At 53.1% G+C, this 132,150-nt stretch overlaps 12 protein-coding genes and 1 long non-coding RNA gene across 35 annotated transcripts in view; 6 read left to right on the plus strand and 7 right to left on the minus strand.

Moving 5' to 3' along the window:
• Positions 1-3,586: 3,586 nt before the first annotated feature.
• MPZ (myelin protein zero) lies at positions 3,587-8,767 on the plus strand. The gene is made up of 6 exons (XM_007093017.2): positions 3,587-3,698; positions 6,188-6,354; positions 6,593-6,806; positions 7,050-7,185; positions 7,342-7,399; positions 7,524-8,767. The coding sequence occupies exons 1-6, from the start codon at positions 3,632-3,634 to the stop codon at positions 7,623-7,625; spliced, it is 744 nt and encodes a 247-aa protein (XP_007093079.3). The 5' UTR covers positions 3,587-3,631; the 3' UTR covers positions 7,626-8,767.
• A 14,310-nt stretch (positions 8,768-23,077) lies between these two features.
• On the minus strand, positions 23,078-47,202 carry PCP4L1 (Purkinje cell protein 4 like 1). Of its 4 annotated transcripts, none has more exons than XM_042976728.1 (5): positions 46,976-47,202; positions 37,217-37,414; positions 24,753-24,807; positions 24,063-24,158; positions 23,078-23,882 (listed from the first exon to the last, which is right to left on the minus strand). In XM_042976728.1, the coding sequence occupies exons 1-5, from the start codon at positions 46,982-46,984 to the stop codon at positions 23,788-23,790; spliced, it is 453 nt and encodes a 150-aa protein (XP_042832662.1). In that variant the 5' UTR covers positions 46,985-47,202; the 3' UTR covers positions 23,078-23,787. The 4 variants fall into 4 exon arrangements, with proteins under 4 accessions (XP_042832662.1, XP_042832664.1, XP_042832665.1 ...); XM_042976730.1 differs by having other exon boundaries at positions 37,217-37,455; XM_042976731.1 differs by lacking the exon at positions 46,976-47,202 and adding an exon at positions 40,097-40,958 and having other exon boundaries at positions 37,217-37,455.
• A 10,153-nt stretch (positions 47,203-57,355) lies between these two features.
• Positions 57,356-61,555, plus strand: NR1I3 (nuclear receptor subfamily 1 group I member 3). Of its 6 annotated transcripts, none has more exons than XM_042975762.1 (8): positions 57,356-57,483; positions 57,883-58,013; positions 59,128-59,297; positions 59,510-59,649; positions 59,905-60,048; positions 60,133-60,263; positions 60,435-60,540; positions 61,426-61,555. In XM_042975762.1, exons 1-8 carry the CDS (start codon positions 57,377-57,379, stop codon positions 61,553-61,555), a joined length of 1,059 nt encoding a protein of 352 aa, XP_042831696.1. In that variant the 5' UTR covers positions 57,356-57,376. The 6 variants fall into 6 exon arrangements, with proteins under 6 accessions (XP_042831696.1, XP_042831692.1, XP_042831693.1 ...); XM_042975758.1 differs by having other exon boundaries at positions 57,377-57,483; positions 59,905-60,050; positions 60,147-60,263; positions 60,384-60,540; XM_042975759.1 differs by having other exon boundaries at positions 57,377-57,483; positions 59,905-60,050; positions 60,147-60,263.
• Positions 60,718-70,147, minus strand: TOMM40L (translocase of outer mitochondrial membrane 40 like). 3 transcript variants are annotated; one of them, XM_042975763.1, is made up of 12 exons: positions 69,882-70,147; positions 65,430-65,556; positions 64,957-65,207; positions 64,599-64,666; positions 64,220-64,312; positions 63,836-63,937; positions 63,587-63,692; positions 63,282-63,404; positions 63,089-63,165; positions 62,775-62,877; positions 62,314-62,419; positions 60,718-61,200 (listed from the first exon to the last, which is right to left on the minus strand). In XM_042975763.1, the coding sequence occupies exons 3-12, from the start codon at positions 65,069-65,071 to the stop codon at positions 61,119-61,121; spliced, it is 975 nt and encodes a 324-aa protein (XP_042831697.1). In that variant the 5' UTR covers positions 65,072-65,207; positions 65,430-65,556; positions 69,882-70,147; the 3' UTR covers positions 60,718-61,118. The 3 variants fall into 3 exon arrangements, with proteins under 3 accessions (XP_042831697.1, XP_007093076.1, XP_042831698.1); XM_007093014.3 differs by lacking the exon at positions 69,882-70,147 and having other exon boundaries at positions 64,957-65,107; positions 65,430-65,675; XM_042975764.1 differs by lacking the exons at positions 60,718-61,200; positions 69,882-70,147 and having other exon boundaries at positions 62,056-62,419; positions 65,430-65,675.
• Positions 65,826-69,396, plus strand: APOA2 (apolipoprotein A2). Of its 2 annotated transcripts, none has more exons than XM_042975766.1 (4): positions 65,826-65,926; positions 67,931-68,006; positions 68,240-68,372; positions 69,164-69,396. In XM_042975766.1, the coding sequence occupies exons 1-4, from the start codon at positions 65,921-65,923 to the stop codon at positions 69,279-69,281; spliced, it is 333 nt and encodes a 110-aa protein (XP_042831700.1). In that variant the 5' UTR covers positions 65,826-65,920; the 3' UTR covers positions 69,282-69,396. The 2 variants fall into 2 exon arrangements, with proteins under 2 accessions (XP_042831700.1, XP_007093078.1); XM_007093016.3 differs by lacking the exon at positions 65,826-65,926 and adding an exon at positions 67,706-67,759.
• Positions 70,148-71,070: 923 nt separating the features above from the next.
• On the minus strand, positions 71,071-75,164 carry FCER1G (Fc fragment of IgE receptor Ig). Its single transcript, XM_042975768.1, has 5 exons — positions 75,016-75,164; positions 72,216-72,307; positions 72,009-72,044; positions 71,597-71,617; positions 71,071-71,460 (listed from the first exon to the last, which is right to left on the minus strand). The coding sequence occupies exons 1-5, from the start codon at positions 75,062-75,064 to the stop codon at positions 71,398-71,400; spliced, it is 261 nt and encodes an 86-aa protein (XP_042831702.1). The 5' UTR covers positions 75,065-75,164; the 3' UTR covers positions 71,071-71,397.
• Positions 75,165-75,706: 542 nt separating this feature from the next.
• Positions 75,707-85,740, minus strand: NDUFS2 (NADH:ubiquinone oxidoreductase core subunit S2). Its single transcript, XM_042975767.1, has 14 exons — positions 85,614-85,740; positions 84,705-84,811; positions 81,729-81,919; positions 79,398-79,518; positions 79,113-79,225; positions 78,775-78,849; positions 78,542-78,619; positions 78,280-78,365; positions 77,765-77,884; positions 76,959-77,088; positions 76,587-76,682; positions 76,325-76,408; positions 76,125-76,182; positions 75,707-75,932 (listed from the first exon to the last, which is right to left on the minus strand). Exons 1-14 carry the CDS (start codon positions 85,706-85,708, stop codon positions 75,895-75,897), a joined length of 1,392 nt encoding a protein of 463 aa, XP_042831701.1. The 5' UTR covers positions 85,709-85,740; the 3' UTR covers positions 75,707-75,894.
• A 2,888-nt stretch (positions 85,741-88,628) lies between these two features.
• On the plus strand, positions 88,629-98,397 carry ADAMTS4 (ADAM metallopeptidase with thrombospondin type 1 motif 4). The gene is made up of 9 exons (XM_042976569.1): positions 88,629-89,984; positions 91,092-91,415; positions 91,664-91,796; positions 92,363-92,533; positions 93,250-93,536; positions 93,644-93,830; positions 94,082-94,257; positions 95,143-95,318; positions 95,833-98,397. Exons 1-9 carry the CDS (start codon positions 89,361-89,363, stop codon positions 96,257-96,259), a joined length of 2,505 nt encoding a protein of 834 aa, XP_042832503.1. The 5' UTR covers positions 88,629-89,360; the 3' UTR covers positions 96,260-98,397.
• Positions 98,398-105,403: 7,006 nt separating this feature from the next.
• B4GALT3 (beta-1,4-galactosyltransferase 3) lies at positions 105,404-111,261 on the plus strand. 5 transcript variants are annotated; one of them, XM_042976269.1, is made up of 8 exons: positions 105,404-105,483; positions 106,287-106,432; positions 106,801-107,075; positions 107,612-107,847; positions 108,448-108,638; positions 108,768-108,890; positions 110,080-110,184; positions 111,122-111,261. In XM_042976269.1, exons 3-8 carry the CDS (start codon positions 106,814-106,816, stop codon positions 111,171-111,173), a joined length of 969 nt encoding a protein of 322 aa, XP_042832203.1. In that variant the 5' UTR covers positions 105,404-105,483; positions 106,287-106,432; positions 106,801-106,813; the 3' UTR covers positions 111,174-111,261. The 5 variants fall into 5 exon arrangements, with proteins under 5 accessions (XP_042832203.1, XP_042832199.1, XP_042832201.1 ...); XM_042976265.1 differs by lacking the exon at positions 111,122-111,261 and adding an exon at positions 110,315-111,096; XM_042976267.1 differs by lacking the exon at positions 111,122-111,261 and adding an exon at positions 110,315-111,096 and having other exon boundaries at positions 106,358-106,432.
• On the minus strand, positions 111,191-114,931 carry PPOX (protoporphyrinogen oxidase). 4 transcript variants are annotated; one of them, XM_042976262.1, is made up of 13 exons: positions 114,750-114,931; positions 114,463-114,568; positions 114,190-114,324; positions 113,944-114,059; positions 113,676-113,808; positions 113,228-113,372; positions 112,930-113,120; positions 112,404-112,464; positions 112,102-112,220; positions 111,911-112,021; positions 111,662-111,811; positions 111,498-111,540; positions 111,191-111,414 (listed from the first exon to the last, which is right to left on the minus strand). In XM_042976262.1, the coding sequence occupies exons 2-13, from the start codon at positions 114,547-114,549 to the stop codon at positions 111,272-111,274; spliced, it is 1,434 nt and encodes a 477-aa protein (XP_042832196.1). In that variant the 5' UTR covers positions 114,550-114,568; positions 114,750-114,931; the 3' UTR covers positions 111,191-111,271. The 4 variants fall into 4 exon arrangements, with proteins under 4 accessions (XP_042832196.1, XP_042832194.1, XP_042832198.1 ...); XM_042976260.1 differs by having other exon boundaries at positions 113,944-114,074; XM_042976264.1 differs by lacking the exon at positions 114,463-114,568 and having other exon boundaries at positions 113,944-114,074.
• Positions 114,932-115,561: 630 nt separating this feature from the next.
• USP21 (ubiquitin specific peptidase 21) lies at positions 115,562-121,778 on the minus strand. Of its 4 annotated transcripts, none has more exons than XM_042975826.1 (13): positions 120,829-120,991; positions 120,055-120,750; positions 119,261-119,320; positions 118,971-119,091; positions 118,651-118,762; positions 118,321-118,476; positions 117,742-117,806; positions 117,399-117,502; positions 117,130-117,216; positions 116,771-116,849; positions 116,441-116,548; positions 116,220-116,334; positions 115,562-116,048 (listed from the first exon to the last, which is right to left on the minus strand). In XM_042975826.1, exons 1-13 carry the CDS (start codon positions 120,883-120,885, stop codon positions 115,958-115,960), a joined length of 1,851 nt encoding a protein of 616 aa, XP_042831760.1. In that variant the 5' UTR covers positions 120,886-120,991; the 3' UTR covers positions 115,562-115,957. The 4 variants fall into 4 exon arrangements, with proteins under 4 accessions (XP_042831760.1, XP_042831762.1, XP_042831761.1 ...); XM_042975828.1 differs by lacking the exon at positions 120,829-120,991 and adding an exon at positions 121,571-121,778 and having other exon boundaries at positions 115,563-116,048; XM_042975827.1 differs by having other exon boundaries at positions 115,564-116,048; positions 120,127-120,750; positions 120,829-120,988.
• A 614-nt stretch (positions 121,779-122,392) lies between these two features.
• UFC1 (ubiquitin-fold modifier conjugating enzyme 1) lies at positions 122,393-126,115 on the minus strand. Of its 2 annotated transcripts, none has more exons than XM_007093008.3 (6): positions 125,889-126,115; positions 124,041-124,108; positions 123,738-123,801; positions 123,366-123,442; positions 123,034-123,124; positions 122,393-122,830 (listed from the first exon to the last, which is right to left on the minus strand). In XM_007093008.3, exons 1-6 carry the CDS (start codon positions 126,009-126,011, stop codon positions 122,750-122,752), a joined length of 504 nt encoding a protein of 167 aa, XP_007093070.1. In that variant the 5' UTR covers positions 126,012-126,115; the 3' UTR covers positions 122,393-122,749. The 2 variants fall into 2 exon arrangements, with proteins under 2 accessions (XP_007093070.1, XP_042831764.1); XM_042975830.1 differs by lacking the exon at positions 125,889-126,115 and adding an exon at positions 125,233-125,687.
• A 43-nt stretch (positions 126,116-126,158) lies between these two features.
• LOC122235788 overlaps positions 126,159-132,150 on the plus strand; it is a 6,042-nt gene continuing 50 nt past the window's right edge. Inside the window, exons 1-2 of the long non-coding RNA XR_006213829.1 lie at positions 126,159-126,234; positions 131,443-132,150. The exon at positions 131,443-132,150 is cut by the window's right edge and continues 50 nt beyond it. This is a non-coding gene — a long non-coding RNA (uncharacterized LOC122235788). The remainder of the gene's footprint in view (positions 126,235-131,442) is intronic.

Below are 132,150 nucleotides of genomic sequence, written 5' to 3' on the forward strand. Positions count from 1 at the left end.
ACTTGCCCTGATTCTTCACCAGGGACTCCAGAATAGTTTCGCTCTCCCTCTTTCCCAGGTAGGCCGGCCGAGACTCCCAGGGAAACGGCCTCCATCCGTTCTGATGGGAAGCTCCACAACAGAGTACAGAGAACACGAGTTGAGGCCCAAGTTGAGGAAGGATCGAGAGAACTACGTAGACCACCATCCCAAGGCCTGGGAGCCTCGTCTAACCACCTGGATCAGCTCTGTGCCCACAATTCCTGGGCTTGAACGGCCGCCTGAGCTGGACGCCCACTGGCCAAATACAACACTCCTTTGTTCCTTGTTTCAAGACTGTGTGGGTGACGCCCACAGCCAGAAGAACCTGGAGTGGGGGAGAACTCGCTTTGATTTATACACACACACACACACACACACACACACACACACACACACACACACATATGGTTTTGAGGAACCCAAGCACTGCAATCAATTGCAGAGCATTTGTGACTTAAGGAAGAAAAAGGGAGACAGGAATAGAAAATTGAAAAAGTTCTTGAGTCTTTTTGCGGGCGAGGGCGGGGCAAAGAGAAGTGAAGGAGACAGCCTAGAGCAACTCCTATTCCACAATAAAACATTCAGCTAACATTACTATTCAGATCTCATTTATATTTAGCACTCCTGCACTTTCAGGATTTAAATAGCACAAATTCACTTATCTCTGCATCAAATGAAAATCCTGTTGTGCATTTCTATAATACTTGACAAAGAAAGCACTTTTATAGACTTTTGGACTGTTCAGAGACCTTAGCGGCTCTCTAACTTTAGTTTCTATTCAGTGCAGGGATCTCCTATAAAACATTGATGGCCACTCATCTTCAGCACTCTTAACACATTCGGTAAAGGTTCCCTCAAAACACAAGTTTTGTTTTTTTTTTTTTTTTTAGTAAACTGCTTAATCATTAGAAAGTTGTTACATTCAAATAAAGTTTTCTGGGGAGCCTGGCTGGATTAGTCAGTGTAGCATATGACCCTTGATCTCAGGGTTGTGATTTCGAGCCCCACATGGGTGTAGCGATTACTTACAAGTAAAATCTTTAAAAAAATAAAATACAGTTTTCTGCTATTGAACTTCCAGTCATTGGGGTGCCCGAGTAGCTCAGTCAGTTAAGCGTCCTACCCTTGATTTTGGCTCAGACAGTGATCTCACAGTTCATGGGTTTGAGCCCAGGATTGGACTCTGCACTGACAGCACAGGAGCCTGTTTGGGATTCTCTCTCTACCCCTCCTCTACTCACTCATGTGTGCACACAGAATAACAATAAATAATAATTAATTATATGTATAATGAATTTATTTAAAGAGCTAAGTAAAGGAGGCATCTACATATATGCCTATATATATATATATATATATATATATATATATATAAACTTTTTGTAGAGGATGTGAAAGTGCTTCAGGGGATTCAAAAACACAAACGTAATTGTCCTCAAGCAGCTTATGCCTTAGCAGGATCAGTAAGTAAATACAACAAAGAAAGTAGCAACCCCGTGAAAGAGGTATAGGTAAAGGGGTGGATGAAAGCAGAAAGTGGGTCATTTGCAGCTGGGGAGACGCGGTTAGGGAGGTGTAATTGACTACAACATCCTGTGGTTAGGGAGGTGTAATTGACTACAACATCCCCTGAACATTTACTGATAATTTTGCCTGTGGAGTTTATGATCAAGTCCCACATTTAGAGTTCCACAGTTCAAATCCAATACTAATCATGGAACCCTCCATCTCCTGTGTAAGGAGATGACCGGTAGGTACCAGGAGCCTGTGGCTTTACAGGTGAACCTGCAGTGGTCCCAATCGCAGGAAAACAGTGGCCTCTTCCCTCAAATTAACCTGTAGGGCTCACAACTGATTGAAATTAATTACACTGAAATTCAAACAAGATACTAAGTCAAGCCCCTTATCACCAGGGTTTATCTTTAAAATAAGCAGGAGAGAAAAGCAGGGTCTATCCAAGGCCTGAGATCAGAGAAAGAAAGGGGGGAAAAGAAGGGGAAACATTTCAAATGGAAGTATGAGAGGTTCAGTGAAAAACAAAATCATTTCAGATAATCCCAAGAAGGGAAACAAAGGAGACAACAATTAGGAGAGCTCTGGTGGGAATGATTTTTTTTAGCCAGGTTTGTCTTAAAACTCAGCTCTGACCATGTGGACACTCCCATCTCTAACCCAAAATATCACCCTCAAACCATCAGGAAATTCTTACGATGAACCAATGAAGCCCACCCTCTTTCATTTGCCGTTTAATGCCTTTCACCAATTGGCTTCAACTTTCCTGTACAGACTTGTTTCCTATGATGCCCCTCATGTTCCCCTAAATCAAGTCAAAGTGGAGGCCACAAGATCTGCCTTGAATATCCTCAGTACTTCAGAAACCTACACACACACACACACACACACACACACACACATTTTCTTCTGTCTTTGTTTTTGCTTTTGCTATATCTGCCTGGATAACTTTACCCATTTCTTTTCTTCAAAATGGCACACATCCTTCAAAGCTGGTCCATATCTAAAGTTGCCTTCCAGACACAACCCCCCTGCCTCTGAACTTCATTTAGTAAATGGTTTAGTTTTGTTTTTAACCCTCCGTTACTAACTTAATCTCCCGGATGTTTGTGAACTACTACGCATGTTCAAGCAGATCTGGTTGTGCCCTCCTTGGTATACTAAGCACTTGGTTCATCACTCTGCTATGGCAAGCATGATGGTTGATCACGTTGGGTACTGATGGATTTGTCCTTTGGTCCTCCCCTCTCTGCCCCCCGCCAACTAGATTTTAAACTCCTTCAAGGAGAAACTTAATTTTTATTCCTCTTTCTGTTACCCACAAACCCATACTTTACATATAGCTGGCATTCAATACAATTGTGTTGCCTTGTTCTAAACCGCAATGGACTTAAACTGCAGCATGAGGCATTGAAAGATCCCCTGACAAAGAGGGAAAGCTCGGGGAAATTATTTCCTGGATATTTTCCAGTGGAGAAAGCTTCTATCAGGGAAGAATCACCCAGGATGCAGGGAGATGGGGGGCGGGGGGAAGGACTCCCAAATGACCTGGTCATCTCAAGAGGCCTATAATGCAACCAGCAGTCATCGAAAAAATTAAAAATTAAAATTAAAAAAAGACAAGGGATATCCCATTTTCAGAGTTCTCTGGGGGAGCCATTCTCTGGGAAGGAGGCTATAGAGAAATTCCCTCTCATGGCCTAAGGATTCAGGTTCCCCTGCCCATCTATCCCTCGGAGAAGTGTGTTTATGTCCCTTTTTCTGTCCCTCTCCCTCACCTCCCCCCCCCCCCAGGCATTCCAGCCTAGGGCAGGGGGAGGCCATCAGACACAAAGCCCTCTGTGTATGGGGTGGTATGTGTCCCCCCACCCCTCCACCGAGAGGACACAATGCCCCTTCTGCTCCCTGTACTCTTCCCCCCTCCCCACCACCTCTCAACTGCACATGCCAGGCTGCAATTGGTTACTGGCTCAGGACAGCCCCCTCATACTGGGGCCCCAGGGGATTTTAAGCGGATTCCAGGAACCCCCCGCTCAGTTCCTTGTCCCCCACTCTCCCATCCCCACAGACGCTCCGAGCCCTTGCCCCTGCCCCAGCTATGGCTCCTGGGGCTCCCTCGTCCAGCCCCAGTCCTATCCTGGCTGCGCTGCTCTTCTCCTCTTTGGGTAAGTGGAGCCACCCCAGTCTGGGAGCCCTGGAGCTCAGCTTGCCTCTCAGCAACCTTCTCCCTGCCTTCACTGCATGCCCCACCGCCACCAAAGAGTGAGCAGGAGCAGGAAGGTGATATTATAGTCGGAGAAAAAATATATATAGCTTAGAGGGAGACAATAAAGGTATTCTGTGAAGGGAGAAGGTAAAAGAGCGTAGAGAGCTTCCCTGAGGTGGACCTGACTGGACCCAGGTTGGAAGGTAGTAACATGCCCCCAAAGCCATGCTGAGCACCTGGTGGGAAGCAGTGTTATGGTGTGGTAAGGAACAGGACAGACACCTGGGTCGGGTACCTAATCATTCCCTAGCAGTGCCTGAGGTACTTAACCTTAGTTCCCCTGAATAGGAAGGTCGGGGAACGTGATCTAAGGAAGGAGCCCAAGGTCTGTGGTCCCAACTCCTCGAATCTGTGTCTCTTGGTGCCTCAGTTTCTCTCTGTGGATCCATTGTCTATTATGCAGGCAAAAGGAGTGGGAGGGAGGTTCTATGAGATTCTAAGATCTTGTCCATCTAAAGCAGTCTTCCTTTATAAGGTGACCAAACCCTTTCTCACCCCATGGCAGATGTTGGGTGGGCAAGTGAAAGTCAAAAGTAGGGATATTTGAATGGACAGTTCCCTTCTCCAAACGGCCCCAAAGCCTAACACGATAGATGAGTAGTAGGCAAATTGGGGGTCGGGGAGAACGGCTCAGAATATCAGCTCTTTGAGTCCTGACCCCAGAATCCAGACCCTTCTGGGTGCTGTGCTGGACTAGTCTGGGACACCCAGAGAAAATGTTAAAGATAAGGAGTTGGAGAAGGTCATAGTGAGGGCAATGGGGAGAAGGAGTGTTGGAGAATAAGGAAGAAGGTTCTGTTCTAGCACCTGTCCCTCTCATAGTACCATTGAGCAGGGCTGAAGGGCAGTGGTTGATGTTAGAACAGGAGGAATAGAAGTTAGATCCAATGAATAACCTTCGTTGTTGCATTTGGGATTCCCAAGAGACCTCCAAGGAGAAGCGGGCCACTGATCTTGCATGCTGAGGTGGGAGATTTGAGACTATGGAGCAGGAGTGGGGGGTGGTGATGGGGTCTGGGGATGGCAGGAGCCCCCAACATTGGTCAGACAATGGGTCTCTGTTTGTTTGGTCGCTTCCTCCCCCTCCCATAGAACAAAAGGGTCTACAGTTGCCCCCACCCCGGGCCAGCCCACACACATAATCTCCCTGGAATGGCCTTCCTTGTGTGGGTGAGTCTTGAGAGTGGCACTGGGCCAGCATGGCCAAGAGGAGGGTGACAAGGGTGAAGCCACAGAGGGCTCACATGCAAAGCCATCTGAGCTCTGAGCTTGGGATCTTCCTCTGTACCCAACTTCCCCTGAGAAGCTCCCTGACCTCCCAGTCGACAGCAAGCTGTATGGCAACCAGGGATGCAGCAGCGAGGACAGTTGGGCCAGGAAAAAACAGTCTTAATTATCTTCATTTTTTTTCTGTGAGAAATTTGAATGTGTGATGCCGTGAAATACTACGCAGCTGTTAAAAATAAGATTGATCTCTATGAATCAACATGGGAAGTTCCCTCAGACACATAGGCATATTATACATCCTCTTAAGTGAAAAAAGCCAAGTACAATATAATGCAATGTATCGCAAAAAGGAAAGAAAAGCTCCATAAGACAAAACTATTTCATGTTTTGAGTTTGTTGGGTTTACACTGCACTCGATACATAGAAAACGGTTACTTACTAAACTGATCGACAGTGGTCATATTTGGGAGGGGACTACAGGAAAAGCATTTGTTGGGGGAGGCGTCAAGAAGGACTCTAGCGGGGCGCCTGGGTGGCCCAGTCGGTTGAGCGTCTGACTTTGGCTCAGGTCATGATCTTGCGGTTTGTGAGTTCAAGCCCCACGTCGGGCTCTGTGCTGACAGCTCAGAGCCTGGAGCCTGCTTCTGATTCTGTGTCTCCCCCTCTCTCTCTGCCCCTCCCTGACTCATGCTCTCTCTCTGTCTCAGAAATAAAGAAGCATTAAAAAACGTTTTTTTTAAAAGAAAGAATTTAGCTTTATCTCTATTTGAATGGTTTCTAAAAAAGAATGCAATATGTATTACCATATAACTTATAAATTAAAATTTTTTGAAGCCTGCATCTTAGGGGTACCTTAAGAGTTAAATACTGACCCAAAGGGAAAGGGAGACTTGGAGACAGAATCCACCTTCTGGAAGTCCTCAAGAGAGTTCTGTTACTGCTGATTTCATTTCCTCTTATGAACACACTGAACTTGAACCCAACGCAGCGTTTCTGCCTAACTGTTCAGCTGGCCCAGAGAAATCCGGGCTTGACAGTGGATCATTTCTGCCCCAGCTTTGCTGTGGTCTCTACTCAGCCCTTGGCTTCCTATTGGTCTCGCTTCCTCTGGATCCCTTAGTGGGTCCCGGGCGCCCATCTGACTCCCCTCTCTGCTTGCAGTGCTCCCCCTGGCCCAGGCCATTGTGGTTTACACGGACAAGGAGGTCCATGGCGCCGTGGGCTCCCGGGTGACCCTGCATTGCTCGTTCTGGTCCAGCGAGTGGATCTCAGATGACATCTCCTTCACCTGGCGCTACCAGCCCGAAGGGGGCCGTGATGCTATCTCGGTGAGTGCCTGGGGGCGTCCTGGGATTGGATAACCAAACGGTGCTCCGAAGAACAACAGAAAAGAGCCCTTGGGCAACCGAGGGGACATCCTTTGAGCCCTAACCCTAACTGTGGCAAGGTAAGTAGCCATCTGACTAGGGCTTATCTACACTGTCTCCCCCACCCCCAACTACCCTCTCCAGCCCAGGAGCCCTTACCCTGAGGCTAGACCCACATACTTCCCCTCATTCCTCATAGATCTTCCACTATGCCAAGGGACAACCCTACATTGACGAGGTGGGGACCTTCAAAGAGCGCATCCAGTGGGTAGGGGACCCTCACTGGAAGGATGGCTCTATTGTCATACACAACCTGGACTACAGTGACAACGGCACTTTCACCTGTGACGTCAAAAACCCACCAGACATAGTGGGCAAGACTTCTCAGGTCACACTCTATGTCTTTGAAAAAGGTGTGAGAGGAGATGGCCCAGGGGGTCTGGCAATACAGGGAGGACTGGGGGTGGGGGGGAGGGAAGGGCTGGGGGAAGAGGCAAAATACCTGGGCTAATGCCCTTCAGGCTCTGGGAGGGTGGGCAGAAGACAGCCGTGGCTGAGCGCTGTACGTCGGAAACGGCAGGGAATGGGTGTGGGGCTAGGAACCCAAAGGTGCGTGGCCCCGCTCACCCCTTTACTTGTTTTCCCTCCCCTCCTAGTGCCTACGAGGTACGGGGTGGTGCTGGGAGCCGTGATCGGCGGTGTCTTGGGGGTGGTGCTGTTGCTGCTGCTGCTTTTCTATCTGACCCGATACTGCTGGCTACGCAGACAGGCGGCCCTGCAGAGGAGGCTCAGGTAAGGGGAGCCTGGCGACCCTCCCTTTAACCCCGCCGTTCCCCATCGGGGCAGAAACTTCTTGGGGGGGGGAGCGGCAAAGGGAGGAGGAAGCTATAGCTGCTCTCCAGGGGGGCCTGGAGCGGGGCAAACCCACAGCACCGCCTTTCCCTGCAGCGCCATGGAGAAGGGGAAATTGCACAAGGCTGCGAAGGACTCGAAGCGCGGCCGGCAGGTCAGTGGAACTCGGGGCCTGGACAAGGCGCGGAGCTACCTGGCAGCAGTAAGGGATGGGATGGGACCAGGGTGGGGCTGGGCCCCCCCAGAAGGGTGACTGAGGTGTGACCCCCTCCCTGCAGACGCCAGCGCTGTATGCCATGCTGGACCACAGCAGAAGCACCAAAGCTGCCAGTGAAAAGAAGGCCAAGGGGCTGGGGGAGTCTCGCAAGGATAAGAAATAGCGGTTAGCGGGCCGGGCGGGGGGTCGGGGGTCAGGGCGGGAGCCCACCAAAGGCTCTCAGGTGGTGGTCATAGAGATGGAACTGCGGAAGGATGACCAGAGCTCGGAGCTCCGGCCTGCGGTCAAGTCCCCCAGCAGAACCAGCCTCAAGAACGCCCTCAAGAACATGATGGGTCTGGACTCCGACAAGTGACCACCCCCCTGGGCCCTCCCAGAGCAGGGGGACCTAGGCTCCTCTTCTTCCCCCCCGTCTAGGTGCTTTCCTCCTTAACTCCCCAGCCCTGCCCTACCCTCAGCACCCTTTGAGATGTAAGTTTCATTCCAAAGTTCATGCCCCAGGCCCCTCCCATCTCCCCCCACCTGCACCCACGGCTTTCTGGGAACCCAGGGGCCTCACCCTCCCCTTCACCGGCCCCAAGGACTGTGTGTTTGGTGCCCGTCCCTCTGGCACCGAGAAGAAAGGGACCTTGATACCCCGTGCCTCAGCTCCAGGCCACCTGGCGCTCCCATCCCTTGCGGCACCCGGCCTGTCCCTCCTTCTTTTCTTTCTGACCCTCCCTCCCCTTCATCAGGTGGCCCAGCTCCATATTCTGTCCTCCCGGCTAACACCCAGAACATCCAGATCAGACTCTCCTTCAGGGTTTATTTAGGTTGTTAGTTATTTTTTATTTTTTAATCCAGTCTTGTTTGTTTGTTTACCGGCGCCCTCCCCCCATGACTGAGTACCAATGACGTCATGTGGTTTTTGCATTTCCCCTCCCCCCTCCCCATTAAATCCTTCATGGAGAGCTAGCCCAAGCAGAGGGGCCCCTGGTCCTCAATCCTCAGCTACAGGACTGGTGCCCCTGACCACTTTAGGGCACCGTTCTGGGACTCGAGGTCTTGGGGAAGGAGAGACAGAGAGAGACAAAGAATCCTCACAGGTCAGGGCATTGAGGACGGGGCAAATAAGCCTTAAGAAAGGGCTTTAAACAACCAAACAGAAAGGAAAAATAAACGGGAAGTGGGGGGGGAGGGGAAGGCTGCACTCCCAGCCACAGGGGACTCTTAGGATTTTTCTACATTCTGTATATTTCTTCTCAAACTCCCAAATGTCCTTAAATGTTTAATAAACACTGACATTTCCAGAAGTGCTGCCTCCATCTCCAACTTCCTCATTCTCCTGGGAATATCCCTGCCCCCTATTCCATCCCCGGCCCCCTACGTTCCCCCATCCTTCCCCTCTCCCAGTCCTCTTCCTCATCACCTGGTTTCGGTTGTTAAGAATTTGGCTTTATGTTACGGACCTTCCATAGTACAGTGGAAAGAACTCTGAAATAGGCTCCCAAGACGCCTTCAGCAAATATCCAGTGAGTTTATCCTGTGTGCTGAACTGTGTATCAGCCTCTGTGTTTACATGGGTTAGAACACAGACTCCCTCTTTACCAAGATCTGAGTTTTTAAAATATGCCCACCCATCTGTGTGGCCCATGGCTGGTTATTTGACTTTTCTGTTTCTGCCTTTGTAAATTGAGATGATACCTGCCCTGCTTAATTTTTTTGAGAAGCAAATGAGATCCTGTATATGGAAACCTTTGTAAACCATAAATGGATATGCAACTAAGATATTAAGGATCAGTCTTTTAAAGATGTTTCTACAGGGGCGCCTGGGTGACTCAGTTGGTTGAGTGTCCGGCTCTTGATTTCGGCTCAGGTCATGATCCCAAGGTCATGGGATTGAGCCCCACAGCAGGCTCCTCACTGATCATGGAGCCTGCTTGGAATTGTCTCTTTCTCTCTCTTTCTCTCTCTCCCTCTCCCCCTCTCTCTCTCCCCCTCCCCACTGTCTCCCTCTCTAAAAAGATTGCTTGAAGATATTTCTACATCTTGCCTAAAGGATTACACTTTACAAATTAGCATAAATCCCATTCCCCCTACCAACACAGGCATGTGTAACTTTAGTTGGTGCACTATTTTAGTTATGCTATTAATACCTCATTATCTAGTTTGTTGGTATGCTAACGTAGGTACACCATTAATGGCCTGGGATACTAAGATGATTGTGGAAAGATATATATAAAAGTTTCCTGGGGGGTCACTGATGGCAAAAAAAAAAAACCCAAGACTCCTGCAAGTCATTTCTTCACCTTATTAAGAGGTTAAAGATAAGATTTTTTTAACACCGGCTTTGCCCAAATCCAGAGTGCTTTCATTTATTTCAAGCCATGTCTTCTGCTTTTTTATTTTTTTATTAAAAAACTTTTTTTTTTTATTTTAGAGAGACAGTGTGCACAAGTGGGGGTGGAGAGGAGCAGAGTGAGAGAGAGTAAGAGAGAGAGAGACAGAGAGAGAATCTTAAGCAGGCTTCATGCTCAGCCCAGAGCCCCCAACACAGGGCTAGATCCCATAACTCTGGGATCAAGACCTGAGCCTGAAATCAAGAGTCGGACGCGCAACTAACTGAGCCACCCAGGCAGCCCGGTCTTCTACTTTTTTATAAAGAAAAATTAACCCAAATTCATTTTAATACAAAAGCTAATAGATTTCACTGGATAAATGCAAATCAAAACTACAATGAGATAAACCACTTCACACCCATTAGGATGGCTCCTATCAAAAAACCAAAACAAGGGGCACCTGGGTGGCTCGGTTGAGCATCCGACTTCGGCTCAGGTCATGATCTCACGGTCTGTGAGTTTGAGCCCCACGTTGGGCTCTGGGCTGACAGAGCCTGGAGGCTGCTTTGGAGTCTGTGTCTCCCTCTGTCTCTCTTCCCCTCCCCCACTCATGCTCGCTCTCTCTCTCTCTCTCTCTCTCTCCCTCTCTGTCAAAAATAAATAAACATTAAAAAAACCCAACAAAACAAAACACAATGACAAGTGCTGGAGAGGATGTGGAAAAATTAGAAGCCTTGTACCCTGTTGGTGGGAATGTAATTTGGTACAGCCCCTGGGGAAAACAATATGGCGATTTTTTAAATAATGAAATATAGAATTACCATATGATTCAACAATTCAGCTTTTGGATGTATACCCAAAAGGATTGCAAGCAGGGCCTTAAAGAGGTATTTGTGCAGCCCTGTTCCCAACAGTATTATTCACAGCAGCTAAAGTGTGGAAGCAACCCAAATGTCTGTGGATGGGTGATCAGAGAAGCAAAATGTGGTATATGCATGCAATTGACTATTCTTCAGAAAGGAAGAAAATTCTGACTTATGCTACAACGTGATTGAACTTGAGGACACTATGCTATGTAAAATAAGCCAGTCACAAAAAAGACAACTATCGTGTGATTCCACTTATAGGATATGTACTTAGAGTAGTCCCGATCGTCCAGACAGAGAGTAGAATGGTGGTTTCCGGGGACTGAGGGAAGGGGAGACAGAGGAGTTATTGTTTAATAGGTGTAGAGTTTCAGTTTTATCAGACGAAGAGTTATGGTGACGGAAAATGGTGACGGCTGCAGAGTATTACAGATGTGCGTAATACCGCTGAACTGTACAAAAAAAAATAGTTAAGATGGTAAATTTTTTAAGTGTATTTATTTCTTTTATATTATAAACATATATTTATTTTGAGAGAGAGAGTGAGTAGGGGAGGGGCAGAGAGAAAGGGAGAGACAGAATCCCCAGCAGGCTCCACACTCTGAGCACAGAGCCCATTGCGGGGCTCTGTTCCAGGAACTGAACCATGAGATCGTGACCTGCGCCGAAATCAGGAGTCCGGACGCTCTACCGACTGAGCCACCCAGGTGCCCCAAGATCGTAGATTTTATGTTAAGGGTATTTTATCACAATGCCAAAAAAATGGAAAATCAAGGCTAATAGAGGCCATATAGCTTTTTTAGGGGGGGAGAAGAAGTTTAGTCACAACTCAATGAAGTTGAGAGTCTGAGCTGAAGAGTCCTTACCAGTGGAACAGACTACAGAGTCCAGAAACATGCAAATAAGTGTGAGGCTATATTATATTACGAAAGTAACATTCTAGTTCAGTAGTAAATAAATGGATTATTTAATAAAAGATAATAGCATAATTGACATGTGTGTCTGGAAGAAAACGAAGTAAGATCTTTATCGTTTTGTATTCAAAATTAAAATCAAATGTAAAAAAAAAATATATATATATACAAATATCAAAAGTGGGGGAGGGAAGCAATATTCAACTTAAGATGATTGTTGACCTGTGACAATCAAGTGTAGCTTTCATTTGGATAAACAAATAACACATCATGTATAAGAATATTTGTTTAATCTCCAGATGAGGAAGTCTTTTAAGCAAGTCAGGAAGTTCAGAAATCTTATAATAAGCGCATAAAATCTTGAACCACTTTAACGGAACAATATATTAGAAATGAAACTAGGGCACCTGGGTGACTCAGTCAGTTGAGGAACCAACTTTTGATTTCGGCTCAGGTCATGATTCCAGGGTCGTGGGATCGAGCCCTGCATCGGACTCCATGATGAACGAGGAGCCTGCCTAAGATTCTCTGTCTCCTTCTACCCCTCCCCCACTTGAGTGCACGAGCGCTCGCACTCTCTCTCTCTCTCTCTCTCTCTCTCTCTCTCTCCCTCTGCCCCTCCTCCCCTTGTCCCACCCCTCCACTCCCCAGCCCCCACCCCCCCACTCATATGCACCTGTCTCTCAACATTCAACATTATCAACCACTTCCTCTTTCTGGTACCACTCTAATTCTTGGCTTCCTTGAAACACTATCCTCGTGTTTCTCCTCCCTATTTGAGAAATCATGAATTCGTCCTAAAGTAGAGATTGAAGCAACCCCGGGGGCGCCTGGGTGGCTCAGTCGGTTAAGCGGCCGACTTCAGCTCAGGTCATGATCTCGCATTCCGTGAGTTCGAGCCCCGCGTCGGGCTCTGTGCCGACAGCTCAGAGCCTGGAGCCTGTTTCAGATTCTGTGTCTCCCTCTCTCTGACCCTCCCCCGTTCATGCTCTGTCTCTCTCTGTCTCAAAAATAAATAAACATTAAAAAAAAATTAAAAAAAAAAAAAAAAGAAGCAACCTGGAAGACATCTTTGGTTTGTCCCACATGATGTGTTATTTGTTTATCCAAATGAAAGCTACATTTGATTGTCACAGGGCAACAATCATCTCAAGTTGAATATTGCTTCCCCTCCCCCCCACTTCAAGTGAGGCCTCCATACTCACTGCTCACTTCCCTACCTGCCTGACGACTCTGAGTGTATGAATTTGCTACCCTGCCTGAAAACACCTAAGAAATTGGATAACTATTCATGTGTGGAGCGAGGGTGGGGTAGGGAGGCTGCAGTCAGACTTACACACACAGACTTACACACACACGCAGACTTACACACACTCCTCACGGCTCCTCAAACAGGCCATCCGTCACGATGCTCATCCGGCTACGTTAGTCACTCCTCAGAATAAAATGGCTAATTTAGACCAACACATAGCTAAAACAAGCAAATAGAAAATGTTGTCACATCGCTATAGTCCTCATTTCTGTGACTGATCAAGAAGCCATAATTGATATCTATGAACTGCTTCCCCCATTCATTCCGTATTTTCCCTGCCCTCAGCCAGAATCTCAGATAGTCAAGGTTCTTTACCTGGTAAAGTGACCCAAACTTCCAGTTCCGGCTCAAGGTCTGAGCCCTCAATTGTCCTGCCTTTTTTTCCGCTGCTACGTTTTTCCATTAACCTTTACTATTAGGCATGGAAGTACTAAGTGGGCCCAGAGAATCCCCGGGGTTCTCCGAAATAGTTCTTGCTGCTCCCAGTGGGCAGCAGCAACCCAAATTCCCCCAGGTTATCAGGATCAACCACACCAGCCAGCTGAGTAATCCCTGGACCTCTTGGTTCAGTGGTCCACGGAGTCCCGAATGACCAGGTGACAGTCTCATCTTCCAAGTCAATGGAACCATCGTGTTCCCTGGTGGAAACATTCTCCGTTTGGGAACAAAGTCCTTCAAACCAACAGAGCCCGAAGTTGCTGAGAGAAACAAAAATTCTGTGAGGGGGTTATTAGGCGTAACAGTGAAAGAACCATTCCACTTCCACCCCTGACTTCTGAACCACATACTCTGCTGTAGTAGGGGAGACGACACCATATAATGGTCTCTGATTCAAAGCGTAGGTTGCGTCTTGTGAGACAGAACTCCATTCCTTCGGTGTTGTCTCCCAACCGTTGCTGTGGTCTTCAGTAAGCCCTTCCATGTTTCAAACAGGTATCGGCTTCCAGGTGATGGGGGATATGGTAAGACCACCTCATTCCAGATGGTAGGGTATGTGGTAAGGCCACTGAATTCCACTTCAATCCCATTACCGCACCTTCCTTTGCTATGCAGTAAGTTCCTCGATTAGACACAATGCTATAGGGAGTGCTACAACTGTGGGTAAAGCATTCTGTGAATTCACCAATGCTTTTCATTCAACTTTCATTGCTTCCACCAATTCAGATGTCTGGCTGGTTCCCCCAGGGAATGGTACATATCAGGGACTCAGTGTTGGTCTCTGCTGTTGACATATTGGCATTCGGCAATAGCGCTAACCAGATTAGCCTTGGTAGAGAGAAATCTATGTTTTTGAGCTCATTCATAGCCTCCATGTCTGTCAACATGGCCACTTTATTCAAGAGACCATTGAGCAAGCACCGGGGTGAGCAAGGACAGAGGCCCTTGGTGGACACACACAGTCTGAGCCCATTCTCAGCATTCCATTGGAACATCTCTTCCCCAGGCTTCCTTGCCACCAGTGTTAGAACCCTGTGCTTTCTGGTCTCTGACCATCCAGCCAAACCATTAGTAACTGCCCTTGAGTCAGGGTAGATCTATACCTCTGGCCATCGCTCACTGCCGACAGTGAACAACCAAATGTACTGGCCACCAAGACTAGTCTTTTCCCTTCACTGAGAGAATTTTCCTTTACCATTGTCCTTTGGTGTCACTCCTGAGTGGGGCTGTAATGGTATAGCTCTTCCCTTTTGAAGATTTTTTTTTTTTAAATAATCTCTACACCTAATGTGGGGCTCAAACTCATGACCCCAAGAGCAAAAGTCTCATGCTTTTCCAACTGAGCCAGCCAGGCACCCCTATAGCTCTTTGCTTTGGGGCACTACCAGCACATATAAACCAGGCTGAAGTTTGTTTTTAATTCAGTCAACTGGTCAAGCATTGAGGAAGAGAAGCAATACAGCAGGAGCAGTGTGAAAGGATCTTGAGCCTCCTGCTCATACAACTTACCTTCTGGAGGAAAAAAAAAAAAGCTTGTTTTTTTATATGTAGTTTCCATTAATGGTAATCTGATATTGTGTATACTCAATCTTATGGCTAAGTGGATTAAACAACACTTGGTTCAGGGTGACTGGGTGGCTCAGTCAGTTAAGCGTCCAACTTCGGCTGGGGTCATGATCTCGCAGTTTGGGAGTTCGAGTCCTGCTGTCAGCACAGAGCCTGCTTCGGATCCTCTGTCCCCCTTTCTCTCTGCCCCTACCCTGCTTGTGCACACTCTCTTTCTCTCTCAAAAATAAACGTTAAAAAAATTGTTTTTATTATTACGTTTCTTTATTTTTGATAGGCAGAGACAGAGCATGAGTGGGAGAGGGGCAGAGAGAGAGGGAGACACAGAATCCGAAGCAGGCTCCAGGCCCAGAGCCCGACGCGGGGCTCGAACCCACAAGCTGTGAGATCATGACCTGAGCCAGAGTCGGACGCTTAACTGACTGAGCCACCCAGGCGCCCCAAAATAAACATTTTTAAAAATTAAAAGAAACCACACATCTTTGGTCTTTGTCCTGTTTCTTGAACTTCCTGATGACTGCAATAAAGGTATCATTTGTTATGTTAATGAGGCAAAGTTAGGGAAGCTCTACTTAACCTAAAGATGATGCTGGGTTGGGAGAAGCAGCCAAGTGATTAGAGGTTTGGAACTTTCAGTCCTGTCCCCCTGACCTCCAGAGAGGGGACAGGGGCTTCAAGGTTGAATCAATCACCAGTGGCCAATGAGTTAATCAGTCATGTCTATGGAATGAAACCTCCATAAAAGCTTAAAAGGAGGGGCGCCTGGGTGGCTCAGTGGGTTGAGCGTGACGACTTCAGCTCAGGTCGTGATCTCACAGTTGGTGAGTTGAGTCCTGCATTGGGCTCACTGGTGTCAGCGAAGAACCCGCTTCAGATCCTCTGTCCCCCTCTCTGTCCCTCCCCAGCTTGCACTGTCTCAAAAATAAACTAACATTAAAAACAAAACAAAACAAAAAACTACAAGGAGAGCTTCTGGGTTGGGAAACCCTCGGAAGTGTGGGGACAGTGGTGCACTTGGCAAGGGCACGGAAGCTCCTTGTCCCTTCCCCATACATTGCCCCGTGTATCTGTTCTACCTGGCTGTTCTAGCATGATGTTTTTTTAGAATGAGCCAGTAATCTAGTAAGTAAAATGTTTCTGAATTCTGTGAGCTGCTCTAGCAAATTAATCAAATCCAAGGAGGAGGTTATTGAAACCTATGACCTCTATAGCAGGTGGGTCAGAAGCCCAGGTAAAAACCTTGGACTCCCAACGGGCATCCGAAGGGGGCAAGGAGCAGTTTTGTAGGACCAAGCCCGTAAACTGTGGGTCTGACATTATCTCCGGGTAGACAGTGTTAGAATTGAGTTGAATTGTAGGATGCCCAGCTAGTGTCAGAGAATTGCATGGTGGTGTGGGAAAATCATACACACACAAAAACAAACCCTCTGGAATTGGGAACAGAACCCGTACAAGAGATGTACTGAATGTCAGATTACTAGATTGGTGTTAGAATGAAAGGAATTATGGCCCAAATCAGAAAAGCCTTCCATAACAGCTTCTTTCCTTAGAAAGTGCTTTGGAGTCATCTAGAAGGTTTTATTTATTTTAAAGATTTTCGTTTTTAAAAATGCTTACTCTTGAGAAAGAGAGAGAGAGCATGCACCGGGAGGGGAGGGGCAGAGAGAGAGAATCTCAAGGAGGCTCTGTGCTGCCAGCGCAGAGCCCGACCCGGGGCTTGAACTTACTAACTGTGAGATCATGATCTGAGCCAAAATCAAGAGTTGGACGCTTAACCAAGTGAACCACCCAGGTGCCCCTAAAGATTTTATTTTTATTTATTTTTTAATTTATTTGTTCATTTTTAAATTTACATCTAAGTTAGTTAGCATATAGTGCAACAGTGATTTCAGGAGTAGATTCCTTAATGCCCCTGACCCATTTAGCCCATCCCCCCCAACCCCTCCAGCAATGCTTTGTTCTCTATATTTAAGAGTCTCTTATGTTTTGTCCCCCTCCCTGTTTTTATTTTTTAATTTTTTGTAACATTTATTCATTTTTGAGAGACAGAGAGAGACAGAGTGCAAGTGGGGGAGGGGCAGAGAGAGAGGGACACAGAATCTGTTGCAGGCTCCAGGCTCTGAGCCGTCGGCACAGAGCTCGACTTGGGGCTCAAACTCACGAACCTCGAGATCATGATCTGAGCCAAAGTTGGACGCTTAACTGACTGAGATACTCGGGTGCCCCTGTCCCCCTCCCTGTTTTTATATTATTTTTGTTTCCCTTCCCTTCTGGTCAGCTGTTTTGTCTCTTAAAGTCCTCATGTGAGTGAAGTCATATGGTATTTGTCTTTCTCCAACTGACTAATTTCACTTAGCATAATACCCTCTAGTTCCATCCACGTAGTTGCAAATGGCAAAATTTCATTCTTTTTGATTGCTGAGTAATACTCCATTGTGTGTGTGTATATACGTATATATATGTATATGTGTATATATATATATGTGTGTATATATATATATATATACTGTCCCCACGTATATATATATATACCATATCTTCTTTATCCATTCATCCATCGGTGGATATTTGGGCTCCTTCCCTACTCTGGCTGTTGTCGATAGCACTGCTATAAACATTGTGGTGCATGTGCCCCTTCGAAACAGCACACCTGTATCCCTTGGATAAATGCCCAGTAGTGCAATAGAAGTTACACCAGTATAAGATTAACAAGTTTGGGGATCTAATGTACAGCATAGTGATACTAGCTAATAATACTGTATCATAGACTTGAATGTTGCTAAGAGAGTAGATCTTAAATGTTCTCACCACAAAACGGAAATGGTAACTATGTGATCAAATGACGGTGGTAGCTAATACTATGGTGTTCATTTTGCAATTTAGAAATGTGTCAAATCAGCAGGTTGTATCCTCTAAACTTACACAATGTAATGTGCCAATTGTATCTCAAAAAAATCTGGAAAAAAGAAGTTCTATCAAAATCTATGTTATATATTCCTTCCCCGAAGACAGTTTCCATGAATTGAAATGAATGGAACGTGCAATGCTTGCAAAGTCCTTGTGAGAAATTACAGCTAAAAAGCAGTGTCTTGTCCATTGAGCCAGAGGCTCCACCAAGACAGTGGAGTTCTCACTGGATCTCCTCACTCCTGGTTATTCACACTCAGGAAATAAAAGCGATCAGAACACCTCCTTAGGAAGCAGTTAACTAGTGTGGGTGAAGCCAAATGGCCGTGCTTCCCCCAGAAGAGTAGGGAGTCTGGGAATGAGCAAGTGTGTGTGTGTGTGTGTGTGTGTGCGTGCGCACGCGTGCGCAGTGAGAGAGAGAGAAAGAGCAATCTCATAAGTAAAGGGTTGATTCTAGTGTGTGAATGTTGTTTAGTATTGCTTTAGGGTAAAATAACGATTCAGCAGAAGCTGATGCACTTACACCTCTTTGCTTATTCTGAAAGAACCACAAGTTAGGAATGGCCTGGAGAAGGAACTCACCCCTGCTTTTGGCAAGACCCTAAAACAGGCATCAAACCAGACCTGGTTTAAATTCCTGCTGTAGCTCTCTGTGATCTAGGACAAATTACCTGACTTCAGAACCTGGAGCTTGGTTAAGTTAGCACCTAACCTATGGTGAATTTCAAAGAAGAAATTGAGCGTTGGTGGCATAGTGGTTAGCATAGCTGTCTTCCAAAGAAGAAATTGAGAATGTGGGTAAACCACGTCACTAGGCACTTTGCGTGGAGTCGAAGCCTTATCCGTGCTAGTGCCTCACCATCTCTACCTCCCTCCCTTTTCTTCCTCTTTTCCGTTGAAGGAAGTGGGGGAACTCTCCCGCAGGACACCTAACTCCCTGTCCACTGGTCTGGATCTCCATCTGTCACTGGCTGCTTCACGATACAGACGCCATCACAATACAGACACCATCCTTTTGTCCTGAAGATGCTTTCCTTTCTAGGCATTAAGTATGGCTCTGGCTGAGCCCCCGTTATTTACCTTGGGGTCCCTCTCTGAGCGGCCAGCCCATTGTAAAGACTCACAGCCTGGCCGTAATGTTTGAGGGTCTCTTTTATTTTTATTTTATTTTATTTTTTTAAATTTTTTTTAACATTTATTTATTTTTGAGACAGAGAGAGACAGAGCATGAACAGGGGAGGGTCAGAGAGAGAGAGGGAGACACAGAATCTGAAACAGGCTCCAGGCCCTGAGCTGTCAGCACGGAGCCCGACGCGGGGCTCGAACCCACGGACCGCGAGATCATGACCTGAGCCGAAGTCGGACGCTTAACCGACCGAGCCACCCAGGCGCCCCTGGGGGTCTCTTTTAGAGAGAAAAGGGGTGGAGGCAGGAGAAAGGCAGGTTCCCAAATCCTCAGGCTGGTGCTGGGCCTGGCTTTCCAAAGGCTCAGGACATTAGTTCCCAACCCCCTCGGTCCGGTGCCCTTTCACTCTCCTGAACGATATTCATATGCAATATAAACTATATACCTAATTTCAAAAAGTAAGTTTAATGCTCTGATATTATAAAGGTGAAACAAAAGATTAATTTATAATAAAATAGAAAATATTTTAATATGTAATAGCAGGCATGGCTCCACATCTAATAGTCAGAGCCTTGGACTTAATATAGAATCACTGTGAACGCGACAGCAAAATGAGCCAACGGATAGGCGTCGGTAACTCAGATACCGTTAAGCAGCAGTGTTTTAGAGGACACGGATTTCTGGAAAGGGGAGCAGCTCTTGGCAAAGCCCTGAACAGAACAAACGATAAGTTCCTTCAATCTACACATCAGTTGCATTTCTGGCAAATTCGGTGTTTAAAATGATTTAAAAAAAAAAAAACCCAGTTTGTGTTCTTTTGTGCAATTAAGTGGAGTTCTGGGCTCCCGCAGACAAGAACGGGTTTTTCACCTATGTTGGTATCCAGTGGGGCTTTGCCAAGGCGTGTGGGCTGTGGGACATTTTGTGCAGTCCTGTCCCTGTCACTGCAGTATGTGCTGCATCTTTGGCCCCGAGACCCTGAGCAATACCGGGAAAAAATAAATAATACCTCCTCCTTGCCCACCCCACCCCACAACATCTTAAAACAACCACAAATTACCCTCACGGATTTCCAAAACATCCTCTAGAGGGCAGTACGTCCCCCTGTTGAGAAGTGGCTTAGGCGACAAAACGTGACCCGGAGCCCTCCCAGGAGTTGGGGAAGAGTTTGGTTTCCTTTCACGAGGCCCACATCTGTTCACCCTTGTACCTGACGTGGGCCTGTTGACCCTCCCTACTCTCTAGGCCCACATATCGGCCCTCCCTCCCCAGTTCTCTACCCGTTTCGCCTCGGGCGGCCTACACATTTCCTGGAACACGAGGGGAGGCAGCTGGAGGAGACCAGGCGCTGATAGAATTCTGGAAGGAGTCTGGCAGAGCAGTCGGGGAAAGCTAGGTCTGGTCCTTTCCTGGAAGGATGGGGCCCAGACGGGACCCAGATCTTCCCGCGTGGCCACAAGGGCCCAAGCAGGTACGCCCGAGCACAGCTAAGTTTGCCCTCAAACTTGGCTGGACAACATCCCCGCCTTCCAAGCCGTCCGCCTTCGCTCATCCAGTCCCTTGTTAAGGTGGTACAAGGAGCACAGATTCCGGAGCTAGACTCCTGAGTTCCAGTCCTGGCTCAACCATTCGCTTTGCTTTGGGAAGGTTATTTAGGCTCTCTGCGCCTCCGTTTCTTCATGTGTGAAATGAGGATAATGATAGTTATCCCTGCCACAGGGTTCCAAGAATCAGATGAGTTGATATACGTAAAAGTGTTGGGGGGCCTGGGTGGCTCAGTTAAGCAGCCGACTCTTTTTTTTTTCCTTCTAATATTTATTTATTTTCGAGAGAGAGACCGGACACGAGCAGGGGAGGGCAGAGAGGGAGGGAGACACAGAATCCGAAGCAGGCTCCGGGCTCCGAGCGGTCAGCACAGAGCTGGACTCGGGGCTCGAACTCACGCACTGAGAGACCACGACCTGAGCTGACGTCAGCCGCCCAACCGGCTGAGCCACCCGGGCACCGCAAGTGTCTGACTCTTGATTTCGGCTCAGGTCATGATCTACGGTGAGACTGAGCCCTGGGTCGGGCTCTGTGCTCACAGCATGGAGCCCGCTTGGGATTCTCTCTCTCCCTCCCTGCCCCTCCCCCATGCATGCTCACTCTCTCTATTATATATGTATATACACTTATATATTTATATTATATATATATGTAAAAGTGCTTTGAACAGTGTCTGCACATACTTTTTTGCAAATCTTAGATATCATTATCGTCACCACCATTCATGCCCGTCAGGGAGCATCAGGCCAGCAAGTTCCCCCAACGTGGCGGCCGAGCATCCCTAAGGCCCCCAACTATGAAGAGGCCGAAGCTGACGGAGTTCATTTTCTGCACAGGAGAGAACGCTCGCCGCTAACGTGGCGGACGCGGCGCCCCGTGGGCGGCTCGCGAAGATCTAGGTGGCTGCGGAGCAAGAAAGGCCAATCATCACGATCACGACCGTCGCGATCACCCACCAGCGTCACCATCCTCACACCAGGGGAAGAACAGAATCCTGGAAGGAAGACGGAGGGCTGTGAACTCGGGCAAAAGGCTTACTTTCCGACCACCTGTGGACTGTGGGTCTAGGCCTTTGGAGACCCTGAGCCCGAGCTGCTTCCCAAGTGACCAGAAAAGAAAGGAACCTCCTGACCCCCTCCCCCCTCCCCCCCTACCCCCCCACCCCACCCCCCCCCCCCGCCCTCAGGCAGCAGACGGGCTGGCTTTGGGGAGAGGTCAGGGAAGACGAGGAGGAGGCCAGCGGCTCACTGGACAGCGATTCAGGGAGGGCTGGGTCTCAGGGACCGGGAACAGCAGGGGCAAAGACGATGCCAGGAGCCACTGCCCCCCACAAAGGATCCCAGACATAAAGGAACCGCAGCAAGGGCAAGAGGGGCAGAAGTGGGCGGGGAGGGCGCCCCCCCCCCAAAGAGGGCGGAGTAAGTTAAGAGAGGACAGTGGGAAGGCTGCCTCCATCCCAGGCAAGGTCAAGGAGAGGTCAAGAGTCCCACCCAGCAAGGACACCAAGTCCCTCAAAGTAGCTGGTCCCGGGAAGCTGGGGCCTTGTCCGTTTCGCTGCCGGGATTTCTCGCAAAACCTTCGCCTTCGAGTCTGGGCTTTGGGAACGTCCTCTGAAGGTTCCCCCCGCTCAGATCCCTGAACCTCTTGCACTTTGGGCAGGGCTCCCCTCCCGGCTCTGTCACCGCTCCCTACACCCCTACACGGCCAAAAACGCGCCAAGAGGCATGTCCGGGAACGAGGTGCGGTAACTGAATTTGCTTTCTTCCTTGACTGTTTTCTGCCTGTCTCTTCTGTGAAGCCATTTATTTTCTTTTATTTATTTTGAGAGACAGAGCACACACAAGTGGGGGAGGGGCAGAGACAGAGAGCGAGAGGGGGAGAGAGAGAGAGAGAGAGGATCCCAAGCAGGCTCCGCACCACCAGCGGGGCTCGAAGTCACTAAACCGTGAGATCATCACCTGAGCTGAAGTCGGCCGCTTAACCGACTGCCCCCCCCCCGCACGGGCGCCCCAAGCTTCTGTATTCTGGACTCAAGAAAGGGGGGGATGAATACTAAGTGAACAGGGTGTGTGAGATCGAGCCCTCCTGGCTTGACCTTCAGGCACGCAGCTTCTGGTTTCAGCGTGTAGAGGTTAATTCTCAGCAGTGCAAGCCCGCTTCAGCGCCATCCCTTTATTTAATTCATGGTTTGGAATCTGCAGCGCGACAGCGGTGGTCTCTCCTGAGCCAGAGCCTTCCTCTCCGGCCCCTAAGTTAGACACACAGTGGGAGGGAGGGGGGATGTGGGAGGGACAGCAAGGGTAGGTCACCCGGGGATGGGCAGCAAGGAAGGCTTGTTCTCCCAGGGATAGACCCCAAGTGCGCTCTGAGCCGGAAGGCGACAGGGAGGGAAGCGAGCACCCTGCAGGTGTGCACGGGGGCGGTGACAGCAGCAGAGAAAGAGCCGGTGTGGGCGGCGAATCAAGGTGAGGGCGAGGTCAGGTGGGGGAGGGGGGCTCAGGCAGCATTGACTTCCTGTGCCACCGCGCCTAATCCTTGCACCTTCTCCATCACCAACCCCCACGCCCCCAGGCCAGCTCAGGCTCGCACTCACATCCCCTCCAAGAAAAGACAGAAGCGGAGGTCGAATGACCCCACTGGAGGGTTTGTTTTTTTCTTTAATCATCGTTGAACATGCTAAAATCACACAGAGGGGCTATGTCACTTCCGCTCGGACTCCGCGGCAGGGTAGGTGGGGACTCCAGGGGTCACTTGGTTTGGCGGCCTTCAGGGATGGCCAGATGTGGGAGGTTAGAGGTAGGCAGGTTAGCAAAGTCCCGGAAACCCTTCATCTGGGTACACATCTCCCAGCAGTAGCTGGGTCTCCAGAAGGCCCCCCCTCCCCCACGCTCCTGTCCTCTCCAGATCGGCTCTAGTCCCGTCTCCCTGCCCTTGACCCTCGGAACCCGCTCTGCCTCTGCCTCTGCCTCTTATGGTCGCAGACTGGATGATGAAGCGTCCCTTCCTGGGAACTCCTCTACTCGGCATGCAATAACGTGGAAGGTGCTTGATTTGGGTCCCCCTGGGGGGGGGGGGCTCCAGTCCCCACTGTCACCCAGCTCCTAAGAGGGTGGGTGGATGCGGTGGCGCAGAAGGATGTGAGCGGCAAAACCCGTTACCTGAAGTGTGAATGTTGTAGCTGGCAGAACGGTGCTGGTGCCCCCCCCCCCCACCTCGGCGCCCTGCTCTGAAGGCTTTCCCCTCCTTCCCACGCTGGTGGGGGCCCCTGTCTCAGCCTCAAAGCCTCTTGCCCCTCAACCTCACAGGCGAGGCACAGGTACCGACGAAGGAGGCTTATCCCGAGGAGAAACCGGCCCACCTCAGGCAGGTGGCTGCCAACTGGGTTCTCCATCTTCCCCATGTTCCTCGTGCTTCCACTGCGGCGATGGCTGGAGGGGGCGATCAGAGAAAATAATATCTAAGGGTCGAACTTGCCTCGACAAGAGGCGAGAGGGACACACAGGAGTGGGAACTGTGGAGGAGGGGAGAGAAGGGAGAGGCGGGGAGGGCAAGCCTGGTTATTCAGGGGCTAGGATCCTTTTTCCTTTTCTGGAATCTCCGGAACTTGCCCTGAATGGCAAGGGCGGCCTTCTCTGTTTCCGGTGCTGTCAGATCAATATCAATCTCCTCTTCCTCCTCAGCCTTCTTGGCACTGTTGGCCTTCCCTGCAGGGGGTTGAGAGACTCATAAATGGGTACACGGGCATTGCCCCCGCCCCTTTCTCCAGGCCCCCAAATGCAGCGGTTAGGGTCCACTTCCTGCTGGGCTCTGTGGGGTTCTCCAGTCTTTGCTAGGACTAAGGACGCCCGGTAAGTCTCCTGCAAACTTGAGTCAGGGGACGGAGGCTGAGAGCTCTCTCTAGCTACGTAGGAGCTTTGCTGCTCTTAGACCAAGATGGCAAATGTCTGTCACCACTCATTCCTAAACCCCGCGCTTCACATCCAGAGCATGTTCACTGTCCCCAGCGTGTTCTCAATTTCTGATTGACACAGTGGCCCGATTACCTGGCGAGTTTCTTCCTCTCACAGTGCCTGTTTGCAAGCACTCCCGAGCCAGTTTCTAAAATCAAAGAGGCAAGGCCGGTAGGTTTACTTCTGAGGAAAAAGTGGAAGGAGTTCTAACCGAGTGCTTTGTTTCACTTATCCACGTTCCTATTCCGACTACGTCTGACTCTGGGAGCTTCCAGACTTACAGCCCTACCCGTCTTCATGTCCGTGTATCTACCCGCTCCACAGATTGCCTCGCCCAACCCCACTCACCCTTTTCCTCCGGGCCAGGTGCCTGGTTGGCTGCTGGGGACGTTTTGGTATTAAGCTGGAAAAGACAAATCAGAATGTTAGATATTCACAGAAGCACTAAGGTGCCATCCCCTCGGACTCCTTACCAACACTTTGACGTCCTCCTACCAAGCACTTTCCCCTAGGCTTTTGAAGAAGCGGGTCTCAAGATCGAGATCGGAGGGAGGGAGAAAAGTCGTCAAAACTCGTTCAGCAAGTATTTATTGGCGCTGGGGAAGTCGCAGAGGACAAAACAGACTAGCTCTGTGCTCACGGGGTTTACATCCTAGTGCACAGATAGACCTACTATGCTAGTATGCTAGGTGGTCATAGGTGCTGTGTAGACAGAAGACAGGCAGAGGGGTAGTGAGGGCTGGGGTGGGAATGGAGAAAAAACAGGTGTGCGCAGAGTGGTCGGGAAAATCCTCTCTGAAAGTAGCATTTGAGCCAAGAGCGGAAGGAGATCAGGGACCCTCCAGTGGCTGTGGAGTGGAAGTGAGATGAGCCGTCAAGAGGAGGGAAGCAAGAGAAAGGGGGGGTGGAGACAAGATCAGAGATAAACTGGGGTGGGTCGACCATGGGGGGGGACTTGGGAGCTTTTTTTTAAAATGTTTTATTTATTTATTTTGTGGGAGAGTGGGGGGAGGGGCAGACAGAGAGGGAGAGAGAGTCCCAAGCAGGCTCCACGCGGTCAGCCCAGAGCCCTTAGGCGGGGTTCGATCCCACAAACTGGGAGATCACGGCCTGAGCCGAAATCAAGAGTCAGACGCTTGACTGACTGAGCCACCCAGGCACCCACGCCTTGGGAGCCTTCTTAAGGATTTTCACTTTTATAGGTGAGATGAGAAGGCACAAAGGGGCACGTGGGAGGAAGCAGGAAAACCCGGGGGGGGGGGGTTTCCTGCAGAAAATGAGGCAAGAGACAGGGGTGGCTTGGGTCAGGGTGGTGAGGAGTTCGATCCCGGGTATATTTTCATGTTATGACCCAAGGGATCGGTTGATTGGATGAGTGGCCTTCTGAGAAAGGGGTCAAGGATGACTCCAGAGTGTGTGGCCTGAAGAAGTGAGGAAAACGGAGTTGTCATTTCCCACAGTGGAGAAGGAGGCAGGAGCAGCAGATTTTAGGAAAAGGGTCAGGAGCTTGTGTTCGGACAAGTCCAAGAGGTCTACTAATTACTCAAGTGGAGATTCTTCTACGAGCTGCTGGATGTCCAAGAGGAGGACCCGGCCCAGAGGTATAAATGGGGCAGTTGTTAAACATATGGGTGGCATTTAAAGCCGTCAGGGGCGCCTGGGTGGCTCGGTCGCTTGAGCATCCGGCTTCGGCTCCGGTCACGATCTCACGGTTTGTGGGTTCAAGCCCCGCATCGGGCTCTGTGCCGACAGCTTAGAGCCTGGAGCCTGCTTCGAATTCCGTGTCTCCCTCTCTCTCTCCTTCAAAAATAAATAAAAACTTAAAAAAAAATTTTTTTTAAAGCTGTCAGACTGCATGAGAGCACCATCAGATAAAGAGAACACAGTCAAAGCCCGGGACATTCCAGTGATTTGAGGTTGTAGAACTAAGGAACAATCAGCAAGGGAAATTGAGAAGAAGTCAGGTAGGAGAAAAGCCGAGAGATTATAGTAATTTAGAAGGCCTGTGAAGAAACTATTTCACGCAGGAGAGAGTGATGAACCGTGTCCAATTCTGCAGGCCAGCCAAGTAAGATGAAGACGGGGGCTGACCCGGTGACCCTGACAGGAGGGTCACCGTGGAGGAAGGGAGCAGACGTCTGGTTATGGTGGGTTCGCGAAAGAAATGGAGGAGAGATTGAGGCAGCAAATGCAGAAGGCGTTGCAAAAAAAATGGGGATGGGGGTGTGTGGTTTGAGGGGGATACGGCTCACGAGAAGATCTGCCCGAAGATGGCAGAAATGACAGAATGTTTGTGTTTTTATGAAAATAATCCAGTAGAGAAGGACGCACTACAGTATTGCAAGAGCCTCACTGCTGGAGAAGGAGAAAGGGGATGAGATCTGGTGCGTAAGTAGAGGCGGCCCTGAACGGGGGGTGAACTGGAGGGAAGGCAGAGCTTACGGGTCCAGAGGCAACACGTGGGAACATTTGTGAGGTCTCTTCTCATTGCTTCTGGGTTTTCTTTTTAAGTTTATTTATGTATTTATTGGAGAGAGAGAGAGAGAGAGAGAGAGAGAGAGAGAGAGAGAGAGAGAATCCCAAGCGGCTGATGGCTCACCCGACACGGGGCTCGATCTCACGAACTGCGAGATCATGACCTGAGCCAAAATCAAGAATCGGACACTTAACCAACCGAACCGTCCAGGTGCCCCTCATTGCGTCTGTTTTTGAAGTACAATAGGTAACATGGTCATCATCCAAGAGGAGGAGGGAAGAGGTACTGAAGGAAGGAAGCAGGGAAAGAAGGTATGAGATACTCATCCAGGGAAGCAGGAAAGTGACTGAAGTAGGAAACAGTAACAGCATTGCTGGGAAGCACTGGGGCCCCTCCTAAGGCCAAGGACATGAATTTGAAATAAGATTAGTCAGCGATACGTGTGCTCTTCTCTGGCCTTTCTGCCCAGATGGAGAGTTAAATTCAAAATAATAGTAGTTCCCCTTCCTCAGAATTGTGTCACCGGGGCTGCTTCATCTGGACATTCCTATCGCAAGGTACAATTCATCTTGAGACAGAGGCATGCCTGTGGGCTCCTGGGCACCCTTGGAGTCTGTGGGCTCATTTCCAAATCGAATACCTGATATTTCCCAAAATACAGGAACCGAGTGCTTTCACGAAGGTTCTGTCATCTCATCCGTAGGATAGCTCAGTGGAGTCTCCAGCATTATCCCTCATTTTAGCAAATGCAAACCTTTGCTGAATGACTGCCAGATAGAAGGGCTCTGCTTTAAGAGCGGATAGAAAGAACCCAGTGTAGGACACGTAGATTATGCCATTTATACCCTATTTTGATGAATATTTATCAACCACTTACTGATGTTTGACTCTACGCCCTAATGGAGTATAGAAGAAACACAAGATCCATTTATTCAAGAAACGTATCACTGCCTAATACATGCCAAGCATCATTCTAGACACTGGGGATGAAGCGGTGAGCAAAATAAAGTTCCCGAACTCATTAAACACTTATGCCAGTTAGTGACATGTTCCAAGAAGGAAAATGAAGCGGCGTATCTAGGAAGGGCTCTCTGATGAGTGACATTTGAGCAGAAGTTTGAATGACATATAAAAACAAGCCGTGTGAACGTGTGGGAGAGAAGCCTTCCAGGCGGATGAAACGTCAGGTGGAAAGTCCCTGAGGCAGGTTTTGTGCCTTCTGTGTTCAAGGAAGAGTAAGAAAACCAGCATGGCTGGAGCCGAGTGAATGAGGGAGAGTGTAGAAGAAATGAAGCTGGGTGGGGAGCCAGAATATGAATATCTCTGGACCAGAGCCAAGGCTTTGGTTGTTTTGTTTTTTGTTTTTTTTTTTTGTTTGTTTGTTTTTTTAGTTGATGGAAAGGCATTACAAAGTTCGGGGCACAGGGAACCATAGCCTGATATATTTTTAAAGAATCACTTTGCTGCTCAGAGAACAGACCCTAGAGAGGCAAGAGAGAAACCAGGGGAAAGAATTATGAGGACGATAAGCCAGTGAGTGGAGAAGCCAGATCATGGGGGTTTGGAATAGGGCTGGAGGTGATGAGAAGTATTCAGACTGGAGACAATTTTCATGGTAGGATCCATGGGACTTTTTGATGGATGTGTGTGTAACGATAGCTCTTTCAAAGAGCTCTGCTTTAAGAGCAGCAGAGAAATTTGGCGGAAGGTGGGGAAGAATGCGGAGTCGTGGGAGAGTGTTTCAGCAAGTGAGTTGAGAAGGAAAACTTGATGATGCAGAAGAGAGAGAGCATAGTCACTAGAACAGTGCCTTGAACAGGCAAAAGGAAATGGACCTAGCACACAAGGAGAGGGGTTGGCCTCAGAGATATAGACAGTCCATCCATAATACAGGAATGAAGGCAACGAACATGGGTACGGAGGCAAGCAAGAGGGTACCTGTAATGGGACTGCGTGAAAGTTCTCTTCTGATTGCTTCTATTTCCTCGGTTAAACAAGAAGCACAGTTGTCAGCTAAGAGCGAAGAAGGGCCACAAAGGAGTAAAGGTTTGAGGAGAAAGGAGGAGTGACATAATCACGTAAGAAAGTAAGAGAGCGAATAATGAGATGTGGTAGGGTCACCACGCAGCCCTAAGGGCCCACTTGAGGTTAATGGACACGGATTTATTTATTTATTTATTTTTTTTGACGTTTATTTATTTTTGAGACAGAGAGAGACAGAGCATGAAGGGGGGAGGGGCAGAGAGAGAAGGAGACACAGAATCGGAAGCAGGCTCCGGGCTCCGAGCCATCAGCCCAGAGCCCGACGCGGGGCTCGAACTCACGGACCGCGAGATCGTGACCTGGGCTGAAGTCGGACGCTTAACCGACCGCGCCACCCAGGCGCCCCAATGGACACGGATTTAAAGTGAAACCAATTCAGATAGTTGTCCCCAGCTTCCAGGCTGAGTGAAGAGCACCCAAACGGTATTTACTGAGAACTTCCTAGGTGCCAAACATGATCTCATTGGATCCTCTGAAATTTCTGAGGAGTCATCCCTATTTCATAGTTGAGGAAACAGGCTTAGAGAAGTTAAAGGTCTTGTCCAAGGTCAACCCACCCTGCTAGGAAACAGTGGAACTGGCTTTGGGACCCAGAGTGGCAGACTCCACGTTCAACCACCAGGCTCTGCTGTTTCCACAGGATGGAATATTGTCACACGCTGGCCCAAATATGCCATTATGCTAACAACGACCGAATCTGGGTGAAAAGCACATAGATGCACACTGAACTGTTCTTTCAACTCTGATAAATTTTTCTAATAAAAAGTTAGGGGGAAATAAGAAAATCATAATTTGAAGTAAAACAAAAATTACTATGACATGTTTTAAAAGTAGGCTATAAATTGGTATGGTCCAATTTTTGTAAAAGATATAGACTGCTGGGGCGCCTGGGTGGCTCAGTCGGTTGAGCGTCCGACTTCGGCTCAGGTCATGATCTCACGGTACGTGGGTTCGAGCCCCGCGTTGGGCTCTGTGCTGATGGCTCGGAGCCTAGAGCCTGCTTCACATTCCGTGTCTCCCTCTCTCTCTGTCCCCTCCCCCACTCACACTCTGTCTCTTTCTCTCTCAAAAATAAAACATTAAAAAAAATTTTTTTAAAAGATATAGACTGTTTATCTATCTATCCATTTCAGTTTACAAATCTGAAAGAAGGGCTCCCGGCTGCCTCAGTTGAAGGAGCATGCAACTCTTGATCTCAGGGTCAGGAGTTCAAGCCCCACGATGGGTGTAGAGATTACTTAGAAATAAAATCTGAAAAAATTAAAAAATGATAATAGGGTGCCTGGGTGACTCAGTCAGTTATGTGTCTGACTCTTGATTTCGGCTCAGGTCATGATGCCAGGGTCGTGGGATTGAGCCCTGAATTAGATTCTGTGCTGGGTGTGGAACCTGCTAAAGATTGTCTCTCTCTCTCTCCCTCTGCCCCTCTCCTATTTGTGTTCCCTCTCTCCACCTGGGGGGTTCAGTTGGTCAAGCATCCGACTTCGGCTCAGGTCATGATCTCACTGCTTATGAGTTCAAGCCCTGTGTTGGGCTGTGTGCTGACAGCTCAGGGCCTGGAACCTGCTTCAGATTCTGTGTCTCCCTCTTTCTCTACCGCTCCCCCCACTCATGCCCTGTCTCTCTCTCTCTCTCAAAAGATGAATAAATCCTTAAAAAATCTTAATAATAATGAATAAAAATCATAAAAATCTGGAAGAACATTCACAAAAGTATTCCTGAAACTCTACAGAATTCCTGCTGGTTCCCCTTTCATTGTGTTTTTAAGTTTATTTATTTATTTGAGAGAGAGAGAGCACAAGCAGGGGAGGGTCAGAGAGAGAGGGAGAGAGAATCCCAAGCAGGTTCAGTGCTGTCAACATGGAGGCAGACACAGGGCTCGAACCTGCAAACTGTGAGATCACGACCGGAGCCGAAATCAAGAGCCTGACACTTAACTGGCTGAGCCTCCAGGTGCCCCTGTTTTTTGTTTTGTTTTGTTTTGTTTTGTTAAGTAAGCTCCGTGTCCAACACGGGGCTTGAACTCAACTCACGACCCTGAGGTCAAGAGTCATGTGTTCTACTGACTGAGCCAGCCAGGGACTCCTTGGCTAGTCCCCCTTTGACCAAAAGAAAGGGCCCCTGAGAAGAAACGTTGTTTCTGAGACTCTTGGGGGACCAGCCAGTCACTGCTTTCTTTCCCCATGATCTTCCTGTGGTCAAATTTATTTTTCATTTCCGTATCTTTTTGCACACGATCGATATAATGGCCCAGTAGTCGCCTACGTGACACATTGCCCTCTGGTACGCCGTCATCACGAGCGCTTCGTCCACACTGCAAAAGCAGGGCGGGGACGGTAACAGGATAACAGTCAATAGTCCAGGCAAGAGGGTCATGGGTCAAGAGGCGAGTGCATGACCTCCTAGTTCAAATCCTACTTTCTCGATCGCCAGCAAATCCCCGGCTCTGATCCTTGCTTTAACTGTTGTCCCTCTGACTCTAAGCCTGTTCCCTTAGAGTTCTCTCACCCTAGCGCCTCCCCCTTTGGAGGACAGTCAGGGCCCAATGTTGAACATCTCTCCTCAGATGGCTAGCTCTTCCTCTACTGTGCTTCTCATCTTGGCTACTCTTGAACTTCCTCTGAGCGGGAATAAGTGTGGGGACAGACCCACACCGGCCACCGCTTCCCCTCTGCCCTGCCCTGCCTCAGTCTCTCCGGAGATGACCGACCCTGGGACGCGGCCGTGGCTCAGCTGCTGTCTGGTCCCCCAGGGGTTCCCGGTGCGGCTTCAATTCATGAGGGGTCACCGGGGAGACCAGGAGAGGGTGCTTGCTCTAAGGAGGAGAAAGGCCCTATCACTCCCAACGCCCCCCTCGAAGCTTCCGCTGAGAAGCAGGGTGCTGAGTCTCCCACCTCCTGGCCTCCTCCCTCGGCCCTTTCCAGCCAGTTCTCAAAACAGCCGCTCTGGACACTGGATTTCTCGACTTGGCTTTTTGGGATTTGCTGAGGTTGGGGGGTGGGGGCAGTTAGATCGCAGGTTGTCAGCTCCCACACTCCATACGGTACTCGGCCCTTTCCTGCTCCCTGGTCTCTGCCCCAACTCCCCTGTTTGTTCTCCAGAATCCCAGCAGTTTTCGATGAGTCAAGGTCCCCTGGTATATCACCTGCAAGCAGGCTGACTACCTGCATTTCAGATAAACCAGGGAGGCGTGGCGGGGAGGCGGAGGGGTCCACTCTGGGTGAACCAGAAACCACGTGCTCTGTAAGAGTCCCTCTCCCAAGAACTCACATCTGCGAAGCCACAAGAGCTGTGACAGGTGAGCGTTTCTCAGCCTCTGCCCACCTCACATCCGGGCCAGGGATGCGCGACAAACTCTCGGGTGGTCTTCTCTTTCTTTCGATCCTGAGTTCTTCTGACCAGTAACGGCAATGAAATGGTTTAGCGAATCCTCTCCCTTACAGGACCCAGCAGGAGAACGAGGAGGAATCGAGGACCGCGTCACGTCACCCTGCCTTACTGGTCATCACATATGTCATACCTACTCCGTGTCAGTCACCTTTCTACACACGTTATGAGCATGGACACGAGGGGTCTTATCACAGCCCTACCAGACGGCTATTGTTGCCCTTCTCATTTTACAGAGAAGGAAACTGAGGTCAAGAGAGTAACTTGCCTACGGTCACCCAGCTAAGAAGTAGGAAAGCCAGAACGTGGAGCCAGTCTGACTCCAGAGTCCAGGCTTTTGAACACCACGCTGTGAACACCACTCTCCCGTCTCTAGCCAAGGAAGGACAGTGGGAGGGAAAATCCTAATCATTCCCACAGGCAGCCAGAGTCAAGGTCAGTCTCTCAATCCACGGGCCCCAGCACTTTCTTCACGTACTCTCCACAGGGAACAAGGGAACAGTATCACGTCCTCCCATCGTGGGGAAATCTTTATTTATTTATTTTTTTAAGTTTATTTATTTTGAGGCGGGGAGAGGCAGAGAGAGAGAATCCCAAGCAGGCTCTGCACCGGCCAACACGGGGCTCGAACTCACGAAACGTGAGCTCGTGACCTGAGCTGAAATCAAGAGGTGGACGCCTAACCACTGAGCCACCCAGGCGCGTCCCCCCATCCCCCCCCCCCCTACTGTGGGGAAATCTTACTACACAAGCTGCTCCGAGAGCGTGCGTACTGACTCAGATTCCGGCTTTGCCGGTTGACCTGACCACCCCGATTCTGGCTTTTATCTCAGCGTGTGCTCCGTGGGCCACCTGACACACAGCAGGCTGACCTCTGGGGGACAGCTGTAACCCGACGTACGCTCTCTACTCGCGGTGACGCTGTGAAGCGGACGCTTCAGATGCCGAGAATTCCACGTGCGGGGCCATCGCCCTGGTTTCCGCCTCGAAGGACTCCCCCGCCTACATTCAATCTGCGATTCTGTGTCTCCGGTGCGCTTAGAGCTGGGTTGGGCTCAGCCTCCTGCCCACACCAGGACGAGATGTTTCTCACGTCTCAACACGCACCAAACGCTAATTAGCAACTGTGAGGCCATCGACTCTCGCCTTTCCCCAGAGGGTCCCACTTCTTTCCTTGCCTACCTCCCTGCACTCCTGTTCCCCTCACCTCTGGGCCTGACCTACTCCCAAGTTCCATTCTATCACGTTGGCGGTAGCTGCCAAGTTCCCCATGAGTATATTCTGGTTTCCTCTGCAGTTCAAAGTTGTGGGCCCTCCCTTCCCCTGGGGAAGGAGGAAAAGGAGAGGCCAGGCCTGTTAGCTTAGGGGTCTTGGGGCTCTGGGACCGCAGAGAGGATTCTGCCAAGGCAACAGCCTCCCTTTCCCGGTGTGATACCTTCTCCCGGGGCACTCATTAGCATTCAGATGAATCCCGATTCTTCCATTTAGCTTCCTCCTTTCTCCTCCCTTTCTCCTCGGGAGTCTTTACGATTAACTCCCCTCACTCTCTTATATATAAAGTCTCCCTGTCTTTAAAAAAGGGGTAAAAAAGACTTCCTCGAGCTGAATTCTTTTTTCAACTACCATTAGAGGGAAAAGCAGCAGGTCTAGGACCATGCCTGGAGGAACCCCAATACTCAAAGGTTAGAGGGATCCTTTCAACAAATACAAATATTGCAAAAAAAAAAAAAAAAAAAAAAAAAACACCGAAAAACAAAAAAAACCTCCATCTGTACCTTGTACTTCACACAAAAATTAACTCCAAGCACACATAAAACCTAAAACTGTAAGACTTCTAGAAGAGAATATAGGAAAAAAAATCTTTCCAACCTTGGGGTAGGCAAACATTTCTTAGATATACCACAGGTAAAATCCATAAGAGAAAAAAATTATAAACTGGACTTCGTCAAAAGTAAGAACTGCTCTCTGAAGGGCGCCTGGGGGGCTCAGTGGGTTAAGCGTCTGACTTCAGCTCAGGTCATGATCTCACGGTTTGTGGATTCAAGTCCCCAGTCAGGCTCTGCGCTGACAGCTCAGAGCCTGGAGCCTGTTTCAGATTCTGTCTCCCTCTCTGTCTGCCCTTTGCCTGCTTGTGTTCTCTCTCTCTCTGTCTCTCTCTCTGTCTCTCAAAAATAAATAAATAAAACATTAAAACAAAAAAAGTAAGAACTGCTCTTAGAAAGACACTCCTAAGAGACTGAAGAGGCAAGGCACAGATTAGGAGAAAATGCCTGCAAATCACATGTCTGACAAACGCCTTATATCCCACATACATAAACAACTTTCAAATCTCGGTAACGTGAATGCAATTTGTAAACACGGGCAAGATATTTGGACGCCTTGCCAAAGAAGATACACGGGTGACAGATGAGCACAGGAGAGAAGATACATAACATCATTAGCCGTTTGGGGAATTCAAATTATAACCCCACCGAGGTACCATTACACGCCACTACTCTCGTGGTTTTTTCGTTTTGTTTGTTTGTTCTAACCACACGGCGTGCTGGCAAAGATCCAGAGTGCCTGGAACGCCGTCTACTGTTGCTGGGAACGCAAAAGGGCGCGGCCACTTGGTGGTTTCTCAGGCACCGTCACTGCTGACCCCAGCAATCCCCCTCCTACGGATTTTTCCCAGTGAGATGAAAACCCCTACACGTACACCTGGAAATGAATGCCCGTAACAGCCCTACTTGTCATCACCAAAAACTGGAAGCAGCCCACATGTCCCTCACGTGGGGAAGGGATAAACGAAGCGTGGTCCGTCCGTGCGCTGCGATACTACTCGGCAGTTAAAAGAAGGCATAAGCCACTGATACAACGATATGCATGATGGATGAACCTCAAATTCATTAGGCTAGGGGGCGCCTGGCCGGCTCAGTCCATAGAGCGTGTGACTACTGATCTCACGGTCTTGTGTTCAAGTTGGGTGTAGAGCTCACTTAAAAAAAAAAAAAAAAAAAAAAAAAAAAAAAAAAAAAAAGCGTTAGGCTAAGTGAAAGAAGCCAGTCCCAAAAATCTACGTATACATAGTATGATTCTAACGATATGACATTTCTTGTAAGGGCAAAACTATAGGGAACACAGAAAGATCATGTCAGTGGCGGCTGAGGTCACGGGAGGGGTGGTGACAAAGGCGAAGGAGGGATCTGGGGATGATGAAACTGACCCGTATCTTGATTGTGGTGGTGGTTTCATGACCACATGTGTTTGTTAAGATTCACAGACCTACACACTGATAAGGGTCCATTTTACTGCGTAGAAATTTTATGTTAATGTCTTCAGTGTGGAAAAGGGTTAAGGGAAGGTCAAGAAGCTAACAACGACTGAGAAGGAGCACTGAGAAAGGCAGGGTAGTAGGGGGCACCTGGGTGGCTCCCTCGGTTAAGCGTCCGACTTTCGGCTCAGGTCATGATGTCACGGTTCGTGGGTTCGAGTCCCGTGTCGGGCTCTATGCTGACGGCTCAGAGCCTGGAGCCTGCTTCGGATTCTGTGTCTCCCTCTCTCTCTGCCCCTCCCCTGCTCGCATTCTGTCTCTCTCTCTCTCAAAAATAAATAAACATTAAAAAAAAAAAAAAGGCAGGGTAGTAAGACAGACTGGGGGGAGGGGGTGGGCCTAGGGCCTCTCACGGCTCCCCTCTTCACAGCAGGGCTCTCTGAACACTTACTGTCTCCGTCTCCTTACCTTCCAGACTCTCTAACCCATTTCAACCCCTCCTCTGCCCCTCCTACTCCAGTGAAATGACTCTTCAGACAAGCAATGACTCTATGATACCAAGTCAATGCAAAGGTGCCAACTCCATTTGGCTTGACTTGAGGCATTCGACACGCAAATCGTTTCGCCTTTCTCGACCCACATGCTTGCCCTGGCTCCTGGCACATCATGATTTTTCCTGGTTTTTCTCCTTCCTGGGCACTTCTGCCCAATGCTTAAGTATTGGAGACTCTCGAAGTTTGGAGCCAGACTCTCCTTCTGTTCTCTCTTCCTAGAGGATCATATCCGTACCTCTGACTTCAGTCATCATTTATGTACCGTCCCGGAGAATGAGGGTTGGCAGACTACAGTCTCCCTGACGAATCTGATCTGTAGCCTATTTGTGTAAATAAAGTTTTATAGCCACACCGATCGTTTACATGTTGTCTATGGCTCCTTGGCTCTGCATCAGCAGAGTTGAGTAGTTGCAACAGAGACCATATGGTCCACAGGGCCAAATACATTTAGTATCTGGCCCATTACAGAAAAAGTTTGCCATAGAACTGCAACAGATCTTTCTGCAATGATAGAAATGTTTTGTTTTTATTTATTTTTTATTTTTTTAAAAGGTTATTCATTTTTCAGAGACAGAGAGACAGAGCGTGAGCGGGGAAGGGGCAGAGAGAGAGGGAGAGGGAGACACAGAATCGGAAGCAGGCTCCAGGCTCCGAGCTGTCAGCACAGAGCCCGACGCGGGGCTCGAACCCACGGACGGTGAGATCGTGACCTGAGCTGAAGTCGGACGCTTAACCGACTGAGCCACCCGGGCGCCCCATGATAGAAATGTTTTAGATCTGTGCGGTCTGGTATACGGCATCCATGTGGCTGTTGAGTACTTATGTAATGTGGCCCGTGCAACCGAGGAATAAAATGTGTAACTTTATTTAATTCCTAAGTTAAGCGTTAGTTGTCAAGCGTTGGTTAACTTCGATAAGTTAAAGAGCGACAGGTGCCTAGTGGCTGCCATTCTGAACAGCCATTCTGAACGGCCACTGCTGACTCCGATGGACATCTCTGTCCCAGAGCCCTCCTGTGGGTTTCAAAACACCTCCACCCGATGGCCTCCAGAAACCTCAAGCTCTATGCATCTCAAACCGGACTCATAATCCTACTTACCCAACCTTGTCTTCTGCAAATATTCTCTATCTCATCCAGTTGCACAAGCCAGAAACCCGGAAATTGTCCCCGACGACTGTCCTTCTTTCCGTCACACTGTGTGTCCCATTCAGTATGAACGCCTGTTAACTTCATCTCCTGAGGATTTCTCACTCCCGTCACTTCTTTCCACCGCTGCCGCCCTAACGCAGTTGCTTCCTAGGTGGGCCAGTGCAATAGCCCAAGCGGTTACCGATGGTCTTAGGATGAAGAATAGAATCATTACTGTGGTCAAAAGGCCCCTATATTATGCAGCCTCTGATTGCCTCAGTAACCTCATCTCTGGAACATACCTTATGCCTTCCTACCTCAGGACCTTGGCACAGGATTCTCTTATCTTTACTCCCTTATCTAATTAATTCCTGCTTATCCTTCAGAGCTCCCCTCAAGGGGTCCTTCTTCCGGGAGGCTCTTCTTGGCTACCCAGACTTGGCCAGGGCCCTCATTATGTTTGTTGTTGTTGATTTATTTGAGAGCGAGAAAGAGAGAGAGAATCCCAAGCAGGCTCTGCACTGTGAGCCTGGAGCCTGACGCGGGGCTCAAACCCACGAACCGTGAGATCACGACCTGAGCTGAAATCAAGAGTTGGACGCCTGCCTGAGCCCCCCCAGGCACCCCTCATTATGTTTTAATCAGCGCCGAGGATTTCCTCTTGGTAGCACTTATCACTCGTGTAACTAAATCATAATTTTGTGGTCAAATATCGAATGTACGTCCCCTCCATTTGGGTGTGAGTTCCCATGAGGTGGGGGCAGTGTCTACCTTAACTCACTACCGTACCCCCAGGGTCTAGCACAAGGCCTTTAGGTACTCAGGGTTTGTCGAATGAACGAAAGAGCTCCCACTGTGCTCTATTTGCCACCTCATCTGGATTTCTGAAAGCAAATTTGTTTTCAGCTGGCTGAGGGCCTCCACTCTATAGCTAGTTCAGAGGCTGTTAAGAGTATCAGAAGCCAGGTCACTGCTCTTCCTCGCGTCGGTACGTTGTGCCTGAAAAGGAGTTGAGGACGAAGGAGAACCTGTCCGGAAGCGTACCTCCTATCGCCTGTACGACAGCTACCGTGCATTTGGCTTCCCTTCCCCCACCCTTACCACCTACCAGATTCCACTGCCTCGAAAGCACAGTCCATATTTACCGCTTATTTGCGTGTCACAGTAACTGCAACCTAGGCCTTGCACAGAAGAGGTACCCAACAGATATTTATGTGAACTAAAAAGTTCTCCAGCCTCAAATTCCCGGAAGGAGTGCTATGGCACATTAGGTGGAGCTAGACAGATCTGGTTTCATATCCCGGGTCTGCACTGACGATCTTCAAATCCCAGTTCTGGGGCGCCTGGGTGGTTCGGTCGGTTGAGGGTCTGACTTCGGCTCAGGTCATGATCTCATGGCTCCTGGGTTCAAGCCCCACGTCGGGCTCTGTGCTGACGGCTCGGAGCCTGGAGCCTGCCTCGGTTTCTGGGTCTCCCTCTCTCTCTGCCCCTCCCCTACTTGCTCGCTCACTCGCGCCCTCTCTGGAAAAAAAGAAAAAAAAAAAATCCCAGTTCTGCCATTCCTAGCTGTGTGACATTGGGTAAATCGCTTAGCCTTGCTGTGCTCAGACCTCTCACCTGCAGAAAAGAGACAGTATCTGTTCTGAAGGGTGAAAAGAACTAGAGAAAATGTATGTAAAATGCCTAGCATGTATTAAAATAAATAGTTAGTATTTTGAGGTAATATAATCCTGGGTTAAATACAGGAATAGGTCAAGTTACTGGGGAATTGCCTGGTTAAAGTCCTGGAATCAAAGACTAAAGTTGCTACAGAGTTTATCTTCCCTAAAGAGACCTGAAGGCCGAAGACTATGCCAGGATTGGTCTAAGGGGACTTGAGGCTTATTCTCCAACCACAGGACCTTCATGACGGAGCTCTTTTTACTCTAAACCAATGCTGGAAATCACAATCTCCATCTTCCCAATGTTTGTCCCCAGAAATGCTGACGATGGCTCTAAACTCTGATAAAGGGCCCAACAATAGTCTGCGTGGACGGAAACTGTATTCCGTGCAGCAGCCGCCCAGGTCTGCGGTCCTGGAGACTCCTGGAGCCACTCCCGGGTACACAGGAAGGGGGTCCTATACGGCACCTCCGTAAGTGTTCACATTTCATTTCAAAATTTTTTTTAACATTTGTTTATTTTTGAGAGACAGAGACAGAGCATTAGCAGGGTGGGGGCGGAGAGAGAGGGAGACCCAGAATCCGAAGCAGGCTCCAGGCTCCGAGCTTGTCAGCACAGAGCCCGACGCGGGGCTCGAACTCACAAACCGGGGGATCATGACCTGAGCCGAAAAGCTGGACGCTTAACCGTTGAACCGACCGAGCCACCCAGGTGCCCCTGTTCACGTTTCATTTCAAAGAACTCTAGGGGCGCCTGGGTGGCTCAGTCAGTTAAGCATCAGTCTCTTGATTTGGGCTCAGGACATGATCTTCTAGTTCGTGGGTTTGAGCCCCGTGTTGGGCTCTGCACTGACAGTGCCGAGGCTGCTTGGGATTCTCTCCCTCTCTCTCTCTCTCTCTCTCTCTCTCTCTCTCCCTCTCTCTCCGCCCCTACCCTGCTTATATGTGCACGCACACACTCCCTCTCTCAAAAATAAATAAATACACTTAAAAAAAAAAAAACAAACCTCTAAGACACAGACACGCATTTTATTTTTTGAATCCAAACGATGATTGTGCAAATCTGTTCATTGCAAATCTGCTCAATCAGAAGGATGGCTTGTTAGCATTGTCCTGGCAAAACGCCTGAGAACAAACTGGTGGTGACTTAAGTACCGTTTCCCTCCTGCCACCACTGGGGAATAGGTACCTTATCACTTTAGGCCTGACTCCCTCTGCCTCCTTCAAGGGCTGCGTTTCTTCCTTTCTTTGTCTTCTTCATCTGTAATGGTGTTGCCACGGCAACCACTGTCACCAGAATAGGCAAGACAGTGTCACCCCCTCTGCTCCAGCAAGTTAGAGCCAACCTTGGAGAAGGTAAACTACCCAGATTTCCCCGCACTCCTCTTCCCCCTGGGCTCTTGAAAGAGGTTGTTCGGGGGCGGCAACAGAAGGAACAAAGGAGGACCTCACCATACCTGGATTTGCATGATCCGGCTGGGATGCTTTGCACATGAAAACACATCATCTACACATTCTGGTGCTGCTGGAATCACAGGGTTCAGATGAAGAAGCACAGGGACTCAGCGTCCCGCCCTACAGCCCAGGGCAGGAAACCTCAAAAGGGCCTGAATCGTCAAACTCCGAAACAGGAGCCCCCAAAAGACCCCAACCCCTTCCTTGGTTTGGTAGAGACATAAATCCCCGGCTCCGTAAGCTCCCCGCCTGCGTTAGAGGTGCAGAAAGGGACGGAAGACAGGAGTTCGTGCAGCTGCTTCCAAGTGGTGACAAAGAGGGTCCCCAGGGACCCTTGCACCCCTGCTGACGTATCTTCCCCCAATGCTAGATGAAGGTCGCTGCCGAAGGACTTCAGAGAGGCCCGTGGGATGTCCGGGTGCCTCTGCGAGACCCTAGCCTGCTGTTGGGAGCACTGTTGGAACCGGTTCAATTCCTTCAGTGCAGCAACCAGCTGCAGTCTTCAAACAGCCTCTGAAAGACTCGTTCAAGGTCACCCTCAAGATAACAACAGAAGGAGAACTGGGAATTCTTACTTCAGGTCCTACACACACACATTCTTCTCCTCATATAAGGAATGTGAGCCAAATATCCTGGAACCCAGATGCCTCCTAAAACAGGAACTGGACCTGAGCGGTCGGAGCTCCCGAGCACCCCCCCCACTCTGCCCCCTCCCCCCGGCCCCTCAGACACCCCAGCCCTGGTGCCTGGAATAGCATACCCCCCACCGGAGCCAGAGGCAGAACTCCTCGGGCCAGGCTAGCTCATGGCACGCGGTGAGTCAACAGCCCCGCCGTCCCCCCAGCATGGGCTGCCACAGTTTAATGAGCGGTTCTTTGCGGTGCCCTGCACACAGCTTGGAGCTGTGCCTTCTACCCCACACTGAGGGTAGGGGTGGGGGAGAGCGAGCAGCGCCAGGCATCATTTATTACTATAATCTTCAATGTGCATCCCACCCATGGCGTTAATGTCCCAAAATAAACGTATTAATCCCCCCACAGCCTACAAAGCAAACACTCAGCTGGAGGGCTTTGTGTGGGAGGGAGGCAGCACCAAGGACAACAGAGTGGGAAATGGCACCTCTTTCCCTGGGGTGGGGGGGGTGGGGGGGGGGCGCTGCTGGGAAACCCAGGTGGGCATGCCTTCAGGAGTCAGCCTAGAACGAAGCAATAACGAGGCTTCAGGGAGGAGAATGTGACAAGGTCCAGGATTTGGGGCACCTGCTCATGGGCACCCGCAGGGATGCAGAGCTCTTGGAAAAAGTGGTTTGGGATCTGCTTCCGACTTGGCTTACTCCCTCGGGTAAAACAATTCTGGGGCAAGTCAAGGCATTTTGAGCAGCCCGTCTGGAGCATGGATTTAGAAAAGCACGCGCTTCGGATCCTGGAATCCTAGTAGGCTGCTAACACTTACTTTGCAGGTCTAACACATTCTTCTTTCCCCCTTCGTAGACTCTTCCTCCCAAAGCCTTTGTACTACTCTTCTTGGAAGTCAAGTGGCCCAAATGAAAGGGCCCTTGTTTGGTTAGCAGGTACACCGATTTTATTGCGAGATCTTTTGTCCTGCACTGGGCCCTCCAAGTCGAAACTTCACCGGACGTCAGAGAACTGCTCTCGTTTCTTTCTTTTCCGACAGAAAACCGCTCCTTCTGGCCCTTGATGCTCTGCAGTTCCGGGGATCGATGATGGACACCGGAAACTAAGAACCCAGGAAAAGGGGGCCTCCAGGTTTCCCCTCACTGTCTCTCCTGTTAGCTTGCCTGAGCCACTTGAGCACATTCACTGCACCCATTTTCAGGGCGACTGCACATCCTGCATTAGGGACAGTAGTTGCCCTGCCTAGTATCCTACCAAAATGTACCCTGTCGATAAATATTATCTCCCGTGGATCTCTCGTCTCCCTCTACCCTCCTGCTCAGCAGGTATTAAATCACATTGCTTAGATTTCCTGTAGAAAGTACTTGGGACCTATTCCTTAAAGGTTGCATATAAATCACGGCATTCTATGCTCGTTGGGGTAACATATTAAAGGGCTCATATGGAAAGTTCTTTTGGAATGAGCAGTCTGTGCCCTAGTCTTCGTTGTAGTGTTGTGTACACTTAGCTCAGCTTTGGGCCTGTTTCCTCATTTCTAAGATAGGAAGATGGGATCAGATGATCTTTAGGGCTTCTTAACGTATCTAAAATCATATCACTAAAACGTTTGGACAGGGACGCCTGGGTGGCTCAGTCGGGTAAGCATCTGACTGTTGACCTCAGCTCAGGTCTTGCTCTCAGGGTTGTGAGTTCAAGTGCTGGGCTCCACACTGGGCATGAAGCCTAGTTACAAAAATGTTTTTTAAATAATAAAATGTTTGGTTATTTGAGATTTTCTTGGTGAAAGATATATCTGTATTTCTATCTTGAAGAATTTTTGCAAACCAAGCTTCTTTCTTTCTTTCTTTCTTTCTTTCTTTCTTTCTTTCTTTCTTTCTTTCTTTCTTTCATTTATTTTGAGAGAGAATCCCAAGCAAGTTCTGTGCGGTCAGTGTGGAGGCCAACACAGGGCTTGAACGCACAAACTGTGAGATCATGACCTGAGCCAAAATCAAGAGTCAGCCACTCAAACAACCAAGCCACCCGCGCACCCAAAATTGTTTTCCATGAGGAAAGAAACTCATGAAGGGCAATTTGGGACTATAGAGAAACAGGAAACAGGGAGAGGCATTCATAGAACCACTGCTCTGAAAGGACAATTACTCACCTGACCCTTCTTCCTCTTCTTCCCCTTCAACCCTATCTCCATCACTTGCATTCCTGAAGACCCTCCACAGACCGACGGAAAGATGCCTCAGGTTTGCATATTTCAACTCCAGCCACATTGCTTATGGGCGCCTGCCCTTATAGAGCCGTGACATTCTACGACGCAACAGACCACAGCTGCGGCTTAGGAAAAACAGTCGTCCCAATTCCTGGCTAGGAGATAACAGTCATCCACTTTTACCAGCGAGAGGCTCCCACTCAAGCAGCTAAAGCCAACGACCTGGATGGGTGACTGAGAAAGCAAGTTCTGGAACCAAGTTCTGATTTCCCTCGCTTTGGAAGACAGATTATTTTCAGAGGTGGAGGGCATTCCAATATTAAGTAGCTAGCCCTTCTGTTTTATATGTCCAATAGAACCGTAATAATTATAATAAAATACCGAAGGGAGAGGGAAACTTGGATTTCCTCCAAGTCCCTTCCAGGTTCCCTAACAACTGGCTCACAGAAGACAACAGAATGGTATAGGCCTGCCCAAGCTTCCGTTGTGAGGAAGGTTGCAGACTCTGACAGATACGCGCACGAACGAGAACGTGATCTCCCAAATGCGATATCCCATTGCCAGTACCTAAGACGAGAGCCAGCAGGAGGATAAAGGAGGGAGTACCAGTTCTGAGCTCTCTCCTAGCGAGGTTTAACGGATTTTTGGCCCCTGCCAGCCAAAACACAAGACAGACATTGTGAGCACAGTTCCCAGGCACCCACGACCCCCGTTTCAACAGAAGGACGGCCAGACCAAGGGATCGCACCAGCTGGGCCCCTCACAGTTGAAAAATGCGACAGGATCACAGGAGAACTTGCATCTGTGCTGTAAGCAGCCGGCTACACCGTAGGAGTGTCACGAGGGGTTATGGGACAGAGCCCCCGGGGACGGCGTGCATCTCCCATTCCCATCCTTCGTTGAAACCAGCGAAAAGTTATGAAACGACAAGAGATAGACCGTGATTCACAGCAATCAAGTCCTGCCTGCAGCTGTGAATACAGCAAGCTGAAGCTGAGTCCCCTGCAGCTCCCCTGCGCATGGACACACACACACACACACACACACACACACACACACACACACGTGTCCGTTTATGGGGAAATGCTCTGCTGCAGTACTGAGGGACAGCAAACAGCCATGGAGGCAAAGAGGAGCTGGAGATCGTCCCCAGCAGCCCCACCGGAACCCCTGCTCCTTGGTTGCACTATGTCTGAAGACTGCTCTCCGGTTTTGGTTCTTCAGTTGAAATGGGAATCTCGTAAGGAGATCCCAAATCCTCTCGTTTCAGGCAGTTTCTCTGAAGCAAGAAAATAAACAGGTGGTGTGTGTGGGGGGGGGGGTGAAGCTTATATAAGATTTAGGGTGCACGGGGCTTTCCTGGGCAGCCCGAGGTGGAGAGCCTTGGGGCTGCCCAGGGAGAGGTGGAGAGGTTTGGCGTCTCCCTGGAGCTCCAGAGCCCTGGGCAATACTTCCGCTTTTTATCGTGTTTTTTTTTTTTTTCCTACCAGAGGAAGAAAACAGGCCGGGTCTTGGCCTCTCAGGGAGCAGAGACCCCTTGGGGATCTGGTTCAGAAAGAGCTAGTCTCTGCGTAGACCCAGGTGGCTGCTTCTGGATTTTATAAATACTCATCCCTGAAGCCAGGCTCAGCTCCATATTAGAAGGCAGCCTTGAGAACTAAATTGCTAGTTAGAACCAGTTCACTCTGACGGCCTGGGCACCCCTGCGCACGCAGACACCTAGTCCCCATCCGAGGATCCTATAGTCATCATTCTACCGAGCGAGCTCCTGAGTGAGGCTAGCCAAGTTCCGCCACGAAGTCAAGGCTTGACTTTCCCTTCACACACCAAACGGTCTTCCTGGTCACCGAAACAGCTTCATCCCTCCACCAAATGCCACCCTAAATGCCAGCCCCTGTAGCGTGCCCTACAGAGAGTCTGCGCACTTCCCCCCCTCCCCCCCCCCCCCCCCCCAAAGCACAGGCTAACCACACATATTCACGCTGGCATAGCCTTCAGGTCACAATCTCCCAGGGGACGGCTTGAATTGCAACTTTCAGATTTAGAAACACTAGAGGGGGCCTTGAACTCCAGAGCTCACTGAAAAGAGGGCAAAGGAAACCTCTCTTCTCATATCAGGGCTGCTCACATTAGAAGCAAGAGGAAAGGGGACGCCTGGGTGGCTCAGTCGGTTAAGCATCTGACTTTGGCTCAGGTCGTGATGTCACGGTTCATGGGTTCGAGTCCCGTGCTGACAGCTCAGAGCCTGGAGCCTGCTTTGGATTCTGCGTCTCTATTTGCTCTCTGCCCCTCCCCTGCTTGCTTGTGTGCTCTCACTCAAAAATAACTATTTTTTTAAATGTTAAAAAAAAAAAAAGAAAGAAAGAAGTGGAAAGAAGATTGAACAATTTTTCTTTCCTTCTCTTTCTGAAAGGCTGCCCTGGTCACAGTCACAACTAGGTGAGGGACTTGAAGCCACTTTGGTTCATCTGCAGCCCCCAGACTAGCTGAATTTTCCAGGATAAACTCAGTGGACATAGCAACCAACACAACACAGCCGTGGGCACTAATTGGTTCCCTGGACGACAACTCTTAGTAGAGCTCCTACTAGAGATAAAGATCTAAATTGAGACCTAGGTTCCAGGGTCCTGTCCCCTCACTAACCTGGTATTCTTGAGAATTCTCGCGCTCATTTTCTGTAATATTCCAAAACAGAAACGGGGAGACAGTAACGATAGATAGCTAATGTGGATTGAGTACCTCCTCTGTGCCACTGTTCTAAGTCTTTTGCATATTATTATCTCATTTAATCACTTGAACGATCCGTATTACCCCAATTTTACAGATCAAACAACGAAGCAGAGAAAGATCTAGTAACCTGCCTAAGACCACATAGCTAGGAAGTCGTAGGGCTGGGCCCTGGCATGTGGCTGAGACGCCGGATTTATCACAAGATCCTGGGTACTAGGAAAGGGGGGTGCAGAGGGCAAGCTTGCGGTGCTACTTAGCCCATACTGACTTCACTTGGGAAGGGAGATCCTGGTTTTTGGATCCTCCAAATGCATTCAAACAATGGGAGAGGTCTTTCCAAGTCTCTGCTTTGACCCCCACCTAGGGACAGTGTCCTTGGAAAAGAGAAAATCCCAGTTGATGGACTGGCTCTGTCTCAGATGGATGCCACGGAGCCAGCCAGAAAGACCTAGGCTGTAACAAACACTGCAGAGGGAGACCTCTCCGGAAGGGGACGTGGCTCCAGGAGTGGACGTGCCCCCACAACAGGGGCTTCTGAATAGCAGCACCGGTCCCTCCAATGGTTGGCTCCCGTCTGAATGGGGGGGGGGGCGGGGGGGGATGCCACCTTCTCCAAAGGGGGAAGGTGACGCCCACAGGGGGCGAGGGCTGGGGTTGTGGCTGAATGCTACCTAAGGAGCGAGTGCAGCACAGCCTGGAGAAGGAGGGTACAGGCGAGCCTTTCTCTCCGAAGTCCGGGGAGTGCAGGGAAGCCCGAGTGGCCTCGCAGCGCTAAGACAGATGCAGAGAGCGGTATCCCGAGGAGGCGACTTATCACCTGAGACCGCAGTCCCCCCCCCCCCGCCCCCTCATCAAAAGCTCCATCCAACGCGCCCGGCTGAAAGCCTCCGCCTTGCAGTCGCTTCCCAGCGCCCGGGGCGGGAGCTTCCCCGGAGGGGCCGTGGGGCGCCCCCGGAGGGCTCGGGGACTCGGGGCTGCCGCGCCCTCCCTCGCTCCCGGGTTCCCGCGCCGCGGCCTCCCCGCCGCAGGCTCGCCCGGAGCTCACCTCGCTCATCGCGGCGGCCGGACGGGGCGCGGCACGTGCAGCAGAGGCGAGGGGCCCTCGGGGCTGCGCGGGCGACGGCCGCGGGTGGCGGGGCTCGGAGGCGGGAGCCCCGGCCGACGAGCGGAGCAGAGGCTGGTGCGGGGAGGGGCGGGGGCCGCTGCTCCGGAACCCGCACCCCGGCTCTCGGCGACCGGCTCCCCGTCGCCCGGTCCCCTCCCGACCCCGTCCTGTCGGAGCCGCTCCGCGCGCCTCCGCCGGGCGCTCCTTTTATAGTCGGCGCCGCACCCGCCTCCGGCCCGACCAATAGGAGCGCCTCCTGCCGCAGAGTGACGGCGCGGCGCATCCAATGGTGGCGGGCCCAGCGGTCTGCTGCATTTCCAAACTAGGGTAAGTAGGTCCGAGAGCGGGAAGGAGGGGGAGACCGTCGGGGGAAGAGAGCGCGGCAAGTGAAGTCGCGGGAGCAAAGAAGGAGGGAGAGGAGGGAGTGGGACACGAGGGAGGGGAGGAGGGAGAGGGAAGGAAGGAGTGCGGGAGTTCGAGACAGCGGAGAAAGAACTGGAAGGAAATCAAGAGGGTATCCGAATGAAAGGGGTAAAGCCGAGAGTTGTTGCAGATTAAGATTTAGTCGTAGGACGGCAGTCTGATTAAGAAAAGGGAACAAAGGAGGAAGAGAGGGAGAGATAGAGAGGAGGGAGGAGAGACTCAGAGACAGAAGCAAGTGGACAGGATTCCATGGCAAAGAGCTGGGAAATTGTGAAGTGCCTGTTTGAGAATATTCTAGATCTTAGGAGTAGAAAGACAGTTTACGATTCACCTGTCTTACCTCCCATATAATGTAAAAAAAAAAAAAAAAAAGAAAAAAAAGAAAAAGAAAAAAGGTCCCTTAAGCATCCACTTGAATAGGTAATGAGCTCCCCAGCAGAGTGAATTTACAACTGCTTATTCATTCAGTCTCAGTCTGACGATGTGCCCTCCACTGTATCAGGCATGATGCTGAGAGCATTAAAAAAAAAAAAGGAGACACACTTAATATGACTTTGCACCTATTGGTGCCATTGAAATAGGGTTCAACATGCAAGTCCCGTTGGCCTGTGTCTTCCTGCAATTTAGGTAGCTGCCCGTGTGGTGGTTCCTGTTTGAGTACCAGAGTCCCCTAGCCAAGTGGGGTGTAGGAAGCAGATGTGAAAGATGGAGCCCACGGTCCAATCTGCATAGACGGGTTTTCAAGGGGATGGAATTTTACTCAATAATTATGTCGTCTAAGTTTCAGAGGGAAAATATGGTTTGAGCAAGATGAAGGGAAGTCAAACACAGAGGCGAGAGTCATGAACTCCCCAAGAACTTCCACTGATACTCCCTTTTATCTAACTATCTAGCTTTCATTTCTGCTTTAAGGAAATCCTTCAAATCCTCTTGCCTAGATACTTCTAGGCACTGTAAAGCCATTGAAAAAACTTTTAGGCGGATGTAAAGCCTCCATAGAGTTTCAGTGTGCCAAAACCAAACTCTCTCAGCTTCAGCTATGACGTCCTTTTGATAGTTTCCTTCATGGCCTGTAACAACTGAGTCATTATAGTTGGGCTACTCTCAGCCAAGAACCACTGATCTCTTTTCAACAACCAGATTCAGATAAGACCTCAATACCCTTTCTCTAGCTGGATCCTCGGTGCTTTCACATTTTCACTTTTTTTTTTTTTATTCCTTGGTAATTAAAAAGACTTTAATTCCATTATAGTTAACATACAGGGTTATATTAAGTTCGGGTGTACAATGTCGTGATTCAACAATTCTATCCATGACCAAAGTGCTTTTACACTTTCTCTGCTAGATCAGAAACAGAGAAGAAGGGGGAAAGATCACGTCTTTTCCCCCATCCACCTGAGATCCTCTGACTCTCAGTTACCAATGGGAATCTGGTTGCCTAAGTTACCCAGTTTCTAACCAGGCTAGCTCCTACTCACTCTATGCAACCTGCTCCTCTGGCTACCCCCACCTTTCTAATGAATGGTTAATTAGTATTGAAAAGATTGCCTGTAACGAAGCACACCTCTCCCAAGTTCTTAAACAGCTCTGCAAAGATTATAAAGAGAATTTAAGGTCCTAGGTCAGAGATCATCAGCATGCTTTTTCTGTAACAACCAGAGAGTAAATATTGTAAGCTTTGCAGGCATCGTGGTCTCTGTTAAAATGATTCAAGTCTCCCGCCACGGCCTGAAAGCAGTCATAAACAATAAGGGTGGCTATATGCTAATAAAACTTTATTTGTGGACACTGGAGTATGAATTTCACGTAATTTTCATGTGTCATGAAATATTCTTTTTCTTCTTTTTAAGTTTAAATATAAAAACCATTCTCAGCTCATAGGCTCTGCAAAAAAAAAGGCAGCAGGCCAGATCTGGCTTACTTAGATGATTACATACCCAGCAGTGTGTACAACAGTAAGTTGCATCATAGTAAATAGTAATCAATCAAAGAAGATAGACATGGTCCAGGACCAAAAGACCAAAACCTTCCTGCAGAAAACGGGATTTGGGTTGGGCCTCAAGGGAAGGATAATATTTAGGCAAATAGTGGAAGGAAATGGAAAGAAGAAAAAAAAAAAGATGTATCTATCTGGCCTCTGGGTGTTAAGAGAAAAATAATGAAATAAGACTGTGGTTGATGAGGGGCACCTGGGTGACTCAGTGAAGCACTAAACTCTTGATTTCAGCTCAGGCCATGATCTCGCAGTTTGTGAGACTGAGCCGCCCATCAGGCTCTGCACTGACAGTGAGGAGACTGCTTGGGATTCTCTCTCTCTCTCTCTCTCTCTCTCTCTCTCTCAAAATAAATAAATAAACATAAAAATTTTTGAAAACTCATCAGTGGCATGTTTGTCTGTTTTTTTTTTTAATTTTTTTTAACGTTTATTTATTTTTGAGACAGAGAGAGACAGAGCATGAACAGGGGAGGGTCAGAGAGAGAGGGAGACACAGAATCCGAAACAGGCTCCAGGCTCTGAGCTGTCATCACAGAGCCCGACGCAGGGCTCGAACTCACGGACCGTGAGATCATGACCTGAGCCGAAGTCGGATGTTTAACCGACTGAGCCACCCAGGCACCCCTGTTTGTCTGTTTTTTAAAAAAAAGACTGGTTGGTGAATAGGGAAGCTACAGGAGATGTGTAGGGCCTTGAATATCAGAATAAGGAACTTAAACCTGACCTTTGTACAAACAGCATTTTTAGATTATTCTTCCAGAGGAAACAGGGCTGATCTGGCAAGAGAAAGGTGAGGAGCAGGGAGAGCAAGATGGGGATTTTGCAGTTGGACAAAATATGAGTCTGGGGGAGTGTAGGGAAAGTGACAGAAGAGAAGGGAAGTGTTTGAACCGGAACCTGGGGGACCAAACAGAATAAAACAGACTGAGACTGGAGGTTTGGCTCAAACCCGAACACCTGAGTGAGGTCAGCCACATGTCAGATGCGAACATGGCAGGTAGGAACGGCTCAGAAGCCAGAATGGAGTCAGGAATCAGACTAGAAGCCTAATGAGTTTCCCGTCGGAGAACCAGGATAGCAAAGGATGATTAGCTGTAAAAGACAGTGACTACAAGGGAAACAGGAATGCGTCCGGGTGACATCATGGAACCTGGAACTGCTAGAAAATGCCTAGTATAAGGTGGGTGTCCATTAAATACCTGCTAAGTGAATGCAGTCACAAATAATAACATGTGGAAAGAGCGTAAGTTTGGAATCAGACCGTAATGCATGTCCTTTTTCTTCATTCCATAAGCATTTATTATATGGGCCTGGCATATACAAACCCTCAGGGTCTGAAAAACGAAAGAAAGAGGCCGCTGTTGGCTTCAACGACTCACAGTTGATTGACAGAATCTGAAAGAAACAATTGCTCAGCAATGTGTAAGTGGTGAGACTGATAAGTGTGTGCAGAGGTGTAGCTCTGACCCGCAGTCTCCCAAAGGCAAACTTCTGTGCTCGGGGGCCTGAAGGGCCACGTGGATCGGGAGGACCAGGGAAGTGGTGGTGGTGGTGGGGGGGGATGGTGATGCTTTGGAAGCTGAGGTGTGTATGGCAACTCCAACCAGACAGAATAACAAGGGCTCGTGTTCAGGGGTGAGTGAGCCCAGCTTGTTCGGGGATCTCTAAGTGTTCAAGCACCTCTAGAGCCAGAATGTGATGTGTTAGATCAGGAGAGGGAAGTGGGGTTGGAATAGATGAGACCAGAGTGACAAACAGGGGCCAGATCGCAAAGGACTGTGTGTGACATGCTAAAGAGATTGGCTTTTATCCTGAAGGTGATGGGAAGCAAATGAAGAATTTTAAGCAGGAAAGAGACATGATCCAATTTGCATTTTAGAAATAGCAACAGCATAGAGGATGGGCCAGAAGGAGATGGCACTGGGTGTAGGAGAATAATTTAGCAGGCTACCGCAGTAATAAGTAGAAAGTGATGAGGGTCTGAACTCAGCTTCGAGGTAGTGGGCATGGCAGGTCAAGAGACAGGAGTGACCGGCACGGCATGTGATCATTTTCAGGGAGGGAGGGAGAGAAAGGAGGCTGGGTGACTCCCCAGCTTCTGGCTTGGCATCTGGGAGCAGGTGGCAATGGAGAGGAAGGAAAGAAGGAGGGTAAGAGGACGATTATGTGTCAACTTCCTTCCTTGTTCACAACAGACCTGGCGAGTGGGCGTTATTAACCCCCTTTTCCAGATAAGAAGACTGAAGTTCAGAGAGTTTAGCCCAGTAGGTCATAGCCAGCAGAGCTTTTTTTTTTTTTTTTTTTTCCCCAGTCCCTGGGACAGGAATGTGGGAAGAGGGTAAGGACCCCAGTTAACCCTGAAAGTCTGCTCAGCATGGATGTGAAGGGCCTACCACAGCGGCTCCCAGCCTCAGTCTGCTTCGTGGGGAAGACCTTAAGGCTGGGAGCACTTTTTTTTTTTTATTGATTCAAGTAATCTCTACACCCCACATGGGACTCAAACTCACAACCCGAAGATCAAGAGTCACATACTCTTTCATCTGTGACAGCCAGGTGCCCCAAGGCTGGGAGCACGTCTTTTTTTTTTTTTTTTTTTTAATTTTTATTGATTCAACTAATCTCTACACCCCACATGGGACTCAAACTCACAACCCAGAGATCAAGAGTCACATGCTCTTTCAACTGAGACAGGCAGGTGCCTCAAGGCTGGGAGCACTTCTGTACATAGAAGACCAAGCTCAGAGACGTGTGTCCCCAAGGCAACTGCCAAAAGAACAGGGCTCAGGGTGGTCCCTGGGCCCCAGGAGAAGGGGCAGCCCTGGGCCCGAGCATCCTTCCACCAGCCTGAACTCCCCCCCAAGCATCTAATACCCATCCAGGAGGAGGAAGTCAGCCTCCCTTCCCTTGTCTGGGATTGGCCCAGCCTGACGAATTCAGACTCTCATGGAGCTGGGTCTCAGTGATGTCAAATAATCACAAAAGTAACTCAGCTAGCACGAGCCTAGTCAGAATTTGAACCTAAGTCTTATGACGCCCAAACTCACGCTCTTTCCACTTTCTCGTGCTGGGATAGCCACCAAGTTGGGTAACATAGAAGTTAGTGGGAGTCGACAATGATTTTCTTTTTTCTTTTTCAGTATTATTAAGATATAATTGACAGATAACATTGTATAAATTTGAGGTGCACAACATCATGATTTCTTCGTACACGTACGGTGAAATGATTCACCTGACAGCGTTCTAAATTCTTTTCCTTGTAATGAGAACTTTGAAGATCGACTCTCTGAGCCACCTTCGAATGTACCATATGGTTAGTTATAGTCACCATGCTGTGAATTTTTTTTTATCGTATAACTAGGCGTTTGTACCTTTTGACCAACTTCACCCAATTCCCGCACCACCTCCCCCCTCCACCTCTGGCAACCAAAAATCTGATCTCTGTTTCCATGAGTTTGTCTTCGATTCCACAGGTAAGTGAGATCCTATAGTAGCTGTCTTCCTCTGACTTACTTCGCTTAGCATAATGCCCTCAAGTTCCCTCCATGTTGTTACAAATGGCAAGATTTCCTTCTTTTTATGGCTGAATAGTATTCCACTGTGTGTGTGTGTGTGTGTGTGCGTGCGCGCATGTGCTCACATCATTTTCCATGTATCTAGTGATAGACACCTTTTTTGTCTTCGCTGTTGTAAATAATGTTACAATGAACAAGGGGGTGCATGGATCCCTTCAGGACAGTCATGTTGTTTCCTTTGGCTATATACCCAGAAATAGAACTGCTGACTCATATGCTAGTTCTATTTTTAATCTTTTGAGGAGCCTCCATACTGTTTTCCATAGTGGCTGTGAATTTACATTCCCACACACAAGGGTTCCCTTTTCTTCACATTCCCTCCACCATTTGTTGTCTCTTGTCTTTTCGATGTTGGCTCTGACGGGTGTGAGGTGATACCTCATTGTGGTTTTGATTTGCATTTCCCTGTTGATCAGCGATGCTGAGCACCTTTTCATGTACCTGTTGGCCATTTAAACATCTTCTTTGATCTTTGAGAAAATGTCTACCTCGGTCCTTTGTTCATTTTTCATTGGATTATTTGAGGGTTTTTTCTATTGAGTTGTTTATATAGTTTGGATATTAACCCCTTACGGGATGTGTTCTTTGCAAACATTTTCTCCCATTGTGTAGGTCGCCTTTTCATTTTACAGATGGTTCCCTTTGCTGTGCAGAAGCTTTTTAGCTTGACATAGTCCTACTTGTTTATTTTTTGTTTTGTTGCCTGTGCCTTGGGTATCGTAGAGCTCCATTGTAAGACCTAATGAATTTGAGATGCCCATGTGACACCCAAATAAAGACATCTAATAAACTGGTGGGTCTACTGATCCTCCTGTACGTTATTTAAACTCTCTGAGGCTTAGTTTTCTCTTCCGTAAAATGGTGATATTATCTATCTGGTAGAGTTAACGCTCACCGAGAATAAATTAATGGAGCGATGGATGCCTAGCCTATTATATAATTTTTATCACACAACTTAGAGCTCAATTCTTTCCTGTAAGATGTAGGAGTTCAATTTGTTCGTGCACGCTCCATAATTAGACAATACATTCCTCAGTAACAGGGACCTTCTCTTTTGTCCGTCCCAATAAAGTGTCACCACAGAGTGGGCACTTAATAGCTTCCAGCTGTAGAAATGGATAGAGGCCCAGGATGCAGGACCGTGTCCTCCTCCAGCCATCTCTTTCCCAGTGGGTGGAACCAGCATCCATTTCATCACTGGTGCTAGAAACCTGAAGTTCTGTTGAACTCCCCTTCCGGGCAGACAGTCTAGCAACACCAAGTTCCAATGATTGCACCTCTGGGAATTTCTCAAAACCCTCTCTTCCTCTACGTCCTCCCACTGTCCTAGCTCAGGCGTAATCTTCTCCCAGTTATGGGACAACAAGAGCTTTCTTACTGGTCTCTTCGCCTCAGGTCCGGCCCCGTCAAATCCATCTTCCAAACAGCCAGCAGAGAAAGATATTTACAATAAGATAGATCTATCCAGAATAGATAGCCTAATGTCACTTCTCGGCTTCCCCTTTAAAAGCTTTCTGGGGGCGCCTGGGTGGCTCAGTCGGTTGAGCATCCGACTTCAGCTCAGGTCATGATCTCACAGCTCATGGGTTCGAGCCCCGCGTCAGGCTCTGTGCTGACAGCTCAGATCCTGCTTCAGATTCTGTGTCTCCCTCTCTCTCTCTCTCTCTCTGCCCCTCCCCCGCTGGCGCTCTCTCTCTCTCTCTCTCTCTCTCTCTCTCTCAAAAATAAACATTAAAAAAAAAATTTAAAAGCTTTCTGATGGACTCGGGGCACCTGGGTGGCTCAGTCGGTTGAGCATCTGACACTTGATTATTGGTTGAGCTCAGGTCATGAGCTCAGGGTCGTGGGATCGAGCCCCATGTCAGGGCTCAGCGCAGAGCCTGCTTAAGATTCTCTCTCTCAAATAATAAACAAACAAACAAATACAAGCTGTCTGGCGGACTCAAGCTGCTTAGTCTGGGAGACAGGAGGTCCCCTGCAAACTGGCCCTGCCTGTGTCTCAGCCTCCCAGCCCACCTCTCCAGAATTCTCTCCTCCCACCTCCAATCTGAAGGGCCAGGCTCCTGCGAGAGGGAGATATTTGAGGTTCAGCCACACCCACTTTTGGGTCTGGCTTCGTGAACTTCCGCAGGTTGCGCCCTCTGCCTGAGCTGCATTTTGCTGTCACCTGACTCCTCGGTCCCCTTTTCCAAATCGGCTCAGTTGTCACGCCTCCAGGAAACCTTTCCTGCCTCCTCTTCAGCACCTTTTTGCCACAGCGGACTTAGGTGCCCCTCACCTGTGGTCCCATATGCTCTGTGCACAGCGCCGTCCTTGCTCTGACTACGTTTCGCTTTATCTGTGCGAGGGTCTGTCTGCCCCACTGGCACATGTAAATTCCATGAGGACAGAAGAACATCTCAGTCATCATAGATCTTGGGAGTATGTGTATATACATATACATTTATTCATATATATATATTTATTCACACACACACACTGTTCACACTTGTGAAAATATTCTTTTTTAAGTTTTTTTAATGTTTATTTATTTTTGAGAAAGAGAGAGAGAGAGAGACAGAGAGCAAGCAGGGGAGGGGCAGACAGAGAGGGAGACACAGAATCCGAAGCAGGCTCCAGGCTCCGAGCTGTCAGCACGGAGCCCAACGCGGGGCTCGAACTCACAAACTGTGAGATCGTGACCGGAGCCGAAGTCAGATGCCTAACCGACTGAGCCACCCAGGTGCCCCGAAAACGTTCTTCAATGTTGATGGAGCACCAGACAACTCCAGTGAAGGCTCCAACTTGTGATTCTTTTTTATTTATTTTTTACACAGCAGTTTACTAAAGCAAAAATATATATTCAAGGTGGGAGAGTGGGCAGGTTCCCAGAGGTGGAACTGGCCCCTACTTTTGATTCTTAAACTTATTAATTCGAAGTCCTTCATCTGGAGGCACCTGGGTGGCTCGGTCGGTTAAACATCCAACTCTTGAGATCAGCTTAGGTCCTGATCTGACTCTTGTGAGACTGAGCCCTACATTGGGCTCTGTGATGAGCGTGGAGCCTGCTGGGGATTCTCTCTCCCTCCCCCTCCCCCTCCCCCTGCTCACATGCTCTCTCCCAGACAGGACTGAAAACATAATTCGCAGGACCCACTAAAAACCAGAAATGCAGATCCCCTTGTTCAAAAATCGTTAAGAATCTCAAGACAGCAATGGCAGAGCATCAAACCAAACCCAAGGCTCCTCTGAGCCCAGGGTCTTGTGTGACTGCACAGGTCACATGCCCATGAAGCCAGCTCTGGTGCAAGGGTCCTCAAATCAACCCTAACTACTACCTCTAATGTGTTAGGGACCACTCTGATTTGATTCTCAGCCCTCCCTAGTTAGGAAGCGTGGACCTCGTTAGCTCTTTGCATACACTCTTCGTTAGACCCTGGTCTCTTTTTAAGAACTTTCACTTTGGGAGCCTTGTGCCACCGTTACGCCCACCCTTTTACCGTCGTCATACTGCACGTGAAAAAGCGTGCTCTGTCTCTCCCTCTCCCTTCCCAGTTTGTCCAAGATCCACGTTCAGGGGCGGCTTACAGATCTAGCCTGAAGCTAGCTAGTAAGGAAGATCTCCACGGGTCTGATGAGAAGCAGCTTCCAGCGAGTCGTGAGGGTCCCCACCCCCACCAGCGTCCCGCCCCATGTGCCAGCAACCTGCACCCTGGGCATGCTGGGAAAACCTCCCACCCAGGCCTTTGCCCTGGGTCCAGAGTCTGTGCCCTATCTAGGTAGTCGCTGGGAACCACTGGAGGCCACCCACAACAGAAGTGCCTTGTTTTCCAGGCGTGGAGGGCCATACTCCCTAACTCCAAACCCTGGCAGCGTGGAAGTTTGGGGAGAGGTGTCCCACACCAGATGCTGAGCCCTGCAGGTGACTAGCCCAAGAGTAGCAGGTAGGACATCTTTGGGGGGAGGCAGAGTCTAAAAGCAATAAAGTACAGGGGCGCCTGGGTTGGGGGCGGGGGGCTCAGTCGGCCGACTTCAGCTCAGGTCACGATCTCCCGGTTTGTGAGTTCGAGCCCCGCGTCGGGCTCTGTGCCGACAGCTCAGAGCCTGGAGCCCGCTTCGGATTCTGGGTCTCCGTCTCTCTCTGCCCCCTCCCCCACTTGTGCTCTGTCTCTCTCTGTCTCTCAAAAATACGTAAATGTAAAATAAATACATAAAAGCAATAAAGTACAGATAATGCAGAGGGTCAGATCCAGGGCGGGTTCGGGAAGGGGGTCTCTAAGAGGGGGAGAAGGGGGTCAAGGGTACCAGGAGCTGACCGCTGACCCTTCCCACATTCAGGGGCCCGTGACGGCCACTCCAACATCTGAAGCCATGGCCGGTGGGGAAGACGAGCCGAGGAACTGTGCGGTGTGCGGGGACCGAGCCACAGGCTACCACTTCCATGCCCTGACTTGTGAGGGCTGCAAGGGTTTCTTCAGGTGAGAGCCCCCCTCCCCGTAGAAACAACCTCCCAAACCGCCCGCCGGGCAGCCTTTAAGCCCCGGCACGTGCGCGAGCTTGTCCAGCTACAACCCCCCTGCATCCCAGAGCCCGACTACCCCGTGGCCAGCATGTCCTATCTTGCCAACCTCAACACTGAGCCAACAGGTGATACGATAACAGAGGGAAGGCCGAGGGTTTGTGCTATGGACACAACCCCTTAGTCGAGAGTGCTGATCCCGTGCCCTATGGAGATGCTTGCGTTGTACCCTCCCCCCTCCCCCCCCCAGGGATCCTTGGGCACAGCTCGGATTAGCCTACGTCATCTCAGACCCTCACGTCGCCACCCGTTCGCTGCCATCCCCTCCCGCCCTCCCAAATGTCTCTGTCTCCCACAGACGCACCGTCACCAGAAGCACTGGTCTCACCTGCCCCTTTGCTGGACGCTGTGAGGTCAACAAGATCCAGAGACGTCACTGCCCAGCCTGCAGGTTGCAGAAGTGCCTGGATGCTGGCATGAAGAAGGACAGTGAGTTGGCCCCTCCCAACACGAGCATCCATGGACCAGGTCTCTCGGCCTTGCCCTTGGTCCCACAGCGTGTACGTCACACAAGAAGAGTAGGAACAAGTCCGACGATGTTACTATTCCGCCCAAAACCCCAGCGGCCCCTCGTCCGCCTTACGGTCCGTGACCCCACGATCCTCTCCCTCCTACTCTTTCCGCCTGGCGCAGCCCATCACGGCCACACTCCAGCCACGCAGTGCGGCTGTCAAACACACCCCTCGGGACCCGTGTGATGGCATTTGCCGTCCCCTCCACCAGGAACCTGCTTGCCCCAGATGTTCACGTGGCTTGACCTTTCTCTTCTATGTTTCACATATAGTGCCTGTCACTCAGTAGGTACTTGATAACCGTTCATCACTTGCTGTCATTTCTCCGCGCCAGGTACCCAGGCTATGCTCCCCACAGATAGTCTCCCCGGGGCTCGCAGAAGTCAATGTGCCCCGGGTTCGCTCAGCTACAAAGCTACACCATCTGTATTTAATCTCTTCTGTCTGACTCCCAAGGCCTTGCTTTTTCCATGACATCACTCGACTTTTCCATACGGAGCAGTGGAAAGGAAACCGTGGAAGTTAAAAACAAAAAAATTCAAGTTCCGTCACTTAAGTGTTTGTGACCTTGGACCTGTCACTGGGGGGTCAGCCTGCTCATGTCTCTGAAAAACACGGATAATAACACCCGCCCTGTCTACCCAGAGGGTTACTGCATCCAGGGAGATTTAACCTCAGAACCCTTGAAATGAGAGCGCTATATGGAAACATACGGTGACGTTTTAGGCATCCAGGGCCCTCCCTCGTCAGTGTTGGCCCAGGAGCCAAACATCTCCCTTCACGACGACCCCCTTACCCTCCACCCTTCCTTTCTCCGCCGCGGTGCCCTCTTTTCTGCCGCAGGGCCCGGCAGGACGGAAAAGTGGCCAGGAATCCCCTGCGGCCCGGAGCCTCGAGGATTTCAGCCAAGCCCTCCCGCCCCACATCCTTCACCCTGCTGGGTACCAGAGGGGTCCCGGACGTGGGGCTGGCAGAGACATGTGCTCTGGGCTGGTCTCAGTGGCTCTGTCATCTGTGTTCCCCGGACACAGTGATCCTGTCGGCAGAGGCCTTGGCGCTGCGGCGAGCAAAGCAGGCCCAGCGGCGCGCGCAGCGAGCACCCAGCCAGCTGAGCGACAAGCAGAAAGAGCTGGTCCGGACTCTCCTGGGGGCCCACACCCGCCACGTGGGCACCATGTTTGACCAGTTTGTGCAGTTCAGGGTGAGCCTTGACAGGCTTCGGGCCGGAAGGTGACCAAAAGGGTGCCCAAGGGGGGCTGACCCGAGGGAGGGGGCTGTGTTCCAGGCACCGATACGGAGGACGAGGCTTCTCCAGAACCCCCGGTGTAGACAGACGCCTCAGCCCAGCGCCCTTCCAAGCCAGGGCCGGAGCGGCCTAAAGAGAGCCTCTCACTGAGGCTCTGATCTCTGCAGCCTCCCGCTCATCTGTTCGTCCGCCACCAGCATTTGCCCGGCTCGGTCCCTGTACCGCCTCTGCTGACGCACTTCGCAGAGATCAACACCTTCATGGTGCAGCAAATCATCAAGTTCACCAAGGATCTGCCCCTCTTCCGGTACGTGACCTCCCCTTACCCTTCAGGAAGAAAACACTCCAGGAAGTCATAATCCCCAGACGCACGCCAAAGGAAAAAAAAAAAAAAATGTCACCGACCCCCCCCCCCCAATCACCCACCCTGCATCCTGTCCGAGCACCAGGTCGTGAATCCCCAGCTTTGTTTTTAAGTATCTCCCTCAGAACCAGGGGGCTCCTCTCCCTGTCTGAAGTTCAGGGCGGGGCCTGAGGTGCTCTCGTCCCCTGCTCCCCACAGGTCCCTGCCCATGGAGGACCAGATCTCCCTTCTCAAGGGAGCGGCTGTAGAGATCTGCCACATCGCCCTCAACACCACCTTCTGCCTCCAAACACAAAACTTCCTCTGTGGGCCACTCCACTACGCGATAGAGGACGGAGCCCACGGTGAGACGGCGCTAGAACCGCAGAGGGCACGTGCCCTTCGAGGTATGGTGTGCGGCCAGGTGACCCGAAGGATCCTAAGCCTGGCGTCTCCCACAGTGGGCTTCCAGGAACAGTTTTTAGAGCTGCTCTTCCGCTTCCACGGGACCCTGAGACGACTCCAGCTCCAGGAGCCCGAGTATGTGCTCATGGCCGCCGTGGCCCTCTTCTCTCCCGGTGAGCGTCCCCAAAGCCCAGAGGGGCGCCTCCGCCTCTGCCCCCACTCCCAGCCCCGTGAACCCACCCACGACCGGGGCTCTGTCTTCAAACCCAGCCTGGGCCCGTTCCGCATGGCAGGCCCGCGCCCGACCCCACCCGTCCTTCCCCGCCACCCCCACCTCCTTCCAGACAGGCCTGGGGTTACCCGGAGGGAACAGATTGATCATCTGCAATTGGTGACGGCACTGACCCTGCAGAGCTACATCGAAGGCCAGCAGCCAAGGCCTGGGAGTCGGTACGGGGGACCCCGGGGGGGCTGGAGGCTACGCCAGGCCACGGAGGCGAGGGAAACGCTGAGCTCAGGGGGAATGCTTTTACTGTCCCTTCCTGTGGGAAACCGGGTCCCTCGGGGGCTCGAGTCCTTCCCTCGTGCCTCGTCTAGTTCTGGCATCCAAAGTGCTCCTACGGGCGTTTCACCTGATTTTTTCCAGATTTTTTTTTTTTTTTTATTCGGTAGAGATGCAAAGTAGGAGCTGGCAGGCTCTGTATAACAGCATTCCTGAGATTGATGACATCCAGTGTCTCACCCGTCCCCTCTCCAGGCTCAAGCAGCCGGCCAGGTCTCTCTCGTTCGCTCTCTTTCCTTGGCCCTTCCCCTTCTCTCCGTTGGGCCCATTAATGTTTCATTCATTCCCCCTTGAAGTCAGGGTCGTTCAGTTTCATGGCCCAGGCCGGTCCCCTGGCCCAAAAGTCCGTGATCTATTCAGGCTCTGAGGCACACTCCCCTTGTTCTCGGCTGTTCCTCAATGAGCCGGTTTGGCCAGGAGAGGGATGCTTTACACCATAGGACGCACCCACCTTCTAGAACCTGCTCTAGGAGACCCGATCCACAGACTCCACACAGGTGACGTCCTGGCCACATCTGGGGCTTTCTTCACACTTGGCCCTCAGACCTCTGGGTTCAAGAAATACGGCATGGTGAGAGAGGAAAGTGTCAGAGGACCCCCTCGGGGACCTTTTGGAATTCTGGATAAATTCGTCCTACCAGAGCGTGATTTTCTCTAGGGGTCAGACCTAGCTTCGCCGAGGGACAGTTCAGGGGCTCAGGACGTCAGGGCAAGACTCTCAGCTACCTTGTTCTCCTCCTCTTTCCCTGGTGACCCCACCGCTTCCTCCAAAGGTTTCTGTATGCGAAGCTGCTGGGCCTGTTGGCCGAGCTCCGGAGCATTAACAACGCCTTTGGCTACCAAATCCGGCACATCCGGGGGCTGGCCGCCATGATGCCACTGCTCCAGGAGATCTGCAGCTGAGGCCCCAGCCCATGTGGACACACGGGACTGGGGAAGGGGGAAATACTGGGGCCAGAGGTTGGGAGCGGTAGAAAGGGAGCCCAGTGGTTGCAATGAAAGACCAAAGCGATAACTGCCTCTTCATGCAGTCTTGGGGGCCGTGGGGGAGGACCACGGGGACAGAGTTGTTCTCCGGAAGCACAGAAAATGAGGAAGGAGGGAGCCTCGGGGCGAAGAGGTAAAGAAGCGCCTTCCGAGAAGTGAGGGGGGGGCCCACTTTCCCAGGGCAAAGATTTAGCCCTTCGGCCCTCGGGAGACTCTGGGATGGAAAACAGGACGGGGAGCTGATCCCATGCAGACTTTTCTGCTCTGAAGAGGAAGACGCTGGGAGCTTTAATCGACAGGGAGATGTAGAAGGTGGGGGGGGAGTGAGGGGAGAGAAGTCAGCCAGACAGACCCCCTAATCCTTCTCCCTCGGTCCAGAGCCACAAGAGCATGGGAAGAGGACGCCGGGGGGGGGGGGTGTGGGGGGGGGGTGGCAGAGGTCGGAGTCTCACGCCAGCCCCTCGGCAGCCGCCCCTGCGGCAGCCCCAGTTCTGAGGAGGGCACGGCCCTGTCCGCCACTCTGCTCCTGGGACCTAGAGGTCACCCAGCAGGGTGGGCTCTGGAGAGGGGCCTAGTCTCTGGCCCTCGGGCACCTGACTCGGAGGCTCCAGCTTCAGCGGGTGCCGGCTCTGGGACAACCTCAGCCCACAGTGATGCTGAACCCACAATGGAACCTGTTCCGCCAGTGGTTGAGGAAGGCTCCGAGGGCTAGGGTGACAGGCAAGGGGGGCATCTTCTTCTCCAGCACGGCACCCACACACCAGTTACTGTCCACCAAGCCTGTGGGGGAACGGAATGTAGACCGGGTTAGGTATTTATTTTTTTAATTTTTCTTAACGTTTATTTATCTGGTGGGGGGGCGGGGCGAGAGAGAGAGGGAGACACAGAATCCGAAGCGGGCTCCAGGCCCTGAGCTGACAGCACAGAGCCCGACGCGGGGCTCGAACTCAAGAACCCCGAGATCATGACCTGAGCCGAAGTCGGACGCCTGACCGACTGAGCACCCCCCCTCAGGTGCCCCTAGACCGGGTTATTTAACAGGCTTGCAGAAAGGGGTCAGAAGGAAGGCGGACCTTCCCTCCCTCGGTCCCCCCAAGCCCTCGGCACCTGCGAATGCCGTCCGAATGACCCTCACCTCTAAACACCATGTTGGCCTGGGGCAGAGTCAGGTGGTAACCAAAGGAGAAGGTTGTGTCTTGTAGCCTCGTGTTTGCCTCAAACTCCACCCCGACCTGAACCTGAGAAGCAGGGCAAGGGTGGGAGAAGGATCTGTCTCAGTGAGGCCTCGAGGAGCCCTGACGGGGGACCCGCGGGATGAAGGCAGGCGGGGGGAAACGTCTGTGCTATGTGGGTAGGAAGAACAGTAGGCCAGCAGGGCCCGTGGCCGTCTGGAGGGGTCAGAGTTCACGACCGACTTGCGGGGGCAGAAGATGGCGTGTGTAATCTCACCTGTTCGTTGGCCCTGTGGTAATAACTTGCATGGGCCCCACCTGATCCCACATTCAACGTGGCCACCCAGTGCAGGGCTGTCGAAACCAAAGGGGAGGAGACGAGGGGCGTTACTGTAGCAGGACACGGGCCAGGAGCCCTCGCCAAGGCCGGCATTGCCCCTCCCCATCGCTGCTCCCCCCTCACCCCATACCCGAGTACTTCCCAGCCAGGGTCAAGATGGCCCCCTCTTCGCCTGGCCGCCGGTGATAAACTAACTCTCCTCCCAGCACCAGCCGATGGGTGAGGCTCTGCAGGAAGTGAGCGACCATGATCACTGCGGGGTAGTGGAGACACATGGCATCGGTCACAGGGACAACGTCCGGGCCTGCTCCGCCGCCCCGCCCCACCCAAGAACTTTCCAGTCCCCGATCTGCACAGACGACGACGACGACGAGGCCTAGCCAACGTTAGCAAGTGATCGGCCAAGATCAAAAGAACCCTGTGCCAATTCCTCACCCGACTCCCCAATCAGGTCAGGATTCCCCAGGGTCAGAGTAGCCGTGTAGTCATCTCCTCGATACTCGCCATCGAACTGCCACGTCAGGAACTTGGCCTGCTGCGTCTGCAGCGGGGAGAAAAAGGAGTGAAGCCTTCCTCCTCCTTCGCGGTCACCGGGGCCTCCGCGCCTCTCGCTGGAGCCCCCAGAGCGGGACACCCGTGGAGGAGGACAGGCTTCAGCGGATAGAGGCGGGGACCATGGGTCACCTGGAAGACAGCCTTGGCTCGGAGCCGCTCTGCCAGGAGGAGCAGGACCTGGGCGTTGAGGCTGCCGCTGCTGTCCATATCCCCTACCACAGTGGGGAACACCTGTTGGAGAGGGTCCCCGGTAAGACCCAGCTGGTGGGGGGCACCACTCCGCCTCCATCCAACTCGCTAGGATTTCTTTAACAGTACCCAGCGCCCCCTGGTGGAGCCACAGAGGTAGACTTCTTCTCGCGCCACCTTTCCCCACTCTCTCCCCTTCAGAGGAAACACGGAGAAGCAGGCGCCCTGGACGCTCTTCCCCATAACACACACATTTCCTCCTCCTCTAGGCCCGGGTCCCGGCTGGGCCTTCAGGGAGATGACCCGGGCGTGAGGAGTCCTCACCTCGGTGGGGCTAAGTTGCCAGTCGCCCGCGTAGGCCGCGTGGAGGTGATAGCCTGGCAAGCCCAGAGCACTCATATGCACGGTGTGAGCCACCTGAGGAAAGAGAAGTCACTGGAGGAAAGCGTTCCTGCCGATTTCAACCCCCTCCCCCCCAGCTGCTCCCCAGCCAGATGGCCTTTTAAGAATCCCAAAGATTCAACATAGCCAACACCAGACAAAAAGCAACAAGTCCCACAGGCAAGGGAAGCAGGGAGAGCCCCACATCCTCCCTCATTTGTCCCATAGAGCCTGCTTAAGGCTTGAGTACAAAAGGCAAGGAGGAGAGGATCCAGGGATAGGCGGGGAGGGATAGTGAGGAGGGCCAGAGAAGTGGGAGCACCTGGAAATGGCTGCTCAGAACCTTGTTGACAACGAGCTTCACTCCCTCCATCTGTGCTGGGAACACATCTGAAGGGGGTGGAGGGGAGGGGAAGGGGAGCAATAAGCACAGACAAGGCACCCCTACCCCCAGAGGTAAGTCTCCCCTTCCAATCCCATAGAAAGCACTTGGGAGGATCTGACCTCCTTTCGAGTCCTATCACGAAATGCTCCACTCCATTCAGGCACGGGATCCTCCCAGGGGCTGGATGCCCCGGCTGTGATCTCCCTTTCCTGCTCCCATCACTGGACACCCAGCATTCAGGACCCTCCCCTGCTCTGCCCCTTCAACTTGAGACACCCACATGCCAAGTTCTCACCTTTGCATAGCCGGTGCAGCTCATCGAAGCTCCCAGGGTTGGGCAGAGGTTCCTCTCGCCGGGGGCTCCGGCGGGGCAAAGCCCCCATCGGTGCCAGGCCCAGCGTGTTCCCCATTTCAGTCCAGAGGACAGGGGAGGGGCCGGGGTTAGCCTGAGAAAGGACGCTATTGCTCCCTCTACCCCCCACGGGCCCCACCCCCCATCATCCGACTCCCCAGTCCCAGAAACTTCCACATGGTCCGACGCTACACCTGGAACAGGAAGAGTGGGGAGAGGGCACCGGTGGGGAGATTGAACCCCAGACACCCCCACACTCCCGTCCCATCTTCGATCCTTCACCCCCACCTGTCACCCCCTCCCCTCCCCCATTCTCTAACCCTAGCTCCCACACAGACCTCACCCAGCTTCCCAGACTTTCTGCTCTCCATTCCTAGGCCCCAAGGCGAGGCTTGCAACGAAGCAGTAGCTCTTACCGTCTCAGACCATCCTGCTGCCCCCTTTCCCCCGGCACACCCCGGTCATCTTGATGGGGGCAGCCATCTTGAGTGATGGCAGAACTGCGGCTTCACGCTGCATTCCCAGCGTGGTCATCCACGCCATCTTGGAATCGGGCAAAAAAAAGACATCAAAGATCCGACCGACCCTCCCTTGATTGGGCCCCGCCCAATCGATAAAAAAAAAAAAAAAGCTGCCTCCCTCTCCCCGCGGCCAATGGGAGAGGAGGAAGCGAAGGAGTGACAGACGCAGGTCCAGGGAGCTCCAACCCAGGCACTGCAGAGGCGGGCGGGACTTGATTGGTAGCTCCTTAGACTTACTCAAGTGGATGGCCTTAGATCGCCCGGCGTCTACAAGGTCGGGGGGAGAAAAGCTGTGAGCGCACAAGACACTAGAGGGAGCATCTTGGAACTTGGGCCACTTTCACCCTACGGTCTGGAGACCCGTTTTGTGAAGGGCGGCGGACGGAATGATTGTGAGGACTTCATTCGGACCCTGGTTCCTATGGCTCCTGGGTGCCCCCACCTCGAACCCCTAGGGACTTCCTGACAGCCCTCCCCAGTACAGCACAGTACACAGTGCACCTCCAGATGAGTACTGCTCGCGAGTATTGCTCTCCCTAGAACATGGCCCCACACCTGGAGGTCTACACCTCCCCAAGTTCACCTTCTAGTTCTCTTGGCGGAAGGGAAATGGGTGAGAGTTGCGGTAGAAGGAGCAGGGGCTACAGCCGTCGTACTAACGAAACCATTTCCTGAGTTAGGCGTCCGACTCGGGCTCAGGTCATGATACCACGGTCGGTGAGTTGGAGCCCCCGCGTCGGGCTCTGTGCTGATGTCTCGGAGCCTGGAGCCTGCTTCCGATTCTGTGTCTCCCTCTCTCTCCGCCCCTCCCCCGCTCACGCTCTGTCTCTGTCTCTCTCTCTCGAAAAACAAATAAAACATTTTTAAAAATTAAAAAAAAAAAAAAACCTATTCCCTAAAACAGCTGCCCCTATGGGTTAATCTCCCCCTCTTCCCCCGTGGCCCAGGTGTTGTTGGCAGATAAAATCTGTTGGTCCCCAAATGAACTCCACTCCACAGCCAGGGACAGTCCATGGAGGGCTCTTCAAGTACTAGGCATTCCACAGAGGAATAATTGAAGATGGAGTAAGAATTTGGGGCCCCCCGGTCACTTCCCCCACTAGCCCTCACCTCTCCGACCCCTTCTCTCCTCCCTCACGATCAGAGCTGGCACGGGGGGGCTGGGGCCTTGGTCAGAGGGATGCCGTGGCCCCTGCTGACTCACATTGGCTGACCACCACTGGAGAATGACCAGGGAACTTCGACCTTTATCCTTGGTAGAGGACTCTCGTTCACTTCCTTTCTTGCCAGGGCCCGCCGTTTGGGAAGGAGAAGGCAGAGGCTACTTTCTGAATTTGTTTTATTGGGGGTGGGGTGTCCTCATTTATCAGCACTCAGGAGGGTCATTCTGGGCTGTGTTTTCTCCCCCATCTTGTCACACATTAACTGAACACTGGAGAGATGCAATCATACCTGCCCTTTGGCCCGTCCCAGGACTCTCCTAATCCTCGTTCCCCTCACCCCATCCCCTGATTTCTACTCCTTTCTCCTTTCTTCTGTTCCCAATTCCGGTCTGCCAAGTTAAGGGGATGATTCCGGGGAGAGAAAATCTACCCACAATGGGACAAAGTTACCAACGGCTGCTGCTGCGGGCTTCGTATGTCAGGGCTTCCCAGGGGAGACTAGGAACCCTTCCTGCAGCATTCATTTTTTAAACACATTTTTGTAATGTTGATTTTTGAGAGAGACACAGCACGAGGGAGGGAGGGGCAGAGAGAGAGGGAGACGCAGAATCCTAAGCAGGCTCCAGGCTCCGAGCTGTCAGCACAGAGCCCGACGCTGGGGTGGGCGTCGGGACCACAAGCCGCGAGATCATGACCCGAGCCAGAGTCAGACGCCCAACCAACTGAGCCACCCAGGGGCCCCCCTGCGGTATTCAGATCCGATCGAGGACTGCCAGCCCCAGACCCCAAAAGAGTGAATGTTGAATAAGCCTGGAGTGTATCCCCTTGGACTCCACTAAGGCCTGCCTCCCCATGCCCCGCCCCCCCTCACCATGAGTCCCCCACGTGCTTATCCTCTCCTCCCCCATTTCTCTCACTTGTTTACTCCAACATGGCCCCTGCCCCATCGGGTCCGTCCACAGTCCTTATCACCTGACGGGGGGCGTGGGGAAGCAGCAGTATATATAGCCCCTGTCTCCCCAGTCAGCAGGCACAGACAACGAGGACACACACACTGACCCGGTAGGGGAAGGGAGCAAGGGGTGTGGTCGGGATCCAAAGGCCAGGTTTTAATTGTGGGAAGGGAGGGAACCCGGTCGGAGTGGGTACTTAAATAGCCATCTCCGGGGAGGGGCTGAAACTGAATGAAGCTCGTTCCGCTTCAGCCCCTCCCCTCCCCCCACTTGTTTCCAGGCCACCTTCCCCACTGTCACCACCATGAAGCTGCTGGCAATGACTGTGCTACTCCTCACCATCTGTAGCCTTGAAGGTGGGTGTGGTACAGAGAGGGGTCCCGAAGAAGGAGAAGGTGCTGGGGGTCGTAGCTACCCATCTGGCTGTACTTCTATGCCCCGCTCTAGCCACCAGAGAGCTCAAAAGATAGATCGTCCCCCCTCTAAAGCTCCTGGAGCTGGGTACCCGTTTGGGGAGGGGCCTGAGAGCTCATTGATGGGTATCCAGCTAAGAAGGTATGTGCGCGTGCGTGTGTTTCCGTGTGTGCAGGGGCTTTGGTGAGGAGACAGGCAGAGGAGCTGAGTCTACAGAGACTGGTCTCTCAGTACTTCCAGACAGTGACTGACTACGGCAAGGATCTGGTGGAGAAGGCCAAGGGCCCAGAGCTTCAGGCCCAGGCAAAGTAAGTTTCAGTGAAAAAGGTTCAGGGGACACCTGGCCGACTCAGGAGAGCATGCAAGTCTTGGTCCCTGGATTGTGAGTTCAGGCCCCACATTGGGTGTAGAGATTGCTTAAAAATAAAATCTTTTAAAAAAGAAAGAAAGAAAGAAAGAGAAAAGAAAAGAAAAGAAAAGAAAAGAAAAGAAAAGAAAAGAAAAGAAAACGGCGGGGGAGGGGGTGGTGGTGGTCAGGAACCAGGGAGCTATAGAGAGAAAGAAGGGAAGATCAAAGGTTGCACAGAAGACTGAGCTCAAGGGTGGGGGTTAGGGAGGATTAATTTTTTGTTTTGTTTTGTTTACTGTTTGTTTATTTTTGAGAGAGAGACAGAGTGCGAGCAGGGGAGGAGCAGAGAGAGAGGGAGACACGGAATCCGAAGCAGGCTCCAGGCTGTGACCTGTCAGCACAGAGTCCAACGTGGGGCTCAAACTCACGACCTGTGAAATCATGACCCGAGCCAAAGTCAGATGCTTAACCAACTGAGCCACCCAGGCGCCCCAGGGAGGATGGGGTTTAAGTGGGACGGAAAGATTCCTTCACCACCTCATAGGTCCCATCGACCTCTTGGACAGGCTTTGAATTTCAATCTCTAGGGTCTGTTCCTCTGCCCAGGGGAGGGCTTGTCTCTCCTCCTCCGAGTGTGGTGGTCATGACAGGATGGACCAGGCACTAAAGTCTGGGGAGCTGGGTCTCATCTCCCACCACCCACAAGGCCCCTGGTCTCTCACACTGACCTCTAATCCTCTGAATACACAGGGCTTACTTCGAGAAGACCCAGGAGCAGTTAACACCCCTGGTCAAGAAGGCTGGAACTGACCTGATTAACTTCTTGAACAACTTCATGGACCTCAAAGCACAGCCTGCCACCCAGTGAGGTGTCCAGACCACTGTCCTCCACCCCCAGCTGGGCCCTGGAACTCCCACTGGCCAGGCCTAGAGCCCTCTCCCAACCCGCCCCTTATTTTCTACAATAAATATTGAAGGAGTCAGGTGTGAGCCTGGTGCTTTGGGAGGAGTCAGGGAATCGGTGAGGGGAGAACAGAGAGATGGGCTCCCACTGGGAGAGGGGTTCGGTGAGAGGAGAGGAGGGCTGAAGAGACAAAAGAGGGAGACAAAGGGCGGGGCGGGCGGGGTGGGGGGAGCTCTGTCTGGGATTCTTCTGCCCATAAGCCTGGGAACTGCTTTGCAGCAGACAGAAGAGCCTCTGCATTGCACAATCTCTCACCTAGACCCCCTGTCTGGGGAACAGCCCTTCCAAACCCCTCCCCCACTATTACCGTTCACAGAACTGGCCAGGGAGCCAGACCTGAAACTAGCAGACAGGATAGCCAGCTAAGGTCTCCTGGATTAAATCAAAATGGGGTGGAAATCAGGCCGGGCCGACGTGGGACACTCACACACCAGAACGCAGGGCAACGAAAGGTAGGCGTGTTCCAATAAAAGTTCGCTCCCACTTTGCATGTCAAACAGTTACCTTCCGGCCGTGGCTCATTTCTCGCATCTCCTCTGAGATCACGGTTTTCCCCAGCCGCCCGCGCTGGCTCCACGTTCTTTGGCGGATCGATCAGCCTTTTCAGTCTGGCCTTCGAGGCCCTCACCACTCATGGTTATTTTCCTCCCTCTCTTTCCCAGTTTCTGGTTTTTTCTCACGGGGTAAGATGTGTGGGGACAAAGAGGTCTCAGTCTGTCACTTGCAGGATGACCTCGGACAGGTTAATTACCTTCAAAGAGCCTGAACCCCCTCCCCACCCCCCCCTCCCCCACCGGGTTACTGACCAGATCAAATACTACAAGCAAGCTGGGAAACACTCTCAACAGGGTGAGTCGCCGCGTGGTGCACAGTCTTCCCCGACACGGGGAGTGCCAGGGTAGTCCTACTCTGACAGGGCTTCCGGGTCACAGGTAGGAGTCGCAGCATCTGGTGGGATTCAGATACCACAGGAAATCCTGCCCTCCTGGCACAGCCACAAGCAGGGCGGGGACTGACAAGGGTGAAGCCCCGGCCCCCCACCTACGTGCTCGGAGGAGCTGCCCTCCCCCCATCTAGACCCAATTTGCTCCCCTTTGCTTCACCCGCCCGCACCCCCGGCCCGGCCCTCTGAGGTCCCTCTTTGCCCCAGACGCACCGAAAACCCACTGTTCCCGTGAAACCTTCCAAGGCTCTGTCACACCATTATCCTGCATGTTTGGTTTTGGCTTTTCAGCCATGCCACTGCCCACGTATGTGTGCATTGCGGGTTGTCCCCACGCTGTTCCCTGAAGCCCACTCCGATCTGGGGGAGGGGGGCGGCGGGGGGAGGGTTGGACAGTCAGGCTTCTCCACCACCCGACCTTGGTTCAGTTGCCAGACACGGAAAGCGGGTGCGGGCGTCGTTTCTTGGGTTCCAATGTTTCTAAATGGGCCCAGACTCCCAACACTTCACTCCCTGTTCGAGCTCCGTGCCAGAGAACCTGGGGCCGGTGGGTCTCATTCCTGCCCACCCCCCGGCCCCGGCCCCAGCCGCCACAGTCAGCTTTCGTCCCTTTGTCCAGGCAAGGGTCAGCCTGATGTCTGTTGGATTGTGAGCTCTGTAAGGTCAGGGGCTGTTTACTTAAAAATGGTATCTTCAGAACCCAGCCTAGTGCCCAGTGGAGGCTGAATAAATATGTGGTAAATGAACGAATAGGGTCCAGTCTGTGGCGGCTTTATTGGTGGTCCTCTCTTGTCATTGTCGAGTGGGGGTTGGAGGCGGGAAAGAGAAGGGGGAGGAAAGGAGGGGAGGCGAAAATATAAACGTTCATGACTAGCATCTGAGCACAGGTCTTCGACGGGGAGGAAGAACCAGTGTGCACATTAACGGAGGGGGGGGGGTAACGGGGGGGGGGGCGGGCATAGCATCATTGCAGAGACGGGTCAGCTGGCATTAACGGGAGGCATGTGTGACGCCGACCATGAGGGCTAGGAGGAGAACAGGCGCGGAAGGATGCGGCCAAGGGCATCTGTCCTAAAGTTACTGGGGTGGTTTCTCATGCTTCAGGGTCTCATAAGTCTCCTGGTTCCGGGTGCTCAGGCCCTGGGGTCGGAGGTCAGAGGATGGTCAGGGCTCCCACCCACCCCCACAGACCCCATGTCTTCCAACAGTCACACAAAATCCCACCCTCTTCTGCCGACTTCCCAGGGCTGGGGTGGAGGGAGACAGGGTCACTCACCGTGTAAATGCCATCTGATTTCTGCGGAGGCAAAAGGGGCAAAGGCATTAGAGACCTACCCCTCCTTCAGGGTCCCGCGGCAGCGTCGTCCCCTCCCGGGGAGGTGGCAGGCCCCTGGGGCGGGAGGGTTCTCGCAGCGACACTCCAGGGCAGGAACGCCACGTGCCCACATGGCCACCAACGCACATATACACACCACATCCAACCCGCCCGTGCTCATGGTCACTCTCCACGTGACCCTCCCTTGTCACCTGCCGAATATTCCACTCGTGACTTGGCTAGGGATGGGGTGTGGGGGGCGGGGGCTCTGAAGCTCGTGCCGGTCCGCACCCAAGACTCGCCCTCCCGGAGGCCGCGGACCCCGAGGCCGAGAGGCCGTCAAACCGACCCCCACACGTGGAAGGGTCCCTACCTCATAGCTGGCTATCGCCGCCTTCCGCACCTGGATCTGGAGTGGGGGAAAGGCAATCAGTAACAGTGGAGTTAGTGGCCCAACCCCGTCCCTCCGAACGTCGTGGGGAGCCCCTGTCATTCCCGCTCCTCAAAGCCCTGCTGCTCGGCCAGCCCTCCCATGCCTCTTGCCAGCCCTCTCCCCCCTCCGAGCCTCCCCCAGCCTTACCTTGAGTCGGCAGTAGAGCAGGGTGAGGACAATACCATACAAGAACAGGATGGCATCCAAGATATAGCAGAGCTGAGGCTCTCCCAGGGCGGCTGAGGGGATAGAGGGGGCCCGAGGGGTCGGGGCATCAGGGAAGATCTGGCACCAGGGGACAGAAGGGAAGGGGCTCCGGCAGGTAGGACGGGGCCTGGCGGGGAGGCTCCGAGGAGAGAGACACTGGAGCTTCCTCTCTGGATCCTATTCCTCGGCTTACCCTCTTCTCCCTCGCACTAGGGCAGGGCTAGGACAGGACGCATGGGGGGTACCACTTCGATGGCGCCCTACAGGTAGGTGCTAAGAGCCGAGCCCCCTGGGTTCGCGCTGTCGGCTCCTCAGGCGCCACTGAGCACTTCACAGCCCTCAAGGGACTTATCTGAGTTCACTGGGCTGAGACCGAAACCTCAGCCCAGAGGGGCAGGGTGACGGACAGGCGGTGACAAATTTCACTGAAGAAACCACAGGAGTGTCTCTGCTGAGTCCTGTGACCTGTGGCTGAGGGCTGGACAGGAAGGATGTGAGCCGGGGAAGGGAGGGAAGGCAGCTATTGGTTATCCCTGAGCCCCAGCCTCATCACCCTCAGGCCCACTGCAAGACACGTCGAAGTGGAAAAACAGGTGTCTGCTCTCCTAGGCCTCACAGATCCCGATGGCTCTGCGCACGGCCGGGAGAGCATCTCGGCCCAGCCTCGGCGGGATGACAGCAGGCTGGATTCCGCGTCCGGACACTTGCCCTGTTACTCACTCACCCTGGGCCGCGGAGAGAGGAAGTTTTGTGCAATCAAAAAAAAAAAAAAAAAAAAAAAAAATCAAACAGCGGGGTGCCTGGGTGGCTCAGTCACTTAAGCCTCCGACTCTTGATTTCGGCTCAGGTCACGGTCTCGCGGTTGGGGAGTTTGAGCCCTGCAAGGGGCTCCGTGCTGGTGGTGGGGAACCTGCTTGGGTTTTTTCTCTCTCTCAAAATAAATACAGAAACTTAAAACAAAAATCAAACAAGGATGGGGGCGGGGGGCGCCTGGGTGGCTCGGTCGGTTAAGCGTCTGACTTCAGCTTAGGTCATGACCTCAAGGTTCGCAGGTTCGCACCCGGTGTCAGGGTGTGCTGACCGCTCGGAGCCTGGAGCCCGCTTCGGATTCTGTGTCTCCCTCTCTCTCTGCCCCTCCCTTGCTCATGCTCTGTGTGTCTCCCTCTCTCAAAAGTACATAATAAAAACTTAAAAGAAACAAATAGGGTCTGAGCACCAGCCCCCGTCTGCCCTCAGCCCCTATCTGAAAGGCTCGTGGGCACATGAGTGAGGTCAGTGGAGTAATTTCTATGCCCTGACGCGCTTTCACGCAATACCGCGTAAATCTCAAAACTACCCCTTGGGGGGGGGGGGGGAGACATCGTGGTCGCCATTTTACAAATGAAGAAACTGAGGCTGGAGAGAGCTAAGTAACTCCTTGAGGGCCAGAGGATGAAGGGAGAGAGCTGGAGCTCAACTCCAGGCTCTCTGCTGTCAGAGCTCGTGCCCCTCCCTCTGCCTCAGTGCCCCTGCTCCGTTCTTGCCTCACGGCAGCATGCCGGCAGTCATGGAATCCCTCCCTCTCTCCGCTGCACAGGGGCGCTGCTGGACCCCCCCCCCCATCTTTCAATGTCCCATCTCCCTGACGTTTCACTCACCCCCTCCTCCCCAAGCCTCAGCGGCAACCCTCTTCAAAAACCATATACACGGGCGGCCCAAAGCGAGCGAGGGGTGGCGGATCAAGAAACTGAGTGACCGGGGCGCCTGGGTGGCTCGGTCGGTTGAGTGTCCGACTTCGGCTCAGGTCAGGATCTCACAGTTTGTGAGTTCGAGCCCCGCGTCGGGTTCTGTGCTGACAGCTCAGAGCCTGGAGCCTGTTTCAGATTCTGTGTCTCCCTCTCTCTCTCTGCCCCTCCCTTGCTCACACTCTGTCTCTGTCTCTCAAAAATGAATAAACATTAAAGAAAGAAAGAAAAAGAGAGAGAGAAAGAAAGAGAAATAAAGAAAGAGAAAGAAAGAAAGAAAGAGAAAGAAAAATAATGAAGGAATGAACACTGACTGGAAAGAAAGAAGGAAAGAAAGAAAGAAAGAAAAAGAAAGAAAGAGAAAGAAAGAAAAAAGAAAGAAAGAAAGAAAGAGAAAGAAAGAACAAACGAACACTGAGTGACCGGAAACCTAGAGCTGCTGAGAACTCCCCACATCTGCCCCCATCTCTTGGCCGGTGCTCAGGCCTCCGGAGCCGGGCATCGAGTGCTGCCCACACTCATGGCGGCTGTTTGCAGAATGGTCTACGCCGGAGATGGCCCACGGAGGCAGAACACGGGTCTATTTTGGTTGTCCTTGCCTCACTCCCAAGCCTAAGGACGGGCTCCCGCCTTCCTGAAGGGGCTCTGTCAGTATCGTTAACCAGCTAGAGATCACCTCCCGGCGGACCGGCCCAAAGACACCACACAGGAAATGCTGATCATGGGGAAGGGAGCTTCTCCCCAGACCAGCCCTACATCACACAACCATTCTCTGCCACACTGAAGCCTTGCCCGCTATCGATCCTAAAGAAGTCCAGACCACAAGGGAGGAAACCAGGACTCTCGTACCCCAATGGGGACCAGACGGGACCAGCCTCAAGGTCTCGGTGTCCATCTGAGCCCCACGCCCACCTGCCCGCCGCCAGCCCCCCTCTGCCCCTGCCTCGGCCCCCAGACGCGTGCCCTTGACTCCCAGCCCGGAGCCCGGCTCGCGGTCCCGCACCAAACCAGCTCACCTGCTTGTTCCACCGAAAGGAGGACGATCAAAAGCACAGCTGGAATCATCTTGGGCCGGAGCTGAAGGGCGGCGAGCCGGGAATCGGACGCGCTGCCAGCACTGTGCAGCTGTGCTCAGCGAGTGGCTCCCTGACCACAGAGTTCCCCCCTTCCTGCCCCGCCTTCCCCCAGCTTCGGCCCCTTCCCCTTCCTGCATTAGAGCCCGGGCGGCTCCCGGAAGGGCCGACGGAGGGAGCTCGATATGGGCTCTCACGCCTCAGGCCTTCAGTGACCAGGCCCCTGCCACCAGGGGAAAGGGGGACTCCCGCGCTTGAGAAAGACCGCGTCCACCCGCCGTCACCCCCGCCCCTGTTCAGATACATCTGGAATAAACCGTCCCTTCAAATTCCCTGAGAGCCCACCACAGCCCTTTCCCTTGCATATGACGCTTGACCCAGGACTTGGGCAGAGGCAGAGGGGTTTACCAATTTGTGTAGGCAGCGAATTCTGGGCAGGGGGGAACCGAGAGGAAAAGAGGAAACGGGGAATGGAGAAGTGGGAAGGACAAGAGTCAGAGAAGGGGGTGGCGAGGAACAGGAAAGACTGCCAAGAACCGAGTCTCAGACAGAAGAGCAGGGTTAATTAATTAACATTCTTGAGTTTCCTAGCAAAGTGAAAGGCAGTAAGATACTGAGGAAGACATACCAGAAGTTTGGGCACAGGGGCCGGAAGGCGGCTTATTTATTATAATTTCTCCTTTTCTGGTACATGCACGGAAAGCCTGACAGCTAACTGTTCACGCACGTGTACACACACACACACACAGAGTCCCTTTCCAGAGACGGCCAGGCTCCGAGGAGGAAGCAGACCGGCAGGGAGATCCAACGCTGTTCCCCTGCTCACCGATCCACTTCTCCAAACACAATATCTTGGGTACCTAAGAGACCGACGGGAGGAGGAAAAACGCGGTGTTATCCAAAATCCAGAACCCATCACCGTGCCCAGGAGATTGAGGATGTGGCTCTGGGCCCATTGTCTGTGCTGAACAGGAAGTGTTCGCTTTCCGCCCCCAATTAGAGTCCCGAACTCCCTCGTCTGTGGCATCTCTGTTACAAGACAGGCCGCGTACCTATGATGGCAACAACGTCCGCCAACATGTGTCCCTTTGACATCTTGTCCAAACCGGCCTGGAGAGATTGAGACAGCAACAGTGTTAGGCAAGATTAGCAGGGTGGGAGGAGAAGCAAGGAAAGTGCGTGAAAATCTCAACCAAGATCAGAAATTACGGACTCCTCTACTGGAGGGAGAGTCACCGGGGTCGGTTCTTACCAGGTGGGCGAAACCAGGAGCCTTGATCTTGCATCGGTAAGGGCGGCTGCTGCCATCGGACACCAGGTACACCCCGAACTCTCCCTGTCCAAGGAAGAAAGGTCGCTGCCTCCGTTAACAGGAAGAACACTCTCCTCTGCCCAGAAAACCTCTCTATTGGCCCGCGTGTCCTCTCTCGTGCTGGTGACCAAGCAGCTACTTGGACATCTGTCTCCGGTCCCCCAGCGCACAGACAGCCTTATCCTTCCCCGTCTCTCCTCACCTTAGGAGCCTCGATGGCGGTGTACGTGGCCCCCGGGGGAACCTGGTAGCCCTCTGTATACAACTTAAAGTGGTGAATCAGTGATTCCATGGAAGTCTGGAAAGAGGAAAAAGGGAGCATCAGGAAGCCGGTCCAAAGGTTTCTCGGGCCTCCCCCTCCCCAGCACAGAAAATAACCTCTACCCTCGGGGAAACTAAAACCCACACAGCGAGCAAGAAAGCAGAGAAGACAGAGTGACAGAGGAGGCTACGGGAAGTTGAGACTCATATGGCAAATTCTTCCAAAAAGGAAAACTGAGGAGGAGGAGGTCATCTGAGGGTACTCCTCCCTGGCTGCTGGCCCCTTTCCCTTTGCCCTCTTCCCGGGGCCAACCTTCATCTCTGCTCGCTTAGGCGGAGACACTTTGGCATCATCGACCTTGATCTCCCCAGGAGGCATCTTGTTGAGACATTGCAAGATGATTCGAAGGGACTGGCGCATCTCCTCTACCCGACACAGGTACCTGGGGTGGATGAGACAGGCTCAGAGCAAGAGAGGACCGGTCAGGGCACGGGACGTGAGGCTGGGAAGGACGCCCGTGGCTGACCCGCAAAGGGCTGGCTGACTTTTTCCCTTTCCTCTTTTCTCCTAGCGCGGGATCTCTGCTTGGCTTGGCCCTGGGTAAAACCTACAGTCTTCTGGTTCTGGTACTGGCTCCTGCCCCCTGTCCTCTCCTCATCTTCTCCCCCTACCGTGCCCTGCAGTACTTCCCTCTTCAGTTGCCCTCTTAGACACTTCCTGGACCGCAGAATGGGTAAGGGTCAAACTGACTCAAAAAGAAAACAAGCAAGTCTCATTCAGGGTCAGCAAACAAGAATGGAACGTGAAGCTTAGACTCTGGTGGCAAGAGCCCCGGGTCAGGAGGATTCTAGTCTCAACCCCCACTAACAGGATAATCCAGGCCGATCGCTCCCTTTTTTATGCCTCGGCTTTCTCAGCCAAAACTAGTTCCATCTAAAACACGAGGATGAGGGCAAAAGAAGATGTACACCCGTGAAAGTGCTTCAAAAAACCACCTTGTTTAACAGACCAAGAGCTCCAGCAGATATGGGAAAATACGGGCAGAAAGAAAGTAGCCGAGAGACAAGTCAGACGAGGGGAAGCAGCTGGAAAACGAGCCGAGGGGACGTGGGCCTTACCTGTCGTAGCAGTCCCCTCGAGAGCCTATAGGAACATCAAAGTCCACCTGGTCATAAACATCATAGGGCTGGGTCTTCCGCAGGTCCCACTGGATGCCTGAGCCCCGCAGCATCACGCCACTGCGGGGCACGATGGGAACAAGGGTCACTTTCCACAGACCAAGAGAGGAGGCGCGCTTTCTTCCGCCCCCACGCTCGGAGCATGGCCCGGAAGGCGCCACACCGCCCCGAAGCCAAGATTAGCAGGCTAGAACTACCCCGTGCCCAAGGGGAGAAGTCTTTTTTTTTTTTAAATATTTATTTTGAGAGAGAAAGAGAGAGAGTGTGTGCAAGAGAGCAGGGGAGGGGCAGAGGGAGAGGATCCCAAGCAGGCTCCGCGCTGTCAGTGCAGAGCCCGATGCGGGGCTCGAACTCACAAACCGTGAAATCGTGACTGGAGCCAAAACCGAGTTGGACGCTTAGCCGACCGATCCCCCCCCCCGGCGCCCCCTAAGGAGAGAAGTCATTCCTCCCACCTAAATCCATAGTTCAGTGCGTCTTCGGCTGTTACGACCCCAATGTCGACTGTCCGATTTCGCCAGATCCTGTTGTTGGTCAGCATCTATCGATCAAGAGAACCGGCGCGTGAACACCCTCCACACCTCCCTCCAAACGCCTCTGTATCTCTTTACAACTAGGGACTAAAACCCACAAGCTGCTTCGGCAGCACGTACACTAAAGCCCACAAGCCTTTCTTGAGAGGGAAAGAGGGACTCTTCCCACCAGTTCCTATCTTACCTCTTCCAACTCATCAATCCGAAGTGAGAAGTTCTTAGAAAACTCATAAATGTCATCCATAAGCCCAAGGGGTAGGTCCTAGAAGCCAAACGGAGAAGGACAGAGAGTACAGCTCAGCCTCCCTGCCCCAGGGCTACGGGGTTGGCGTTTCCATCAGCCGGGGCTGCCCTCCAGTGGCCACAGAGGATACAGGCGTGGACCGAAAGTTCAAGAAGGCAGGGGAGTCCGCTCACCTGGTGCACACCTCCTGGCCGGACGTAGGCAGCATGCATCCGAGCCCCAGACACGCGCTCGTAGAATTCAAACATCTTGATAGGACACACTGGGAATTAGTGACAAAGTCCTGGGCCCCTAAGTCCAGCAACATGGTGGTCCACTCCCCTGCCCTCTGCCTTCTTGTGCCCTACCAACCCCTCATGACACAGAGTTCCTCAAGGACAGAACCCAAGTTAAATATACCTTCTTCCTCTACGTGTTCTTCGTTCTGTCTCCTTTCCATCCCTTGGCTCCTTCCTACCTTCTCCATTTCCAGTACCTCCCTGCCTATCCTATCCTTTCCTCCTTCTCTTACCTTCTCCCTCTCCTCAAACATCCAGAAGAAAGGGGTCATAGCCCCAATGTCCAGGGCATGTGTGGTCACAGCCATAATGTGGTTCAAAAGCCGTGTGATTTCTCCAAACAGCACTGTAGAGACAGGAAGACAGCGAGAGGATCGACAGCGAGCGGACACAGCAGTTCTGGGCAGCGTCTAGGGTCTGCGAACTAAGCCTGGGTTGGATGCTCCCACGATGGGAATGGTGCGGGAGGGGCACTAGGCTGCGCTCACAGCGGGGCCACAGGAAGGAGACGGGCATACCTCGGATCCACTGTGCCCGGGGCGGAGGCTGGATATTGAGTAACTTCTCCACAGCCAGTGAGTAGGCCTGTTCATTACACATCATGGACACATAGTCTAGCCGGTCAAAGTATGGAAGAGCCTGGGAAGAAGGAAGAACCTGGCTCACACCTGACAGGCCAGGAGCCCTCAGACTGCCTGCCAAAGGCATTGCTCTCAGTGGGCATCAAAAGTCTACACTGCATTAACCTTCTAGTCTCAGGAGCTAAACAAGGCAGTGCTCGATATCCAGCAGCATGCTGGTAAATGTTTCTTTTTTTTTTTTTTTAATTTTTTTTTCAACGTTTATTTTATTTTTGGGACAGAGAGAGACAGAGCATGAACGGGGGAGGGACAGAGAGAGAGGGAGACACAGAATCGGAAACAGGCTCCAGGCTCCGAGCCATCAGCCCAGAGCCCGACGCGGGGCTCGAACTCACGAACCGTGAGATCGTGACCTGGCTGAAGTCGGACGTTTAACCGACTGCGCCACCCAGGCGCCCCGGTAAATGTTTCTTTAATAGTCAAATCTCTGAAGGGGTGATTTGTTGCGTGTGCCCATTTCCACGGTGAAAATACTCCAGCAGGGCCAGCTTTAAGCTAACAACGTTACATAACTGAGCACAGCACTGGGCAGGGGAGCACAGTCTCTGCCATGCAGAGACAATAAAATCACTTAGGAGCACAGAGGAGTCAAGCAAGAAAATGATGAGCTCTGAGTACTTCTTACCCTGGCTTTTGATATAATTTATTTAAATCGTAAGCCAAGGGGCGCCTGGGTGGCTTAGTCGGTTAAGCGGCCGACTTCGGCTCAGGTCATGATCTCACGGTCCGTGAGTTCGAGCCCCGCGTCGGGCTCTGTGCTGATAGCTCAGAGCCCGGAGCCTGTTTCTTTTTCTTTAATTTTTTTTTTTTTAACGTTTATTTATTTTTGAGACAGAGAGAGACAGAGCATGAACGGGGGAGGGTCAGAGAGAGGGAGACACAGAATCCAAAACAGGCTCCAGGCTCCGAGCTGTCGGCACAGAGCCCGACGCGAGGCTCAAACTCACGGACCGTGAGATCATGACCTGAGCCGAAGTCGGCCGCTTAACCGACTGAGCCCAGGTGCCCCCCCTGGAGCCTGTTTCAGATTCTGTGTCTACCTCTCTGTGACCCTCCCCTGTTCATGCTCTGTCTCTCCCTGTCTCGAAAATAAATAAAACGTTAAAAAAAAATTATTAAAAAATCGATCAATCAATCAATCAATTGTAAGCCAAGATCATTTAATTTTTAGTAATGGCTACGTTTAACAACTGGCTCACAAAATGCCCGGAAACATAACACTCTGTTCTCGCGAGCAGGCTTGAGCTGGCCCCGGCACACCACAGCCAACGCTCCTCTGGCCCACAAGGCTGTCAGAGTGATCGGGTGAGTGAGAGATTTCAGGAAGACAGGGCCCTGAGAAGGACTGGATTGGCTTTTGGCGGGAACAGTTGGGGAGAAAGGGTTCTTTCCCCGGGACACCAAGAAAGCCAAGTCTAGCTGTCTGCCGAACCACTGAACCAGCTTCAGCTTCCAGGAAGGGGGCGGGGCTACGACAGCCCTCTCGGGGGACAGCCAGTTCTTGTCCTGATGTCACTGTGACGCAGGTTAGTGCCGCACCGTTTAGCTCCACGGTCTCTGGGACCAGAAACCATCGGTGCCTGGACTCTCGGGGGCAGCGCAGTCTAGTCAGCTGGCTCTGTCCTAACCCCGTCACCCTGTGTCATCAAGCCCTCTCCTCATGACACTAAGACAAAACTTTCAGATGCTCACCCCAGCTCCAATTCCCTCAAACCTGACCCTCACCACTGGGGGTCACACAGCTCTCCTGAAACACGGCACACTGCCACAAACCCTCTCTCGGTCACTCTGACTCACTGAGTGTTTCGAAAACAAACTTAAGACAGCCGGAAGATACGAGAATCGGCTGTTCGTCCTAGGGAACTGACGTCTCTCCCCCCTTTCCCTGCCCCCAGGGATCGCGGCTTTGACGTATCAGTATGATAAGAACAGGGAAACTGAGGCATTCGAAAAAGGGCAAAGGGGTCAGCCAAAAGTCAGCCGGAGAAAAGCCGGTGGTGTAGTTCCGGCTCCAAAGCATTTCTGCTGGATAAACCAGATCTGGATGGATTTCAAACATCCCTTGCCACGTCCCTCCGTCCTCCAACCAAAACGGTCCTTGCATCCTCAACACCCTCCTCCCCCGGGGTTTTGGGGGCAGCAAACTGGCAATGCCCCAGGCCACAGCATGCCTAGGTCCCGTCAGCAGGCCCCTGTTCGCCCTCACACCTGCAGATAGGTCTTGTATTCAATGAGCTTCTCGGTTCCTCGGTGCAGCAGCCCGATGTGGGGGTCACACTTGCGCACCATCTCCCCACTCAACTCCATCACTAGTCGCAGGACTCCATGGGCTGCTGGGTGCTGGGGCCCAAAGTTCAGGGTCAGGTTCGTCACCATTGCGTCCTTTGGAGGGTCCACATCTGAGAAGTGGGAAATAGTTCAGAGCCAAATGGTGACTCCCCGGAGACAGCAAGGAGTCAGCCTCTCCCCGTCCCTCTTTCACCTCACCAATCCACACCTTGTTAACTTCCCAACTGCCAACATAACGGGGAAGAAGACCATCACACGGAAAAACGGGAAGGGAGATCGAGATTTTCTCATGAGGGGGGACCACGCACAAACCTTGCTCTTTCTTTTTCTGTTAGAGTTTATTTACTTTTCAGAGACAGAGAAAGCACCAGTGGGGGAGGAGCAGAGAGAGAGAGAGACAGAGAGAGAGAGAGAGAGAGACAGAGAGAGAGAGAATCCCAAGCAGACTCCATGCTGCCAGCACAGAGCCCAATGTGGGGCTTGAACTCACAAACTGTGAGATCATGATCTGAGCCGAAATCAAGAGTTGAGACACTTAACTGACGGAGCCACCCAGGCACCCAAATCTCGCCCTTCCATGTTTCCCAGAGTCCTTTTCTTTTTTTTAATGTTTTTTTGAGAGAGAGAGAGAGAGAGAGAGAGAGAGGGAGGGAGGGAGAGAGCACGAGCAGAGGAGGAGCAGAGAGGGAGACACAGAATCCAAAGCAGGTTCCAGGCTCTAAGCTGTCAGCACACAGCCTGCCGCGGGGCTCGAACCCACGCACCGTGAGATCAGGACTTGAGCCGAAGTCGGACACTTAACAGACTGAGCCACCCACGTGCCCCCCCCCCGACCTTTTTAAAGATGATAATACTGATAACACTTGTATAGCTCTTACTGCGTACCAACCACCAACCTAAGCCCTTCACTGATTTTAATTAACTTAATTCCCCTAATAACCATACGAGTAGTACATTCTATTATTATCTTTATTTTGTTGGGGATGCTGAGGCCAGAGAGGATAAATGATTTCTCAGACAGCTAGCAAGGGGCAAGAGCCAGGATTTAGCTCAGCTCGTTCAGCTTTTTTTTTTTTTTTAAGTTTGTTTATTTTGAGAGAGAGAGAGAGAGAGAGAGAGAAGAGAAGGAGGAGGAGAGAGAATCCCACGCTGTCAGCGCAGCGCCTGACGCAGGGCTCAACCTCACGAACCGTGAGATCACGACCTGAGCGGAAATCAAGAGTCAGATGTTCAAACAACTGAGCCACTGAGGCGCCCCTCAGGGTCCACGCTCTTAACCACCATGATACCCGGCCTTCCAAATCTATCTGATGAATGCCCAACTACTCAGGAAATGTCTATTTAGTTCTTGCTACCACTGAATGACAGCTGTTACCCTCAAAAAGCATACGATTTAATTTGGGAAATAAGTACACGTGAGAAACTAGTAACAGAGTTACCAACTAAGTGGCTTAGCTGTTAAATATTTAAAGGAAGAGGGGCGCCTGGGTGGCTCGGTCGGTTAAGCGGCCGACTTCGGCTCAGGTCACGATCTCGCGGTCCGTGAGTTCAAGCCCCGCGTCGGGCTCTGTGCCGACAGCTCAGAGCCTGGAGCCTGTTTCGGATTCTGTGTCTCCCTCTCTCTCTGACCCTCCCCCGTTCATGCTCTGTCTCTCTCTGTCTCAAAAATAAATAAACATTAAAAAAAGTTTAAATATTTAAAGGCAGAAAAGAATACTGTGAAGAATTCACAAAGGCAGGATCTGAGCTGGTTTTTTGGTGTTGTTTTGTTTTTTTTAACTTTTAACATTTATTTATCTTTGAGAAAGAGGCAGAGTGCAGGTAGGAGAGGGGCAGAGAGAGAGAGGGAGACACAGAATCCGAAGCAGGCTTCAAGCTCCGAGCTATCAGCACAAAGCCCGATGTGGGGCTCGAACCCACGGACTGTGAGATCATGACCTGAGCCCAAGTCGGGGGCTTAACCGACTGAGCCACCCAGGCGCCCCAAGAGCTGGTTCTTAAATACAGGGAATGATTCAAATAGGCAGAGAAGAGCATCCCAGGCTATGGAATCAACAAAGATCAAATCTCAGAAACAAGGAAGTATCTGTGAAACTCTCACCTACACAGAGACAGATTAGTGCTGGCAGGCAGTAGGGTGTAATGGCTCAATTATCAGTATCCCTTAATAACAATACTTACGGAGGAACTTACCGTGTGCCAGTCACTACACTAACCGGTCCACGTTACAATCTCACTTAATCCTTACAGTGATGCTGTGAAATAGCCGCTTTATTCGCTGGTAAATGGAGAGTTGAGGTTTGAAGCCAAGAGCTTAACTTTGCAACGCAAATTCTTCACCATGGGCTTTGGAGTCACACAGACCCAGACACAAATCCGATTATGTGCCCTTGACCAAGTTTTAATCTCCCGGCCCCGTAATTTCCTCCAAAGCGGTACAATACCGGCATCATTCTCATGGAGTTGTTGCAAGGACTAAATGCAATAAGTCAGACAAAACTCCTGACACCTGGGAAGCACTCAGCTACTGTTAGTGTGGCTTTTTTGAAAAGCAACTAGCAGTGCCTTTGAAGGTTTGAAAAACCACCTTGGCTTCCAAGGGACATGGAAATATACTGAACCTCTGGAAAAAGCTGCAGGGAGAAAGATAAATCTGGTAGGGACCTCCAAGGGTTGACTGGGACCTACTCTTTTTCTCCTGGAATGTTCTTCCTTTCCTTCTCTGCTTGACAAATACCTGCCGTTATCGTGTCTGTGGCATTGCTAGTAAAATCAGCAAAAATGGCGCGGGGGGGCGGGGGCTAAAACTTGCTTTGACAGAGAGCTCAGGAGCACTTGGCAAACAGCGTGGGGCAGCGATGGGTGTGAGTTGGGACAGGAGCTCTGGGAACTCACCATTCCAAGGTGGAGGCTTCCAGTGGGCCGTTTCCTTGGTGGGGTACATGACCGCTCCCCCAAACTGCTCTGCCCATTCCATATCTGGCTGCCATTGCCGAGAACCTCTAGGGAGTTAAAGACAGATCCTGGACACAGGGGCCTCAACAGGGCTTGGTTCCTCTGTTCCCGTTCACTCTCAGGTGGGCCCAGGGAAGTGCCTGGGATTCTCCAAAGCCAAGTGACTGACACACAGCGAAGCTTAGGCAGAACGAGCTGGACCTCTAGAGGCTCCGTTGCTACTAACTGCCTAATTCCTGGTCACTCCTGGGCATGCAAGGTTAGGGATCCTAATTCCTTCCACTTCTCATCATATTCTTCTTTCCACCTTGGTGAATATGAACGCAAGAAAGGTGTTTGTTCACGGTCAACCAAAGACTAAGAGGTGTCCCGGGCCGGTGCATGGCGGGGGAGGGGCATGCTGGCTCCGCGGCTCGGCCCAGGTAAGACCCGAGTGATGCCCTGGGACCGACGCGGGGACAAGGGAGGTGTCTTGGCTTGTGCTCCTCCTTTATCTCCCTCTTCTCGTCTAACGAGACTTTTCAGCAGTCCCACGCCACCCGTGATGAGGTTCGGGAGAAGCAGCAAGGCACAAGGGGAAGGTGACACTATCACTAACGTTCAAGGGCACGGGCGGCCCTCCGCTGATTTCACCCCTGGCAGAAAGAGCTCGAGACCCTCTTTCCTCCCTCGGCCAGGGCGGGCGCCACTGCATCCTGGAGCCCGAGACAGAAGGCCTGGGCGAGGGGGTCACCGGCCTGGGTCATTCTTTCCTGGAGGGGGGGGGGGTGTCACAGGGCCCGCGGAGACCCCAGACCCGAGAAACCCTGGCCTCGGGGGCTGCGCGTCGAGGGCTGCCCGGAGTCTCACCTGCTGGGCTGAACGGGCAGCCGGCCCCCGACCCCGGACCGCAGCGCCTGGGCCGCGACGCCGCGGAGGCTGCGCAGAGCCCTGAGCGCCGCCATCTTGCCCCGCCGCGGACTGCGGGAAGGAGAACGGGCGGAAGTGCTTCCTGCGCGCCGCCTCGCGGGCTTCCCGCCCATTGGCGCCACGGGGCCGCCCTCTTGGAAGCTGGCAGGGTCGCGGGCGCCCGCCGACTACATCCGGGTTCGGCGCCAGGGCTTCACTTTCGCTCTCAGAGCGGCGGCGGGGCGCGGTACACCTGGCAGCTCGTGGCTGACTCGCCGAGGCGGGAGCCGGAGCAGCTTGCGGCCCCCGCGGGACCCTCTGTGTGTGCCCTGCCGCCCCCCCCCCGGCTCTCCCTCGCTCTCCTGCGCCCCGCCGGGGCCGCCCCCTGCCCGAGCCCCGCTCCCGATGGCGGCTTCTGAGCCCGGCCCTCCCGGGGCAGCCCCAGGCTTTGCCAAGAGACTCGGAGCGGGGAAAGCCAGCTCGTTTCCAGACGGCCTGAGTGGGTTAGGGAAGAGGGGGCCCAAGCGGGGCTGGGCGGGCCCGAGAGCTCCCGCCAAACCCAAATGAAAAACGAGGAGGACGCCAAGGCCACCAGCACTGGAGTGGGCTGCTGGGTGTGTAGGAGCCACCTCGGCCAAGAGGCGGGGAGGCCCCCTGTGGGTGACCCTGATGTCTGCCAGGCTTCCAGAAGCTGCAGAATGACAGACCCAGGAAGCGACCTGAGAGATGCCTCACACCCCACTTCCCTGGGGGTCAGCCCTTTTTCCCTCCGGTCTTTCCGACCCCGCCTTAGTCCTGGCCCCTGGCAATGGCGTAGAGATGTAGTACCACCAGGAGTCCGATCCCAGTCCTGTATGGAACAGACAAAGCGTTTTGCAGCCTTGGAGGCCGGTTCTGTTCTCTCCTTGTGCCTCCAAACCCAGCTCCCGCTGGGCCACCCGCTGAGTTTGCACATCCCTCCCGCTCTGAGCCTGGAAAGAGGCCTTCCCCAAATCTCTCCCCCTCCCCGCACCAGGGTCCCTGAGAGCCCACCAGCAGTGCAGCAGGGTGGGGCCGACGGACCAGGAAAGTGGCAGAGGCAGGGAATTCTTAGCTGTGGAGAAAGAGAGGAAAGCCAGACTTCTAGCCTGGGAGTTGACCTAATGGGAACCATACCAAAGGGTGGGGCCACATCCCTGGCTGTGGGAACTGACTGGGCCCGGCCCCGGGGTGGACTGGGCAGCCAGGCAGAGGCTCTGCCTCCCTCGTCCCCCCCCACCCTTTCCCTGGGCCTTCTCTTCCCCTGTAGTTGGACACAGTGAATGTGATGGGGGGGGGAACTGCATTCCTTTACCCTAATCCAGCCCCAGGAGAAGTCAGGGTCGAGTCCGGGCTGCTTAGCCTTGGAGGCGACTTGAGCCGGCACCGGGGTGAGGGCTCCTGGGGGGCTACCTAGGACACTACATCTTTTGTGCCCTCTCCCTGCGGCCGACACCCCCACACGCTGCTGCTCTGATTCTGAGGCCCTTTGTCTTTCATTGCTTAGTCACCCCCTTTGTCCTCATCTCAGATGGGGGGTGGAAAGGGGCAGTAAGAGTCCTCTGGTGATGGCTCCTCTGTCTCCTGTCCTTTGTCTGACTCCTGCAACCCCAACCCCCTCCAGAGTTAGGGCCAGAGTCAGGGCATGTGGTGGGTGACTCCGGAAGTGGTGGGCACCAGGGCAGGTATTAGTGACCTGAGCAGGAAGGGAGGGGGAAAGGAAGTGTTCTGGCGGATGTGATTTGGGAGACAGGAGGTGACAAGGCAGAGAGTGGATAGGGGAATGGGGGCAGGGGCAGGTGATCTGCCTCTGGGAAAGGAAAGGCACGGCTGACTGCATTCTCTTTCCTGGGGATATCCTGGGGAAAGGAGTGGCCACAGCATGGGGTGGGCAGAAATTTTCCCTCCTTCTGTACCCCTTGCTTCCGTGCCTCCAGAGTCCACCCCCCGAGACCTCTTTGCTGAGTTCTCTCCCGTCTAGAACCACTTCCTTCTCCGAATACTGCCCCTTCCTCCCCAGGCACTCTCCCCACCCCAGGCACTGGGTTCCTGTTCCTCTCCAGTATCCTAATTTCCCTATACACACAGTCCTGCCTCCACCCTGTCCCTGTCTCATGGGCAGTGAGAAATAAAAGATTACTAGATATTCCGGGAACAGTTGTGTTCTCGGGGCAATGTGAGGCCAAAGGAGGGAGCCAGGTGGGGGGATTCCCTAGGATGGGTTGACTTTGGGTGCAGCTGGGTTTCTGAGAGAGCAAATCCTTCTGTGCTGGGGGCTGGCTGACTTGGGGCTGGGGGAGGGTTTTAGGGCAGTTGGGAGTGGGCAGGAACAGGGCCAAGAGCCTGGGGGAAGCTACTGGGAGCTGGGCCAGGGAAATGGGGAGCCAGGAAGTGGGGAGGGGGAGCCCTGGGGGGAATGGAGGCGGAATGGCTGTTCCGGGCTTTGGAGGGTGTGGGTAGTGGTAACTCAGAAACGGGGGAGCCCGAGGGAGAGAGGGAGTGTTAGAGAAGAGGAGGTGCCACCCTGGATCCTCCTTCTATAAAAGGAAAAGTCGTTAACCCCTCCTGCCTTATCCTCTGCCTGCTCCACATGCCCATTCCAAGCCGACTCATCCTACCTTTGGGCAGTAAATTCCCTGATGGCTGTCTCCTTGCCTGCCCCATCTCCCGCCTGGCCGACCAGCCTCTCTCCCACTGTTTGTTCCCGTCCCGAGCCAAAGGCCGGCCACCTCCTTTGTTCTGCCCTCTCGGTGCTTCTTTACCTGTTGCCCACTGCCTTTCCCTGGGCAGTTCTCTCAGTTGCCTCAGCTCTGGAAAGCAGCCTCTAGGGGCAGAGGGCAGCTCATGAGGGAGCCCTGAGAAAAGGGAGGCCATGCCAGATGAGAGAATGGGAGCGAGAATTCTCCCGGGACCGTGGCCTTTCTGTGCGTGTTGACCAGGCCCTTTCCCTGACTTCCTACCCCTCCTGGGGCTCTGTCCCACCAAAAAGGGAAAGAGACAGCTGAGAGCCGACTGTGGGGTTTGGGGAAAGGCTATGTCATCAGCTGGCCCGGTGCCTATGATCCATCCGGCTGCTAGAGATTCCCCTCCCCTGGGCAAGTCCCATTTTTTTTTTAAAGGAAAACAAAAACTAGGATTTTTGGGAAGCAATGAGACACCCATCTGAGTTCCACCAACCAAGCTCCTGTCTGAATGGCTTATAGCTCAGCCAATCGCCGAAGCTCGGGCTGCTTAAAAGAGCTGGCGCGGAGAGAGGCTGGGAAGAACCCACAGGGAGACCCACAGACACATAGACACGGGAGAGAGAGGAGGAGAGACAGAGACAAAGGCACAGCGGAAGGAGCCAGAGACAGGGCAGGCACAGAGGCAAAGCCAGACAGTCTGAGGGAGCCCAGAAGGAGAGGCCAGAGAAGCTAAAGAAGACACGGGCAGGGAGAGACAAAGACATAGGAGAGGAGGGGGTGTGAGAGGAGAGTTTGGGGGAAGCCAGGCCACTAGGCGCCTCTCCTAAGCCTAAGGGCCAAGTTTTCCCCATCTCCTCTGACCGGCCCCGGCCCCTCTGAAAACTCTGCCTCTGACCTTGGCACAAGTCCGAGCCCCCAGGCTGCAGAGAGGAGCTTTCCAAAGCCAGGGCGGGGAGGACTTGGTGCCCAGACGGCCTCAATCCCTCCCAGCCGCGGCACCAGTGCCATGAACAGGACGGACCGGCATCCCAGGAGGGGCTTGGCGGGGTGCTGGCCGTGGGGAGCCCGACCCCGCCTGCCGCTCCCCCCTGCGCCCGTCTCCCTGCCGCCGCTGCTACTGCTGGCCTCCCTCCTGCCCTCGGCCCGGCCGGCCAGCCCCCTCCCCCGGGAGGAGGAGATCGTGTTTCCAGAGAAGCTTAACGGCAGCATCCTGCCGGGTCTGGGCACCCCTGCCAGGCTTCTGTACCGCCTGCCAGCCTTTGGGGAGACGCTGCTGCTAGAGCTGGAGCAGGACCCCGGCGTGCGGGTCGAGGGGCTGACGGTGCAGTACCTGGGCCAAGCACCTGAGCTGCTGGGAGGGGCAGAGCCGGGCACCTACCTCACCGGCACCGTCAACGGAGACCCAGAGTCGGTGGCATCTCTGCACTGGGACGGGGGAGCCCTGTTAGGGGTGCTGCAGTATCGGGGGACCGAGCTCCACATCCAGCCCCTGGAGGGAGGCACCCCTAACTCTGCCGGGGGCCCCGGGGCTCACATCCTACGCCGGAAGAGTCCTGCCAGCGGCCAGGGCCCCATGTGCAACGTCAAGGCTCCCCCCGGGGACCCCAGCCCCAGCCCCCGAAGAGCCAAGGTAGGCAAGCCCTGGAGTCTGTGTCCTGCAGCGTCCTCCCGCCATGTCTGTCCTACTGACCCCCATTCACGTTCTCTCCACCCACTTCCATTGCTGGCCATTCTGCTTCTTCCCTGCCTTCTGTCTGCCTCCGCTCTTTCCACCAGCCTCCCTTCTCGGGAAGGCTCTGGCTTCTCCCTGCCCCATCCCTTCTCCTGGCCGGACTGCTGATCCCACCCGAGGAGGGCTCTCGGGGTTCTCTGCCGGGAGTGACCTCCCCTCTGGCCACGCCAACCCCGCTTGGCCACAGCATCCTACTGGTACCGTCTCCTGCGATAAGGCTATCCTGAAGGCCCCTTGGCCGTCCCAAACTTTCCGTGCCCCAAATTTGATTTCTACCCCCCCTCCCCCCCACCAACTATAAAGGAGTGAGAGGTTTGAAAGGAGTGAGGATTGGCCTCTGGCTTCTGGTGCTGCCTTCACGATAGTTCTGGCAAAGTGCAAACTAGGGCCGAAGTGGACGAGGAGGAAAGGCGCCCCGTTACCTGGTCAGTCCCCTTCCAGCACTGCGGACTGACTGCAAGGCGGCCTGAGGCTCCATCCTTCCCTCCCTCCCACGGCCGGCCTCCCCCCCCCCTCCTCCCTCTCTCGCTTTAATCCAGACCAGCCGCTCTCCCTCCACACCCGCCACGCTGAGATCTGGCCCTGGCCCTAGCTGCTGACTGAATTGTTCCTCCAACCACACAGGGCAGACACGTTGCAGCCCGGCCCTCTAGCTCCAGGCCTGCAGGCCCCGTCGCACCACTCGGGCCTGGGGGACCCCCAAACCCCTCCCAGAGGCATTCTCACTGTGCTTTCGCCTCTGGGGCTCACGCAGCCCTGGGACGTGGCATCCCCCGCCTCCCATCCCCTCCCCTTCTCAGAACCGACAGCTGATTTCTCAGAGTTACCACAGAAGCCCTGGGACTTTGGGGTTGGGGGGAGGGCCCAGGCGAGACCCGTGGGGAACGTGTGGCGCCGCTGGCTCTGCTGAGCTCCAGACCCAGCAAGTAAGGGGGCGTGGGGGGTAGTGATCCGCGGGGCTGGGCGGCTGTTTCAGGGCGCCCCCCCCCCTCTTTTCCAATCCAGCGCTTCGCTTCACTGAGTAGATTTGTGGAGACTCTGGTGGTGGCCGACGGCAAGATGGCAGCATTTCACGGCGCGGGGCTGAAGCGCTACCTGCTGACGGTGATGGCGGCAGCGGCCAAGGCCTTCAAGCACCCAAGCATCCGCAACCCCGTCAGCTTGGTGGTGACTCGCCTCGTGATTCTGGGGCCAGGCGAGGAAGGGCCCCAAGTGGGGCCCAGCGCCGCCCAGACCCTGCGCAGCTTCTGCGCCTGGCAGCGAGGGCTCAACACCCCCGAGGACTCGGACCCGGCCCACTTTGACACGGCCATTCTGTTCACCCGGCAGGTGAGGCCCCAGTCGGCCCCCACGGGCCACGTGCTGCGTTAACTCCCCAACCAGCGGCGCTGTGGAAACCGTGCCGGAAACGGCACCCCTGGAGCCGCACGACGATGTGTCGCCTCGGCCCCGGGCCATGCGGCCGGGGCCATCCAGGCCCCGACGGTGCCGGGGGCCCAGCTGACCTAGATCTCTCGTCCCGGCGGGCCCCGGGGGTCTTGGTTCCTCATGCGTCTTTTGTGACCCCCTCTCCGCAGGACCTGTGTGGGGTCTCCACCTGCGATACTCTGGGCATGGCCGACGTGGGCACCGTGTGTGACCCGGCTCGGAGCTGTGCTATTGTGGAGGACGATGGGCTTCAGTCAGCCTTCACCGCTGCTCACGAACTGGGTAATGTGGGAGTGGGGCTGTGGGGCACCCGGGATGGATGAGAGAGGTAGCAGGCCCGGGGAAAGGGGACAATGGGCTCACTAGAATGCAAGTAGGGGTCACAAGGTGACCCGGCCTAGGCGCAGGGCCATTATCCTTCTCTGCTGTGGATGTAGACAAACATTTAGCTTCTTCTATTAAATGAGATAGCGTGTGGAAACTTACTGTGAACTGTGTGTGTGTGTGTGTGTGTGTGTGTGTGTGTGTGTGTGTGTGTTTGAGGACGGCACAATATTGAGAGAGAGACTATTCGTCAGAGTCAGTGATAGACTGTTGGGAACGTTGGCTACAAGGCAAAGGGGGTAGGGAGGTGCCCTGAGTGTGTTTGGGGGGAAGGGGAGACAGAGACATGGGGGGTACATATGGAGGAACCCTGGAACACCGGAAGGAGATGGGGGCGGGGGCAGTGTGGGATGCGGGGAGAATCTGACCATCCACAGCTGGAACCAGGTTTATCATGGGCTTGAAGCCCCCCGAGGGCACAGAGAGGGGACCCTTGGACCCTAACCAGGCCTCTGCTCTCACAGGCCATGTCTTCAACATGCTCCATGACAACTCAAAGTCATGTGTTGGTCTGAATGGGCCTGGAAGTACCTCCCGCCATGTCATGGCTCCTGTGATGGCTCACGTGGACCCCGAGGAGCCCTGGTCCCCCTGCAGTGCCCGCTTCATCACTGACTTCCTGGACAATGGCTATGGTAAGCAGATGGCTCACCCCTTTCTCTGTTCGGCTCTGGGCTCCTGCCCCACCCCCCACCCCCCACCATACTCTCTCTTCTGCTACGTTCTGCATGGACCCAGTTGACTCCCTCAAGTGTGTTTCCTCTGCAGTGTGGGACGGGGTGAGAAATGCTTCTGTCTTTGCGTGGTTCCCACTTCCTCTAGAATAAATAGCACAGCCAAGGCAGGCAACTTTTGGTGCGGTAGAATTAGATCTCACCTTTTAAGGGTCAGCCCTGTTCACACCAGAATGGGCCCGCTGTGAGGGAGGTGACTGCCCGTCACTTGAGGTGTACAAGCCTGAGGGACGGCCTGCTACTCGGCAGGTTGCTGATAGGAAGCAGACTCCAGAGCCCTGTAGTTGCTTAGAGCAGGTAGGAAGACTCAGGGCTTTGGGTTCCTGTCCTGATGCTGTTCGTTAGACACGCGTAGAGAGTGTAAGTTTCTTCGCGTCTGTGTGTCCGATCTGTAAAACAGGTCTCTCGGTTAAACGAGAGAGCGTCGCTCAGGCATTTAGCCGAGGCTCATCACATAACAAGCACCCAGGCAATTGCCTCTGCTACTGAAAGCTTTCTCCGGCCTCGGGATTTGGATTCTAGGATCCCTCAGGCCCCAGGGAGTCCAAGCTTTCAGCCGGCAACCTAGAGCGTTCCCTCAGCCCGCTGCTGACCTCACATCCCTACCCCCTTCCCAGGGCACTGTCTCTTAGACAAGCCAGAGGCGCCCCTGCATCTGCCTGTGACTTTCCCCGGCAAGGACTATGACGCTGATCGCCAGTGCCAGCTGACCTTCGGGCCTGACTCACGCCATTGTCCGCAGCTGCCTCCGCCCTGTGCTGCCCTCTGGTGCTCCGGCCATCTCAACGGCCATGCCATGTGCCAGACCAAGCATTCCCCCTGGGCCGATGGCACCCCCTGCGGCCCGGCGCAGGCCTGCATGGGTGGCCGCTGCCTCCACGTGGACCAGCTTCAGGATTTCAACGTGAGGTCCCAGGGCAGGGGTGCAAGCAGGGGGCCAGGGGGAGTGGGGCCTGGCCCTGGGCCTGGGAGACTGTACTTACTGGCACGGCACCCTTTCTGCTTCTGCAGGTCCCACAGGCTGGCGGCTGGGGTCCCTGGGGATCATGGGGCGGCTGCTCTCGGAGCTGCGGGGGCGGCGTCCAATTCTCTTCCCGGGACTGCACGCGGCCGGTCCCCCGCAACGGCGGCAAGTACTGTGAGGGCCGCCGCACCCGCTTCCGTTCCTGCAACACCCAGGACTGCCCAACGGGGTCAGGTGAGCAGTGGGAGGGACAGAGGCCTTCAGGCGGGGACGGTGGGGCTGAGGCGGTCGTCCCTTGAGTGTAGGGACTGTCCCCTGCTGTCGAGGGGAGCGACCTCACCGTTCAGGGCTCAGGGACCTCCTCTGGCAGTCTGTGGGGGGAGAGCGGTGCCACGCCGTCCAGGGGCCTGAGGGGCTGGGACGGAGGGGCTCCGGTGGGACGTGGTAAGGAAAGAGGACCCTGACCGGCCGTTTTACCCCGACAGCACTGACCTTCCGCGAAGAGCAGTGCGCCGCCTACAACCACCGCACCGACCTCTTCAAGAGCTTTCCGGGGCCCATGGACTGGGTCCCGCGCTACACGGGGGTGGCCCCCCGGGACCAGTGCAAACTCACCTGCCAGGCCCGGGCCCTGGGCTACTACTACGTGCTGGAGCCACGGGTGAGGGCCGGACGCCCCCGGGCGCCGTGCGTTCACGGTCTTTCCCGCAGCCCCCCTACCTGCTGAGCTGGCACAGTTCCCCCAAAGCAGCCCAGAGCCGTGCGGGGCCAGCCCGGGCTCGGTCAGGCTCCTCTGTCCCCCGGGTATTGGGAAAACAAGCCCCAGACTCTAGATAAGTTTCCCGTGGTTTCTTTTTCTCTCTCTTCCCGTCTCCCTGGGCTCTGCTTCGTGAGAAGGGATGTGGCCTTTTGGGCAAGTCTTTGACCCCGTTTCCTTGGGCTCCTCTCTGAATTCCAGGGGTGGCCTCGTTCAGCTCGCGGATGGCCAGTCCGTCACTGGACAGGCCTCTTGGAGACAGGGGCGCCTCCCCACTCCCTCCCTGCGCTAGGGCGGTTTGTTGAAGGCCGAAGGGAGGAGCCCTGGCAGATTTTTCACCCCTACCCCGGGGAAAACTCGTACACGTCGGCCGCCCCCTAGCGTCCATGTGGGTCGCTGCCTTCGAGGTTCAGGGCTGGTGTTGAGACTCGGACGGACTTGTGGTGTCCGCCTGGGCCCCTCTACTTGCCAGCTGTCTCCCCTTTGGGAGACTGTGCTCATCCTTCTGAAACCTCCGTGTTCCATCTCTGGAAACCTCAAGGAGTGCTTGTGAGATTTGCATTCTTGTTTACAAAGCACGTAGCACAGTGCCTGGTCCATAGGGAGTATTCTGAAAACGGTAGAGTTTTAAATTTCTGTTGTCGCCACGCTCATCACCCCTTACAGAGGTGGGGCTCACGCCGCACCCCGTCCACGTCCCCCCCTGCCCAGCCTTTACGACGGCGCCTTCCTGGCGGGATCTGGCTTCACCCAATCCCTCCTGACTTGGCATTGCTGCTCTCTCCGCAGGTGGTAGACGGAACGCCCTGTTCCCCGGACAGCTCCTCGGTCTGTGTGCAGGGCCGCTGCATCCACGCCGGCTGTGACCGTGTCATCGGCTCCAAAAAGAAGTTTGACAAGTGCATGGTGTGCGGGGGGGATGGTTCCAGCTGCCGAAAGCAGTCCGGCTCCTTCAGAAAATTCAGGTTCGTCCGCTATTTATTTCCTCCACTCGGGCCCCTGGGGATGCCAGGATGAACTTAACGCTGTTTCTCCCCTCAGAGAGCTTCCTGTCTCGCAGGGGAGACAGATGAGTAGCCAGGTACAGCACAGGGTTCCACGTGTTGAGCAGGTGGCAGCCTGGGCTGCTGTGAGGGCCCTGGTGGGCCTCTGGGAGGGCTTCCCCAGGAGGTAACTTGCTCCTGGAGGGAGAGTGGGAATCGGACCGGCATCGAAGAGGTGGGCTTCAGTGGGCACCTCAGTGAGGGGGCACCGGATGCAAAGGTCTAGAGAGAAGAGGGGGGAGGGCACGCTTGCACACAGCTCAGACCTACAGATCTGAGACGATCGGATCTCAGGTCTATGCGGACCCCTTACACAGTTTTAGGGGGACGACCCTCTTTGCACACACACTCACACATACGGCCGTACAAACACAGCTCGGAAAGGCTGGAGGGATTCCGGAAGATGCTGAGCTCCCCCTCTATTCCTCCCACGCAGGTACGGGTACAACAACGTGGTCACGATCCCCGCGGGGGCCACTCATATCCTTGTCCGGCAGCAGGGGGCCCCCGGTGTCCGCAGCCTCTACCTGGCCCTGAAGCTCCAGGACGGCTCCTATGCCCTCAACGGTGAATACACCCTGATGCCCTCTGCCACGGATGTGGTGCTGCCCGGGGCGGTCAGTCTACGCTACAGCGGGGCCACCGCGGCCTCAGAGACACTGTCAGGCCACGGGCCGCTGGCCCAGCCCTTAACGCTGCAGGTCCTGGTGGCTAGCAACCCCCAGAACGCTCGCCTCCGGTACAGCTTCTTCGTGCCCCAGCCGGCCCCTTCGACGCCGCGTCCCACCCCCCAGGACTGGCTGCACCGCAAGGCACAGATCCTGGAGATCCTCCGGCGGCGCCCCTGGGCGGGCAGGAAATAACCTCATCGTCCCCGCTGCCCTCTGCGGGCACCGGGGCCTCGGACTGAGTTGGGAGAGAGAGGGGGCTTCCGCGGCTGCCTCACGCTGCCACGGCGGGGAGGGGCTGAGACTGTGAGGCCTGCCCTCCTCCCCTGCCCTGATGCGCAGGCTGGCCCTGCCCTGGTTTCCTGCCCTGGACGGCAGTGACGGGTGGTGGATGGAAGGGGCTGGGGACAGTCCCCCATCTAAACTGCCCCCTCCACCCTGCTGGTCACAGGAGGGAGGGGGAAGCCGGGGGCAGCAGTTGTATTTATTTAGTATTTATTCACTTTTATTTAGCACCAGGGAAGGGGACGAGGGCTAGGGTCCTGGGGAAACTGACTTCCGCCCCTCATAACCCTCACCCCGGCTAGGAAATCCAGGGTGGTGGTGATAGGCATAACTGATCCGTGTGTATGTGTGTGTGTGTGTGTGTGTGTGTGCGTGTGTGCCTGTGCGTGTGTGTGTGTGTGTGTGTGTGTGTTCACGTATAAGGTACATCCTGCCCTGCTTTCTTCTCCCTGAACTTTGTTTTCTGGGAAAGGAAGAGTCAAGGGGAGGATAGGCCTTCAGGGAGTAAGGGATTATCATATTTTTTAAATATATATTGAATTCTGCTATTTATGTGCTCCTTTGGGAGTCAGACACATGTGGGCTTGCACCCCGGCTCCACACCTCCGAACGTTCGTTTCCTCAGTTGCCAATAATAATACCTCCCTTGGAAATTGTTGTGAGGACTAAGTCATGTAAATAAAGGACTAGCATCGTGCCCGGCGCTGGGTCAAGTGCTCTGCGGTGGCCGCTGCCTCTAGGTGGTGTCACCGCCGCTCTGCCTGCCTCCGGCGTCCAGGGGCTCGGAGGTGGCGGAGAGCACGTCAGCGGTGCCCACCCTCAGCCCCAGGCCACGCTCCTCTGGTGGGCAGAACGCCGTCCTGCACTCGGAGGGACTCTCAGAGAAAGGACGGCTGTGTCCCTGATCCCTGGAGACGCCCAGTCAATGGAGACAGAATAAACGCTCGACCCCGGACACAGTTGATAAGAACGAGAAGGCGCAAAGGAAAACAAGAACAGCTCCGTCCACACAAAAGGCACTTAGGACTGAGGGCCCCTCGTGGGGTCTGGTGGGGATGTCATTGTAGGAAGGGCACTGGAGAGGGAGTCCCCGGGCGTGAATTTGAGTTGGGGTTCAGTCTTACCGGCTAGTGGTGTTGGGGAAGTCACTGGTGCTGAGCCTTCGGCGGCTCTTATGCGTCAGGGGGCTGATAATACCCGTCCCCACCGGGTTGTTCTGGAAACAGTTGATAACCACAGTTTCAGAACGGCAAAGGCCGAACCGCGTGAGAGGTTACCCTTGTGACTACTGAGTGATTAGGACAGGGGCCCCCAGAATCAACCGGGGCAAACACAGCAGACGTCTCTGAAGGTGTGAGGGTAGAACGGCATTTAACAGAGGGCAGGGCATGGTTTGGGAAGTCCAGAGGGCAAGGAGAATGGCGGGGAGGCGGGTCTGGGGGGGCGGACAGCCAGGTGTTCCCTGGAGGTCGACACAGGGAACACAGACTCGAGGGGCAGGAGGGCACCAGACACAGCTGTACTTTTCCTTCCGAGCAGGCGGCCTTGCTTAAGAAAGAACCGGGGCAACCCTGTGTGCGTCGTGGAGGACGCGCGGTTGGAAAAGGGGTGGCAGGTGGATCGGAAGGATAGGCAGAGCCCTGTGCGAAGTCCGTGCGAGGTACACACACACACACACACACACACACACACACACAGAGCGTGACTGACGGGGCTCACCCATCGGAAACAACAGGACGTTGCAAAGCTCTGCATCATAAGGGCCAGATAAGCCATAGAGCCTGAGCCCAGACTCAGTGGGCTGTGAGGGGTAAGGAGGGTGAGTCTCAGGCTGGGCTGAGCAGAGGGCCACCCTGACGGCCTTCTCGCCTTTCCGTCGTGCTCGCGGGAGTTCACACTTTGAAAGTCACCTTCACGTGCAGCCTCTTAACAGGAGGCCCTTCCCTCACCGCGTCGGGCTCTGCCTGGCATAAAGAGGAAACTTTTCTCAGGGGTGCATGGGTGGCTCAGTCGGTTGAACGTCTGACTCCCGGCTCAGAGGGCGTGATCTTGCAGTTCAGGAGCTCGAGCCCCGCAGCGGGCTTGCTGCTGTCAGCACAGACGGTGGTGCCTGCTTTGGATCCTCTGCCCGCCTCCCCCCCACCCCCCGATCTCTCTCCGCCCCTCCCCTGCTTGTTCTCTCTTTCTCAAAAATAAATAAAACATTACAAAACATTTTGGTTTCAACTTACGAAATTTTTCCCAGAGAGGGAAAGAGCTTAGGGACCGTGTCTGTGATTGGGTGGGCGTGAAAGCGGAGGACACAGAGAGCTAGCCTCTCAAAGACGAGTAGTGGGCATCACGGCCCTCAATCCCGGGCGACGCCCGACCCCTTTCTGGAACGCTCTTCTCCAGACCACCCTTCCCCTACCTCGGCTAGAGACTGGCCTGAAGCCCCCCTCAGGGGTCCAGCGAGTTCTTGCCAGGGATGGGGGGAATTCATACCTTCTTGTAAGAGCCAGATGGGCTCTTGTCTCTCCAGTCTGCCTACTTATTGCCTTCCCGGGCCTGTGCTACATTGTGGGCGAGCAATCGGGAGGAGAAACAGGAATACCAGGAAGTTACGTTATGCACACCGAGCTCCAGTATCTGGTCTTAGAAGAAAAAGAGAGAACAACAGTGAGCTGATGAAAGGGGGGTCTGTGACTGTGGGAGGACGAGGGCAGCGAGCGCCCTGTCCCTGGAGAAGTTCAAGCAGAGTTTGGACAACCATTTTTTTTTTTTTTAACGCGTATTTATCTTCGAGACAGCGAGAGACAGAGCACGAACGGGGGAGGGTCAGAGAGAGAGGGAGACACAGAATCCGAGGCAGGCTCTGTCGGCTGTGCTGACAGCTCAGAGCCTGACGCTTGGCTCGAACTCGCGGACCGTGAGATCATGACCTGAGCCAAAGTGGGACGCTTAGCCGACTGAGCCACCCAGGCGCCCCTTGGACAACCATTTTATGGGGTGTTAAGTGCTGTGCCTGTGTGTTTGGGGTGGGGCGGGGGGCTTGAACAATAACTGTGAGCTGAGCCAATTTCTTAAAGCTCCTTCTGCCCCTCAGATCCTCCACCTCTGTGGTTAGAGCAGAGGAAATCCGGACATTTGTCCAGCCACGATTTTCGCGGTGGGGGGTGAGAAAGCCAGGTTTCTGGGATGCTCTGCTCACGTACACGTCTACCCCAGCCCCAGCCCCTCTTCTTCAATCTTCATGTAGTATTACAGTGTTTGGCCTTCTAAACTACCAGACTGACAGTCAGTGACAAAACCCAGCAGCTCATTGGTCAGGGCTGGGGCGGGGGGGGGGGGGGGAAGGAGGGGGAAGAAAGTGGAATTCGATGTATTAACATTTTATTGGCTAAGAGGATGCTTCTGAACCAATTGAATACTTTCCCCATTGACTGTTGCTAGAGGGGTAAGCCAAAATCATTTGCAGCAAGACTCAACCAGCTGACAGCTGAGGGAAACCACCAGTTCTAAAAATGCTCAGAGGAAGCCCGAGGGGTGCGGGAGGGTGGGGGGGGGGTGGTGGCAGAGAGGAATTACTGAACAATTTCCCCAGAAAGGACCTTGTATAGAGACAGGCCCAGAGGACTTAAGTAGCCTTCGGAAGGAAAGGGAGGAGAGGAAGCATGTTTAAGACACCCCTCACGGTCTTTGGGAAACCAGCACCCGGCCCTGCAAACGCAGGGACGCACCCTGAGGTTGGCCTGTCCAGCTTCACAGAGATGTATCAGCACATCCTCCCGATAACGTAGAGGCGTACAAGCATCGAGAAGCTGCAAATATGAGAATTTTGGCCTGAAAGTGGGTCAGAGGAAAACATATTAATTGGAATAGCACTTCCTACGGAGAACTGACTGTTTCTCCGTTTGTTCAGTAACTAAGCCATCGGGTTATGAACGGGAGTCAGAATCACGCTCTCACGGCATCTGGAAAGGACACCGAGTTTTGGAGTCAGACTGAATCTAAGCTTTGCTACTCACACGTGATGATGTGATCTGAGATTCCTTGATCTCGGTGACCCTCGGTTTCTTAATGTGTAAAGTGGGTATTACTACTACCTGCCTTGCGGAGAGGTTGTCAGAACTTAAGAATATAATGGCAGGGGCGCCTGGGTGGCTCGGTCGTCGGGCGTTTGATTCTTAATTTCAGCTCAGGTCATGATCTCACGGTTTGTGAGTTCCAGCCCTGCTTGGGATGCTCCCTCTCCCTCTCTCCCTCTCTGCCCCTCCACTGCTCTCTCTCTCTCTCTGTCTCTCAAAAATAAATAAACATTAAAAAAAAAGAAGAAGAATATAATGGTGTACGTGTTTGGCCCTGTGTCTGGCTTCTAGTAACTGTCAATACATGCTGATTCTCTTCCCCTCCGATCTCTTCCTTTGCCTGCCCCCTCTTTCCACTCCTGTATTAGCATGAGAAAATAAGTATACTGAGGAACCGTCTAGGTCAGATATAAGATGGGCTATTTTGTAGAATTTGTGCTACAAATTCTTGGTTACGTTCAGGGGATGATAAAAAGAAGCCATGGTCCCCGTCCTTGGAGTTCACAGTCTGGTGGCTGAGACGGTCAAGTAAGACCAAAATGCCAGACCCCCGTGACAGATGCCATGAGATGAGGGACGCCTAGCATAGAAGATGGGGCCACAACTGTTCCTGGAGGAGGTGTCTGCCTCCCCTTCTAGAAGGCTGTGAGACTGCAGGGCCCCCAAGGAGAGTAAGCGGGTGGTGGAAGAAGAAAGAATTTCTGCTCCGGAGGGCAGCTCAAGGGTTCTTCTCTGTTATGCAAAACCAAAGACAAGTAAAACAGCTTTGAAGCTGGAGGATAATATTGTAAGTGGCCCAGTAGGGTTGGAAGGGGTGGTTGGGGTTAGAAGCTACATCTCAGTGGACAACGTTGAATGGGAGAGTGAAGATTTTAAAGACATTGGGCTGTTCCATAGAATGTGCTCCTGGTCCGTGCTGTCTCCTCCCAATGCCTCCGATGTTTCCTTGAGAAACTAGAGATTTATATGCCTTTAAATTCATTTTGAAACGAGACCAGATTTCTTCTATTGCGTTGTGTGTCATGACTGGACCACTAGGGGTCCTAGGATTTTAAAATTTTTATTATTGTTATTTTTTCTTTTTTTTAATTTACATCCCAGTTAGTTAGCATCTAGTGCAACAATGATTTCAGGAGTCGATTCCTTAGTGCCCCTTCCCCGTTTAGCCCATCCCCCCTCCTACAACCCCTCCAGTAACCCTCCGTTTGTTCGCCATATTTAAGAGTCTCTTCTGTTTTGGCCCCCTCCCTGTTTCTATATTATTTTTGCTTCCCTTCCCCTATGTTCATCTGTTTTGTATCTTAAATTCCTCACATGAGTGAAGCCACATGATATTTGTCTTTCTTTGACTGACCAATTTCGCTTAGCATAATACCCTCCAGTTCCATCCACGTCGTTGCAAATGGCAAGATTTCGTTCTTTTTGATTGCCGAGTAATACTCTATTGTATATACATACCGCATCTTCTTTATTCATTCATCCGTCGATGCATTTGGGCTCTTTCCATCCTTTGGCTGTTGTCGATAGTGCTGCTATAAACATTGGGGCACATGTGCCCCTTCGAAACAGCATACCTGTATCCCTTGGATAAATACCTGGTAGTGCAATGGCTGGGTAGTAGGGTAGTTCTATTTTTAGTTTTTTGAAGAACCTCCATACTGTTTTCCAGAGCGGCTGCACCAGTTTGCATTCCCACCAGCAGTGCAAAAGGGTTCCTCTTTCTCCGCATCCTCCCCAGCATCTGTCCTTGCCTGAGTTGTTAATTTTAGCCATTCTGACAGGTGTGGTGGTATCTCATTGTGGTTTTGATTTGTATTTCCCTGATGATGAGTGATGTGGAGCATTTTTTCATGCGTCGGTTGACCATCTGGATGTCTTCTTTGGAGAAGTGTCTATTCACGTCTTTTGCCCATTTCTTCACCGGATTATTTGTTCTTCGGGTGTTGAGTTTGTTAAGTTCTTTATAGTTGTTGGATACTAACCCTTTATCTGATATGTTCTTTACAAATACCTTCTCCCATTCTGTCAGTTGCCTTTTAGTTTTGCTGAATTCTTTGCTGTGCAGAAGCTTTTTATTTTGATGAGGTCCCAATAGTTCATTTTTGCTTTTGTTTCCCTTGCCTCTAGAGACCTGTTGAGTCAGAAGTTGCTGCGGCCAAGGTCAAAGAGGTTTTTGCCTTCTTTCTCCTCGAGGATTTTGATGGCTTCCTGTCTTACATCGAGGTTTTTCATCCACTTTGAGTTTATTTTTGTGTGTGGTGTAAGGAAGTGGTCCAGGTTCCTTCTTCTGCATGTCACCGTCCAGTTTTCCCAGCACCACTTGCTGAAGAGTCTGTCTTTATTCCATTGGATATTCTTTCCTGCTTTGTCAAAGATTAGTTGGCCATATGTTTGTGGGTCCATTTCTGGGTTCTCTATTCTGTTCCATTGATCTGAGTGTCTGTTTTGGTGCCAGTACCATACTGTCTTGATGATCACAGCTTTGTAATGCAGCTTGAAGTCTGTATTATTATTATCTTTTAAGTTTATTTATTTATTTTGAAAGAGACAGAGATGTGCGAGCGGGGGAGGGGCAGAGAGGAGACAGAGAATTCCAAGCAGGCTCCGCACTGTTAGCATGGAGCCCGGCCCCGGGCTGAAACTCACAAAACCTGGAGATCATGACCTGAGGCGAAAGCACGAGTCTGACCCTTAACCAACTGAGCTCCCAGAATTTGTTCAGAACGTAGAAAGACCGGATACTGTGGTAGAAACCAGCAATATTAGAATTTACGTTTTCAGAGACGTAGCATTTCTAGGTGATGATCAAGTCTGGAGTGTGGCCAGGGTGAAATGGAATAGAGGTGCAAGTTCTTGAAAATGAAGCTTGCGAATTAATGCAGGAGAACTGCAGCAGAAGGCAGGTGGAGATGTGGGATAGACGATGAAGTTCAGTTTTTCAAAAACTGAACACCATGGAGGAGTAGAGAGGCTCAGGGGAAGGGTCCTGTGAGTGAACCACATTTCCACTTTCTCTAGGAGTCTGTCTTTTCCACGACACCGTGAACTCCTTAAACAATCAGGGCTTTTATTCTGTTCCTACTTTGTGCTCAAAATTCAGATAGACTGAATATCTACTTCTGCTGGCATTGTTCCCTAGTTCACAGTATCACAAAACCCCTTAAGATGGGGTTCATTTTATAGATGAAACCTAGAAAGTGTATTGTTCAACATCACACAGCCAGGGTGTGTATGATCAAAAGCCGGTGATTCTGCTGAAACCCACCATTATCTCATTTTGAACCTCCCCAGGCATCTCCAGTTCATGAAGTCCAAAGTTTAACTGGTCATCTCTACTGTTTCGCCCAAACGTGCCTCTTCTAAGTTTTGTTTCTTACTGAATGATGCCACCATCCACCCAGCGGTCCACACGAGAAATCGGGGAGTCTTGGGGCGCCTGGGTGGCTCAGTCGGTTGAGCATGTGACTCTTGGTTTCAGCTCAGGTCGTGTGATCTCTCTCAAGATAAATAAATAAACTTAAAAAAAAAAATTAAAAAATACAGTTTTCAGAAAAAGGTAAAATGATGACGGTCATGCTGCTAAAGAAACAATTATTCTGACGACAATTGTTCAAATGGTAAGGAAGACTTTTTTCGGGACCACTGTGATACGTGTAAAGACTATCCCAGTCAGAGAGGTTGGGCTCCACTCTGAGTACAATAAGGACAAGGGGCTATTTAGAGCCAATGAGAAGTATGAGAGGGTCAGTGGATGGAAAATTACATCAAGGATAAGGAGATCCTGGCTAAACTGACTTAGCAGGGTTCTTGCTGAAAGTGGCTGGTGGTCCAAGGATGAGGCCTATTTGAAAAGAAACCTCAGAGGAGCCTGTCTGAAGTTTGGTCGAGGAGAGTCTTTGTCAATATCTAAATAAAAATGAACACGTGTGAAAGATGTTATTTAACTCACGAGGGAACTGGCAGATGGTATAGTTAGTTTAAAAGAAAATCTGAAGAAGAGACATTTACAGATCAAGAGTACAGAATTGAATATGAAAATGGAGGCAAAAACTGTTTGCTTGTTTGTTTGTTTTGTGTGATGTGGGGAATAGGGGGTTAATTGAACCCGCTATCGGGACAAAATTTGCATGTCGGATCAGTTACCTACAGAGTTGTAAAATAGTTCCCAGGAAACAGAATCTCGTAAGGCAGCAGCGGGATCGTCACTTCTGGGAAGTGTTTCCCGAGTCTCTACGTGAGAATGGGTTGCAATTTCTGGGCAATCGTGTTTATCACACTATATTGTTTATATCCTTCCCTTCCTCCCGTACACGCTCATGAACTTTTTGAGGCAGACACCGTGACTTACTCCAAGTTTCCTGGCTCTGAACAGCAGCTTCTTAGGAACATAACATGCTAAGAGGGTAGTGGAAGCCGCAAGATAAACATATTGGGTACTAACGGAGCGTCCATTTTATTCTAATATCTGGGAAAACGCAGTTTTACATTGAAGCTGGCGCTTCCCTCTTCACTCAACGTTTCCTTGTTTTATTAACTAACCGTTTTTATTTCAAGGTCGCGGGACACCCTGGGGATACAAAAATGCGCCTGAGCAGTCGCAACGAGATACCCTGAGCAAGAAACAATTGTGAGACTAAGTGGCACTAAGTCGCAGGGGCACCACGGACACGCCGGGAAGGGGCTGGCCCGCCGTGACAGGTCTTGGGGCGCGCCAGAAACTGTCGCACTGGCCTCTGGGTCAGGCTCGGCCCGGCAAGAGAGCCCTGGTTGGAGCTGATGTCTTCCCAGTCTGAGGGGTGGGAAATGGCATCCGGGCCGGAGCGCGTCCAGGAAGGAGAGCCCCCCGCCGGCTCTCGGAGCGCCCCAGCCCCGCCACCCTGCGCTCGGGCCTCTGTCGGCCTCTGTCCCCCTCTGTCTCGGGCGCCCCGCCCGCCAGGCCCCGCCCCGTGACGCCAGGCCCCGCCCCGTGACGCCAGGCCCCGCCCCGCGGCGCCCGCTTCCAAGATGGCGGCGGCGATGCCTGCCAGGCAGTCCGGGTGGCGGTGACGACGGGAAGCTGGAGAGCAGGTATGTGGGCTGGGGGTGATGGGGTGAGAGGCCCGGGAGAAAGGTTCGGGCGACTGGCGCGTTGAGAAGTTTTGGGCAAAGGCTGGAGACCAGCTTGAGCGGGGGTGGGGGGGGGCGTCCCAGGTGGACGTTCGGACAGAGGCCGGTGGGCTCACGTTGCAAATGCAAGAGGAGGTTGGGGTGGGATGGGGGTGCGCGGAAAGAACCGGTCTGTGACCCTCTGCAGCGCGCTGGCCACGCCCCTTCGGTGAGCCAGGCCAGGTATCCCCGACAGGTTCTGCCCAGCCCTCCCTCTCCCTGCCTCACTTTTAGCCGTAACCCTCCTCCCCACCCCCGCTAGGACGGGGATGGGGTAGAAAAGGTAGAGGAGGCCACCCCCACCCTCCTCCCCGCCGCGCTCCGGGGCTGTTTGCTTGCAGCTCCCAGGTGGTCACGCTGCCTGCACCTGCGGAGCTAGCTCCCAGGCACGTGAAGAACGGAAAGGAGCCTGTTTCCTACTCCGCCCTTGGTCCTCCTGAGGCCACTCCACAATCCTGTCGTGACTGCCTCACCCCTTGGCGAAAATAATGGCTCCATTAGCTGCCTTGTCCCTACTCCCCAAACAGGTTGGTCCTGTTGGGGTGGGGTATGGTTAAGCAAGCGTGAACCGACACTCTAGGGCAGCCGGGGCCGAAGCCAGGGACCTACGATCTCTGGCTCCTCCCCTTGTCTTTCCAACCGCTTTCCCTCACTTCCCAGTTTCACCCTGATGTTGAGCTCTGCCCCTCTGGGTGGGTGGTTATCCTTGACCACTTGTGTTACAGCTGGCCCCAGGATCGCTGTTGGAGTGTTGGATGGAGCCCTTCTCTGTCCTCTGTGACATTTCCAATTTTAGATAATGCCTCACATCTCTGCCCCGCCGGGACCCCCCGAAGCTCCCATGACCCCGAAGAAGACAGCTTGAACCTAGGTGAGTCTTTCCCCCTCTAAAATTGGAAGGGAGGTTCTCCAGGGACTCCTGTGAAAGGGACATGGGACCTGAATGATGTAAGCATTCTTGGGGGTGGGGACCGAGAGTAGTTGGCTGAGTGGTTTGGGGAGGAGGTGGAGGAGAGTGAAACTTGGGCTGGAAATGGCAGGTGGTAGGGCTGCTGGCGGTTACATTCTGTTTCTTTTTTGTGCCTGACCGTTCACCTGTGTGCTCCCTTCTGCGACTTTGTTCTTTGTCTCTTCTTCCTCTTAACTCGCGGTGCCGCCTTCAATTCTTAACTGAGGATCTCTCTGCTGGCTTGCTCGTTGCCTGCCTGCCCCCCAGAACTCTCCTCTCTCCCTCCTCAGACCTCACCCCAGGATGTTGCGGAGGCTGCTGGAGCGGCCCTGCACACTGGCCCTGCTTGTGGGCTCCCAGCTGGCTGTCATGATGTACCTGTCCCTGGGGGGCTTCCGAAGCCTCAGTGCCCTATTTGGCCGAGAGCAGGGGCCGACATTTGACTATTCTCATCCCCATGATGTCTACAGTAACCTCAGTCACCTACCTGGGGCCCCTGTTGCCCCAGGGGGTCCTCCAGCTCCTCAAGGTCTGCCCTACTGTCCAGAACGATCTCCTCTCTTAGGTGAGTGCAGAAAGGAGGAGGAAGTAAAGGGAAGGCCAAGGTGTGGGGACAGGGCTGGGGCGGCAGGAGTGGGCCTTGGAGGATGTTAAAGTACCCGAAAGGTGGGCTGAGGTTGACGTGGAGCCCATTCTGAATTTGGAATTAGATTGGGCTCCTGGGTTGAGCCACAACTTTCCATCGCCTGGCCATTCTCGTGCTCTCCCTGCCTTGGGCTGGGAATTGCTTCCTTTGTAGATGAGCTCTGGTTTAGTTAGTTGCAAGTCCTGTGTTCTCCCATCTTCTAACGGTAGCCTCCGGCCCAGCGAGGCAGGAGAGAGGGAGCGTGAAAAGAGGCAGGCCGGGTGAAGAGCCTGCACCTTCCAGACTTTGTAAAGCTGTCCCAGTGACGGCGTACGCGAGGCTTGTGAGGTTTCTAACGAGCCCTTGGGAAAGCTGAGCCCCGGCAGCAGACTGCCAGGGCCAGAGGCGTTCCCAGGCCTGGGGGTCCTTTTCTCATTGCCCCTCGAATCCCTGACCTGGCCGTTCTCTCCCTACAGTGGGTCCTGTGTCCGTGTCCTTTAGCCCGGTGCCGTCACTGGCGGAGATTGTGGAGAGGAATCCCCGGGTGGAACCGGGGGGTCGGTACCGCCCCGCGGGGTGTGAGCCGCGCTCCCGAACCGCCATCATTGTGCCCCACCGTGCCCGGGAGCATCACCTGCGCCTGCTGCTCTACCACCTGCACCCCTTCCTGCAGCGCCAGCAGCTTGCCTACGGCATCTACGTCATCCACCAGGTACCCCGGCCCCGCCCGGCTCTCTCTGTGACGGAGCCTCAGGTCCCTGCCCCCCCCCCCCCCCCGACTCCCAAGTAGTAGGTCCCCGGAACAGTGCTGAGGGGGTCGGACCGTCGAAGGTGGGGAAACACGCAGCACTGCTCGGCCAGCTGGCTCGCCCCGTAACTCCTCCGCTTCTGTGCAGGGTGTTGTTCCCACGGTCTTCCGTGATTTCTTCCTTTGTTGAACTTGCAATGGTGCAAGTTTGGGACCGGCCAGACCTGGACTAAAGTTAGTTCTGCCATTTGTCCCACACGTGACCTTGAACACGTTTCTTAACCCCCTGAAATGAGGCAAAGAGTGAAAACTAATAGACACCTGTTTTCCGTGGCTATTGGTTGTCAGGATGAAAATGCTAGACAGCGGCATGTAAGTATCAGACACACGCTGATGCTCCACGAGTATTTGCTGAACGAAAAACGAAAGTTTGTCTTTCTCTCCATTCGGCTCGCCACCCTCCCTTCACCCGCCTTTGATCTCCCTCCTTTCATTTTTGTACTTGGGCCCCTCTTCTCCATGCTGCCTACAGACACGGTCTGGTTCTCCCCCATTACCTTCCAGGCTGGCAATGGGACCTTTAACAGGGCCAAGCTGCTGAACGTTGGGGTGCGGGAGGCCCTGCGTGACGAGGAATGGGACTGCCTGTTCCTGCACGACGTGGACCTGCTGCCCGAGAACGACCACAATCTGTATGTGTGTGACCCCCGGGGACCCCGGCACGTCGCTGTCGCCATGAACAAGTTCGGATACAGGTATAGAGGGCACGAGAGGGCGCGGGGAAGTAGGGAACCCCACTGTCCACTGGGAGGAGGGCCAAGGGGATGTGGGTGGGGATGTCTCCCCAAAAGACTTGTGGAATCCAGGCACCTTTCTCTCCCTAGCCTCCCGTACCCCCAGTACTTTGGAGGAGTCTCGGCGCTCACTCCTGACCAGTACCTGAAGATGAATGGCTTCCCCAATGAATACTGGGGCTGGGGCGGTGAGGATGACGACATTGCTACCAGGTCAGACTTCCTGCCCCCGCTCCCTCCCCTCACCTCGGCCTGGGGGCCTGTCCTCGGAGACCACGCCTGATTCTAGCGAGCCGGACCCGGACCCACACCGTGCCCATTCTTCTCCCTTAGCTTTTTCAGTCCCCCCGGGTCAGGCTTTGCGTGCCGGTCTCCATTCTGTCGTCCCCCGGTCTCCTAGATCCTGATGACTTAAGGGAGAGACGATGAGATCAAGAGGCTACAGTATCACGGGATTCCTTCCAGAGTCGGAAGAGGGCCTAGCGATACTTCAGTCCTGCCTGCCGCCAGGCTTGCATCCAGACCACTTCCGGTGGGGCAGGGGAGGAGGGGCTCTGCTCCATACCGCCCAGAACCACTTTGTTGGTTGGAGTCCGTGTCGCTGGCACGGTGCCAGCTCATTTTTAGCCTGTGAAACGTTTTGACCTTCAGCCTCAGCTGACCCAGTTTCCCATCTGTGGCGTGAGGATTTGGGCTTGCTGTGCTAGACCCATTGCGTCCCCTCCCCCCTTGGCCCCTCCGGGACCAGCTCTCTGAATTCTTGTCCTCTGTATGTGTGTGAAGGACCCAGCAGTTTCTAAACGTACGTGTGCTTCCAGTACCTTCCCAGGCCATCTTCAGGTCTTGCTTCCGTGTGTCCCAGATGGGGTTTGTTTCTTTCCAGGTCCTGATTATTTGGTTCCGTTCTTTTCCTAATGACGGGGACAGGTGGAGGGGTCGGGGTGAGGGAGTTGAGGCAGCTCGGCCACCGTTCTAGATGAGAGTTGCTGAGCTTGGGTCCGCGACTCTCGGTCTTGCCCTGTCCTTTTGATCAGATGGCTCCTCTCCCTGCCCTTCCTGGACTGCCAGGGCGCTTCCCGTTAGCCACTCAGAGAGCAAAGGTGGGACGTGCGAACCCACCTCTGCCCGTTGTTTAACGAGGCCCCAGGGTTTGGATGCGCTGGCACCAGCCCCAGGCTTTGGATACATCCAGCTTCTGCGTTCTCTCGTGCCACTTCCTTCTTTCTCTTTGACTTTCTCTCTCCTTCCAGTACGTGGCACTTTTTTGCCTAACCGGCGAGAGTGGCTCTCTGTGTACAGAAACACGTAATCGCTTCCTTGCTGGCCGGACGTAGCTCCTGTTGGCCTGTCAGGAGCTTTCCTCCACTCCTGATCCTCCACGGTGCCCTCACTTTTCCCATAGGGTACGTCTGGCTGGGATGAAGATCTCGCGGCCCCCGACATCCGTGGGGCACTATAAGATGGTGAAGCACCGAGGAGACAAGGGAAATGAGGAAAACCCCCACAGGTAGGGAGGACTGCCCGCGAATGGTGACTGGGCCCTCAGGGTTCTGCATCCCAGCCAGGAAACGCCTAGAGGTCCCTAAGTCCCCGGCTGTTTCTCTCTGGGCCTTAGTTCTCCAACCTCTGACCCTCAGATTTGACCTCCTGGTCCGTACCCAGAATTCTTGGACACAAGATGGGATGAACTCACTGACATACCGACTGCTGGCTCGAGAGCTGGGCCCTCTCTATACCAACATCACAGCAGACATTGGAACTGACCCTCGGGGTCCCCGGGCTCCCTCTGGGCCCCGTTACCCACCTGGTTCCTCCCAGGCCTTCCGCCAAGAGATGCTGCAGCGCCGGCCCCCAGCCAGGCCTGGCCCTCTGCCTACTGCCAACCACACAGCCCCCCAGGGCTCACACTGACCACTCCTTCCTGCCCACCTCAATCATGAAACCGAATCCGAGGGGTCGTATTCTCCCCGCCCTCGGCTCCTCACTGCTCTCAGAGGGGACGTGGGGGAACTGAACTCCAGTGCTGGGCTGGAGGCAAGGGCCTCTCCTCACTGCTGGACTGGAGCTGGGCTCCTTTAGACCTGGGGGTCCCTCTTTCTAGGGTCACCTGCCAGGGCTTATGACTGTGAATCCTTGATGTCATGATTTTATGTGATGACTCCTGAGAGTCCCCGGCCCCAGGGGTAAGAGCAGGGCTGGACCCCAAGTCCCTTCCTCTTCCAGGAGAGAAGAGTGATCCGGCTTTTCCTGGGACCTCTGTGAATATTTATTCTATTTATGGTTCCGAGGAAGTAATGTTTGGTGAAGGAAACCCCTCCCTGGGTACTTTTCTGCCAGTGCTGGAGTAGCTTCCTCTTCTGGACCTGGCGCAAGGGGCTGGGATTTTGATATATTTTCTAATAAAGGACTTTGTCTTGCCTCTGCTCCTGCTTGCTGCATCCCAGGCACCTCGTGCCTATCTTTGCGACCTGCCCCCCTGCTGCCTCGTGCCTGTAGGTGACAGAACAACCAGATCCAGCCAAGCTCCAGCAACTTTTATTTTCGTGGGTCAAGAACTGCCACCAGCGGGGCCAGGAGGAGGTGGGAGTTGGGGATCAGCTGTTCGGTTCCGAGCCCAGGACCCGGGCTGCTGCCTGGCGTCCGCTCTCTATACAGTCGTTGACGGCAACCCCCTCATAGGAGGCTCCGGCCAGAGTCAAGGGCAGCCTCTGAGAAGCCAAGAATTGCGTAGCTGCCTCTGGAAAGAAAAGATGAAAGGACGGTTAGAGCTGGGGCTCTGGTCTCCTTGCCCTCCTCAGCACACTCGCTCTCCCAACTCACCCAGTTTTTGCCAGTGGCCTAGTGTATACTGGGGGATGCAGTTCTGGGGAGAGAAGAGGGGATACGGGGAAATTTTTGCTGCTGATGTCCAGGCCCAGGTAGACGGTGACAAATCCACCGCTTCCTGCCTTCGGTGGGAGTCGAGGAGCGTTTGCTCAACTCACCTTGTGCAGATGGACCAAGCAGTGGCTGGGTGGCTCTTTCAGTCCTAACTGGGTGGCAGCTGCTTCCTGGGCCTGTTGTTGGAGCAGCTCCTGAGATAAGACGGCGCCCCTGGCTTCCAGCGTCTGTAACCAGGACCCTCCCAGCATCACCTAGGGAGAGGATATGGCACTGAGCAGCCTGGCCTGACCTGCGCTGGGCATGGAGGAGCCCTCTGGAAACCCCCGCTAAGCAAAGCTGCCGCTTCTCACAGTCACTCGGAGGCCAGGGGGGCTTCCGTCCTGCTCAGGGAAAGCAACTGAGTCATACACGATTCCCAGGACGCCCGGGTCTTCTGAGGATGGCACCAAATGTCCGAATCCCTGGGGCGAGGAGAAGACCGGGTCAGGAAGGAGAGGTTCCGGTGGAGCCCACGCCTCTCGTTCCTCTGTGTCACGGCTACCTGCACGGGCAGACGGGCTCCTCGGTACTGCAGGTTCACCACAGCCACAGACACCGCAGTGATGGCGCTCAGGGCCCGGGCCAGAGGCGCAGCCTCCGCAGGGAGCAGCTTGCCAAGCACTGGGGGGGAGAGCAGGCGGGGGCCCGCGTCAGGAGGCCTGCCCACCAGTCTCGCCCGCCCTCCCCGGGGTTGGACCCCCCACAGGGATGGCCGGTTCAGGGGCGCAGGATGGTCCCGTGGGTCCCGGAAGCTGAACTTTGCCTCACTCCCGCCGGGGAAGGGGACGGTGGCTACCTCGTTACCTGAAGCCGGAACAGCACTGATAACGTGGTCAGCATCCAGACTGCTGTCCCCTAGAGACACCTGACGGGACGAAAACATTTGAGGGACAGACAGAATGGGAGCGTTGCCCCACTTTCCTAGGCACCAAACGGGCAGGAGAGACTGAGTGCTGAGCCAGGATGAAGAGACTGTGCGATCAGCACAGAACCCCCGCCCCCGCCCCCCCCCCCCCCCCCCCCCCCCCCCCCCAGTTACTCCAGGAAGCAGACCAGACAAGCCAGCGTGGCCTGAGATGCGTAATGGAGCTGGGCTGGCCCTTCCCCTACCTAAGCCACTTACAAGCACTACTTCTGTCTAGAGTTGGATCAGGCAGATCTCGGAGGAAGGTCTACAAATAAAGTCTAAGACCCCGGGGTAGCCCGTACTTAAACAGCATCTAGGAAAACCATGAATAACTAGTCTGGCCCACCCCGGCCTGGTTAAAACATAGAGGCAAAGATGGAAACTCTAATTAGACACACATTCCACACCAGGGGCCTCTCCTACCTTCCAGCGCCTGTCTGCCTGGAGGCTGAGCCCACAGACGGGCTGGCCTCTGAGAATACGGACTCCTCTACTAGTCAGGTGGGTGTTAAGGGCTTGGGGCAACGTTTCCAGCCCTCCTCGGAGGGACCACTGGCTCCAGCGCTCGGCTCGGGCCTGGCTAATGAGTGCGGAGTCTGGCTGCGGGCTCTGCCCTGCACAGGGAGAGGCAGGGAAGAATCATTAAAACACCACCCTGGCCTCCAGTCCCTTACTCTGGCGGTCCTTAATATCTTCACCCCTTGAACTAATCCCCACTCACCTGCTCCCAGCAGCAGCCCCAGTAAAACGGAACGATGGGTTTGCTCGGCTTGGAAGAGACTGGGAAAGCAGGACCTGACGCTGAGCTCTCGGCTGTTGCCTGCAAACACTCCTCGGCAGAGGCTGTCCATGGCTAGAGACGCCACCTTAAGGGTGAGACCAGGATTGAGAGGCCAAGGAAGAAGCCGCACAGCCTACTTCCCGCTGGCCCTGCTAGGTAGGGAACAGGGGTGGGGTAGGGTTTCGGTTGGGGAGCAGTCCCGCTGTAGCAAAAGAATGGGAAGCAACGGAGAGCATCCACTCCCGACTGTTCTGAGGACTACTGGATGTGAAGAGAAGGGGGCGTCCCTAAGCCCTACAGAAGAGCCCCCCTAGGTGGCAGGTATGAGTGGAGGGCTCTGCAGCTGGTTAGGAGGGGAGGGATTTCGGGGCCTCTGGGGCCACGTTACCTCGGGTCCAAGGCGGCGCTGGGCAAAACTGTGCACAGTCTCATCAGGGTCTTTGCCCCTGGGCGCGGTCAACTCCCTCAGCCCAGCCCAAAACAGAGGTTTGGAGAAGGGCGGTGAAGGGCGGAAGAGCCCCCTGCACTGAGGAAGGCATAGTCATTTCCATTCATCTGACTCCTCTTGCCGGGAGGGCTGACAGACTGGGAGATGCAGTCGTGGAAGGGGTGAAAGCCAGGCGGGCAGGGGTGCAGTCAGGAGGTGACGGCGTTACCTGAGGCCGGAGGGCAGCGCATGCAGGGCGCCACCTACGTACAGGAACCTGTTCTTGGCAGCTGGGTGGTCTCCCCGGACAGGCAACACTTCTGAGTCCAAGCCAAGCTCAGAAACCTGCTCTCCACACATCCTCAGGAAGAGGAGAAACTAAGGAAAGGACTGGCCCACCAATGCTCCCTCCCAAGCCTGTCCTCTAGTGAAGGGCCCTCCGCAAGCCCTCCCAGGCATTCCGTAGCCTTCTCACCAGGAGCAGGGTCCGGGCCCCCAGGGCTCCCGCCGGCCGAATTCCTCGAGGTCCAAGTTCAAAGATAGCACCACCTGGCCCTCGGACTGAGCGGATCCAGCCTCCCAGACGCTCGCTGGCCTCCACCAGGACCACCTGGGGACAAGAGGGCGGCACGGCCTACATAGCCTCGGGGTAAATGGTCTGCAGGGGAAGAGGGCAGCGCACTCCCTTTTGCTGGAAACGGGAGGAGGGTATTAAAGCAGCCTCCCTCTGGCGCGACGGGGCACTCACCTTGGGGGGACAGGGGGCCCGGCTCAGGTGGTAACTGGCGGCCAAGCCGCTGATGCCTCCTCCCAGCACGACCACGGTCCGGCCCATTAGGAAGCCTGGGCGTAGCCTGGGTAGGGGGCGCGGTGGGGGAGGGGGATCGGACAGGCTGACGGGGCTGCACCTGCTCTGCGGAAGCCCCCCAGGTTCCACGTTCCACCCCCGGTCCGGGCCACTGCTCCAGGGGAAACCCGCAGAGCCCGCGGACGGGGTGGGGCCGGTGAGGTCCCCGCCCAGGGCCCAGGACCCACCCGCGAGAGGGCCGAGGGAGCTGGAGGGAGAGGTCTCCGGGTTCCCCGGCCGGCGCCCGGCGTGGAGGCGGATAAGGACCCCGCCCGCGCTATCTGCCCGCGCAGGGTTCGTGGCGCCGTGAGGGGCCCCAGGCCCGCGGCTCGGGCGCCGCCGCCCCGGCCGCCCCCTTCGGGCCCTCCGACTCCGCGTCCACTCCCTCCCGCCTCCGGATTGGCGGGCCCTGGGAGGCCCCGGATCACGCCCACCAATGAGAGCACAGAGCCGGAGGTGGCTTCCCCCCCCCCCCCCCCCTCCGCCCCTGCCCCGCCCCGCGGAGGCCGGCCCTGCGTGAGGCTGCGGCGCCGGGCGGCGGTTAACTGCTTAGGTGCCAGTTGGAGAGGGCGGTCGGCCGGGCCCTGCCCTCCCCGGGGGCTGCGGCGGCGAGGGCTGGAGCCCGGTCAGCGGACCCCGGCTCAGGCGTCCCAGGCCCGGCGACGGTGACAGCCCAGAGGCGGGGGGGATGGGAGAGAGGCGAGCGTTGGGTGCAGGGAGAGCGGACAGGGACACGGGCCGCTCCGTGGGGAGGAGGCTCCGTAAACAGCTCCTTGATGTTAGCAACAGCCCGGGCCTACGGGAGCCGGGGCCGCCCGGCAACGCGCCCCGTGTTTGTCAACAGGGGTCCTCGGGTGCCTCGCCCTCGAGGGGCAGCCCCGTTCCGGGCAGAAGACGGCGCCCCGAGCTTGCACTGGCTTCCCCGTAGCTTCACGAGTCGCAGGTGTGCCTTCCCTCTTTGCCCCCACGTTGGCCCCCGCGTGTCCGGGTCCGGCGCCCCCACCTCCGCCCGAGAGCGCCCCCGTCTGTCCAGAGAGGGAACTGGGTCCCAGGGGGACTCCCGTTCCGCCGGTTCTCTTATCTGCCCCCTAAGCGCAAATACAGAGAAGGACATCACTTTTTCTTAATAAATTTATTCACAAAAAGTGAGGTTGTAGAGGGTCTGGGGGCTGTACACGGGCAGGGACCTGGGCAGCTCTGTACATGGGGCTGGGAGACGAGGGAGCCTCCAGGTGGAAGGGTACTTCTTAATAAAAAAAATAACGGGAGCTACAACCACCGCCTCCCCCCTCCCCGATTAAAAAGACACAAAAATAGACGTCTCTGAGGTAAATGGGGAGCCTGGGGCTTAAGGGTGTTGAAAGGGCGTCACAGGTGCCAGGGCGTAAAGGGGGTGTCACAGGCACCGGGGTGGCTCCTGCATCAGTTGGTAGAACAGCACGTAGCCCTCACTGGACGCCACCTGGTTTTCACTGACAGGGGAGACACTGGGAGGAGGGGAGAGGGGACGGGGCTTGTGACGGCTCCCGGGTCTTCCCTCCTCCCCGCAAGATCAACCTGGGGCATCTAGGAAGAGCGCCCCGCCCTTCTGGGGCTTCACACGGGGGACAGGGGAGCAGCGGTGGGGATGGGGCAGGAATGGGGGGGGCGGGTCTCACCGAGAATCATTGTAGACGTGCCAGCCAGTCTGGCACCGGCACAGGGCCGTGTAGTGGCCGTAGTGGACGCTGCCCGAGTGGTTGCAAAGGGCATACAGCTGATAGATGGGGCTTCCTGTCGGGCGAGAGTCGACCACATTCCAGGGCCAGAGCTGGGCCCGCTCCGCCCGCTCTCCCTCCCCTTCAGAGGAGCTCTTCAGGACCTTCCCTTCCAGACTTACCGGCTTTGTCACTGGCAAAGTCCCCTAGGCTCAGTCGCTGCAGCGGGAAGTCTACACCTACTGAACTTTTCTTGATGGAGCCTCGGGAGGCAGAGAATCGATTAAGATCTAAGCCCTAGTTAAGGAGCATGTGCGTGGGGGGGGGGGGCGCGGAGGGCATTTGAAGGGGACTGAATGCTGTCCCCTCCCCTCCGGGAGCAGGGCAGGAAAAGGCGGAGTGGCAGGCTTTTCCTAAGGAAAACTCAATTGCCAAACGTCCAGCCTGGGCAGACATGGAAAACCAGGGGGGCCAACCGGACGGGACAAATAAGAATCTGAAGATCAGGATACGGAGCACGAGGATTCGGGGGAATCTTTGTACTGTCAACTTTTTGGTGCTTCGTGTTTTCTGCCGACATCGATCACACACCTGAATGAATGTCAGATAACGTCATGTTAACGTGCTCCGCCCCTCAGCCGGCTTTTCTGACACCTTAACTCACAAATTTACCACGCTTCCCATTACTCCCTTCTCCTCGGGGCCACTCCCCTGCGCCCTAGGATTCCTAGGCCGTATCTGAGAGCCCGACACAAACCCAGACATACAAATATTACGCCCGTATCAAAGCATCATGCGACCCCTTTTACTCAGATGGGCCCCCTCCCCAGGCCTCCCACCCTTACTGTATCCCTTGTGGAACCCCACATACTGGAGCATTCTCTGACTCCAGCTCTTCTTCCTTGGTGAAAAGGTTGAAACAATCCCGCAGAGATACCTTGCCCCCGGCAAATCCTTTCTGGGGGGGGGGGGGAAACAGGAATGAAAGGTCAGCATGTTCTGGATGTGCTTCTCCAACTCGTCTCCATCAACCCAGGCTTCAGTGCTTCCCACAGGGTTCCCTCCCACGCTCTGGGGGTGGGCAGGGACGGGTCACAGAACCCATGTCCCATCCAACCCTGGAATCCTCCGGACTCCCACCTTGGGGATGGGCAGGGACAGGTCACAAAAAACCTCGAAGGTCGTGGAGCGATACCCACAGGCCTGGCACTTGAGACAACTTTTCAACTGGCCCACAAACAGGTCTAGACAGAAGCGAAGAGGCGGGACAGACAGTCATTCTGGGATGCCAGAGGTGCTCCCTTGGCCCCTCCTCTCTTCCCACCCCTCTTCCTGACCCTTCTTTTCCTAACCCCCTCGCCCCTCGTCCGCATTTTCACCCTCTAGTCTCGCTCCCACACCCCTTCATGGTATCAGTCTTTCTCCCAAGCCTGCACCCCTCCCCCACGCTGATTTGCCCGCGTGGCTTTGCCCGGTTCCGTACCCACAATCTTGCTGTCTTCTCGCTCCAGGTAACGCTTCCACATTAGGTTGGCTCGGTCATCGTCACTACCACAGGTCAAGGGAAGCGAGGAGCACCCATGAGACGGCGGGGACACCGGGGCGGCCCCCCAACACCACGGAAACGACTCACGCAGCCCTGCACCCCACCCACCCCCAGCTCCTTCTCTACATTTCAAAGAAGCGTCAAAGGAGTAGGTCAAAGGAGTAATGCTTCAGAAGGCTCAGAGGGCTTTCCGGGGAAATCCAAGGTGAGGGAAAAGAAGGGAATAAGGAAGGACAGGGAAAGAACAGCTGTCTTCACCTGGCTTGAAACTCTTTAGGTCCCTGGTTGTAAATTATCCCCTCTGCCTCAACCCAGGGCCATCCCAGCACTGCCCTCTGCCTCCAGCCGTACCCTTGGCCTCCCTCCCTCCTCCGACCTCTGCGCTGCTTCTCCAACCAGCTTCCGGGCTAAGCGGTTCCCTGGACCCTACATCCTCCATCCGGACTAGCCCAGTTCTGTGTGGGGTGAAGGCTGCCAAGCGTGTACGGGAAGGTGAAGGAGGGAGAGTGACCTCACCTCAGCTCTGGTTCTTCTAGCAGAGCCCCCCCGCGGCGGGGCTGAGAGGCAGCCGCACCACTGGCCAAGATTGGTGCAGCCCGGCGGCCTCGTCGGTTGATTTCGAGGTGCAGCCGCTCCATGAGGAGCTTCAGGAACTCTTGGGCATCCTGCTGGCTGCGGCCAGAAACAGGGTGTGGGCCACCGACCCCCACCTGGTCCCCAGACACGACCCCCCGCCCGCACGTCGGTCCCCACTTCTCGGATGAAGGACATCCGAGGGCCCAGGACAACGCTGCCAGGGCCCCTGCTCGGCCCAGAGAGGAGCCTCCTCCCCTCCGGCTCTCCCACCTGTATCCAGAGAAGGAGGGAACGTATTTCTGGAAGACAGCTCGGAATCGGGTGGGATTCACAGCTTCACAAGAGTCAGGATGCCACAGGGCACCGATCACATCCGCAAAGGCTGTCGGGGCAGGCGTGGGGAGACCGAGGTTAGTGACTAGAAGAGGCGGGCCAGGGGTGGCTCAGAGGGCGGAGAACCACCTCTAGGGAAGCAGGCAGCAGGAAAAACAGATGGCCAGATGCAAAGGTCGGGGCCACCGTGCCTGGCAGGCGGACCCAGAGGTCGGGGAGAGGACCCGGAAAGGGGGGAGCAAGAGGTGTTGCCCTACCTTCAGTGAGCTCTTGCGCTCGACCCCCTCCAGGCACCTCTTGCCGGAAGTCCCTCCGCAGACAGAAGTCCCGAAGAGGCCGAGTGCTGCTCAAACACTGTAGCACTGCATTCAGGAAGCACTGGGAGGCGCGAGAGACACGGCCATCATTGCTGCAGACCACTGACCTGACGCCTAGAAGGGCTTCAGTGCGCTCCTTCCCCACCTCCCCCAGGTCGGCCCCCGGCCACCCCCAGCCCGCATCATTTCTCATTCCCGTTAGGGAGGAAGGACAGGAGGCTGGCTCTCACCGTGTTCCCCAGGTTTCGCAGGCCAACGTGACCAGAGCCCAGGAGCAGTGTGTGATGAGCCTGGAAGGTCAGAGTGGAGTCAGCGGTTTCCCGCCCAGCACTCTGACCTTTCAACAGCATGCTGCCCACCGCTTCCCCACCCCTGCACTGCACCCCCAAGCTCCACCCTCTTTCCCCCACCGGGTACTGGGGGCTCCCCTACCTCACTGGCCATGAGCACGTAAGCCCATCGCAGCTGAGCGCAGCACGGACTCGGCCAGGGCTGTCCCACCTGCTCCCCACTTACTCGCCTGCCCAGCTGGCCGGCGCTGCAGCTCCTGGGGCAGCTCCCCAAGCACGGGCATGGCTGCCCAGCCGCTCCCCATGCCCACCTTGCTTCCCCCAAGGCCCCACTCCCGCCCCCCGGGGCCCCTTCCTGAGCCCTCTCCTGATGGATACAACTGCAGTCAACCTAGCTCACTTAGCTTGGGAAATGGACAACCACCCTAACTCAGATGCTCTGAGCCCGCCTCTCTTCAGCTCCAGAGATTAATTAGGCCCAGGCAGCATCCTAGGAGAGAAGGGGAAGCAAGGGAGAGTAAGGGCCCGGGGACCGGGGATGCGGAGAAGAATTCCAACTGGTTGGGTTAATTCTCTGGGGACTGAAACGGCACACCGTGCTGGGGACTCACAGACAACCCCGAAAAAAAGGTCTGCGAGGCTCGAGGGTACTTAAGTGAGGGAGAGGAGAGTCCCAGCTGCTGCAGTGAGGGACTGGGAAAGGAACTCGGGGAAAAGAGGGAAAGGAAAGCCACCTGATGGCAAGAAAGCTGGAGGCACAGAGGAGCACGGGCACGGAAGGCCACGGGTGCCGGACAAGTCCTCACCATTTTGTCATCGGAGTAGAAAGACTCAGAGGGCCGGGCCGATATGACGTGAAAGGAGCCATGGGAAGTAGGGGGCTCCGTCCGTATACTGAGCAAGGTTGGGGGACCGGGAAAGCCCCCGAGGCGGCGGAGAGAAGCGCTGCGTCTCAAAGCCGGTGGCTCAGGCCGGAGCGCCAGGCGGCTCAGAGCAGCCCCGAGCTCCCCAGCGCCACGGTGCCCTCCCAGGGCAATCCCCATAGGCCGCAAGTCCCCACTGCTCACAGACTTGGAACGGGCTAGGTTGGTCCTGGAAGGGAGAGGCAGAGCCACGGTGGTCGGGGGTGGTGAGCCAGGCAGGGGAACTCCATGATCTGCCCGAAGGGGTCCTCTGGGACGAGGGCCTGAGGTCCGACCCCGTCCCAGCTCCAGTTTCTTGAGCCGTTCCTCAGGGGGCCCCGGCCGGGGAGGCAGAGGTCTTAACATGGGGTTCGGCCCGGGGGCTGGGTTTCGGCGCTCCTTGCTTCGGGCCCGTGGGGCAAATGGTAGCTTGGATCCCACTCGGGGCTGGACATTAACAGGTGGCTCTCGGGTCCGGCCCAGGCGGTGCTCAGAGGCCTGGGGCATTGTGGACACCACAGGCTGGACCTGGGAGGAGAAGAGAGGGTCAGTATTTGCATGTGGAGGGAGGCGGGAACCTAGGTTACCACACTAGCTTCTACATACTCCACAGGCAGGTACCCCGTCTGTCACGTCAGTCACTGTATCCCCAGCACCTGGCATCGTATTGGGCACAAAGTAAATACTCGGTATCCGTTGAGTAAGGGAATGAATGACAGCAGCCCCCCCGCGTTGGCTCTTTCTGTATTCCCCGTCCCCTTCCTGCAGAACACAGCTTGACTGAAAAGCCCAGGACAGTCTCTATCTCGGCGGTCTTTATGATCTAAACGCTCATGACGAGGGCCCCCATACCCGGCTAGTCAACGGGAGGTGCCCTGGGTCACTTGGAACCTCTGGACAAACGAGGGTGTGGATGTAAGGAAAACAGCCCCAAAGACAGCGTCCCACCCTCAAACCCCTGCCTGCCCTCCGGGCTGCCCTGAAGCGGACTAAACGGGTGCCTTGCGAATCACTCCCTCCCCCACGTCTGAGCTGCAACGAGGTGTTGGGGCTCAGGGGCAGTGGCGGGGAGGGAGGTCGAACGAGACCCTCATCTCCGCACCTCTCCCACCACGGCAGGGCTTCAGCCGGGTCCGCCCCCCTCGAGGGCAGAAAGGCCGAGGCCGCTGATTGGCTACGGGGTCCGGCGGCGTAGTCCCTGCGGTCCACGGACGCTGTCCCTCCAGCCCGGATCCCCCAGGCCTGCTGGGCCCCCCGCGCCCTGCCTTTGTGGAGGGCGTCCTTTCGGGTCTGGAGCGGTCTTCCCGCGGCCCCCCCCTCCCCCACGCCATAGCGCCCCGGCCCGTACCTGTCCCCCGGTGAGGCGACGGGGGAGGCCAGCCGGGGCCAAGCCCCAGCTCAGGGCCACCCCCTACTACCCCCGTGCAGCCCCCCCGAGGGCCGGGCTGCAGCTTTCGCTGCAGCTGTTGCCCAGATCTCTCCCGCCGCAGGGGCCGCCGCCATCTTTGTTGGTCCCGCCCGGCCACCGGCCACCGGCTTCACCGCCTCTCACGGCGCCTGCGCACCCACACTCGGACTCCACCCACCTCCTTCCTCGGCGCCTGCGTGAACCTGCCCCTTTGGCTCCGCCGCCGACACCATGGAAACGCAGCCAACTTTAGGACCGCCGGTTCCCAGATCTGCTTTGAATGGTTTTTAAACCGTCTCTCCAAAGCAAGTCCCTGCAGCCATAGGGTCCTGTGACCATAGGGATGAAGATCCGAGGGTCGTAGTATGGCCCCCAGGCTTGCAGACAGATCCTTGCCGGGGAGCCCGGGTGCCAGTGTGGGAAGCTGCGATGCTTGGGTCCGGCCCTCAGACCGGTGGAGAAGCATCCGGCACTCCACACAAGGATGGGAAGATCCCTGGAGGGCGGGGAATGCTGGTCCTGCAAAACCATTCCTCAAGCATCTTGCAGACCAAAGCGGTAGGCACCCCGCTAAAGGACACCAGCAGATCTCTGCAAGCAGATCTCAGCAGGAGGGAGAGCAGTCAAGATTTCCTTTCATTTCCCAGCTCCTCACCACAGCATCCCCCATCTTCCCCTCCCTCCACACTAAGGTCGTTGTACATGTGCCTTGGGTCTCAGCCGGCTCACCGTCTCTTCACAGTCACCAAAGAGAACCACGGGTCATCAGAGGAAGCAGCTTTTATTGATGAGTTATCTCCAGAGACCAAAAAGACTATGCACCCACTTTCCAGCCTGCTTCCCATCCTTCCTGGATCTCACATTGTTCCACCTGGGGAAGGGATATGAATTGCCTTGGTTTTCCAAAGCCCCCGTCCTTCCCCTCCCTGTGTAGCCTTAGAAATTCAGTGGCGATTGTGTTATTTTTTTCAGCAACGCCTGATGCGGCTACTTAGTAACAATTTATGGGTGGAGGGGCTTGGGGGGGAAGCAGGTGGATGAGTAGGAGTGAGGCACAGAAACAGGAACAGAACATAGCCCGTCAAAGGTCCCTCTGTCCTGCCTCAGTGGCTTGATCCTTCATTGGTTGCATTTCTCTTTATGCTGAATCACGCCCTTCTGAATCAGATCGGGGATTTCCACTGCCAGCCATGGACCCAGCTGCAACACAAGGGAGACCCTGTGAGATTACTACCACCGAGTCAGTGCCTCTTGTCCCATCAGAAGCTCCTTCCTAGACAGATTTTTATGAGCGTGCTCACGGAAAACACTGTTATTCCCTGTTTACTCTCAGTTACTTTTCTTACATTGCTCAGTGCCTAATTCCTCTCCCTCCCCTAATATGCCAAATATCCCAAACTTACCCCCAGAGCCATGAGATGAGCGAGTCCAAACTTGGGCACGTTCCTGGCCCACAAAGGCTTAAAGTGATCAGTCAGGCATATTTTGCCACCCCTATGAGAGGGACAGGAGGAAGAAGGTGTTGACATGCAAGGTTTACCACAAAGCATAGCAGCCTCTTGGAAGCACAAGATGATAGCCAGTGATCAGAATTAGGCACAAGGTTAGCTGAGTACTTTGCCCAGGTGCGGTAGAGGGGAGCGTGGAGGCCTTCTAGGCGCTAGGACAATTGTTGTCTCCCAGAGGTCTTCCCTAAGGCCTCTTAGACCTTTTCCCATCTCCTTTTGAGTCCTACCTGTACATCTTTGCTGTTTTTCCATCCAGTTCAGGGACTGCAATTTCTGGAGCAGTAGTGGGGTATGTGATAGGAATCTGGAGGAAATATAAGGCCTGAATGACACAAGCATCGGGATAGAAAGGAACTAATCTAATCACACGTATCTCTTGGTTGAACTGAAATGTGCGACAAACCCCCCAAGGAGCATGCCGACGCAGGGATGCTGGACATGGAGAGGAGTAGCTGTCCTCTCTGCTTGCTCCAATCCTTAGCGTTTCCCTCCCATTTTGAAAGTTTTCTCTGGTTCCTCCAAGAAAGGTTAGCTTGTTAACAGCCACCTAATCCCTCCCCTTCCACTAACTTCCGTATTTCCCATTCCATCAGACTTACGTCAAACTCAATGTCAAACTCATATTTGAGCAGGTCATGGATGTACCAGCATTTTCCAAACCACCTGTAACAAAGACCAAACCTCAGTCCAATCTGCCCATTCTTCTCATGCTCAAATAACATCTTCTTGGCTTAGGTGATCAGCCTGGGAGACTCATGGGATGGGAACTGGGGCACTCTGGACTGTGGGCGGGAGGCAGCTAACAGGAGGCAGGGAAGGCCTGGCAGTGGGCTCTGGGACATTAAAGTGCTCAAGCCACGTAAGATTCCCACCCCCCCAAACGACCAAGAGGGTCTGCCTACCGAGTCCCTTCCTTGTTGGACTCCAGTCGGAACCAATCATTGTCGGCATTCTTGTTGTTCTCCACGTACTAAAAGCAGAGAATGAGGTCTTTGAGGAGGGAGTTGAGACCAAGGGCAGTCCTCTTCCCTCAACAGAAAAGTGTGTGGTTACTTTCTTAGTGTGTACCCAACTTTTTTTTTTTTTTAAAGCTCATTTATTTTGAGAGAGCATGCACACAAGTGGGGGAGGAGGAGAGATAAAGGCAGAGAGAGAGAGAGAGAGAGAGAGAGAGAGAGAGAATCCCAAGCAGGCTCCTCGCCAACAGCGCAGAGCCTGACTCGGACTGCATCCCATGAATCATGAGATCGTGACCTGAGTCAGAAGCTTAACCAACTGAACCACCCAGGTGCCCCTGTAAGTTGAAACTTTTACTTTCCCTTCACAGGCACCTCCAACTCAGCATTTCCCCCTGGTCCTTCAGACCATTTCTTCACTGCACCAATTTCGATGACCGCATTCACTCAGTCATGCCAGCCAAACCCTGGGAATCATCCTTGACCTTCCCTCTCCTCTCCTCTCCCCAGATCTTCACGATGTCCTGCTGATTTTACCCTTTGAAGGTTCTTCAAATCTACCTCTTCTCTCTATCCTAACTATACCTATCCAGTTTAGATCATCACCTTTCTTTCGCCTGGATTAATGACAGCCTCCTAAATTTGCTTCCTCCCTTCAATCTCATCTCTTTCAATTCCATTTTCCTCTCCACTGCCATTGTGATTGACCTAACCCCAATCTGACCATGCTATCCCTCAGCTTAAAATACTGTAAAGGGTATCCCAGTGCCTACAACAGAAATTTCAAGAGCTCAAGCCGATCCCTCAAGCCTTGTCTACCATTCCCCGCCATACACTTGATGCTTTAGCAACTCTGAACTGCTTCCATTTCTGTTTCTTCATAGGCATCGTGCCCTTTCTAGCTTCTATGCTTTTGCTCATGCTGTTTCTTTTCCCGTCAACATCTTTCTCTTAGCCTCATGTTGATCAGATTATGGTTACCCTTTCAGGCTCAGCTCAAGCACTGCCTCTTCGAGGAAGCCCTCCCGGACAAGACCCAAGCTGGATTAGGTATCTCACCTTCTGCTCTCAAAACATCCTAGCAATCTTTCCCTCCCCCTCTCCCGCCCCTTAACGAATTGTAAGGATTTGTTTCTACCCATCTCAGCAGGCTCCGGCTTATTCGGCTTTGGATCCCGTTCCTAGGTGCTAGGTGTACAATAAATGTGGTGTTTTTTGTTGTTGTTGTTGTTGTTGTTGTTGTTGTTGTTGTTGTTAGCGAATAAAGTGCTGCTGCCCTTTGAAACAGAGGCCACGGCAAGGAAGACAAACTTTCTTCCTTTTCCACGAAGGGAGATGAGCCGGGAAGATAGCTCATTCCTGACTGTGAGCTTCACTCCTCAACTCTTGGCAACTAACGCCTGAATTTTCAGCCTTAGCCTGTGCCTCCCTCAGGAAGAGTGAAGGAAGGAGCAGAGCGACGAGCCAGGGACTTGGAGCCCCAGGAATCCCTTTTGACCGCCTCCCCTCCATCCAGGACAGCAAACACCTGGAGCCAGAGGGACACGTCACCTTCCGGGGAGGCGTATCCCTAAAACAACTGCTGCTTTGGCCCCGCCTGGGCTCCCAAACTGAGTTTCCTTTGCCCCCTCCCATACCCTCCTAAGCCCCCCAGCCCCACAATCGTCCAGTTTCTCTGAATTTGGGACTTCAACTTTATAACCGGAAGCGGCTTCCACACGGAGCGTATTCCCAAGGACACCCGATTACCCGCAACCCTTCGGCGACGCGGCCGGCCGCAGAAGCACAACTAACCCGGATAAGAGACTGATATTCCTCTTTGAGTCGCTGCACCCACAACTCACGATCTCGAGGTCCGGCGTTAGTCTTCAGCACCGGGATCTCAGACACCACACGCCGGGTAGCCTCGTCCGCCATCTTGGACGAGGGCGCCAGAGAAACGCGGAAGTGGTACTGCCTGCAGTTTACACTCAGGGGGCCGCCATCTTTACTGTGGGAAGATGGGCTGTTTGTTGGGCTGCCTTCGGGCTTCTTTGAGTGCGGTCTTTATTTTCTTGTAACGAAGACAAATTCGTCACCTGGTCACTTGCTTGTGGGTGCAACGGAAAAAAGAGAACGTAACGGATTGCTTCTTAATATGGTACCTATTATCTAAAAAACCCGCAGATTGCTCAAAGGGTGACTTCCGCTCATGCTCAGAGAAGGAGTTTCAGAAAACTCGGCCGCCTTCCCAAACTTGGGAGAGTTGTTAGAATTTGAGGCTGGTGTAGGCACTGTGCGGGGCACTGTCTTCCTGAAGCGCGCTGTTCACGTGTTTGGATAAGCTTCCTTAGCTTCCATGTAGTTCGGTTCAGGTAGCAGGGGCAAAGCAGGCATCCAACAGAAGGATATTGATCTCGTGATAATGATTGGAAACCATGGGGAATCAAAGTATACACACCCTCGGTCCTGAAGAATTAACACAATCGAATTAGAGAATTCTTAATAAGTTCCCAAGCAGTTTAAAGATCGCAGGAAAACTTGCCTTAGTCTAGCCTAGACATTTTTTAATCTGGATTTAAATCACCCAGGAAGGATTCTGGTGCATGGCACACAGTAGGTATGTGGTCATACTTTTGCAGAATTTTGTATCTTCCTGTTGGCTTTTCAACCCACACACAATTTTGGCTTTAATTTACATATCATGTTTACTCCCTTAATCAGCCTGTGGCAGTAACTTTGAATCAGATTCGTCAAATTCTATCGTCCATTTACAAAGCTATATCTTAATTATAAGCATGCTATATCTTCATTTCTAATGGCTGTAACTTCCAGTACAATGTTGAATAAAAGTTTTGAGGGCATACATCCCTGTCTTGTTGTGATTTTAGGAGGAAAAGCATTGGCTTTTTTCATTATGATGTTAGCTGTAAGCTCTTCATAGATGGCCCTTTATCAGGTTAAGAAAGTTCCCTTTTTATTGTGGTGTTGAGGGTTTTTTATCATGAATGGATGTTGGATTTTTTCCAACTGCTTTTTTTGTATGTGTTCATTAGGATGATAATGCGGTTTTTGTCTTTTATTAGCATGCCATATATTTCTTTCTTAAAAAAAAAAAATTACGTATTGGATAAAGCTAAGGCAAAGCCTTGCAATACCTTACTAGCAGCCTCTCTTCTCTGGGAAGTAAAGATCTATTCCCTTTTGGGTGTAGGCACTGTGGAGTGGTACAGATTACAGAGATTAGGAATGAGGCTTTGCAATTTAATTGTCATATGACTTTGGTGATGGGGTGAGGGGTCGATGGGGAAATGTAGGTTAAATGGTGCAAACTTTCTAAGAAAAAGAATAAATTCCAAGGATCTAATGTACAGCATGATAACTATAGTTGATGATATGGTGTTGTATATTTATTTGAAAGTTGTTGAGAGTAGATCCTAAGCATTCCCACTATACACACATACACACACACACAAAGAATTAACTATGTGAGTCAACTATGTGAAGCATGTGTTCATTATCTTGATCTTGGTAATCATTCCACAACGTATATGTATTTATAATCATCATGTGTACATGTTTATGATAGATATACATGCATGTATACCAAATCGTCACTTTAAATATATACAAAAATATTTGTTAGTTACTCCTCAATACAGTTGGGGGGAAAAGATTTTGGAGAGTAATTGTGCGAACAGTATTTTCTCACGTGCAAAAGGAGGATAGTGGGGTGCCTGGATGGCTCAGTTAAGCCTGCAACTCTTGATTTCAGCTCAGGTCACAACCTTGCAGTTTGTGAGATTGAGCCCTGCATCCCAGCTCCTGCTGAGAGGAGCCTGCTTGGGATTCTCTCTTTCCTCTCTCTGCCCCATTCTCAGTCTCTCAAACAAATAAACTGAAAAAAAAAAGTTTTATTGGTTGTTGTTGTTTTTACAGTTCTGTTGCTATGTTTTATTAAGTGTTTATTTATTTATTTTTGAGAGAGAAAGAGAGAGAGAGAGAGAGAGAGAGAGAGAGAGAGAGAAACACACACAAGCAGGGGAGGGGCAGAGAGAGAGACACAGAATTTGAAGCAGAGCCCGACAAGGGGCTCAAACTCATGAACTGTGAGATCATGACTTGAGCCACAGTCAGATGCTTAACCAACTGAGCCACCCAGGTGCCCCTGAAGAAAAAATGTTTTAAAAGGAGGATAGTAATGCTTATAGGGTTGTAACTATAAATGCAATGTCTCTTTATTCATTCATTCCTTCATTCATTCACTCACATAATAGGCTTTCAGGATGAAATTCAGATTAAATATATAGCAGTAATTTTCTTTTTTTTCTTTTTTTTAAAATTTTTTGTTTAACGTTTTTTATTTATTTTTGAGACAGAGAGAGACAGAGCATGAACGGGGGAGGGGCAGAGAGAGAGGGAGACACAGAATCGGAAGCAGGCTCCAGGCTCTGAGCCATCAGCCCAGAGCCTGATGCGGGGCTCAAACTCATGGACCGCGAGATTGTGACCTGAGCTGAAGTCGGACGCTTAACCGACTGCGCCACCCAGGCGCCCCTATAGCAGTAATTTTCAAACCTTCTGTAGTAGCAGAGCCAAATTTACAAACAAAATCTTAAGTTGGAATCTCAAAATACAAAAACGATCAATGCAGACCTGCCCTCTCTCAACTGCAGCCAGACCACTAGTCCTTAGAATACTTCCCCTATGTTAAGGACTCATCACACTTTGTTAATTGTTTAATTGTCTTAAAAGACTGGAAGTTCAAGGTAGGGACTGTGTGTCTATCTGGTTCATTGCTGTATTTCTAAAATGTAATAATGTACTGTAGTGCCTATCACAAAGTAGGTGCTCAGTCAGTATTTTTAAAAATAAATGAAAATCTGGGACATCTGGCTGGCTAAGTCAGAAGAGCATGTGACTCTTGATCTTGGGGTTATAAGTTTGAGTCCCATGTTGGGTGTAGAGATTTCTTTTTAAAAAAAAAATTTTTTTTTTAACATTGTATTTATTTTTGAGACAGGGAGAGACAGAGCATGAACGGGGGAGGGGCAGAGAGACAGGGAATCACAGACTGAAACAGGCTCCAGGCTCTGAGCCGTCAGCACAGAGCCCGACGCGGGGCTCGAACTCACTGACTATGAGATCATGACCTGAGCCGAAGTCGGCCGCTTAACCGACTGAGCCACCCAGGCGCCCCAAGATTTCTTAATAAATAAATATTTAAAAAATAAATAAAATGAATGAAAATCTTAGTGGGTAAGGTAAGCACTAAAAACCTGTCTTTTAAAATCTGAATCTTATTTTTGTTTAATTGTGTTGGAGAATTACCTTATTAGACCATTTAGTAAAAAGCAGAGTTCATAACGTGTATGAAAGTACAAAGAGCCATCCCTATGGGAGGCATAGTTGCAACTCTGTAGGGTATATTTACTTTTGTGAAATATTTATTTTTAAATTATGGACTTAAGCTCATTCTTGCTTTGTGTAATTCTGATAAGTGATGAGAAGCTAGGACCTAGAAAACTGAGAGAAGAGTATGCAGGCCTGAGCTTCTTTTTTCAAAGGAAGAACTCATTCATGAGCAAATGTTTATGGAGTCCCTATTACCTCCAGGCACTGGGAATACAGTCATGTACAAGGCAGGCAGAGTCCTTGTCCTCACGGAAATGACCCTAAAACAGCTATAAAAAAGGATTGATCAGGATTGATTGGATAATTCAAGTCTAGAAAATTCACTGATGCGAGACCTTTCTTTTGATGGGATAGTACAGTTGGGTATATAGGGGAGGCCCTGAAAGTAGTTGAAAGTCCCATTGTCAGCCATCGTAGGAAAAGGTAGCTCCTGGACGGAAGGAGAAATAGACCACAGATTAGAGAAGAAATTGAAAGTTTTCCCTGCTCTGGTCTTTATGGGGTTGGTCCAGACTCCAATATGCTGGAAGACACCTCAAAATGGTGAAGGGATTGCTGGCTCTATTAGAGGGAGGGAGCCACCCTACAGAGGATACGTGCAGATGGGCAGCCAATTTTGGAGATTTTTCTGTTATTGCCTAGCAAAGAATTATCATAAATTATAACATTGTCTCCGTTATGCCCTGGGAAAAATCGGGTCCGCACTTAGAAGCACTTGGTAAAGAGAACCATAACAACTAACGTTTATATAGTGCTTACTGTGTGCTAGGCAGTGTCCTAAGCATTTTGCAAAATCAACTCCCTTACATCTGGCCACAACCTCAAGGCAGGTACTCTCATTGTCCTCATTTACATTTGAAGAAAGTGAGGCACAGTCAGCCTCCATGAAAGAAAGCCCTGGGGTGCCTGGGTGGCTCAGTCAGTCCTACTCTTAATTTCAGCTCAGGTCATGATCTCACGATTTGTAAGATCGAGCCCCGAGTTAGGCTTTGGGCTGACAGTGCAGAGCCTGCTTGGAGTTCTCTCTCTCTTCTCTCTCTCTCTCTCTCTCTCTCTGCCCCTACCCCCACTTGCACATGCAAGCACGGCAGAACTGCAGGAACACGTATGTGACAACCAACCTCTTCCCTGGAATGGGCTGACGTGCGCGTGGGCCCCCCTGAGGTGCTCATAGGAACTTGGGAACTGTGGACTCTGAGTTTCACTGTTAATGTGACTTCCCTTCTACCTACCAGCTGGGAAGATCTGGGGGTGCCAGAGGATTTGGTTAACAGAGATGAAAAGACCTCTTTTCATTGGGGAGGAGGAACTAATACGCAGACAATTACCATCAAAAAAAAATTCCCCAGGTGTACGAAGTACTGTCTGAGCGACAATGCCTGAGAGAACAGGGTAAGGCTGATGGCCTTTGAACCCCAACTCTTAGGATGAATCCCCTGGACGTGCAGGCGAGGAGAGAGCAGGGGAGGTAAGGCGTTCTAGGCAGACCGAGAGCACAGGTAAGGCAGGAAGCCATGAGGAAAGATCATTATTTATCATGGAAGGGGGAGAATGCTCGTAGGAACCATTAATTAATTCTATGCGATATGCTATATGAAAATAGTTATGAGACAAACATCAGAACACAAAATTTTATATACCTGGAGTTCAAAAATATTTTCTTTTGAATAGCTAATCCATGCACCTGCTCAGAATTCAAAAGGTGCAAAAGGATGTAGAGTCAAACGTTAAGTCTCCCTCTTACCTCATTCCTTGGCAGCTTAGGTCCCTTCTCTAGGGGCCCTCTCCTCCAGCTAGTTATATATATATTATTATTATATATTATAATATTATAATAATATATAATATAGTAATATATCATAATATACAATTATTATTAATATAATGCATATACAACTATTTTTCTCATTTTCTCATTTTTCTTTTCCTTCTCTCTCCCCCTCTTCTTCTTTAGGAAGTACCTCCCAATGTAGGGATTTGCCATAACTTCTCCAACCAGACCCTCATGGAGAGATATTTAGATTGTGTTCAGTTTTTTTGCTGTCGCAAACAGTGCTGCAGTAAATAGCCTGGTCTATCCACCATTTTGTACATGTGCAATAAATACTCATATATGGAACTGCTGTCTCCAAAGATGTGTGCATTTTAAGTGTTGCTAAATATTGCCAAATTACCGTCCAGAAAGAGTAAAGCAATTTGTAGTACCGTTAGCAATAAATGAAACAACAAGGTCTCCCCCCGCCCCCCTCCCCCAAACAGGTCATGGTTAACAAAAGAGCTGTTTTTGCTAATTCCGTGATTGAAATGGAATCTCAGAACAATTTTAATGTCCATCTACCTCTTTTATGAAGAGTGAGGCTGATTTTTTTTTTCTTTTTTTTTAAGTAAGCTCTGTGTCCAATGTGGGGCTTGAACTCAGGATCTTGAGATCAAGGGTCACATGCTCTGTCAACTGAGCCAGCCAGGCGCCCTTAGCTAAATGTCTTCTGATAAGCTTAGCGTTCATTTGTATTTCCTTTCTCGTTTTCTGTGAATCCTTATAGCCTTTGCCTCTTTTAAATGACCATTCATTTTTTTCGTAGTGATTTATGTGAAGGCTTATTGTTTTCTTTCTTTCCTTTTTTGTATGAAAGCAATTAGACATTTGTGATGAGTTATAAAT

This window comes from Panthera tigris, chromosome F3, assembly GCF_018350195.1.
Source record: "Panthera tigris isolate Pti1 chromosome F3, P.tigris_Pti1_mat1.1, whole genome shotgun sequence".
In the NCBI taxonomy this organism is placed as follows: domain Eukaryota; kingdom Metazoa; phylum Chordata; class Mammalia; order Carnivora; family Felidae; genus Panthera; species Panthera tigris.

What these genes read in the sequence shown, in the direction of transcription:
- MPZ (XM_007093017.2), top strand. Translation starts at nt 3,632, where the DNA reads ATGGCTCCTGGGGCTCCCTCGTCCAGCCCCAGTCCTATCCTGGCTGCG. An exon ending in ACTCTATGTCTTTGAAAAAG is followed by an intron (nt 6,807 to 7,049) that starts GTGTGAGAGGAG and finishes CTCCCCTCCTAG; the next exon opens with TGCCTACGAGGTACGGGGTG. An exon ending in ACTCGAAGCGCGGCCGGCAG is followed by an intron (nt 7,400 to 7,523) that starts GTCAGTGGAACT and finishes CCCTCCCTGCAG; the next exon opens with ACGCCAGCGCTGTATGCCAT.
- PCP4L1 (XM_042976728.1), bottom strand. An exon ending in TTTGCAGAAGACAAGGTTGG is followed by an intron (nt 24,808 to 37,216) that starts GTAAGTAGGATT and finishes TGTCTTTTCCAG; the next exon opens with CTTAATACCAAAACGTCCCC. An exon ending in ACCTGGCCCGGAGGAAAAGG is followed by an intron (nt 24,159 to 24,752) that starts GTGAGTGGGGTT and finishes AACCCCCTGCAG; the next exon opens with GGAAGGCCAACAGTGCCAAG.
- NR1I3 (XM_042975757.1), top strand. Translation starts at nt 57,377, where the DNA reads ATGGCCGGTGGGGAAGACGAGCCGAGGAACTGTGCGGTGTGCGGGGAC. An exon ending in TGCTGGCATGAAGAAGGACA is followed by an intron (nt 58,014 to 59,127) that starts GTGAGTTGGCCC and finishes CCCCGGACACAG; the next exon opens with TGATCCTGTCGGCAGAGGCC. An exon ending in CAGCCAAGGCCTGGGAGTCG is followed by an intron (nt 60,541 to 61,425) that starts GTACGGGGGACC and finishes CTTCCTCCAAAG; the next exon opens with GTTTCTGTATGCGAAGCTGC.
- TOMM40L (XM_042975763.1), bottom strand. Translation starts at nt 65,071, where the DNA reads ATGGGGAACACGCTGGGCCTGGCACCGATGGGGGCTTTGCCCCGCCGG. An exon ending in TTCTGAGCAGCCATTTCCAG is followed by an intron (nt 64,313 to 64,598) that starts GTGCTCCCACTT and finishes CTCTTTCCTCAG; the next exon opens with GTGGCTCACACCGTGCATAT. An exon ending in CCTGGCTGGGAAGTACTCGG is followed by an intron (nt 63,166 to 63,281) that starts GTATGGGGTGAG and finishes TGGTTTCGACAG; the next exon opens with CCCTGCACTGGGTGGCCACG.
- APOA2 (XM_042975766.1), top strand. An exon ending in CACCATCTGTAGCCTTGAAG is followed by an intron (nt 68,007 to 68,239) that starts GTGGGTGTGGTA and finishes CCGTGTGTGCAG; the next exon opens with GGGCTTTGGTGAGGAGACAG. An exon ending in GAGCTTCAGGCCCAGGCAAA is followed by an intron (nt 68,373 to 69,163) that starts GTAAGTTTCAGT and finishes CTGAATACACAG; the next exon opens with GGCTTACTTCGAGAAGACCC.
- FCER1G (XM_042975768.1), bottom strand. Translation starts at nt 75,064, where the DNA reads ATGATTCCAGCTGTGCTTTTGATCGTCCTCCTTTCGGTGGAACAAGCA. An exon ending in CCTTTCGGTGGAACAAGCAG is followed by an intron (nt 72,308 to 75,015) that starts GTGAGCTGGTTT and finishes CTATCCCCTCAG; the next exon opens with CCGCCCTGGGAGAGCCTCAG. An exon ending in AATCAGATGGCATTTACACG is followed by an intron (nt 71,461 to 71,596) that starts GTGAGTGACCCT and finishes CTCCGACCCCAG; the next exon opens with GGCCTGAGCACCCGGAACCA.
- NDUFS2 (XM_042975767.1), bottom strand. Translation starts at nt 85,708, where the DNA reads ATGGCGGCGCTCAGGGCTCTGCGCAGCCTCCGCGGCGTCGCGGCCCAG. An exon ending in CTCCTGGTTTCGCCCACCTG is followed by an intron (nt 76,183 to 76,324) that starts GTAAGAACCGAC and finishes CAATCTCTCCAG; the next exon opens with GCCGGTTTGGACAAGATGTC. An exon ending in GGACGTTGTTGCCATCATAG is followed by an intron (nt 75,933 to 76,124) that starts GTACGCGGCCTG and finishes TCGGTCTCTTAG; the next exon opens with GTACCCAAGATATTGTGTTT.
- ADAMTS4 (XM_042976569.1), top strand. Translation starts at nt 89,361, where the DNA reads ATGAACAGGACGGACCGGCATCCCAGGAGGGGCTTGGCGGGGTGCTGG. An exon ending in ACCAGCTTCAGGATTTCAAC is followed by an intron (nt 93,537 to 93,643) that starts GTGAGGTCCCAG and finishes CTGCTTCTGCAG; the next exon opens with GTCCCACAGGCTGGCGGCTG. An exon ending in ACTACGTGCTGGAGCCACGG is followed by an intron (nt 94,258 to 95,142) that starts GTGAGGGCCGGA and finishes CTCTCTCCGCAG; the next exon opens with GTGGTAGACGGAACGCCCTG.
- B4GALT3 (XM_042976265.1), top strand. Translation starts at nt 106,814, where the DNA reads ATGTTGCGGAGGCTGCTGGAGCGGCCCTGCACACTGGCCCTGCTTGTG. An exon ending in ATGAACAAGTTCGGATACAG is followed by an intron (nt 108,639 to 108,767) that starts GTATAGAGGGCA and finishes TTCTCTCCCTAG; the next exon opens with CCTCCCGTACCCCCAGTACT. An exon ending in GATGACGACATTGCTACCAG is followed by an intron (nt 108,891 to 110,079) that starts GTCAGACTTCCT and finishes CTTTTCCCATAG; the next exon opens with GGTACGTCTGGCTGGGATGA.
- PPOX (XM_042976260.1), bottom strand. Translation starts at nt 114,549, where the DNA reads ATGGGCCGGACCGTGGTCGTGCTGGGAGGAGGCATCAGCGGCTTGGCC. An exon ending in AGGCAGACAGGCGCTGGAAG is followed by an intron (nt 112,465 to 112,929) that starts GTAGGAGAGGCC and finishes TCGTCCCGTCAG; the next exon opens with GTGTCTCTAGGGGACAGCAG. An exon ending in GCTTGGTCCATCTGCACAAG is followed by an intron (nt 111,541 to 111,661) that starts GTGAGTTGAGCA and finishes TTCTCTCCCCAG; the next exon opens with AACTGCATCCCCCAGTATAC.
- USP21 (XM_042975826.1), bottom strand. Translation starts at nt 120,885, where the DNA reads ATGCCAGGTGCTGGGGATACAGTGACTGACGTGACAGACGGGGTACCT. An exon ending in CCCTCCTTCTCTGGATACAG is followed by an intron (nt 118,477 to 118,650) that starts GTGGGAGAGCCG and finishes TTCTGGCCGCAG; the next exon opens with CCAGCAGGATGCCCAAGAGT. An exon ending in CTTTGCCAGTGACAAAGCCG is followed by an intron (nt 116,335 to 116,440) that starts GTAAGTCTGGAA and finishes CTCGCCCGACAG; the next exon opens with GAAGCCCCATCTATCAGCTG.
- UFC1 (XM_042975830.1), bottom strand. Translation starts at nt 125,451, where the DNA reads ATGAGCTATCTTCCCGGCTCATCTCCCTTCGTGGAAAAGGAAGAAAGT. An exon ending in TCCAACAAGGAAGGGACTCG is followed by an intron (nt 123,802 to 124,040) that starts GTAGGCAGACCC and finishes TCTTTGTTACAG; the next exon opens with GTGGTTTGGAAAATGCTGGT. An exon ending in AGTTTGACATTGAGTTTGAC is followed by an intron (nt 123,443 to 123,737) that starts GTAAGTCTGATG and finishes TATTTCCTCCAG; the next exon opens with ATTCCTATCACATACCCCAC.